We start from the raw sequence: 119,039 nt of genomic DNA, 5'->3' as shown, positions 1-119,039 counted from the left end.
AAGAACTATATGGGAAAAAGATGATTGCGCTTTGTAAATACCTCAGCGCAGACCTTACCCTTCTGAGCTGGGAGGTTAGCTAAAATAATCACTGAAAGGAAAAGTGAAAGTGGGCCTTGTTTTCCCCAGGGCGGGGGGTGGGGGGCAGAACAGTGATGGCGGAACTTGAGGGAATCTGCACCGACCGGCACTTGTCGGCAACTTTATCTGCACCTAGGTTTGTACCTAGGTACAACACTAGGGTTTGTGTTTTTGTTAAATGAAAAATTGAACAGTTAAACAACTAAGCAATTTTATTCTTATCACGTACAACATCCAAATTGGACTACATAATAAAATAATTCTATAAAATAACGTATCTATCGGAGGATTATCACCTCCTGATCTTTCTCCACAAGCTTTCAGTGCCCATGACAAGTTCCTTGTCAAAACGCAGCAGCTGCCTCACTCGGCCTGTAGCTCGGGAGACTCATCGGGAAGAAGCTTCAGTCACCTCATTGCTCTTTCCAGCAATTTTCATTCTCCTAGAGGCGATAATCTTCAGGTCTGAAAGACAAAAATCAACATTTCTTTCTTTATGAATCATCCTATCATTTTCTCCTGCCTGATGATGGAAGATTATTTTTCAATTTAAAATGAAAGTAACTGTTCATTGAGAAATTATCTACAAGCATTAGATTTCTGGTGAAAAACACTAAAGCCAAATCATTGTGAAGTGACAATTCCCAAGCTCTTTCGAGAGTATAAATATAGACTGCCTTGTGCCTGTGCGTGAATGTTGTAACTTAAAAACTTCAATTAAATTTCTGTTCTATTTTTAAATATACTTTCTTAAAGACTTTTTCACAGAAAGGACTGCTATGATCTTTAAAAATCCATATAAGCATATGGATTTGCCTAATCAAGGCCATTTTTGAATGAGTAATTTCCCTATTTATATTATTTTATCATGCTAAATTTATTTTTCATTATGATACAAATACAAAATAAATGTATAAACACCAGGCCTTTGATATTTTAATTACATACATATAACTGGTCTTTTCCTCATTCATGCATTTATAGGATTAATCATACTTGAAAGTTACTTCCAGTAGTAAATTAAAACAAAAAACACTTTTTTTTTAGGGAAATGTTAAATCTTAACGGTGGAGAAAATGAAGAGCAGGAAATTACAAAATGCAAAAAATTGTTCAAGTGTCCTTTTATCTTTTCCATAGGTGTATTTGTAGGTGTTGAGCTCCCATGCGATTTTCAGAAGGGAGTTTGTAATCAGTAAATTAAATAGATGTTTTTGAAACAGCTGTAAAAATATTCGATAGTTTGAGTTCCTTTAAAAAGTAGATGAACTCTGTTTGCCCCGAAATAACTTATCTAGTCCCTTTCTACACTCACAGCATGTTTTCTTCAACAGAATACTCACAAGATACCAGATAGCTCAGCTATGAAGACCAACAGTCTAGTGGCTGAGTAAATAAACTACATTACAATTTAAAGTTATTATTTAACTCCGAGGAATATAGGCTCTGATCTGGGAAACCAGCCAAATATGCTTCACCATATCAGCCGTTCTATAACAACTAGAGGAGAAACTGCAGAATTCTGTCACTGTTTTTGAAATCTCTTTCCAAATGTAAAAACTGCATCCAAAGTCTGGGAAATGACAGTGTGGTCCGAGAGCTGAATGTGGCTCCAAAGTGCATCCTTTTAATCTTTGGCTAGTGACTCAATTTAGTGGAAGCAGTTCCCAGTCAAGACACACCAGCACATTTCAAGAAACCACTTCTTCTGTTGAGCTGGTTCATGTAATTACGACTAAAGGGTGGTGATGATGTCATCAGAAAGGAATCTTCTAAGCTAAGGTCCTAACAAGAAGTCTCTGCAACTCCACTCGATAAAACTAAATGTGCTTAGTGTAGTTGTTTCCACACCAAAGGTTAATTTATTAAGTAACAATGAGATGACAAAAGGACCTTTTGGTGGGATTTACAAATAAAACTGGAAATGTGTGTGAAGGGTGTAATCCGTGATACAAGGTATGTAGTAGGTAGTGACCTGAAAGCTCTAGGGGGCTAATAAGGCCCCAGTCTGTTTCAAGAAGATTTTCTGGCGGGAATAGAGGAGGATAAAGAAGAGGGCTGTGTTGGGGCTGTAGCACTGATGAGTGAGAAGAAAGGACAGGTTCAGGATTTAAGAGGCAGAAAAGTACCATGTTGGTGGGGAGAAGGTGGGAAGGGACAGGGAAAAGGGAAGGGGCCAGGGAGATGGAGGAAGAAGGAGCTACTAGAAAATGAGGATTCAGGAATGATCCCTGATTTTCAGCTTGAAGACCTCCATGAATGGCGATGCCGCTGATCTCTTCAGGATAGGGAATACAGGCAGAGGAACAGACTGGAAGGGGGGAAGGATCTTGGTTTTGAAAATGGTAAGATTTGGACATGACAGGCAGCTAGCAATTAGGATGTGGAGTTTAGGAGAAAGGGGGCAAAGGGGGAGACCTGTCAAGAGTCCCTACCACAGATTCCTTCTTTTCCATCCCACTTCTGCATATCAAGTGGCCCTGCCTAAAAAATCTTCAGTAGTCCTCCACTGCTTTGTCACAATTCAAACAGCCCAGAAACCAATATATAACCCTCCATGACATGGCCTCAGCTAACACTTCTGAGTTATTCCTTCTACATCCCATTCCTTTACATTCTGATCCCATTACACTACCCGCTACTGCCCAGATAAAAACTTTCATACCTCTTGACTTGGGTACTTGAGCTTTTTTCTGCCTGATAGACTTGACTAATCCTTCAAAATCCACCTCAAAAATCACATCATCTGGGTAGCCCTCCAAGACCTTCCTTTCTAACTTAGGGCTCCTCTTTGTGACATTGCCAGAGAATCTCATGCATACTTCTATTACAGTGTTTCTCAAATTATACTTGACTTTATTTATGTAAATAAATGTTACTTATATAAGATGTGCTGAATGCTTATTAGATGCCATGAAGTACACCAACTACTTCACATGCATTATCTCATTTTATTCTCATAACTACATTGTGAGAAAGACTTTTATCAATCCCATTGTATAGTTGACAATACTGAGGCTCAGAGAAGCTGGGTGACTAGCCTGAGGATACACAGCTAGGAAGTGGATGGTAGGGACCTAGTGCAGACCTCCTGACTGCAAGTGCCTGCATGCACCATTTTATTCTATCACTTCTAGTAGGCTGTTGGTTCCTTTAAAGGCAGGGTCCCCGTATAACTGAGATTATGCCTCCAGCAATTAGCACAGTGCCCAGCATATAGTGGATATCTGTAAGATATCTGTCATTACAGTACAGTGACTGCCTTGAAAATGCCACTTTGTTTTACAAACTCTTCCTTTTTTTATGGAAGGTAGTCAGGATCTTTTATGGATTGTTAATTTGCTTCCAGGAGGGGAAAACAATATCATGGCCAAGGGACTAGGTACTTTAGATGTTGGCATAGCCAGAAACATCAACTTATACTGGAGGCAATTAATGGTATTATATGGCGTTCAGTAGGTACCCTTGTGGGGAAAAGTGAGGCTTTTACATTAAATACGGTTTTATTTCTCCACACGCACGTGCACACACAAAAGCAGGCACACATCCAATGCATTTATACTGCTTACCTTCTTCCACTAAAAGGAATCCAAGGTAAGAAAGGGGAGGGGAGGTCTATTTACCTGAGTGCTTCTCCAACTTCAGTGGGTATACACATCGCTTGGGCTCTTGTGAAAATGCAGATTCAGATTCAGTTAATCTGTAGAGGGGCTCATGATTCTACATTTCCAACAAGCTCCGATATGCTGCAGTGCTGGTCTATGGACCACAGGATGACTTAGCAAGGGTTCACCTTAGACCTCCCACAGAGCTACTCATAAGAACGAGGGGATGACTATTTGAAGATGCTGAAGAAGCAAATGAAGTAAATTTCTAAAACTATGCTGCGCCTAAGAGAAGGTAACATACTTCCTCCTTAGCCAGAGGTGATTCCATTTGCTATACAGTATCCTTCACAGCTCTACCCACGAGAGGACTTTATTGACAGGCAGTTTTAAGCTTTTCTGATACAATAATAATTTTAAATTATGATAACATGTACTGATGAGGCTGGATACCAGAATTCCTTTGGTATCTATCATCAAAGAAAGCTTAAATTGTAGTCCATGTAGTTATTAGATTAAATAATTTTTAAAAGCAAGACACCTGGCATCTAATATATTGCTTTTCATAGTATGGATGCTTAAATGTTGTTTGAAACTTTAGTGAACTTAAATGAAATGACTTAATCCTTTGCTAGAAGGATGATGAGCAAATTTATATTCTATATCTATTTGCCTTAGTTCTTTGTTGCTGTTTCAGTGCAAATAAAAAATCATGAAGTTTTAAAATAAAAGATAATCTTATATAAGGTTAATGTTTTTGTAAATAACAGTATTCTAAAATAATCTCAGGAAATCTTTAAAGAGACATTTCAAATGCTGTTACAGAAAATTAATCTCTATTAATTTTCATAGAAATGTTTTCCTTGACAGAAATAAGTTATATTTTAACAAAATTACCATAATCTTTTCTTTATATATGTAATACAAAGTATCCAAAACTAAATATATCAGAGTTACACTAAAGCACAGACTGTTAAGGAAAATTTCTATTTTAGCTATAACTATTAAGCCAGCTTTAAGAAAGAAGCAAAGCCCAAAATATGAATTTACCATACTTGATGAATTAAAAGTCAATTCCTCTTTCAGGGAGATAAGATTCCACTCATTTATTCATTGAACAAAGATTACTGAATGTCAGGTCTACCTGTGGGCACTGGGAACACAGCAGCAAGCAAGACAAAGTTCTGTCTGTAGACCGTGCATTTTCTCATAGAGGGAGATGCACACACACTCACACACAGACACACATATGTACACTTTGACCTCTGAGGTGAAAGCTAAAAATGTTAAGCTTTCATAGATATATTTAGGGTAATTTGGGAGATTAATGAATTTCAAAGAATTAGCCAACATTAAGACTTTCCTTAATTCATTTTCTAAATTGTGCTAAAATTACACAGCTACTAAATGTTCTAGAGCAGTAATTCATTTTGCACTTAATGCTTGTCACTAGCAGAAAACTGCCTTCAAACACTATGGTTTTTAAAAAAAACACTTTTTTGAATGAGGAAACAGAACTTAAAAAAGGGCTGTCTGAAGAAGTATTCTATGGTACTTGTTTCTCAGAAACTTGAAAGTTAAAATCATACCACTTCTCACAAAATTCTCAATTTTCTATAGCAAATCCTTTACCACTGACATCCCTATGCAAAATGTTGCCAGTCACTCACTAAATGAAACAGGCAAAATACCGCCACTCATTAAAATTTAGGACAAAGATTGACAGAGGCCAACACATTTTAAATTATCTTGAAAATGGGGACATTTCTATAAAAAAATTTATCTTTTGACTTCAGGAAAAATCTTTAGGGAGATTTTAGTTTTCATTGTAAAATGATGGGACAAATCCATTTGGTTTGTGAATAAAATGAAATATAAAGCTATAAAACACACAGATAATGTGATGGTTCAGTTAGACACTTAATATTATTTATCCCATTAAGATAATTTATTTTGCAGAAGAAAAAAGCATTTGAATTTCGTTGTGAATCCACGAAATTGGGTATAACTTAAGTGTAATAAATCTCAAAAATATTTTATTCTCCCTTAGGTCTTATGTCTTTTCACTCATAAATAATATTTGTCAGTATAATGTTTATTCCAACGAAATATTTAAACGAGAAAAAAAAACAAACGAGAATAAAATTTGGACAGTGGAGTAATCTTAAGAACAATAAAAGGTCAGTTTGATTGAGTTTTAAGTCATTTCCATTGTACTGATGAAACTATTTAGAATAAAGTCACAGGAAATCTGGTAACATTGCATATTCCTTGAACTAAAATTCTTTGAACTAAAGATGTCAGCCGTACAGGAAATCGTGAGGCAGAATAATGGTGCCTCTATACTCCTTTCTCCAGGCACTGTACCATGTACCAAATCCTGATTAGAAAAAGTTCAATAGTGCTTTAAAAAACAAACAAACAAATAACTAAATTAATAGGATTGTTAAAAAATTTTTTTAAATCAACTTACTGCTTTTTTCAGTTAAAATAAATCATGAAACACTATGTCAAAAACTAATGATGTAATGTATGGTGATTAACATAACATAATAAAATAAAAAAATGAAATAAATAAGAGAGACAGATGAATTCTGAAGAAAAAAATGGAAATCTCTTTTGAAATGAGGATTAAATGGGATGATATATAAGCTCTTAATATATATGAAGCTGTCAGTAAGAATAATATACTTAAAAATTCAAAAAAAAATAGGAATTGCTGTTACATTCACTTTTAAGTCGTAAGCGCTATTGGCTTGGAATGATTTGGTTTGGTTGCTCAAGTAGAGATTGTTTTTAATTTTAACAACCAGTCCTAATCTGTTCATAGCCAAAAGAACAGTAAAGTTTAGAATGTCTAATTTGAGCAAAATTCAGCACTGGAAATACTGAGGTCTACAGTTTTTGCCAATGCTGAGCTGGTTGAAATAATGGGAAAATTGGAATATAATCCTGCTCCTGAAGTCCAGCTAATAACTTCTGTCTGTGAAGAGCAGCAAATTAAGTTAAATCTTGTAGGAAAATGCCATATGACCAGACTAGCATAAAATTATGGAAAATCTTGAAGATGTCCAGATCCCAATTCCTTGTGGGTTTTGAAAAGGTAAAAATCCTTCTTTACAGTCTTTAAATAAATTAAGCCTCTGATGTGAAGCACTTTTATAAAAGAGGCATAGGTAAAAATATTGTTTTCTGCGTATTAATTTAAATACAACTGAAAATCTGTAGATTTTTAGAACTGGTAAGTTTCCTATTGGAGGGCAGGTATAAGTTTAAATCATTGCTCTCTCCTAGAGCTACAGACTAGACTACACAGGATGCTCACCAAGGCCCTTTTCCAGGGCTAATGTCCCCACACCTGTGTTCCTTTTACAGTGCTGGAGGCATCACCCAGGAAACATAAACCAAATCCTGCTTTCAGCAAAGACAAGTCAGGGCCAATCACGACTGCCCTCGTATCTCTCCACTTCCATCCCTGCCACTCTCTTCTTTGCAGGCACACTTCCAATAGCACACTCTGTAGAGGGCATTAACCGCTGGACACATGGGTTTTCATTATAAACAACTCTTTTCAAGATTTATTGATGCTGACCTTTCCACACTTAATTTCTATACAAAGGTGAGGGTTTTGCTTAAAATAAAGCATTACGGACTTAATGAGTGAGGAATACAAAAATATATTTCTTTTTTCGTACTGTTACATCACTCACTCTGTGGACTATGCGAAGCAACTCCAGTTGAAATTTTCCACATACCTTGTTTTTCCTAAGAAAAGCTCTCCTACAGAATTTTGTAAAAATGAAAATAAAGTTTAAAATGATCCAAGTTTTATTTTTACCCTACATAATGAAAAGTTTCCATTACAGTGATAGCACTATAATTTCTATGATTATTGTGGTTTTGTAATGTGTTGGCAAAACTACAATGATTATGGAAATAATTACTGACAGAATTAAAATAAGTTGACCATTTGAAAGCCACAATGCAGGCAAATGAATTGTGAAGAAAAAACAGTGCTGTTGCTTTTTCTTTGACAAACAAATTCTCTGTGCATACCCTCCAATCATCACTTGCACATGGCAACCACACATTTATTTTGTACCATCAAGAAACAAATTATAATTTCATAACATATTCTAACACTATGTATGCATGAGCTATAAAAAATACTAATACACCAAGTATATCCACTAATTTAAGAAGTGAGGTTTATAGGCAATACTTCTCATACAAGAAAATGACTTTTAGTTATTAAAGTTCAGTTGTCTCATAAATATCAGTTTCTTTCCTTCTTGTCTAACATTGTTTTAAAAATGACTATACAACTAGCATAAGAAGATCTGCATAAACTGAAATTAGGCCTGAGAGAACATAACTTTTGTAAGTGATTTAAAATAATTTAAAGGAAATCCCAAAAATGGAGCTTTTAATTAAGATTAAAACAATTTTGTCAATCATCTACTGGGTTCAAACCTTAGTTCTGACTATCATTACTGTTTGACAGTTGCTCAAAAGCCTTCGTTTGTACTAGAAAAGCTAATAAACATACATTGACCAAAAGCTAATAACAGTTCCAATTAAAAAATGTACCTTTCTATATTATCAACATATTTTAAATTTTATTACTAGGGAAACAAAAACCAAAGCAAGCTATTTTTATGCCTATTGATTTAGGTGCAATCCAGGTACATCTGTTTCAGTCAAGTCTCTGCAGATTCACCATCAGATCTATCTTGACTAAATTCCAATTGCTACATTCCCAAGAAGATTATATTGTTGGCTTAGCTATTTTGGGTGGAATGAGAGCATATTTTAAGCAGCCTCTTTCTCCAAAAGGAGAAAAAAATTTTTTTCTCATGAAAGCAAATCTACCAATAATGAGAAATCCCATTTTCAATGGGTTGCCCTGCATAGTGTGTTACATATTTTCATTTTTACTCTAATGTCTATAATATTTAATAACAGAACTTTATGAAATGGCAAACAACTAAAATGGCAACATTCATTAAAGTGGTCAGTGGCCACATGGGGCTAATGAAACTTAATTAAAATGACAAAAAATACAAGTTCCATTCCTCAGTCACACTAGCCACAGTGTAAGTACTCAAGACCCACATGTGGCCAAGAACCACTGTATTAGATGGCTCAGATACAGAACTTTTTCATCATGTGGAAAGTTCTATTAGACAGTCCTGGCCATTTAAATTGTAATGTGTAAGTATGTACCCACATTACTATCTGGGGAACACAAGTTAACCAAGTTGTATGGCTACCTGTAAGGAAAGAACATACTTTAATAAAGCCCAAAGGCAAGGCTAGGGCCTTAATGCATATTCCTGTCAGAGGGAAATTCGAAATGAAAAGAAAGGGCAGGGAAATACATCTCCATAGTCTAAAAAATGCATCAAGTTACTGTAAGTTTCTCTAAAAGTCTCCTTAAAAATAATTCTAGAAAAGCCCTTCCCAGTTCCATTAATATAATAAAGGCACTCAGTCATCTTCTAATTTGTTTTAAATGAGCCAGGAATCATTTAGTATAATGAGCAGTTATGATCAGTACTCTTTATTCATGATATACAACTCCAAATGCATAACCCAAATAAGCACATATTTGATTAAATAGCACCTTTGGTATTTCTAGTTAAAAAAAAAAAAGTACCATATACCCCTTTTGGTTCGGAATATAAATTCATTTATGATGGTGTTTCTATAAAAAAATCAGATATGACATTCTTAGACTTCCAGAACTTCATACAGCATGGTAACCTACCAAAATCCAAAGACTACTTAAAATACTTTTTTATGATATAACTTTTTAAAGCAAAATATTTGAGAACTACATATGACTTAAGTACACTCACATAAGATGCTACAAGAGACACTCAGGCAGAGTGGTTAGGATGATGACCTTAGGCTTGAATCCCTAATCCACCATTTAACAATCGTGTGATCTTAGTCAAATTACTTTTCTTTCTGTGCCTACATTTCCTTTTCTATGAAAAAATGAGGATAAAAAATATAAGACATAGACACACACAAACACAAAGAAACAGTGGAAGCTAACACACCAAAATGTTAACTATGGTGAGATTATTTGCTTCCTTAAGTTTGTATCTTATTCATAGTTTCTACAATGAACATTTAACATTTTTTTAAAAAGATTTATTTATTTTAGTGAGAGAGAGCAAGAGCAAGGGGAGAGGCAAAGGGAGAGAGAAAATCTCAAGCAGAGTCCTGCTCAGTACAGAGCCCATTGTGGGGCTCAATCTGATGACCCTGAGATCATGACCTAAGCGGAAATCAAGAGTCGGACACTTAATCGACTGAGCCACCCAAGCGCCCCAAACATTTAACACGTTTTATTTTTTTTATTTTTTTTTAAAGATGTTATTTATTTGAGAGAGAGAGAAAGCACAAGCGGGGAAAGGGACAAAGGGAGAGGGAGAAGCAGACTCCCCTCTGAGCTGGACCCAGGACCCTGAGATCATGACCTGAGCCAATGGCAGACACTGAACTGACTGAGCCACCCAGGAGCCCTCATTTAATACTTTTTAATTCCGGGGCGCCTGGGTGGCTCAGTTGTTAAGTGTCTGCCTTCGGCTCAGGTCATGGTCCCAGGGTCCTGGGATCGAGCCCTGCATCAGGCTCCCTGCTCAGCGGGAGGCCTGCTTCTCCCTCTCCCACTCCCCCTGCTTGTGTTCCCTCTCTTGCTGTCTCTCTCTCTGTCAAATAAATAAATAAAATCTTTAAAAAAAAAAAAAAACTTTTTAATTCCCCCAAAGTGAAAGTTTTTAATCAAATGCTTGAGTTTAAAGACTATATTATGTGAATTCTTAGTAAATTAAAGATTCCAGGGTAGTAAATTTAAGCTAGTAAATGTTTTTCATAAATTAGAGATTAATTTCAGTTTGTGGCAAATTGTACATCTCTTTAAAAGAATTTAAAAAAATGTTTATGTCTTCCTAGAAAAATGTTCTGTATATGTGGGTTCAGTTGTAAAGATAAATATAAGTTCTATGTAGTTTAAGGAGGAAAAGGCACATTGAATATGTCTGGAATAAATGACCATGTAAGTCTATAAGAACAAGTTAAATTAAAATTATTTTTCCAAAAGTATAAAATTTATCCAAGTACAGAAGTCTCATCTGTCAGATGCCAAAGGGGGAAGAACTGTAAAGATCATAGCATGTAAAACAAACTGTAAAACCTTTTATTTTCAGAAACCACTGATTTATCTAAATAAATCACTACATAATCTGGATAAAAAAATGAATTTTATTTTTTATTTTTATTTTTTATTTTATTATTTTTTAAGATTTTATTTATTTATTTGACAGAGAGAGAGAGAGATAGTGAGAGCAGGAACACAAGCAGTGGGAGTGGGAGAGGGAGAAGCAGGCTTCCCGCCGAGCAGGGAGCTCGATGCAGGGCTCGATCCCAGGACCCTGGGATCATGACCTGAGCCAAAAGCAGATGCTTAACGAATGAGTCACCCAGGTGCCCCCCAAAAATGAATTTTAATAAGAAGAATTAAAATAGACTCTTGGGTTTTGAAAAGAAGGCAAACTATTAAATAAGCATCTAAAAAGGTCAAAAGGAGACAATCACCCCACACTAAACTTAGTTGTTAGAATCAAATCACGTCACATAATGTATGGTTTCTGGTTATCGTCAAGCAATGAAAACCAGAACCTAAGGAGTGATGGAAAATGTACTTCTTTATTTTAGGGAAAAATATTTATCATGAGGATGTATCCTGATAACTAGCTGGTATTAATATCAGACACCATAAAATCAGTTCTTTCAGTTCTTCATGTAGAGTTTTGTTAATCACTCATTTACTATCAACTGAAAACTGATGATTCAGATGATACAGTGAACAGAAACAAAAGTAATAAAATGTTTTTAAAGCTAGTCAATTTCAATGATTCTAGCATGAAGAACTAGTATTAAATTGGAGGATTTTATATCTTCTAGAGATTCTTTCCTAACGTCATTTATAAAAGCTGATACAAGGATATTTGCTTCTTCATTTATTCATTCAATAAATATTTGCTGAATGCCTACTTAATGTGCCAGATGCTATGCTCAGGTAAATAAGACAACATGGAGTTCCCTCACGGAATCTAGTTAGAGAAAGACATTAAACAAAAAAAATCACACACATACTTAATTACATTAGAATAAATGCAGTAAACGAAAAGGGAAGTGTACAATGAGACTCTATGAAGGGGGCCTAACCCAGTTCACGGATTATAGGAAGGACTTCTGGAGGAAGTTACATTTAAATGCTTCACCATCTATATATCCCAGACATCTATCCAAATGTCTAGCACACAGGATAAACTCAATAAAAGTTTGTGCAGCTGAATTAAATAATGGTTTGTTTGCTTGTTTTTTAAAGATTTTATTTATTTATTTGACAGAGACCCAGCGAGAGAGGGAACACAAGCAGGGGGGAGTGGGAGAGGGAGAAGCAGGCTTCCCGCGGAGGAGGGAGCCCGATGTGGGGCTCCCTGAGCCGAAGGCAGACACACTTAACGACTGAGCCACCCAGGAGCCCCTAAATAATGTTTTTAATGGAATTTCTCCAACATGTGTCTCAGTGCCTATGACAGTGTCTTGTACAGATGAGACAGCTAAAATGTATTTTGTTTTTCTTTTAAGATTTTTATTTATTTATTTGACAGAGAGAGACACAGCGAGAGAGGGAACACAAGCAGGGGGAGTGGGAGAGGGAGAAGCAGGCTTCCCGCGGAGCAGGGAGCCCGATGCGGGGCTTGATCCTAGGACCCTGGGATCATTACCTGAGCCGAAGGCAGACGCTTAATGACTGAGCCACCCAGGTGCCCCAGCTAAAATATATTTGTTGAAAAAAATAAATTAATGAGGAAGTTTGCTTCTGTGGAAAGAACATAGGCTTTGGAATCAGACAGTTGGGTTCAAATGCAGGCTAACAAACCAGATGACCCTTGCCTTACTCTTCAAAATAGGAATAATAGATCTATCTCAGAGGCTTGTGGAGAGAATTAAATACAATACATGTAAACTCCCTAGCGCAGTGTTGGGCAATTGGAAAGTGTCCAACAAATAGTCACTATAATAAATGGTCACTAATAATTATATTATTTTCTTCATCTGCAGATTTAGTAAAGGAGAACCTTGATAAAAGTCAGCAAAATCAAAAAGATTCAAAGAGAATACCCTACAGACTTCTCTGTGTGGAGTCTGAAGATTATATACATGCAATAATGAGAGAGTCAAGGATTAGATTGTTGGACATACTGACAATGCTGGGAAGGCTTATATTTTCACAAACCTATCTGGCCAAAGAGCCAATAAAGAGATAAGAATTTTCAGAGCACAGAGGGTAGCGTCTGTGGGAAGACGAGCTGTCTAGTGTATAAGCAATAAGGATGTGTGGTTCTCTTTTAGATCTACTATATAAATTCTTAAATGTTCCCAAGTCCCCATTAGATGAAGTACTGTTGTATGCACTAAGGATCAGTGATGAGCAAGATGCAGCCCTTGCTCTTGATGAGCTGACTGTGGTAAGGACAGAGTTACATGGCAGGTGCTATGGCAGAAGATGGCTGGGCACTTAGTCTCGTCTTGACGTTTACACAAGGCTTCTTAAAGGTGGTTGTATCAGAACTAAGGTCTAAAGAATGACTTAAGAGTTATTTCAGAGCATGGGGGAGGGACATGTTGTTCTAGGCAAAGTGAAGCAAAACAAAGACCTGGAAGAATTAAATTGTGCAAAAAGGGTGACAATCTTAAACAGGCTGCTATCGTTAGACCAGTGAAGTGGGAAGAAGTTAAGCTTCAGAGACAGAGAGGAACCAGGTCACGAAGACCCTGGAAGGCCAGATATGGAAACCTGCAAACAATTAGATGGAAGATAGTATGTCAATACCAAGCAGCTTTCCGGACCTCAGACAGAGGAAATTGTGTAGAGGATAGCAAAAAGTGTTTGTTATTTTGTTTTTCTATTTGGATCAGGACTATTAATTATCCAGAATTGATGACTTTTCATTAGATGATATTCTCAAGCTTAGTGAAGCAATCTGGAAAATGGTAATGACTATTTATTTATCATTCCAAGAGACAACAATCAGTCTAAGTAATTTCATCCCAAACAAAATATCTGACAATTATAGGCACCTATGAACACCCCTGCATGTACATAGCAAGGTTCTAAGACTTAGAGACTTTTTGGTTCTAATACCAACATCTAGAATTTATTTGCAGGTCGAAGATGGAAAGAGTATCCAGGGGAGTAAAAAAAAAAGTTCACTCTTCCCACCCTCAAGGATCTTTGGTCATTTGGTTAAGGAAACAGGGGATACTAAACTGAGCTTAAGAAAAAACAGGGGGAAAAAAAAAAGACAGTAAAGAGAAAAGACTTACGGAGACCACACTCTTGGGAAAGCCTCTATTTCTTCCTGCGTGTACTCATCTAGACGTCTGGGTACTTTTCGTGGTTGAGGAAGCTCTTCCACCAAATTCTTACGAATATCTTCTGGTATGTCCTAGGTTAAATAAAATTTAGGCTTAATTTTCTTAAAATACATCCCTTAGTAATAAATTAGTAATACTTAGTAAATATTAAAAAATTACAAACAAAAGAATATTTATAGAATGAGGAACACAATACAATCTCTATAAATCCATGAAAATCCCTGAAAAGTATATTAATGATAAAAGTAATCTCATTATAATACTGTACCTTATATTTTAATCTTGACAAACCTATTTCTCATGATAAGTTAGATATCTTCAATTCTGAGGACCATCGAGTCACTAAGTTCTATCAATTTTTTCTAAACTGTTTAATTTATTCCCAGCCTTTCAACTGCAGAAAGGCACTGCCTTGGCTGATTCTCATGATTTTTCATCTGATTGAGTGGATGTACGGGGTCTGTGGCTTGCAGAGACACAACCTTTCAATTCATACTCCATGTTGTTGCCAGAAAAAACTTGGGAAAATGAAAACCTGCTGGATCTTTGAGTCATTTAGCCAACAAACATTAACTGAACTCCTTCTATGGACCAGAAATTGTGCTAGGTGCTCAGAATATAAAAGGGAATAAAAAGATGATGGCCTCTACAGGCTTATAATTTTAAAAATGTCACTTCTCAAACCAGTGTCCTCACTCCTAGGCCATCTCTGCGACTTCACCTCTTCACACACACCCGACCATGGTGTCTGAGTTATCAACCTCCCTGCCTTTCATGCATTGTTCCACACTGAAATCCTGGTGCCTTTATTAATGGCATTCCCTCTGCCCATAATGACTCTCCCCTGGTTAATATTCAAATATTCAAATATTCAGAAAAATGAAAGGAAAAGTAAAATGCAAAAAAGTCTGAATTTGGGTAATGAAAAGTAAACTAAAGAGTAAAGCATAGGGATGCCTGGGTGGCTCAGTCAGTTAAACGTCTGCCTTCGGCTCAGGTCATGGTCCCAGGGTCCTGGGATAGAGTCCAGCATCGGGCTCCTTGCTCAGTGGGGAGCCTGCTTCTCCCCCTGCCTGCAGCTTCCCCTGCTTGTGCTCTCTCTCTCTGACAAATAAATAAATAAAATCTTAAAAAAATAGAGTAAGGCATATATTTGAGAGATATTTTAAAAGAAGAACAGAAATTGAACAAAGTAAAGGAAATGATAAAATGAAGAGCCTGAGTAACCAAAAGAATTTACATTTATTTTGTGCTCATGATACAGACATAGGGAAAGGGAATTGTCTTGTGAGTCTGGATGGTAAGTTATTTTTGGAGACTCTACTGAAGTAATGGTTGGATGTCAATATGAAAGCATCCTATGAGTATTTCCACAGGGATAGTAGATATATTTCCCGCTTTTCATAACAGTATATTCCTAAACATTAAAAAAAGTTATATAGTAAATTACAATTCTCCGTGCAAAGAGCATATCATAATTGGGAATCAAGTATCTGGGCAAGAACATGGGCCCAAAACAGTCAACGTCTTAAGAATCAAAATATAATTTTAAAATAGCTTTAATGAATCAGAGCTCTATGGCATTATAAATTTGTTCTAAAATCTAATATGGCAAAATTTTAATAATATTTTAAAAAACTTAGGTTGGCTTTTTAAAATTATGGCTTGTATAGGGTGAGTCACTACCAATACATACAAAATACAATAAATACTATTGATAATGTTTTTCTTCACTGAGAAGCATTTTAAAAATATTTGACATCCCTTCCCCGATACATTCAAATCTGTAAGTTTAATCACACAAAACTGGAACAAGGAGAGGATGCCTGGACATATAAATATTAAGTTGCTCTAATTTTTTACTTCCTGAAAAAGTCTACTTGCCAGTTTGATATTTTTAAAAGTTTATGAATATTTCACACTCCTTTGGGAAGCTATTAAGAAAAAAAATCCCGCTATAATTCACAAAGACAATTTTAAAAGTTGCCAAGTGCTTACACAGCAGAGGGTGTGGAACATACTGGGTTAGTAAATGTTTGCCGAATTGAAGAGAATTCTGACTGAAACGAGCTTACAAATTTTCCCCACTCTTAGAGCAATTTACTGAAAGAATGGATTAAAACACTGCAAAATGAGGAATGAAAGTTGTTGATTAGGCATTACACATGAAACCAGGAAGAGGGGAAGCGCCTCCTTTAATCTGCACACTGAGAAGGTAACCCAAACATGCTAACTGAATGTGTTCATGGAGATTTAAGAGATTTAATTATTCCCGCTGCATGGAGGGAATGATCAACCTAAATGGGGGGAATAAGGAGAAGAATGAGTGGAATAAACAGGGGGCAAGGTGATCAGTTATTACTTTTTTCAATTTCTAAAGAAATTTCAAATCTACAGAAAAATTGTGAGAATACAGGAACACTCCTCTAACCTTCACCTAAATTCACCAACTGTCAAAATAGGACATGTGTGCTTTCCTTCTTTTCACCTATATACAAACACATGCAAACTTTCATTTTGGCTGAACCATTTGAGAGTAATTTGTAAATATTTCATCCCTAAGTATTTCAGCGTGTATCTCCTAAATATAAGGATTGTCTCCTATGTCACCACATTACAAATTCAAGCTTAGGAAAATTAACATTGATGAAATACTTTCTATCTGATATATAAGTATATATTCCAATTTCCAAACTGATACAATATTGTCTTATGTATCTTTTTTTCAGTCTAAGATCCAGTCAAGGATCACATGCTACATTTAGTTATTATGCTGTTACTATGTTGTTTCACATACATAATAAGTTCTTCAGTCTAGTCTCTTTTAACACAAAGCCTGTCCCTGCTTTTTGTTGTTCATAAAATTAACACTTTTGAAGAGTCCAGGCCAATTATGTGGTAGAATGCCCTTTTATTTGGATTTGTTGGATTGTTTCCTCATTAAAGTCAGGTTAAACATTTTTGACAGAACGCTATACATAGTTTGAGTCTTCAGTGCTTTATTCATAGCAGGAGGCACATGATGTCAGTCTGTCCCATACCAATGATATGTTTGATCTCTTGGTTATGTTGGTGTCCACCAGGTATCTTTAACATAAAGTATCTTTTCTCCTTTCAAATAGTAAGTACTCTGTGACATGTTTTGAAATTGCGTATCTTTTTCTACAATAATCTTTCACCCAGTGACTACAGAATATGCTGATAATGGTGGCTTTTCTAATTCAGTATTATTTCTACATTTTTTAGATGATATTCTTCTCTAAGGAAAAGCTTTTCCTTCTCCAGAAAAGAAAGGGAAATTATAACAAGTTAAAAGTAATTTTTTAATGGGCTCACAGATTTTTGTCTTCTACTCAATGTAATCCATTATTATTACCATTCATTTTGAGGCTCACAAAGTCCCATATTTGGTCAGTGGGCACCAATTCAAAATGCCTCCCATGTTCTCTTGGTATTTCTCCACCCATTTCTGAACACTGCCTTATTTTCTGTTACTTATTATTTTACCAGCATAAACAATGCAGAAATAATAATTATGTACATGTGTATACTCCATAGTAACTTTGTTCTTTCTCTGCTCCAGACCTAGAATCAACCATTTCTCCAATGAGAACCAGGTTCCTTTTAATAAGGAATAGCATTTAGAAAATGAGATCTGGGGGGCACCTGGGTGGCTCAGCTGGTTAAGCGACTGCCTTCAGCTCAGGTCATGATCCTGGAGTCCCAGGATCGAGTCCCGCATCAGGCTCCCTGCTCAGCAGGGAGTCTGCTTCTCCCTCTGATCCTCTCATGTTCTCTGTCTCTCATTCTTTCTCTCTCAAATAAATAAATAAAATCTTTAAAAAAAAAAGAAAATGAGATCTGGGCACTAGTTGTACTTACTTCTACTAGTGCTGTCATATAATTTTTATTTATTTTTTTTAAAGATTTTATTTATTTATTTTTAGAGAGAAAGGGAGAGAGAGAGAGAGCATGTGCGAGCAGGGGGGAGGGCAGAAGGAGAGGGAGAGAATCCCAAGTAGACTCCAAGCTGAGCACGCAGCCAAAGGTGGGGCTCGATCTGAGATCATGACCTGAGCTGAAATCAAGAGTTGGATGCTCAACTGACTAAGCCACCCAGGTGCCCCTTGAATAAAAATCTTAACATGATAAGAAAGTTAAAGTAAAAAAAAAAATAATAATCTAAAAGGCATTCTCCAAAAACTTTATTCTCTTCCCTACTCCTTCCATCTCTTTGTGCCCATGCTTCAGTAAGTAGCCAACTTCATCTTCTCGAGTTTCTTTATGCAAAAAGCAGATATGGTATGTATGTGTGTAAACATGTATATGTACCTATGCACAAAGAAGGCAGTATGCTATCTGTATTTTTTAACCTTGCCTTTTTTCACTTACCAATATGTCTTGGAAAACATCAATTCACAAGAATATTTGGCATTCTTTTTTTATAGTTACATAATACTCAACTGAATGGATGTAATATTGTTTATCCAATCACCTATGAATAAACTCTTATTTCTATTATTTTACTATTATAAATAAGGTGGAAACAATAATCTTGTGTATCTTCAGAGTAAACAGATTGCTGAACCAAGCACGAATCTCCTTATGTATGTATTGTATTATATGTAATGTTACCTAATTCTCAGATTCCTTATGGGTTGCACCATTTTGTACACCTACCAGCAATCTATGAGTGTCTACTTCCCTATGGCCTGGACAACAAAATGTGCTATGAAGCTTTTGAATATTTGACAATCCATTTTTGGGGAAATGGGCCCATTAATTTTATAGTCTGAAACTATTTAAGTAATTTGCTGTTCAACTGAACTACCATGAAAACTTAAAACATCCAAACCTGACTGCCTTATAACTAAGATTATATATCTATCTACATATACACATTTTGTGTGTGTGTGTGTGTGTGTCTTTTAGAAAGTACGGATTCTAAAAAAATGGAACAGTACAATCAGAAATACAACATTTAATATTGTGATTTGATGAAGGTCATTTATTCTTAGATGATGACATAGCTCCCATACTTGTTACCTCAGAGGTAAAGTGAATACTGGAAAATTCTACTCATTCATGCAAAGCAAAGGTAATACATTAACCATTTTGATAAAAGCATGAGTAATTTACTCATGCATTAAGCTAAGTAAATAGAGCACACAGTGGCTTAAATAGTTGATATAACTTCATATTCTAGAATTAGTTTCTACATTATTCCTCCAGTAATAACTATAAGGACAACAATCACAATCATGGTAATGATGGCACTTACTATGTCAAGCCTATTCTAGGTGCTCTACAAATGTTACCTCATTTGACCCTTACCACAATCTTGTGAAGTAGGTACTCTTATTTCCATTTTACAGATGAGAAAACAGAGATAATAAGTAACCACCCACGGCCATAAAGTCAGTAAATGGTGGAGCATGAATTCTAATCCAGATGGTCTGATTCCAGAGCCTGGACTCAACTATTTTATTATAGAACCTCTACTGTTTCATTACATTATACTAAAGAGAAAAGCTAAGGACTTAAAATAGTTTAATAGTAATAAATAAAACTATTTTTTTCAAATACTTTTTTAGCTGAATAAATTTTGAGTTAGGAACAAGTATTCTAAAATTAAATCAAGGAAAATAATTAGCAACCAAAACTAAGTTATTAATCCATGATTCATACAAGGTTTGCTACTAGTCACATAAAATGCATATGAAATTCATGCTTTTTATATAAAGCTGATGAAATTAGCAATGAATACCCTCAATTTATCAGGGGCTCTGGCCATGTTCCTCATTGCAGCATCATTACCAACGACCACTGACTTACCTCATCTGGGAAAAGATGCAATCTCTGCATCAGAGTTCTTCTGTGAAGGTTTTTTGGCAGCATGCCATAAATAGCTAGTTTCACAATCTGAAAAACAGATATATGTAGGACTCAACAAGAAAAATCTGATTTGGGATATAAGAAGGCAACCACATTTAGAGATAGTGGTGAAAACAAGTGGGCTAAGACTCAACAAAAATGAAAGGAAAGAAATTAGGACCTAAGTAGATATGCGTGACAGCAACAGCAAAGGAATTGTCATTATTTTGTGCATTACTATTTTCTTTAGGCTCTATTTGCTTTAATTTAGTTTTAAAGGAAAGGACAATAGGGAAAGATTAAAAATAATCTACATATGTACTGATGTTAGCTAGAATAAGGAGAAATTCTCTAAGCTTGTACAAGAAACTACGGCTCAAATAATCTGTCACATACTGAATATAGCAGAACCCAGGGAGGCCTTAAATCCTGTGTCCTCCAGGTAGATCAGGAGGTCTCAAATTCATAAAGTAAGCATGACCATACAGTTTTGAGAATGACTCGTAGGTCACAAATCTACAACAATGTTAACATTGTTAACTGCGTCACATTTGTTGTCTTGTTTATCATGCTGAGTCTCATTTCACACATGAGAAAACAGATTTAATGAGGTTAAAGAACTCTCCCAATTTCATATATCTAACTTGGTGGTGCTGTAATGCAAACCAGGCAGTGGTCTTCCTCCCAGAATAGACATATAGTACATGCAATCACACCTATAATGTGTTTCTCTCTGTCACCTCTCAAGAAGACAAAAAGTCCCTTCTCTCTACCATACCCATTCCCAAGATGGCAAACTAACCTTGCCGTGATTTACTTTTTCTTTTTTAAGATTATCCTCTTTGTTGGTCTGAATGTGATTTGATATCCTTTATCAAGAGAAGGTCACACAGTGTCATCCTGTGTTCCATAATCTCCTGGGGGCCTGCTGGCATCTAGTATATACAAATACACTGCGAGGTCTTCATAAAGCTGCTGATAAGGACATTTGGAGGGCTGCATCAATTTTTACCATCTGTACACATAATCCAAGAATATGACTTGACATATATTAAAGTTAGTAGGAAGGGAAGAATGAAGGGGGGAAATCGGAGGGGGAGACGAACCATGAGAGACTATGGACTCTGAGAAACAAACTGAGGGTTCTAGAGGGGAGGAGGGTGGCGGGCTGCATTAGCCCGGTGATGGGTATTAAAGAGGGCACGTACTGCATGGAGCACTGGGTGTTATACGCAAACAATGAATCATGGAACACTACATCAAAAACTAATGATGAAATGTATGGTGATTAACATAACATAATAAAATAAAATTAAAAAAAAACCCACTAAAACTATACATGTTAGAACAGTGTTGCACTATAAGAGGATTTCCTGTATCTTTAATTTTCTCATCAAAAAAACCAAACAAACAAAAAAAACCCTTACTACATACCCAAGCTAATGGCATCCCATATATATTTTCCAGTTTTAGTGCTATTAATACTCTATGTTCTAGAGATTTTAATAGAGATTTCTATTGTTAAAATTAAAAGCAATTAAAAATTCAGTTAACTCAGCCACACAAGCCACATTTCAAGTGGCCAATTGCCACATATGGCTAGTGGCTACCATGTTTGACAGGGCAGACATAGAACATCATGACAGAAATTTCTATTGGACAGCATTGATGTAGATACTTGTCCTTAAAAATTTTAATTTTTCGAAGTCTTAAGCAGAAATTGACAGTGTTAAGACTACTGAGCATCTTTTCTGGATAAGCTAGTCATTATAACCTCTGAATATCCCAAAATAGCAATTTTATTGTTATGGTAGGGTTATATGGCATTTAGGGTTCATGCTCTTAAAAAAATATAGTTGTAGTCACTTGAATTAACAAGTTGGTTTTTTAAAACTTGCCCTATTAAAACATGCAAACATAAGAGTCAAATTAGAGAAAGCTAGAAAGTGTAGAAAGGTTTTAAGCCGACAGGGGAGAGAAAAAGGCAGACATACAAACAATATACGCCCCAAATAATAGAACACAATGTGTGCATGCAATCAAGTAATTATAGCTGCATAGGCTTAAGCCTAAGTTCTAAGGAATTCAGAAAGTGAGAGAATAAAGCGAGGTTAATAAATATTAAAGAGCTTCCACATCTGAAAACCAGGGCATGTGCCCATTTGTTTCACACAAAATAACTTTATTAACTATGGGGGTGGGGGCGGAGATAAGAAAGGAACCATGTTAGAAAAAAATGTAAGGACAAAGAGGTGGGACATCTGGTTGGCTAAGTCAGAAGCACATGTAACTCTTGAACTTGGGGTCGTGAGTTCAGGCCCCACATTGGGTGTAGAGATTATTTAAATAAATAAAAACTTAAAAAACAATGTAAGGACAAAGAAACTATTAATAAAACTAAAATATATGATAGAGGGATAAGGAAAGGCTGAATTAACACATTTATATGAGTTTACAAATAATCTGTGTAATTATAAAAATATTTTGAAATATTTAATAACCTACTAATAACTATTTAAATGTATTAATTAATGTATTTTACAAACAATATTCCAGGACTGTACTAATTATCAGAAACAAATTCTCTTACAAGCCCATACACCAAATACTGATAAGCAAATTACGTCTGCAGGCAGAAGACCTACTGTTCCAGACAAACACGTTATTTGATTTGAAGTAAAATAACTGAACTCTTCCTTAACAAGCTATTCTTTTTCAAAATACAAAGTCAAAATTAAGACTTAAAAAAAAAATTAACATTATTTAAATGACATAATAATTCAAATGGATTTAACTTTGAACTATTTTCTAGGCCTTCATTAAACATTTTCTAATGTGTTTTAATATTTGTTTATAAAACATAACTTGAAACAGCTTCTACAAATGTTATCTATTGCCAAATCCTTCTAAGTTATAAAGTTGGGACTACACTGCCTCCCAGTGTATAGTGAGCACGCCTGCCTGAATAACACAGAAATTTAAATCTTAAAAATATCTGTCAAATATTAAAACTACAATTTGTTGTAGCACTTATAGTACATATTATCAGCAGTCCTTATAACTTTTTAATACCATTACATGCAATCCATATAAATAGTCAAAACAGGATATTTTATTTGACCTGTAATAGTCTAAAAACATGTTTTGAAACAGAACGTTAAATATTTCTTAAGCAATCTCTGAGCACATTTTTGTAAAACACCTATAAATGATAAGAAGTAAAAATAAATGGTAAAGCACGGAACTTCCAAATGTTATGTCAGAACTTACTATAATAAAATATGTCCCTCTCCCTCACCTCTAAGGAAGTTTTAGGCAGTATTACACCAAACAAATGATTGTATCCTGACAATAGGTATCTATTTTTATTCACCACTGTAGGGAAATTAAAAAAAGAACGTCTCCACAGCATAACACTTTGTTCATTTATGAATGTATTTAGGTATAAAGCTAAAATAGTTCATAATGGGGAAAATGTTATTATCTATTCTATGAGTCTAGTTCAAAGACTGAGTTATAAAGAATTAAGGAAGGAAAAATAAAATTGTGAAATGGCAACAGGAGATTTTGTTTTTAGCAATATTGACCGCTAATATTTAGATTAGAAATTTCTAGTATATAACTCAAATGATAAAGAAATAAATATTAATGAAATTAATAATACTGTTTTAAAAAATCTTTTCTAAAGCATGGAAGCAACTAGAGGCCAGAAGTAGGAGAAAGTAGTACAAAAAAGAGTCCTAAGGCTGGCATTTGCCCAGAGGGTATCAGCTTAGTGCAGGGCTTGGATTTCAAAGGACTACCTCTTTTTTGGTCAGGAAGTAGGATCAAAGACTTCCTCATAAACCTAGATTTTCAACAGAAGTCAATATCCAGGGTATAGAGTGGGGAAATTAAAAAATAAAAATCTTTCCTGATAGGAAACTAGAACCATGAGCCTGACTGCAGAAGGCCTCGAGGTCCCAAATTCACCCTTTTTAAAATGGGGATCAAAACCCAGAAATCTATAAAATATAGCTTAAAGAGGTCTTAGGTTGGTATAGCCCCATGCACCTATCAGAAGCTAAGCCAATCTTTTTTTTTTTTTAAGATTTATTTATTTTAGAGAAAGAGAGAGAGAGTGCGTGCAAGAGAAGGGGGGAAGGGCAGAGGGAGAGGGAGAGAGAATCTCAAGCAGACTCCCACTGAAGGCAAAGCCCGACGTGGGGCTCAATCTCACAACCCTGAGATCATGACATGAACGGAAACCAAGAGTCAGGCACTTAACTTTAAGCCACCAGGTGCCCCTGCTAAGCAAATTTTTATGAAGAAATCCACTTTGAAGATATAGGTCTCAAAGAATTCTCAGTGATGAAGTTTCAAGGTACATGAGCTTATCAAGTATCCTGAGCAGAAACAATATATTACAGATCCACAAAGACCAAAAATATTAGAATCAGATATAAACACTAAGAATTATGTTTACTAGGCTTAAAAAAATAAGAAGGAACCAAAGTATGACAAAGAAACAGAAAAACTATCAAAACTGACCAGCAAACTTGAAAAAAAAGACAAACAGTAAATCTTCAAAAAAAATATATAATAATTCAAATCAGAAACTCAATAAAAGGATTGATCAGATGAGACATAGGTAAAAAGATAATTAGAGAACTAGAACACAGACATAAAGAAATTATTGACAATGCAGCACAGACAGGGAGACATAAAATATTAAAGAGAGCTAATGAATCATGTACAATGAAATGAGACAATCTACTGTAAATATAATCAGATTTCCAAAGGGAAAGAACAGATAAAGAATAAAAGGACCAATATTTAAAAGATGTAAGAGCTGACAAATTTTCAGAACTGAAGATACCAGTCCTCAAGCAAAATAAATAACAAGACTTGAATAGAAACAGGAAAACCAACGCCAAAGGAAAGATCTCAAAAGCATCCAAAAAGAAGAAAAAATACATACAAAGAAATATTAAACTGACATGTGATTTATCAATAGCAGTAACAGAAACTAAAATCTGTTTGAACAATAGCTTCAAACAGGTGAGAGAGAAAAATAGTTATCCTAGAATTGCATATACTGAATAAGCAAAACTAACTTTCAAGAAAGAAGGCAAAAATAAAGAGTTTCAGACAAAAATGAGTTTACTATTAAGAGAATGTTATGATAGGAATGTCAAAAGAAGTATTTCGAGAAGGAAATTAATCCCAAAGGAAGGCTGTTATCTGAAAGGATTTATAAGCAAAGAGAATCATAAAAAATCAGTAACTAGGTAAAACAATAACAAGAATGTTGAATTGGAAGGGTTTTGAAAACTGTTGAATAGAGAAAGAATCGTAACTGTGAGGGAGAGAAGGTGTTAAAAATCTTCTAAGGACCTTGATTTGATCTGGAGGAAAATAAAGATATTGATTAATCTTAGACTTCTAATAAATAAACTCAATCCAAAAGAAGGCAAGAAAGAAAGAGGGGAAAAATTAAAATAAAATCTAGTTTAAGTGTAAAGTAAAATGACATTTCAGGCAAACACTATCAAAAGAAGACTGATGCAGCTTATTAATATAAAAAAATACACCTGGAGTTAAAAAGGGCCAAGTACATACGCTGATTAATTCTTAGGAATAGTATAATTCCAAACTTAAATTCATCTAACATTAAATCTTCAAAACATACAAAGCAAAAACTGCTAGAACTACAGGGAAAAAACAAATCCACAATTGAGAATGTAACATAACTCTTGCAGGTAATCAATAAATGAAATGAACAAAAAAAGGTAAGACTTTTGATTGGAACAACATACTTTGCATATTTGATATAATGGATATATAAACATACATAGATACAAACAATGCTCTCTCTCCCAAGATGTTTTTGTGAACATATCATATTCTAGGTAATCAGGCTGGTATCAAGTAATTAAAAAGAAAAGCAACAGAACTGTTTGGCTACGTGAAAAACATAGTAAATAGTATTTAGAAAATATATAGATTTGAATAATAATGGGTTAATACTTATCAAAACTTGTGAGACAGTTAAAGCGCAGAATTTATAGCCTTGCATGCTAGCTACATTAGAAGAGAAGCAAGACTGGAAAAACAGTTTCTGAACCAGTCTTTCCACAGATGACAAATAATAAAAAATACAATAAACTTACCGCTACTGGATCCTTCTGGTGAAGTTGAGCAGCTGTTACTTGTTTAAATCCACCTGGATAGCTGTGTAAAGAAGCAAAGACATTAAAACTGGGAGTAGGCTATGATATAGTATCTTGAAATGAATGTTTTATAATATGAAAACTATTTTTATTATGAAATTATTGTTTTAGGAAACTATGCTGTTCATTAGTGTCTTAAAAAAAATTAAGTAGTAACCTATGCTATTTGAAATGCTGTTCTTTTTAAGTGGTCAACTATCATTGTTTCATAAAAGTTCCACATCTTGGAAAATTCATGGCATAATTATCTTTCAAGGGAATTTAAAGTTTTCATTCATTCATTCATTATGGGGTAGTTTATCATGCTTGAATTAAGAAAGAAAAAGCAATGAGCCAATATGCTTCACATTTCCTGCCAAGTCAGAATGTCTGTATAGCCTAGGGGTCAAGTTTGGGGAAAATAGTGGTAGACCACTTTGGTTCTAAAGTCAAGTTCATACTCTGAAGAGGGGATGGTCCTGTTTCCTACTAACAATTGGTAAAAGACCACTAAGAGTTATACGCTGGTCTTAAGTAATAAAATATTTCACTGAATTCATATAAAAAATATATAAAATGGATAGAGGTTAAAAACTATATATATATACATACACACACACACACACACACACACACACACACACACACACGTATATGGGATACATATATATTTGGGATCGTACTGGTGGCAGCTTAGTAACTTGGATGCCCCATATCCCAGTCTAGAATCTAGGCTTGCCAGTGGCTACCAGTATAGTATTAGTTAACTCATTTTACCTTTTTATATGAGTTTATTCACATAAGAAAATGATACTATCTGCTCTATCTACCTCTCAAGATTTTTACAAGAGTCAAATGAGAAAATGTTTGTGAAACTGCTTAAGAAATTTAAAACAAAAACAATATACAGATGTGAGGTTTCATTATGATGAATGGATAAATATAGCCCAAATGATTTCTGAGGAAGGGGAAAAGAAAACATAAACTCAGTGCACTCTGCAAAAGAAGTTTACCTAAAATGTGATTCCTTTCATAAGTTTCATAAGTTTCTTTCGACAAGACTTGAAAACATTTGAAAGAACCACATTTCAGGAATAAAATTGAAGAAGCAGATTTAGAAGTTTGCTGAGAAAGATGGATAATTTTCAAAGTGATACTCTTGCATTTGTTTCAAGGAATTTCAGTTTCAGAAAAAGAAATACCTGTCTAGACTTCAATTCCTGTATTCATTCTCTCCATGGAAAAAAGTACTTTACACCTTCTACGCTAAAGATCACTTCTCTGTTTTCAACACTGGGATGCCAAATTCTAAAGCACAATACCATTTACGTTTTATTTCAGGAGAATCTGGAGAGAGAGCATAAAATTCTGAGTAGACGAATGACTTGCATAGTGTAATAAATACTCAGTTCATTTTTACTGGTGAGAAAGTAATTACACTTCTTCCTCCAGGGATAGCCTGAATGGAAGAGAAGAAACTTTGTTTTAAATGTTCGTCAAATTTTTTTCAATTCAAATTAATTCAGTAAATACTGAATGCCTATTGTGCTGAGTGCTGGGGATATACAATAAATATAACGGTATCCTGTCCACAGGAAAAATGACTAAGTGAATTCTACTGAGGCATCTAACAGTAGGCTGTATTTCCAACTCATATCAATACATTTTAGATGACTGAACAGTTAGAGTCAAAGTTCAAGGTGCACAGATACACATCTCGCCTGACCTCTAAAACCATGAGAAGCGAATGTTTATGAAATATTTAGATGAGAAAAGATTTTCTGAGACTGGAAAACACAGAAGAAATTACAAGGGAAAAGAGAGATTTAATTATATAAAAGTTAAATAACCATACAACAAAGGATATAAAGAAAATTTGTAAAAAGTAAACTAATAGTGGATTAATATTCTTAATAGATAAAATACGCAGAGAAGGTGCTAAGGAAGGCATTGATACCTTATTATAAGGCACATGTAAACAATCAGATGCCCATCGAAGTAGCAGAATCTTATTATTAAATCATTTTTATGGCAGTATTGTGTCAGCAGTTTTACAACAGGCATTCTTATGCACTCCTAGTGCAATATTACAGTAATATTTAGAAATACTCTTAAAAGACCTATTATCATCCCTTTGATCTTGAAATTCGTTACATTTCTAGTTTTATTTTAGATTACCCTATATATTGAAAAAGCCTAATGGATAAAGATGTTTTTGGGGCTCTTTATGAAATTAAAAATTTTAATTTTAAAAAATAGAACAATCATTATATCTGCAAATCATATTGTGTACTACTACACAGTGACTAACAATAATATTTATAAAAAAGCTTTCTGGGAATTTTATATAAAGTGAAAAAGGATGTAAACTTGTGTATGTATTAAAATGTTTAGTCCACAAGATGAAAAATGATTTTTAGTTCCTTCTTTACATTTTTCTGCATTTTCTAAAATTATCATGTATTAACATTTTTACAACTAGAGAGTTAAATTTTGAATACATAATGTAACAGTGTTATGAGCATAATAAGAGTGGTACCTCCAGTGAGGTGAAGGAACAAAGGGAAGAGTCAAGAGAAACAGAAACAAAAAGTGACTAACCCTATGGGGGATGACGAAATAGGGAAGGCCTTCCAGAAGAGGTGATATCTGAGTCAGGTTTTAATGGATAAATGTGAAAATTCTTGAGAAACACTCCTGTGAAGGAGAATAACACATGCAAAGGCAGAGAGGCAAGAAATAGCAATACGTTGGCTAAAATGAAGGATTCTGAAGCAGAAGGGATAGCTGGGTACCAACAATTTACAACAGTTTAGATTTTCATCCATAGATAGGAGAGCTTTACTGAAGAGGACACCACCAGCAGAGGGTACATTACACTAGCTGTTCGCTACTGGCAGTGCTATTATTTTCCTTCATCTGCAGTATCACTACAGATATTATTGCTACAGTAATTACTGTAGCATTTTGTGTCAATACTTCCCCTTTATGCTTTTATCACATTATGTTATCCTGACTTTTCATATTTCCTTCCCCCATTATCTCTAAATTTTATAGAACTTGGTTTATCTGTAGAGATTTCCTAATAGTAGAAATTACTAAAGCCGTATGTGAACTTATTTGGGCATTTATATGGGCAAAGGATGGCTAATGGAAGCAAAAAAGTTATTCCCAGCATTTGAGACCTACTTAGGGGGGGTATTAAAGTCTGCTTGTCTAAGACAAAGGTGTACTTGGAAATAAAATAGTAATTTTAATCAAGAATGAAAGGTCAACTTTTTTTTTACAGATCGATTTATTTATTTATTTTAGAGAGACAGAGAGCATGAGTGGGGAGAGGGGTAAAAGGAGAGAGAGAATCTCAAGCAGACTCCCCACTGAGCATGCAGCCCTATGCGGGGCTTGATCCCAGGACCCTGAGATCACAACCTGAGCTGAAATCAAGAGTCAGCCGCTTAACTGACTGAGCCACCCAGGAACCCATGAAAGGTCAACATTTTTAACCACATCTTTTACATGATAGTACAGAAGGTATGCTTAATTAAATTTATATATGACCTGAAGCAGAAGGGTTAACTAACACACTACATTACACAATCAAGATCTCACAAGATTTTAAAAGGCTGGAGATAAAATTTAACTAAGGTATTGCAGCTGGGTTAAAATGCAACTAAAACATACAAGAAGGAAGATACATGGTTGAACAGCAGCATGTCTAAGAAAGACTTGGGAGTTTTAGCTGATCATGAACTAGTGTACTACCCAGTGATATGGCCTTGAAGAAAAGTTCTGTTGCGATAGACGACTGCAACTGAAAGATGGAGGACTCCCATTATACCAGGAAACCATCAGAACATAGCCAGTTGAGTATACTTCATTACGAAAGACACTGACAAGAAATGACTGTATCTAGAGAGTGACCAAGAAATAAAGGCGATAGTCAAAGGGAAGCCATATGAAGAACTCTGAAGGACTATACATGTTTAGCCAAAGACAAATCAATGGGCTCTTATTGATCCCTTTCTCAAAATTATGTGAAGGATGTCCTGTGGAAGAGATATAATTATTTTACACTGTCCAAAGAGGAGAACTAAGACCAGTATGAAAGCTGGAGAAAAACAGATTATGATTCAATAGCATAAAGAGCTTTCTAAAATTTAAACCATTTCAAAGGTGGAATGAATGGGCTGCCTTACAAGCCACGAGATGGCTATTATTCAAACATTGGCAGAGAGACCTGGATCTTGAAAAGTATGTTGTGGGGATTTTAGGTATCTTCCAAATTTGGGATTTTGTTCACCATTCCTTCAACATCTCATGTATTATGGTTCAGGAAATAGGAGTAACATGAATGACAGGAAACAGAGAAAAAATTGAGAAGATTGACTAAAAAATGAGAATAATCTAAACCAGAGAAGTTATGTGAAAAGCTCCTAGGAAAAACAAATACTGTCAGTAATAACTAGTATTTGGTATAGTTCTGTGGGTTTTTTGATTAAATTATATATGTAGCATATGCAAAATTAGTATTTTCTTAAATGCCAATTTTTGAAAATAGCTTTTTAAGTGAGATCTACAGTATTCTTTTAAGGGATGGGTTTGTTTACTTATTTATTTAAAAAAAATTTTTTTTTTTAAATAATCTCTACACCCAACTTGGAGCTCACACTCATAACCCTGAGATGAAGAGGCATCTCTTCCAACTGAGCCAGCCAGGCACCCCTAGTAAGACCAATAGTATTTTTAAAGTAATATATTTCAACTACCTATCTTCCTTGACAATGCGTTATCTTTTTTTTTTTTTTGAGTATAGTTGACACATGATGTTACATTAGTTTCAGGTGTACAACTTAGTGATTCAACAACTCTGTATGTTATGCTATGATCACAAGTGTAGCTACCCTCTGCTACCATACAATGCTATTACAATACCACTGACTATATTCCCATTCTGTACCTTTTATCCCCGTAACTTATTCATTCCATAACTGGAAGCCTGTATCTCCCATTCCCCTTCACCCATTTTGCCCATCCCCTCCACTCTCATCCCCTCTAGCAATCATCAATTTGTTCTTTGTATTTATAGCTCTGATTCTGCTTTTTGTTTATTCATTTATTTTTTATTTATTATTATTTTTTTAAAGATTGTTTATTTATTTGAGAGAGAAAGAGAGCAGGAGCAGGGGAGCAGAGGGAGAGGGAGAAGCAGGCCCCCCGCTGAGCAGGGAGCCTGACACGGGGCTCCATCCCAGGACCCCGGGATCATGACCTGAGCTGAAGGCAGATGCTTAATGGACTGAGCCACCCAGGTGCCCCTATTTATTTGTTTTTTAGATTCCACATATAAGTGAAATCATATGTCATTTATCTTTCCGAGTCTTCACTTAACATTATATACTCATATTGTTGCAAATGGCAAGACTGCATCCTTTTTTGTGGCTGAGTAATATTCCAGTGCATGTGCACATGTGTACATCATTATCCATTCATCTATCAGTGCACACTTGGATTGCTTTTCTATTTTGCCTATTATAAATAATGCTGCAATAAACATAGGGGTATATATGTATCACAAATTAGTGTTTTCATTTTCTTTGGCTCAATACCTAGTAGTGGAACTAGTGGATCATGTGGTAGTTCTATTTTTAATTTTTTGAGGAACCTCCATACTGTCTTCCACAGTGGCTGCACCAGTTTACATTCCCACCAACAGTGCATGAAGGTTCCTTTTTCTCCACATCCTCACCAACATTTGTTATGTATTGTCTTCTTGATTCTGGCCATGCTGACACATGTAAGGTAGTATCTCATTGTGGTTTTGACTGGCATTTCCTGATGGTTAGTGATGTGAGCATTTTTTCATATGTCTGTTGGACAATGGCTTTATCTTACCCAGTATGTGAGGAGTATACTTTTTGTTCCCATTTATTTCCAGAAAATGCAATGTGCCTTGTGTTCATAATGACAACATGATCCCCACAGTCACCTAGATTTAAAAAGAACAAAGAAAGAAAGATTTTATATGAAAGCCATGACCTTAAGAAAAAGTGATCTTGGTTATTTATAAAGCTTTTCAAAGCCTAAACAACACATTAAAATATATAAAGCAAGTCACAGTGTAACACCAAAATCCTTGAACAGGATTTTGCTGTTCTGTTCTTCTTTTATATAACATCTAAGTATAGAAAGAATTGGCCAGACATGTGGAAAATCTCAACACTGGAAGGTAACAGAGAATATAATAAAGATGCCAATCACAACAATACATCTTTGAAAGGCAAACTATTGTTATTCCTATTGTCTTTTCCCATTAATAATCACACTTTGCTAAAATGTTTATATTAACATACCTTTAAATATCTAATACAAACTGTCTTAAAAATAGAAGACAAATTAAAAACAATATGCATATAGAAATAAAAAGGTATGTTTTACCAATAGGCAAATTGAAAACAAATGTTAAAACATCACAACTGATTATTCTTCTCAAATTCAGAGAACAATAGAGTACTATGATCTTACGCTTAACTACTAACCCAAGGCTTTTTCCACCCACATTTTAACTAGCTACATTTAAACTGCCACTCTCAACTATGACAACATGCATATTTGATATGACAGATGACCTGAAAATTAAAATATATGTATTAGATTAATTTTCCAGTGAAAGTACCTCTAAATTTGGCTGTTCATCTAAAACAAAACAAAACAAAACAAAACAAAACAAAAAACCCTAAAAAGTCAACATGCAGTTTTCGAAGAAGTCACTATACATCACAAAATCAAGTAATCAGAAACATTTTTTAAATGCCTATTATAGTAAAAAGGAAACTTAAAAAGATTCTAAAAGCTTATTTTAAAAAAAAACCTGAAAAAATAAGTATAAATAAATACCATATATGAAAACTAACGATTACATTATAAGATTCTACGCAGAGCTTTGAATTTGAATGACAGCATTTTCAGAGAGAAGTACATTCATAGTCTATGTGGAACAAGGGTAAAGGAAAGAGGATAAAGCAGGTAGGTTTTCTTTACCACAGTGAAAAGGAATCTAGAAATGTAAAGGAAAGACCCAGGAAGTTTGCTGTGAGTGGGTTGAAAAGATAGTTTCTATTTGGTGAATTGTCTAAAGTTCCTATAAGTGACCCATAGTGGGCTACTACGGAATGCAACTGGGCAAATGAAAAGAAAAACAAAGAGGGTGAGAAGAGATCTACGTCGTTTCAGAGAATGCTTCAGTTACCTTAGTTTTCAAGCAGACATTTACAGTTGAAGAAGCTAAGACCTGCTAAGATTAAGTGATCTGCCAAAGCTCACATGCCATGTTATTTAACACCATGTTCTGGCTCTTTCCGTGACACTTACGTGGAGGAAAAATGGAATTGTTAACTTTACACAAAAGCTGAATTTATTTTTAAAATGTTACTTAAGCTGTAAGTATGCAAAAAGCACTTTGAGCTACTCCAAACAAAGCTACTCTCTTTTGTAGAGATCAAAAAGGATCTTTCAAAGGATATTAGAAAGAATACCACGGAGTAGATGAAAATCATGTTCTTTCATCTCTAAGGTATGAATATCTAATCTGGGAAAAGTTATTCTCTCTCCATAACTTATGCCAGATCTCTATTAAATATATTCTTAGAAGCACTTCTCTGACTCTAAATAGAACTAACCAGCAATTAAATATTTGGTTTTTTGACTGCATTACGTATTAAAACAAAAGCCAGTATCATTAAAGGCTGAGATCCTGAATATAGTACAATCATTTCTGTCTAAATTTCTTGTTAAATAGACAGATTTCATTTTAAGGTTTTAACTAAAAAATTATGCTTTATAATATGCACCAAATGCATATAAATTGGAACTCTATTGCCTGATGAAGAGATGTTCCAAGAGAAATTAATTCCCTTCAGATTAAAAAAAAATTAGAGTTCAGTAAGTAATTTTTAGAATAGGAATTCTGAGTTTATTTGTAAAAAATTCTCACCTTAGATGTGTAACCTTATTTGGCCCCTTTTTATAATATTCAGTGCTAAACTAAATAAATGTAATAAATGTAATAAATAAATAAATAAATATTAGGTGCCAAATAAATTCAGACAAAATCAATCAAAGTGGAAACTCAAAAGCTTCCCGTCAGGGAACTGAAGGTCTCATGATGAGTTACACTATCAGGGGTGCTTCTCAGTGCTACGGCTTCAGTGTTTTGGCTCGTTTTCTCCCCTAAGCCAGAACTCCCAATTTTTCCTCAAAATTGCCTGGGAGAAAGAGAAGTAACATTCATTCTGTATCCTCCACATGCAAGGGCCTGAGCTAGGCATCTTAAAATCACTTTCTACATTGTAAGTCTCACAGTCATCTCACTACTACACTTGCTATTCCCCGAAGCATTATTCCATTATTTCTATTCAAAACACACACACACATAGAGGAATGTATACACAGATCCTCCAATCTTTTCTTCGTTCCATCCACTAGAAATACTCTCCTGATTTATTTCCACTTGCTAAATTTTATCCAACAAATTTAAGTTCCACATAAATACCAAGTTCCAAAATAAATACCAGTCCTTCCATAAAGCCTTTCCTAATACCAAAGCCAACCTCCTTTGATTCCACAAAGATGCCTGAATTTCTCTTATGATACTGATTTAACTCTATCTTGTCCTATTGTTTGTACAATTTTATTCCCTCCACCTACATTATAAGCTTCCTTCTGAAGGCTCTTAATGTAGACTCATATAATGGGAGTTACCAGTCACAGTGTTAAAAAAAAATTCCTGGTGTTCACTTTAATGTAAATAGGGCTTGTTCTATCACATCTGGCTCCCATTCAATTCCTTTCTTAGATTTCATGGGAGATACTCCTAGTTCTTACCTTAGAAATCAGACCATTCAAAATTGTCTGAGCTACTCAGATTCCATACAAGGGTAGATTCAGATGTAGATATATATAAGTTTGGCAGGATTCTCTTCCAAAATCTGCTTTATACTCCTTTTCCATTGATTGATTGATTAACCAACTTACTACTTACTAATGCTAGGTACTGTTCTTGATGTTGGGAATATAGCAAAGAATACAACTGAAATCCCTGTTCATAATAAATCTTACATTCTAGTGGAATGAGCTAGACATTAAACAAACAAGTAAGTAAATATACAATATGCCAGGAGCTGATAAATATAGGGGGATAAAGAGTAATACAGAAGTATTATTAATTGGTACAGGGTTTTGTGTTTTAATTTCCCTGGGACAAAGGCCCAAAAGTGCAACTGGTATATGGTAAACTCATGTTTAGTTTTATAAGAAACTGCCATATTCTTTTCCAGACTGGCTGTACGATTTTACATTCCTACCAGCAATGTGTAAGTAATCCAATTTCTTTGCATCATCACTAGCATTTTTATTGCCACTATTTTTTATTTTAGCTATTCTGATAGATGTGCAGTGATATCTCATTGTGGTTTTAATCTGTTCCCTAACGGCTAATAATGTTGAATTTTTTTATGTGTTTATTTGCCAGCTGGTCATGTATTTTGCTCATTTCCTAATTACATGTTTATTTCTTGCAGGCTGTGTGATTTTCAAATATTTCCCTTCAGTCTGTAGCTTGTCTTTTCATCCCCTTCACAGCGTCAAATCCTTCTTTAAAAGTTCTTTGGTTTATTAAAAAAAAAAAGAAGAAGATAGCAGGAAGGGAAGAATGAAGGGGGGGGAAATCGGAGGGGGAGACGAACCATGAGAGACTAAGGACTGAGAAACAAACTGAGGGTTCTAGAGGGGAGGGGTGTGGGGGGAGGGGTTAGCCTGGTGATGGGTATTAAAGAGGGCACGTACTGCATGGAGCCCTGGGTGTTACACGCAAACAATGAATCATGGAACACTACATCAAAAACTAATGATGTAATGTATGGTGATTAACATAACATAATAATAAAAAAAAAATTTTAAAAAATAAACCCAGGTTTAGGGGCACCTGGATGGCTCAGTCGGTTAAGCGTCTGCCTTCGGCTCAGGTCATGATCCCAGGGTCCTGGGATCGAGCCCTGTTATCAGGCTCCCTGCTCAGTGGGGAGCCTACTTCTCCCTCTCCCACTGCCTCTCCCCTTACTTGTGCGCATGCTCTCTCTCTCTCAAATAAATAAATAAAATCTTAAAAAAAAATAAAAAAAATAAAAGTTTTTTGGTTTAGCTTGGTGGTTTTAAAACTGTATTTGATAGAGATGTCAGGTTCTGAGAAGGTGACTCACAGGAGCAAGGGTCCAGCATCTTCTCCCTCCTTCAGCCAGCGCAGCACTGCTTTGTTTTTTTTACAGATTTATTTATTTGAGAGAAAGAGCACATGGAGGGCGGGGGCAGAGGGAGAGAGCCTCAAGCAGACTCTGCGCTAGCGTGGAGCCTGACATGGGGCTCTATTTCATGACCCTGAGATCATGACCTGAGTAGAAACCAAGAGTCAGACGCTTAACCAACTGCACCACCCAGGCGCCCCTGTGCAGCACTGTTTTTATATATTGGGTCTCCATACAAGATTTGGTTTGAGAAATGTTTGAAAAATAGCTATTTCAATTTAGTGATACATAACAAAATTGGCTTTGGCCATTACGTTTGTTTCTAACCTTGAAAGATAAATGTCCAAATGCCTAGCTCAATGTTATTTTTGGCATCCCTGAACTTGTGCATAGCCAATATGACAGATGACCATGTAGGTTACCACAAAATCTACTGAGTGTAAAGACACTGTGATAGGAATAAGGAGGGCTGTTCAAATTTATTGATAATATCTAAATATCTTCCAAAGGAGTTAAGTATTCTGGATGTAACCTGAAGCAAAATTCTCCTTCACTGTTTTGTACGATGATATCCTAGGAGCAGAAGAATAAATGTGTAATTAAGACTGCAAAATTAAAATGATGCAGTAATTGACATTTGAAATAAATTGACACTGAACTCGATCGTAAGAAAGAAAAATACGTTAGCTGGCTAACTTTAAAAACAGCATCCTAAACTTTATTTTCTAACAAGTCCTTACAAGATGTAAATAATACAAGGCAGAATGCTAGAGATTGGACTAGATCTAATCTAATCTTTGTTAAACTGGTGTGCTAGCATTCATAATGTTAAGAACTGTTTGCAACTTTTGTTTCATTTCATGTAGATCAGGAGTATTTTAGGATAATCTAATAATAACTTTAGAAAATGCTAAAGAAAAGTTTCTCTCTGCTTCTTTTCTTTTTTAATTTTTTATTTATTTTTAGAAGATTTTATGTATTTATTTGAGAGAGAGAGAGAAAAAGCGCAAGCAGGGAGAGGGGCAAAGGGAGGGGCAGAAGGAGAAGCAGGCCCCCTGCTGAGCAGGGAGCCCGACGCGGGGCTCCATCCCAGGACCCCAGGATCATGACCTGAGTGGAAGGCAGAAGCTTAACAGACTGAGCCACCCAGGTGCCCCTCTCTGCTTCTTATAAATGCTCATACAGTCCTCCTCAATTTTTCAATCTGTAAGCTGCAAAAAGAGTGGAATCCTCATGAAGAGTAAGTCATAATCCAAAAATTACCATGTGTCCTTTCTTTTCATTTATCAGTGACAAAGAAACAAGCTCAAAAAGCTCTCAGGTCCCAAATTCAGAAGGGCAGCTCTAATTAGAAAGAGGAGAGAATGCTTTTCCTAGTTCCACATCATTTCCAGCTTGACCCAGACCACATTTTCCATAAAAAATAATCTCGTAAGTGGAAATTTGGTTTTCTACAACACTTGACAAAGTCCACTGGACCTATAAAGTAGTTCAAATATCGTATATATCATGTTTAGATACATTATTGGTTAAATTTTATTATTTATTTATTTATTTTTTGTTGGCTAACTTTTATAATCACTCCAGGATATACGACCATCATTTATAGTATTATTTTTCTGGGAAACTGCATGTCAATTTTCAAAAAAACATGTTTACAGTGATTGTGAGCACATAATACATGCTTAATAAATGCTTACTAAACCAATGAATGTTAGAAGTAAACTTACAACATGAGATGTTTGTAAGTAGAAAATTGCTTGCAATTTAAGTCTTGATTTTAGTGACATCTTGTGGAAATAAAAAGTTTTGCTGATATGTTACATATTAAATTATATAGTAAAACAAAAATAACTCCGTCTTTAAAATGTAAATTTTTAATTTCATAGAAAAGCTATTCTCCTTTACTAGAAAAGGATGACCGGAGAGGCAGCCACAAAAGCTCGTCTGGTGTTCTAGGAGAATATTCTCATTAGGTACCTAAGGAATACTTTTGCAATAATGACCTGCTTATAGAACGCAGAACTTTAATTCAGTGAACAGATAAGTGCTATACTTTAAGGAAATCAGATTACTACTAATTTTACTTTTCCCCAAATTTTGTACTGTTTGTATTTCTACAAAAACAATCTAAGAGATCTTATATACCACCTTGTTAATAACATTGCTAAGGTAAAAAAAAAAAACAAAACAAATCAGCAGGAAAACACAGCTTAAGTGGCTAAGAATCACCACACTGAGGTGGAATGGGTAATTTACCTCTGAGGAAACAAGTTCCTGGGTTCTGGTCCCAGTTCTATTATAATATAGCAGCTGAGTGACAGTGAGAAAGTCACTTTATTCTTCTGATTTTAGTTTTCTCACATATAAATGAGGCAGTTAAACAAAATATCTGAAGTCCTAAGGAATTAATTTCTATGATTTGGTAATTCTAGGACTATAGCATTCTCCTTGTCTGCCAAAAAAGAGATTTTTAAAGTAAAGAGATTTCTAATTAGTCAAGCATAAGTCTGCTCATCACCATTTTACTTTGGAAGCACAGGTGCTCCTCATTATTCATGGATTCCACATTGCAAATTTGCCTATTCTCTTAAAATTTATTTATAATCTCATTACCTGCGGTGCTTTCTTAGTCATTTGCAGACATGTGCACATCAGTGGAAAATTTGAGTGGCTTGATGTACTCGTTTCCAACTGAGGTCAAATAACGTAATGCACTGACTGTTCTCTTATTATAAACAAGTGTCCCTTTGTGGTCCATTTAGTGCTAGCTTTTTGGCATTTTTGTTCTTTTTAAAGTGACTTTACTTTTTAAATATCCCTCAAGTCTGATGCTCAAGTGCTGTGTAGTGTTCCTAAGTGCAAGAAGGCTCCAGTGTGTCTTACAAAGAAAATGTGTGTTAGATAAGCGTTGTTCAGTCATGAGTTACTCTGCGGTTGGCCATGAGTTCAACAATGTGTGTATTAAATAAGGTGTCTTTAAACAAAAACACATAAAACAAACAAGACTATATATTGATTGGCTGACAAAAAATGCTGTGACCAGAGGCTCATAGGAACCTAACTGTGTCTCTCCCAGAAGCAACGATTCGGTGTTCACTCTCATTCAGCATTCGTGGTGACTTTAAAGAACGGAACTACAGCGAATAATGAGACTGTGCTTGTAAAACATTTTCTTAAAAGTGTCATTCCACAAAATGTTTCTGACAAGCATTTCTGAAGGACCAGACATTATACTAAGGTGCCTGAAGAACAAAGATCAACATGACAGAATCCTTACATTCAAATTCTGTACTTAAAGATTTCACAGGTTGTGGGCTTACTTTGAAATTTTCATTAAGTGAAGAAAAAGATTAGAGCAGCAAGTATGAGAAATGGGGAAACTCGCAAGTTCTTGCTCTTACCCAAATCAAACCATCTACAGGTCTCTTTCTCCTAGCTCCAAAGATCCAAAATCTAACTTAGTTGAAATGCCAGAGCCCTGATTAAAAGTAATTTCTTCATTCTCAAAACTGGTATTCATGAATGCATATATCCACCAAAAAACATTTTATGCAGTCCAGCTATGTGTCAAACACCATTCTAGGCACTGGGCATATATAGCTCTGAAAAATTCAGGCAAAGTTCTTGTCCTCTTAGGACTTCATCTAGTAAAGGTAGGTGGATAATGCACATTTATATAATATGTGTGATCAGTGAATGCTATTTTTTTTTTTTAAAGGCAAGGTAAAGTATAGTAAGTGAAAGGGGGAGCTGACAGAGGAATTGGGGAAGGCCTCTCTCAGAATATAAATGAGCAGAAATCTGAAAGATATGAAGGAATAAGGCATAAATTTGGAAAATCCCATGCAGGCAGAGGGAACAAAATGTGAAAAGGCCCTAAGACAAAAATGTGTTGGCAGGTATATTAATGAAACAGTAATAAGCCTTAGTGGATTATTCAAGGGAGGTAGGAAATAAACTCAGGGAGATAATAGGGACCACACCATGTAGGTCCTTGTAGGGCACTGACATAATTTGGCTTTTACTCTGATTCTCATTTGGAAAAGACAACTGTAACTGATCTGTGGAGAAAAGACCCTATTGGGGCAAGAGCAGAAGCAGGCAGATCAGTGAGGAGGCTTTTGGAATAACCCAGAGTAGAGAGTACAGTGGTTTAAAATTACAGTAGAAGAGAGAGTTAATGAGACGTGGCTAGATTTCAGATATATATATTTTTTCAGATATATATATTTCTTCAGGTATATTTTTTCTTTTTTTTTTTTAAAGATTTTATTTATTTATTTGAGAGAGAGAGAATGAGAGAGAGCACATGAGAGGGGGGAGGGTCAGAGGGAGAAGCAGACTCCCTGCCGAGCAGGGAGCCCGATGTGGGACTCGATCCAGGGACTCCAGGATCATGACCTGAGCCGAAGGCAGCCGCTCAACCAACTGAGCCACCCAGGCGCCCTCTTCAGGTATATTTTTTCATATATATATTTTTTTTTTTACAGGGAGTTGAAAAAGGGAAGTCACAAATAAAGCAAAGACATCTGACTAGAGTAAGAAAAAGAATAGAGAAGCTGTTAATTGAGATTGGGAAACTAGAAGTAACAGGTTGGTTTGGGTGGGGTAAATCAGGAAGTACGACACCTCCAAGTTAAACACACATTAACATGCTGGAGATGTCTACTAGACACCTAAGAAGATTTGCTGAGTAGAAATGTGGTTATGTGAGTCTGGAATACAGGGAAAAGGTAAAAAAATGAAGATATAAATCTGGCAGCTATAAGCATAATAGAAGATAGAGATATGAAACTGAATGTGATTGCTTAAGGAATGTGAAGGGGTCCAAGGAGCAGGTTCCAGGGCACTCCTAATTTTTAATGAGAGAAGACTGGGAAATTGGAAAGTTGAAAAGAACAAAAGGAACTGGGAAGGAGGAGTTAGCAAGAGAATGCATCCAAGAACAAATGGAGAATGTGTTTAAGAAGAAAGTTCTTTACATGAAAACTAGCCTGGACTCCCCAAAAGGGTAGCTGCAAGAAGAAAATAAGGATTATTCTATATTAAAAGGACTAAAGAAACATAACAACTGAAGGCAATACAAAAACCTTGGTTGGATTCTGGTCTTAAAAAAAAGTAACAGCTATAAAGGACATTCTTGGAACTACTAAAGAAATTTGAAAATGCACTGGATATTAAATCATACAATTAAATTATGTTTGTTTTGTTATGTGTGATAAGGGCATTTTGGTTACACAGGGGAGTATTCTTATTCTTAGGAGACACATGCTGAAGTATTCAGGGGGATTTATTATGACATCTGCAACTTATTTTCCAATGATTGAGTAAAAAATTATATGTTAAATTATATGTTAAAATGTTAGTAACTGTGTAATCTAGGTGGAGGGTATAATTCACTGTACTATTCTTTGAGCTTTTCTGAAAATGTGAAAACTTTCACAGTAAAAGTTATAAAAATGTAAAGGACAAATAACTCAGTGGAAATATGGGCAAAAGACATGTATAGACATTTCACAGAAGAAGAAATGATAAAAGGCCAATAAAGAGAAAAAGATACATAGCACCATTTGCAATCAGGACAATGCAAAACCATGAGGAGAGTGTATTTCACATCTACCAGAGTAGTCAGACTTAAAGAGAATGAAAACATCAAGTGTTACTGAAGATGAGGGATAATACAAACTCTGGTAGGACATCAGCGTCAAGACTAACTAGTTTCCCAAACCCAGTAACTCCTGTGCTGTAAACAGACCTCGGAGAAACTCATCCACATATGCACTGGAAAAAAGGTAATGGTAAAAGAAAAAAAAAAATTGGAAATAACCCAAATGTTGAGTGTATGGGTATTTATTTCATCATCATTATAACTGTTAATTTTCTTTAAAATATTACCTATATTTAAATATTATCTATATCTACACACTGTATATGTAAACTTCATGTTTCAAAAAGCTAAAACTACGATCAATTGCCAAAAATGGTGTTGACAGGTCAAACAAGATGAAGAGTAAGAGCTAACACCTAGATCTTGCTGGGTGGTCCCTGAAGTCCCAGGTTAAGTGAAGTCAATCAAAACTACGTGTAACAAGCAGAAGTCTTTTAGTATCAAAACAACTTTTTTCTTTTGTATTAGAAAAGGGTTACAGAAAATCAAATCTATCAATTAAAAACAGAAAGAGTAAACTTTCCATGTCCAGCTAGTTCTATCCATCTTCCTGGGGGAAAAGGTTTTTGGAAGAGAGGGCAAACTTATTTCTTCATTTTCAAAAATTCTCTATTCAAATGCACATCGCCATCTGAAGAAACATGTGTAAGAGTGAACATATAATTTATAGTCCCAATCAGGATATCTGAGAATGAAAGGAGGGCTACAGATAATTTTGCTGTTGTAATGGCATAAAATGGGGTTGTCTCAGGCAAACTGGTCTGTATGGTTTTCCTATGAATAAGCCAAATTCATTGTAGTGCCCCAGTAGGTTTTTTGCTGAATGGAACAAGGGATCCCAGGAAAAAAAGAGGTCCTTAGAAGTAGTTCAGTCAGACTTCTTCAAGATTCTATTCTGGTATGAAAATTATGGTTACTAGTGACAGATCTAAAATGATACTCACTCAGTTGATGGTATATAGGTTTATGCAATCCTTGAAGTTTAACTGATGCCAAAGCAGCCAGTTTGCCAGGGGGCTGCATTTTCCCATCTAAGAGATACCAAACCCGAGCAAAAGTGGCCCATTGCTAGGGGGAAAAAAAATTTAAAAAGAGAGAAAACAAAGAAAATTCTAATTAAAATGGAAATAATCAAGTTTATTATTATATACCATCATGAGTATTCTACAGTTAATATTAATAATAAATCAATCACAAAGAGCCTTCATTTTGTATTCATTTCTATTTCTGGAAAAGGAGGGTCTTTTTTCATTATACAAAGATTAACACAGTAATTTTTCCTGCCTGCTTTTCTATCTGCAATATGGATGACGCTTTATTTAAAACATTTCAAAGATATATTTTCCTTTATATTATGACTTTTTTTGTATCACATAAAATAGAATCTGGAATGGTAATGAGAAACTCTTATGAAAGTAGAAACTGTTTATAAAGGTCTTCAAAAATATTTTGAGACTAATAGATATTAAATTGAAAGATAAGTGACCAACTGGGAACTGAAGACCATTCAGAAGTTCAATTCCATGGGAGAATACAGTAACAGAATATAGCTGGACAAGTATAGATGGATGATGTTGAATAAACTTAAATTTTAAGTAGCTGCTTTAGACATCTTTAGGCTGCCTCAGGCATAAACCATTGTCTTTGCAGTATCCATCAGTAACTTCAAACTCTAAGAAAATTCCAGCCCAGAAAGATCTCAACCAGATGTTTTCTCTATGCATATACATAAGTTGCTGAACAATGCTGGAAAAAATACAACCAGGCTAACTGGTTTTATTTTAAAATTACAAACTTCAAATCGGCTTATAAACTGCTCACCATTTCTGTTTTTCTCTCTCACTTTTCTAGTTTCTACTTTGTTCTCCTCACATATCTTTTGTCAGATTTATCTCTTAAGTATTTCATATATATATTTTAAAATTTTTTTATTGTTATGTTAATCCATATTACATCATTAGTTTTTGATGTAGTGTTCCATGATTCATTGTTTGTGTATAACACCCAGTGCTCCATGCAGAACGTGCCCTCTTTAATACCCATCACCAGGCTAACCCATCCTCCCACCCCCCTCCCCTCTAGAACCCTCAGTTTGTTTTTCAGAGTTCATAGTCTCTCATGGTTCGTCTCCCCTTCTGATTTCCCCCCCTTCATTCTTCCCCTCTTGCTATCTTCTTTTTTTTTTTAACATATATTGTATTATTTGTTTCAGAGGTACAGGTCTGTGATTCAACAGTCTTGCACAATTCACAGCGCTCACCATAGCACATACCTTCCCCAATGTCTATCACCCAGCCACCCCATCCCTCCCACCCCCCCTCCACTCCAGCAACCCTCAGTTTGTTTCCTGAGATTAAGAATTCCTCATATCAGTGAGGTCATATGATACATGTCGTTCTCTGATTGACTTATTTTGCTCAGCGTAACACCCTCCAGTTCCATCCATGTCGTGTATTTCATATATTTTGACGTCACTGTAAATGGTATTGTATTTTTAATTTAAATTTGATTGATTGTTGCTAGTATATGGAAATGCACTTCATTTTTTGCATGCTGCTCTTATACCTGCAACCCTGCTAAACTTATTTATCAGATCTAGTAGCTTTTCTTAGATTCCATCTGATTTTTTACATAGAAAATCATGTTCTTTGCAAATAAAGACAGCTTTTAGCCCATACCCTTTCCCTACTACTCTCAGTTTAGGACTAACTAAGAAAAATTCAAACAGTGGGAACTGTATAGGACAATCTTTTGTCTTCAATAAATTGCAAAGGAAAAAAAATAGGAAAAAGAACAGATTTATTAAGAGAGAATTAAAAAACAGGAAATTATTACATTCTGGATCCTAAAACCAAAGGAACAGTAAAAATATTATGTATTTCTTTTTTTAAAATATTTATTTATTTGAAAGAGAGAGATTGAGAGCAAGAGGAGGGGGGAGAGGGAGAGGAAGAAGCAGGCTCCCCGCTGAGCAGGGAGCCCAATGCAGGGCTTGAACCCAGGCCCCAGGATCAAGACCTGAGCTGAAGGCAGAAGCTTAACTGGCTGAGCCACCCAGTTTTTATGTATTTCTATATTTTATGTATTTTTATGTTTCCTATATTTTTATTTTATGTATTTCTGTAACAAATTTTATGTATTTCTATAACATATATGAGAAAATTGAACATATACTACTCATTTGAGATTAAGGAATTATAATTAATTTTTCTTTTGTCTTTGATAAATGGTATTGGGATTATAGTTTTTAAAAGAATCCTTATCTTGTAGAGAACATATTGAATTATTTACTTATGAAATAATAGGAGTCTGAGATTCACCTCAAATTCATAAGGAAAGGTAAGAAGTGAATGGAGGTACAGAGGAAATAATATTGGCTATGAGGTTTTTGAAACTGGGTGATACCTACTTTTATATGTGATTGAAATTCTCCATAATAAAGTTAAAGAACAACAACAACAAACCCTCCTGACCTCACTTAGCCACTGCTTCATTTCTTTCCTCTCCTTTGTGGCAACATTTTTCCAAAGAGGTTGTCTTTACTCCTCATTCTCTCTTCAACCTACTCCAACCTGTCTTTTGCCCTCCCACACTCATCGCCCTCACTCTACCGCCTGCCAAAGTTACCAGGACCTTCATGTCACTAAATCCACTGTTCAATTCTAAGCTTCAGTATAGGTGATCACTTCCTCCTTCTGGGTATTCTTTCCTCACTTGATTTCCAGGACACCACCCTCTGCTGGTTTTTTTTGCTACTTTGCTTCTTCTCTTCCCTCTTGCCTCTGAAATGTTGAAATGTCCCAGAATTCAGTTCTTGGTCCTTCTCTCTTCTCAATACACACTTCCTCAAAGACTACAACCAGACTCATGTGTTGAAATGCCATTTTCATGCTTAGGACTCTCAAATGTAGAAATTTACATCTCTAGCCTGGACCTTTTCCCCCCCAACTCTACACTTGTATTTAATTGTCCACTTGGCACCTGCCCCACAGTGCTTTTTAAACCATATGTAGCAAAGACTAGTTTTTCCCCATTCCATTGCAGATCAATTATTCTGACTAAAAATAACCCCAAACTTTGTTTAAAAAAATTAAAATACTGCTATATCATCAAATTGCTATAAAAGTTTTAAAATGTTTAAGCTTATTTCCTGTATATGCCTCATCCAGGAGAGGTAACAAACAGTTCAAGAAAGCAATCACACTTGGAGCAGAACTTGGCTAAGAAGCATCTCAGACCAACATACCCAAAACTGAACTGCTCTTCCACCTGAAACCTGCTTCAATTTCAGTCTTCCGTATCTCAGCTGACCGCACGGAAACAAAAAACCTTGGAGTAACCCTTGTTTCTTCTTTTGTTAGCTCACATTCAATTCTCCAGGAAATCCTTCTGGCCCCACCTTCAAATAGAACCTCACCACTTTTCAACACTCATCGCCCTCACTCTACCGCCTGCCAAAGTTACCGGGACCTAGTTTGATTTGTGCCACCATCATGTCCAGCCTGGATTACTGCAGTTGGTCTCCAAACGGATTCTTTGTTTCTATCTTCCATCAATCCCCATCTCTGAACAGTCTAAACTCAGCGGCCAGAGTGCTCCTTTTAACACCTAATGACATCATGGCTCCTGGCTCCAAATCTTTCAATGGATCCTCATTTTACTCAGTAACGAACAAATTCTCACAATGATCTACAATGCCCTATCTGATCCTCCTTATTACCTCTGACCTTCTCTCCGAATACCCTTTCCGGGGCGGGGGACATGAAAAGGGCTGGCTGAAAAGAGAAGAGTGCCAAGAGAACAGCGAGCAGTAGCCAGAATCACGACCCTCGTATATGCTTTCCCGAGGCATCCTGGCTTTCCTGTCGGCTTTCCTGCCGACTCAGCATCACTAAATCCACCCGAGCCACTGACTTCCTTCTGCCGGTGTAATGAATTCCATCAAGCTACAAGAGTTCGAGCTCACCTGGGGTGCCTTAGAGAAACTCGACATGTCTCCCCCACCAGCAGGACCGTCCTTTTCCCAGGATCCAAGGCCAGACCTCAGCATCACTAGCCCGGCGGGAAACGTTACAAACCCAAGCATGACAGTTCCTAGGCCAGCCAGGCCTCGTCAGCTTCTCTGCTCTTCCTGGGTCTCCTCCAATCTTCCCATGGTAGCAGTTTCATCATGAAAGGAGGAAATAATGCAGCTATTGAGAGAATAACTCCCCAAAAGAACCCACCGGCCGGAAAAGCTGCAGCAAACAGACGAGGGCGCACAATTTCCAGCCGACCAAAAGTGGAAGGGAACCGGAAGTATATCAGTAGCGCGCGACTGTTTGGATGTGGAAACCGGGACTTGAAACAGTAGTTCAGCTCTAAGGAGATGGATCGGTACCTACTCCTCGTGATCTGGGGAGAAGGAAAAGTCCAGTACGCAGCGGGTGGGGAGGTGGAGCATGGGCCTGGGGAGTTTTCCGTGGAGGGTACCGAGAAGCTGCCGGGTAAGCGCGGGGCTGAGAAAGAGCGGGAACGGCTTGCGGGGAGGGAAGAAATTTAAGTTTGAGATCCAGTTCTGCCGGGGAAGGACCTATCTCGAGTTCTCCCGGGGATTTGTTTCTCTCTGGGATCGGCCCAATAAGGGCTGACAAATGTCGTTATCTTAATGGAAAAATAGGGACAAATTTGTGGATGCAAAATCCCAGCGCTCAGAAGTTCTTGGCACAGTAAAAATTTAACTGAACAATTCTCAGTGCTTTAGGAATGGAATGTCTGCTTGTTGGAAATATATGCATTCAGTAGTGTTTCCGCCTCCTGTGTGTTCCAAATGCAGGTACAGAAAGGAACAAGATGGAAAAGGGGCTTACTCTCCTAAAGTTTACATCCTAATGGGAGGAGACATCCTACACATAAACTAAGCTAAAAAAAAAAAAAAAAAGGTCAATTTAAAACAATTGTAACCGTTTGAAATTGCACTCCTTTTTGGCGTTTCTGTCTAATCCGTGTTCCATTTTATTTGTTTTGATTGGGCAAGCATTTTGAGGAGAAAATATATGTGGTTGTATACAGAGTATTGTGGTAGAGTTTCCCTTCTCCGCTTAAAGTTACTCTTTGCGGGGATTTTTGGATTTGTGTTAACTGGCTAGCATATACAAACTGGGCGCCTTTCTTCTCTGTTTGCATTTGATTTATTATATTGAAACTAGAAAATGTGTAGTTCTTTTATGTACCATATAATGTTCTTGAGAGTCTCTGATGGTGAAATTGGAATAGGCCTAGATTACATGACTCTTGAGCCCATTGAGTTAGTCTTTTCTTTTTCAGACTTAAGAGCAGCAAATGTTTATCATCTCCTGAAAAGAAGCATTAGTGCTTCAGTGAATCCAGAAGATAGTACTTTTCCCGGTAAGTATAGCACAAACCCCTTATTTCTCTGACACTGCATTTGTATTGGTAGTAAATTTAATTAATTTGGTCACTTAAAGTTACAAGAGATATTTGTTGACTGTGCATAAGCCACTGGGATAGGGAATTAAGGAAATACAAACCTGAAAAAGATGATATCCCTCTCATCTTGCTGCTTCAATGTAATCAAATTGTATGGAAATTACTTTAGGTTCTCAGCTTGACTTTGTTCCCTTTATGGGATTTTTTTGCCCATCTTTAGTTCCATATAAAATAGGGTAATGTGGCATTATTAGAAGGATTTGCAATTTTGTCCTGAGTACAAATACATTAATGCTCTTACACCCATTTCTTACCATTTTTTTCCACCCTTACCTCTTAACAGATTCTCTTTAAAGCACTTCATAATTGTTAAACACAGTGATCCTTTCTCCATTCTTATCTGTTTTAACTTTTTCTAAGTATTTGGCTTTTTTGACCGCACCTTTGCTTTTGTAAAAATCTTTTTTCCTGTGGTTTCTATTAGCATTATACAGATCCATCTATTTATTTATTTATTTATTTATTTATTTATTTATTTATTTATTTTAAGATTTTATTTATTTATTTGACAGAGTGAGACACAGCGAGAGAGGGGACACAAGCAGGGGGAGTGGGAGAGGGAGAAGCAGCCTTCCCGCTGAGCAGGGAGCCCGGCGTGGGGCTCGATCCCAGGACCCTGGGATCATGACCTGAGCCGAAGGCAGACGCTTAACGACTGAGCCACCCAGGCGCCCCCATCTATTTATTTTTTGATAGTTATCTTCTCTTTTACTTCCTCTTCTTGGCCTCTGAGAGTGTCTTTCAAAGGCTCAGAGAAAAGAGATAACCAAAACAGGCCAAGGCCTAAAAGCTGAAGGAAGCTTCTGGAGATGCTAGGGATAGGGTGCTCATTTTGATAACGTAATTCTCATGACTGTACTGTCTGTTCCTTTCTCTCTTCTTTCATTAGAGAACCTCTTGTCTGTCAGGTTTAAACTGTCACCCTGGGGAAGTTATTTCTAATGTTTTGTGCTGCCGTAGTCTGTTTGCCCAGTTGCAGTAGTACTCATTAAATTTTCAAGCTGGTATAATTTAAGTCAGTACTGCTATTACTGCAAGAAAGATTTTCTTTCACTTGTGCCTTGAAAGTATACATTAAAGAGCTATTGGGAGCATTCTAGGAATTCTCGTGATAAATTTCACTTCCTGTTTGGGTGGATAGACATTTCTTATCCAGGCAGTCCTTGTTTGCCCAGTAATCTGGGACTATGTAAGTGATTGCACACTGAAACCACGCTAAGCACTCCTAATAGGGAAAAAAATCACAATTGTTCCATGACATTTTTTGTCAAAACATTAAAGTCTCTCACTGTTGGTTATACATGTAGAAGAAATGGGGGAAAAAAAACCCAGTAAAACTAATAGTTATTTCAAAGGCTGTAATTTGAAGCATTAGAAGCATTGAGAATTAAAGTGTTTCTTCTTCTTATTCTTCTTTTTTTTTTTTTGTAAAAACTTTATCAGAAGTAGGTTGAACAGTTTTTGTCACTTTCTTGTCATCATACAACTTAGGATATAGAGTGAGCATCTCCTCTATGTTTCAGTGAATTGCTGTACTCCCAAGTTTGTATTAGCTTCCAGTGTTTTATCCTTTGCACTTTTAATGTCCTGAAATATCTCTGAGTTCCTTTAGTGCAAAGGTATTTGCCAACGTCATTTTTCTCTGAGACGTCTTCATCCTTTTCATCACAATGTTTTTTATCACAGCAGCTATTTCTAGAATCCAATTACATTAGATTTGAATATCACTTTGTGTTTTTTGCTGCGCTTTCATCTTTTTTTTTCCTTTTGCCCATTTCCTCTTACCATTATCCAATTCTCTATAGTATGTGGATTTAGCACTGGGAGACAAGAAGGAAACACAATTACATATTTGTCCTCTATTCATATGAACTGAATAACAGATGTGCAGTGACCAATCAACAAACTTGGAAAGTAGCAATGCGATTGGTCACTGATCATGATACACATCTTTGATTTATGTAGTGATTTGCGATCCGAGAAGCTAGCAGTGACATTTTACTTTATGCAATTACGGTTCATTAATAAACCTTGGTAACTGGAGTTTGAACCAATTTTGGGGGGACCAGGAGTTATTGAAACCATGGTAACTGAAATCTGCATATCAGAACCATGCAAAGAAAGAACTGCTCATATTGAATTTCTTACCCTGGGAGCATTATTGCTTTCAGTAATATGGCAAGTTTGAGAAACTGGAAGTGCATTATGATTATAATTGAGCTAAGGCTGGAAAGGTAGGCATAGCTATATGGAGGACTTTGTAAATCATGTCGGGGTGTTTGGACTTTATCATAATAATAATTAGCCATTAAAGGCTTTAATGAAGGAAGAGACGTGCCATCTGTGTTAGTGAAGTATTCTGGCTACAGTAGAGTAGACAAATTTGAGAAAAGTGTAGTTATGAAGGGGCTGCTGCAGAAGACCAGCTGAGAAATAAGAGAGGCAGTCAGGGTAGAGGAAAATGGATAGATCTAAAGGAAATTATAGAGGTAGAATCCACCTGACCGAGTGTTGCATTGGTGTGACTTAGGAGAAGGGAAGAGGAGAAAGCAATCAAGAGTGACATTAGGTTTCTGGCTTGGCTATAGTGTAGATGGTGGCATTTAGTGAGGTAAGAGAATTAGGTTTTGAGGGACTAGGACAAGTCCAAATTAGAACATGTAAATACTCTAAACAGTTGCCTGTAAGATGTCAAAGTGAAAATGTTTTGTAAAAGTTGGATACCTGTGTCCAGAACTCAAAAGGCTGGAGATAAAAAAGATTATAGAATCATCAATATATAGATGTCAGTTCAAGCTGTGAGAAAGGATGGGATTTATGGACAGTGAAAAGAGCAGAAAATTTTGAACTGAATCCCAGTATTTAAAGGAACTGAGCACTGGTTTTTAAAGGCATGAGGAGCACCTGGAAAGATAGCTTCCACAGAAGCCAAGTGTTTTAAGGGAGAAAGATGACAACTGTGTCATCTTTGATTCCTTTCTTACTCTTATGTTGAGAGGTCAAGTAACAACAGCTGTAAGAGCTGCCACGTTTAGTAACATGCTAGTTATTATTGCCTTTAGGGGGTATAGTTACAGTGGCATATTGGAGACAAAAAAAAAAAAACAGATTGAAATGGATTTAGAGGGGAGTAGAAAATGTGATGAGGAAATAGGGACAGTCAAGTGTAGACAATACTTACAGTTTATCCTTGAAGAAGAGTAAAGAAATAGTACTGTCTAGCAAAGGGAGGTGATTTAAAGGAGATTTTTTTTTTTTCCCTCTAACTTGAGGAATATCTGTGCAAACTTAAATGCTAATGGGACGGAACTGACAGAGGAGGAGAGCTTGAAGGTGCAAGAAAGATCGTCTAATCAGGGGTTTGGGGTCCCAGTGGAAGTCTGAGGGATAACATTGAATTGAAAGGGCAGTACTCCTCATGTACTCACAGAAAGTAATGAGGAAAGACTAATGGGAATGCGAGTAGTGTCCTATGTTTCCTGACAGCATGTTTGGGAGTAATTACCTAATAATGATTTCTATTTTCTTAAGGAAGTAGGAGGTAAAGTCTTTTGCTGAGGCTGTTGGCAGAAAGCGGTAATTAGCACTTAGCATGTTACCTAGCTCCCAGGAGTTAAGCTTCATTTCTCATCTCTCCTGTGAATCCAGTTTCTTTACATAGTTCTACATTCTTCGTGGCTCTAGATTGACATGCACCCTGGAGATGACCCTTAAGTTCACATCCTCATGTCACATTCTGGTCTCCAAGAAGAGAATCTTCCCTACGTTTAGGCTGTAGTTGTATCTCCTCTCTCTCTAGCCAGGATGAACCAGACCTTCATGGTCTTTGAAGAGGGGATCGTTTTTCCTAAAATGACTTACACACTTTTGTGTGACTCAATAGTAATTAGTGGGTGTATTTTTTTGGTAGACTTTAGTGTTTAAAATGGTGAATAAAATAGTATGGATTTCGATTTTGACAAAATAAAAGTGTTCATTGCGAGTGAATAATTTTGCTCTTTAGGCAGATTGTTCTTTTGAATTTTTATAGATTTTAAAAAGATCCACGTTATATGTAAATGCGTAGATACACACACACATATCTTAAAGAACTATATAATATGTATCAAAAATTATATAATTCTTTAAGTATATATGCTATAACATCTGCTTATTTGTGGTATGCGTTTCTTCTAATAATCATGGTTTTGTTTTCAAGCATGTTCGGTAGGCGGTATACCTGGTTCCAGGAAGTGGTTCTTTGCAGTGCAGGCAATATGTGGATTTTATCAGGTAACAGAAATGAAAAAATAGCCATTAGTAAATGTCTTTGTTAATATAAATAATTTCAGGAACGCATCATTTAATGCAGTCTTTTCATGTATTAGTTTTGCAGTTCTGACTGGGAAGAGATACATTTTGGTATGGAAAAAGATGAAATTGAAGATGTTCTTCAAACAAATATCGAAGAATGTTTGAATGCTGAGTGTTTTGAGGAAGAAGATAGTAATAGCAGAGAATCATTATTCTTGGCTGAGTATGCTTATAATAGCTTACTTTCTATAATATCTTTCTTTTTTTTTTTTTTTTTAAATCTTTTTTTTTTTTTTTTTTTTAAAGATTTTGTTTATTTATTTGACAGAGAGAGATACACAGCGAGAGAGAGAACACAAGCAGGGGGAGTGGGAGAGGGAGAAGCAGGCTTCCCGCAGAGCAGGGAGCCCGATGCGGGGCTCGATCCCAGGACTCCGGGATCATGACCTGAGCCGAAGGCAGACGCTTAACGACTGAGCCACCCAGGCGCCACCTAATATCTTTCTATAGTATCTTTAAAATACTTAACATTAGATAGTATTTTAGCCACAAGAGTGAAGGTTAAATGTTTTAGCTATCAAAAGGGAATTTTAGTTAATTGAAATTGTCAATTCTTTATCTTGGAAGATAGGCAATTTGGGCCTTTTATTTGAGTAAAACTATTTAAAATGGAAAATGGGCATCTGCAAATGTTTAGTTTCTCAAGCTGAGAAAATTGCAGGAATCATAAAAAGTGATACTCTAATTAATATGTCACTCTCCCTTTTTTTTTAAGATTTTATTTATTCATTTGAAAGAGAGCAAGCACAAGCAGGGGGAGCAGCAGACAGAGGGAGAGAGAGAAGCAGGCTCACCCAGCAGGAGCCCTACGCGGGGCTCAATCCCAAGACCCTGGGATCATGACCTGAGTTGAAGGCAGACACTTAACGACTGATCCACCCAGGCGCCCCAATATGTCACTTTCTTAAAGATGAATTCTGCCTGATTATGAATTTTAAGAGCTTGACTAGAAACTTTATTTAAGATTAATAACTGGCATTCAAACTCAAACTCTAAAAGTATGATTTTCATTTTGCTATTTGAGGTTGAAATATTTGATTTCGTCAATTTATGTATATCTTGAACATTTAGACACCTTTAAAATGCATAGGGTTTCTGAGGATTATATAGACCACTGGGTTCACTTTCAGGTTTTTTGAACTGTGGTATAATATACAAGTTGGTACAAGTTGGTCCAGGTGATGTAAGTTGTGATTATTTTTTTCTTCATAAAATAGCCCGTCTTTGACTCATAATTAATACCTTTCATTTTAGTCTTCCACAGTATTTCATTACAAAATCCCCCTTTTGTTTATTGCAGGAGTCACATATTACAATATTTCTATAAATTACTGGAGACTTTAAAAATTCTGTTTTCCTCTTTTCAAATTATATTTGTATGATTAATGAAAGGAGATCTTGTAGAACTGAGCAAAGGTTATTGAACCAGGAGTCATTAGAGGTAGTTTCTAGTTACATGATCGTGGGCCAGTCACTCCATTTTTCTAGTCCTTTATTTTCTCGTCCATAAAGGGTTGAGATCCTTTCAGGTGATTTCTAAGGTGCCTGCCGGCCTTAGAGTTCTTATCATCCCATGTTTCCCACCATTACTAAAAGAGTGTAAATGTAATTATTTCTAGTAAGTGACCTAATAATTATTTCCACAAGAGGGAGCTTGAAAACTATTTTTTAACATAACATGCCTTAGGTTTTCTAGACAATGGCAGGTTTGTAATAAAGGATTTAAGTAACTTTATGTTATATAATAAACTTTTGAGAAAAAAAATCATCATTTGGATAAAATGAAAAGATTTTGAAGAATTGGAGGACATCATCATATTTTCCATCCAGGGCTGTAGTATGCCATTCAGAGAAAAGCAGTAGCCTTCTTTATTAAACCCTTAGCAATACTTACTTTTAGGGTTCAGAAAAATGTTTGGTCTACTAGTTATGATTTATGTTTAATATACTAGATATAATTTAGAGTTTTTCCCCCCTCTTTTGTTAGTATTGTTTGTTTTTGATGGTGTGGCTAAAAAGTTGGACTCAGTGTTTGAATCTTAGCTTCTACACCTACTAATTATGTGGCTGAGGCAAATTATTTAAAGTAAGAATAATAATAGTAGTGCCTCATGGATTGTCATGAAGATCAAATAAGATAATGCATTTAACATACTTAATAGTGTCTGGCACATAGGTCCATTTAATTAATATTACCTATCATTATTATATGAAATGTGTGGGTGTGTTTTTCTAACTTACCCTTTTATTTTAGCCTATATGAAGAATCTGCAGAAAATTTGCATCAGCTGTCCGATAAACTTCCTGCTCCTGGTAATATTTTATGACTTTTCAATAATGTTTTTTAAAGATTTTATTTATTTATTTGACAGAGAGAGACACAGCGAGAGAGGGAACACAAGCAGGGGGAGTGGGAGAGGGAGAAGCAGGCTTCCCACTGAGCAGAGAGCCCGATGTGGGGCTCAATCCCAGGACCCTGAGATCATGACCTGAGCCAAAGGCAGACGCTTAACTACTGAGCCACCTAGGTGCCCCATGTTTTCAATAATTTATATCTTATCTTATACCTTCTATGAATGAGTGATGAATTCAGTCTTTATGCTAGTGTCCTCACTTCTAATTTCGAAATTCAAAATGAAAAAAAATTTTTTTAGAGGGAGGGGAAGGACAGAGGGAGAGGGAGAGAGAGAATCTTAAGCAGGCTCCACGCCCAGTACGGAGCCCAATGTGGGGCTTCATCTCAGGACCCTGAGATCATGACCTGAGCTGAACTCAAGAATCAGATGCTCAACCAACTGAGCCATCCAGGCACTCTGAAAAATAATTTTTTAATTGAAGTTGACACAAAACACACTTTAATAAAGTATATTACTGAGACATTACAGTTCTCTTAATTGTTTTTATTTAGTTAGACAGAAATTAGAACTTAGAAAATTAAATACCCATCTCCGTTTCCTCATGTAGTTATTACTGAGGAATGTTTCCACTACATACCATTGTTTTCCACAGTATGTTCTATAGAACACTAGTCCTATGAATACCTCTGGGAGAAAGAAGTTCTTTAACCTAGATCATTTGGATAACATTCTTATAAGGTGTGAGGCCACTATATACATTATCAAACAGAAAGTTATACAGTAGGGGCACCTGGGTGGCTCAGATGGTTAAGCGTCTGCCTTCGGCTTAGGTCATGATCCCAGGGTCCTGGGATCAAGCCCTGCAACTGGCTCCTGGCTCATTAGGGAGCCTGCTTCTCCCTCTCCCTCTGCCTCTCCCCTGCTCATGCTCTCTCTCTCTGTATCTCTGTCTCAAATGAATAAATAAAATCTTTAAAAAATAAAAAAAAAGAAAGTTATACAGTAAAAGAACCCGTTATTCAGCATTTTATTTTTAAGGATTTTATTTATTTATTTGAAAGAGAGGGTACAAGTGGTGGAGAGAGAGAAGCAGGCTCCCCACTGAGCAGGGAGCCAATGCGTGGCTTGATCCCAGGACCCTGGGATCATGACCCGAGCCGAAGGCAGCACTTAACTGACTGAGCCACCCCGGTACCCCTACTCAGCATTTTTTTACAAAGCCCCCCCCCTTTTTTTTTACTATAGTGGAAAGCATATTTTATAAAATATTGCATCATACTATTCTTAAAACTGTATTCTGTCTTAAATTTATCTTTCTTTGTGTCAATCAAGTAGCTGGCATCTAAAGTGAGGTACAATTTGGCATCTATAAATAATTTTGAAGAGCGTTCTTGAATATTGTCATCATTGAAAGTCATTTATTAAGCAGATATTTGTTGCATGTATTGTATGTCATGTACTAGGAGCTGAGTATATAATGATGAGTAAAGCATATGTGATTACCATGAAGGACTTGATAGCTCATCATCTAATCCTTATATTCAAGATCCTATTTTAGTATAAAGATCCCACATGGAAAATAACTGAATACATAGATAAATAAACATCAGTTTTTTAAATGAAATGTGTCAAATTCAAAATATGCATTGAAACATATAGTTGCTGTTTAGGCAAATTAGAATGCTTTCATTATCAAATTTCTATTTGGTTTCTGTTTCATTTATATTATCTTGGTCCTTTGGTAAATTTATAATTTTATAAAATGTGAAGTTTCATGGAGTTATACTTTTTTTCTTAGGAACTAATGATGTTGTCAGTATAATTGAGTTTTCTGAGGGTTTTATTGTCCTATACAAAGAAATAATTTATTTGAACATTACAATTTTATATTAATTCATTCCCTTTTGTATAAATTAAGTACAGAAAAATATACTGAAATTGCCCAGTTTTTTTTCCTCTGTTCAGTACAACAATAGCATTGATGATCTCAAGAGCAATATATATAATTAAGCACTGGTGCATAATTGGCAAGTAATTATGATAGACTCCATTGTTTCCTGGCATATGCTAGCTATTTCAAGATAACAAGGCTTTAAATCAATGATGAACATTTAGAAATTTTGAACTCCTAAAGATGTGTATTGTTTTGAAGAATTTCAGAACTTAAAGTTAAAATCCTTCTTTGTATTCTAAATAAATATAAAATTCAATTTTTTAGGGTACTATTTTGAGACATTTCTGATTTTCAGAAAAATTACGAAAATGCCTTATTCTCTTTCTAGGTAGAGCAATGATAGATATAATACTGTTGCCCTCGGACAAAGATCCTCCTAAATTGAAAGACTGTCTACCTACTGTGGGAGCACTAAAACATTTGAAGGAATGGTATTCAGCAAAGATTACTATAGCGGGAAATCATTGTGAAATGTAAGCTGTTCTGTTTTTATTGGCTCTCAGTGTTATCTGTCTTTACAATTAGCATGGTATCCTGTTTTTAATAGACTTATGATTTGAAGTTTTTTTTTTTAATGTGACAAGATAGTTTTATGTCATACTGTTATTAGAGGTTTATCTATTGAGAAGAATCTAGATTTTTCTTGTTTCATACTTTATATTCCTGAGGTATTTAAGTTTTTAGTAAATATCATCAATGCTGTTTTATAACCATTATTGAGCATTAATTATCTAAACACACTGTGTGCTTTTAAATAAGTGTGTATTGTTCATTGAGCACCACAATGAATACCATGGATACATGGATACACAGGATTTGTTATGTCGTATTTGTTTTTTTGTTTTACGTGCAATGTAGAAACAAGTATATACGGTTGTGTTTTATGATATTTTAGTAAGGACCAATTGTATCCTTAAAGAAGTATTCAACTGGATTTATTAACTTCATGATTTTCTTCATTTAACAAATGTTTATTGAGCACTGACTTTATGCCAAGCACAGCAATAGATGCTGATGAGTTAAGAAAGCAAGATTTGATCTTGTTCATTGAGATACAGGGAGAAACAGGAGTGCTAATAGTCATGATCATCTGTGATAAGTGCTACTATGGAATTCCATACAAAGCTGTATGAGAAAAATTTAGGAGAGCAGTTCTCCCTTTGAAGATAAAGGACTGATAGTAAGTCTGTGTGTGTGTGTACCTATGTGTATATCTGACACTTTTAAGCTAATAAGTAGTAATAGGAAAATCTGTACCTTCCTCTGTAGTGTTAAGGGTAATTCCTCTTAACAGGGATATTGAGATTAAATGCACATGTAATAGTGACTCCCTCAGAGACTGACTTAAGGGATGCTCTATAATATTAGTAGATAAAAGCAGCAATAGAAACTGCATTTTTGCCTGTTAGGATTATAGTTAACTATAACCGTTAAATCTAAGGAAGATATAAAACCCTGTATTTAACCATCATAATCTTTTATTTATAGGAATTGTCAGAAAATTGCAGAATACCTCTCTGCTAATGTTGTATCTTTAGAGGATCTCAAAAATGCTATTGACTCAAAGGAATTATGGAGGGGAAAGATTCAGATATGGGAAAGAAAGGTAAGTGGATTTCTCAGTTATCACAGTTTGTAAAGCAGGCCTTTCAGCTTTATTTACAGCACAGATAATTTAAATGAATTTGAATGAAAATGTACCTTATAAAGATGTTCTAGAATAGCACTAAGAATTTTCTGCGATAATAGAAATGTTCCGCCTGTGCTAATACAGTGGCCACTGGCCTTATATTGCTACTGAGCACTTTATGTGTGATTACTTATGTGATGATTTCAACCAAAAAATAGAATTTTAAACTTTATTTTAATTATATAATCACCGTGGTTATCTTTTGGACACTGCAGCTCTAGAATCTAACAGTCTTTTAAAAATATAGAATTTGACATTAGTTGAGTTCATGTTGTTTATCCAAGACGCCTTATTTCATTACATGTGTAAACTACTGGAAAGCTGCTTAGAACATCTTAACTATAATACCATTTTATTTTTTTTTTTAAGACTTATTTATTTATTTTTAGGGAGAGAGAGAGTGGGAGCAGGGGGCGGGACAGAGGGAGAAGGAGAGAAATCTCAAGCAGACTCCTCACTGAGGGCAGAGCCCAATACTGGGCTCACTCTTACAACCCTGAGATCATGACCTGAGCCAAAATCAAGAGTCAGACGCTTAACTGTCTGAGCCACCCAGGTGCCCTATAATACTACTTTAAATGATCACTACTCTCTACTAATCAGCTCTGATTTTGAACAATTTTTTTTAACCTCACAAGATCCTAGATTTTTCAACTACAAGATGAAAATATTGGATTAGTTCAACTTCTCTGATCTTAAATTTCTATGAGACTCCAATTCTATTTTGGCATCTTTTATGATGAATGAATATGTTGAGTGGCTTTTATAAGTTGTGTGCATGTTAAAGTAAGTATCTAGTATTTTATATATTTTTGAATATAGGTAAAACTAAAACAATAAAGTTTCTTGGAACGCCTGGCTGGCTCAGTTGGTTAAGCATCTGCCTTCAGTTCAGGTCATGATCCTGGGGTCCTGGGATCGAGTCCTACATCGGGCTCCTTGCTCAGTGGGGAGCCTGCCTCTCCCTCTGCCTGCCGCTCCCCCTGCTTGTGCTCTCCCTCTCTCTATATCTCTGACAAATAAATACATAAAATCTTAAAGAAAAATACCAAAAAACAATAAAGTTTCTTAATGTTTGTTCGGGGTGGCATGGGAACATGAGTTGGGTCTTATATTTCTATAAAGATTTATTGCACTAATTACTAGATTTTTTTTCCTTTTCAATTCACCCTTAACTATGGCTTAATAAAACTTCTAGTAAGGGGGCGCCTGGGTGGCTCAGTTGGTTGAGCAACTGCCTTTGGCTCAGGTCATGATCCTAGAGTCCCTGGATTGAGTCCCCATCGGGCTCCCTGCTTGGTGGGGAGTCTGTTTCTCCCTCTGACCCTACCCCCTCTCTCTCATTTTCTCTCTCTCTCAAATAAATAAATAAAATCTTAAAAAAAAAAAACAAAACTTCTAATAAGACAATAGGAATTAATGTGATTGGGTCCTTCTTGCTGATTTACATGTTGCCTCATCCTCACTTTGGGAAAGTTCAATCTGCAGGTAAACCTTCTCTGCAAGTGGTTTTAATGTAAACAAACCACAGAGCCAGCTTGAAGCCTGTAGGATAGAATTAGCTAGGAGAATTGTTTTTGTACACATTTTTTGAAACTGCATGTTTGCATACACACAAATAATGGCAGAGTTCTTTTCATGTGATTCTTTTATGAATAGGAAATTAAATGTTCATATCTCCACAAGATGAATTTAAAACTTGAAATCACTTGTTTTGGTGGAGAATAGCTTTTAGCATAGAGGCATTATAGTGATTAAAGACATAGATTTTGGAGTTAAATTGTCCACATTGAAATCCCTACTCTATTTCTTGCTAGTTTTGTGTGACACACTGGGTAATAGTTAGCCTTTTGGTGCCACAGTTACCTTCACCTGTAAGATAGGGGTCATAATAGCTCCTATCTCATAGATTTTTATGAAGGTGAAATTACGTAAAGCACAAAGTAACCACTCATTAAATGTTAGTATCATTGTTACCATTACTATTAAGACCCCTACTATTACTGCTTCTACAGGAATTGATCTTTTCATCAACAGTTTATTTTGAAAGCAAACTATGTGTGAGGCTCTGTCCTAAGAATTTGTTTAAATAAGACAGACAAGCTCTGTTTTTGCAGAACTTGCAGACTGATAGGAAGCCACATATTGAACAAGTATATGTAAAGGAAATTGTTTGGTTCTGGGGTTGCACAGAATGGGCTTAATACATTCTTGTGGGCTGTTATAGGGCCAAAGAGAGCTTTTCATGAAAAGATCCATATGTAAGTTAAAACAGGAAGGATGTATACACAAATGGAAGAACCACATTTTGAGTTGAGGAATCAAAAATATATTTCCATGTGGTTTTCTTCTCAACTTTTACATTGCAATAAGATGTATTGGTCTTTGTAAGTTTATTCATGGTATTTCTAACTGTGTTCTTTTGGTTTCTTTTCAGTTTGGATTTGAAATTAGTTTTCCTGAATTTTGTTTAAAAGGAGTCACACCTAAGAATTTTGGTACATCTTATTTAAATCCTTGTATTCTTGCCAAAAGGGTAATACCATCAAAGGATAAGAACATTTTACCGAAGGTAATCTATGTTTAATTCATTTTGCAATCATCCATTCATGCATATTTTTGTTCTTATATGTTTGAATCTTAAAATTAACTTTTCTAATATATGTGCTTAAATGTGCTCACTGGCATAATTTTTATTATAATTATAATTAAGCGCTTAAATTATACTGTGTTACCAGCATTGAATGTTGGCAAAACTATCATTATTTTGTTTTTAAAATGGAATGATCCTAACTTTAGATCAGTATAGGCCTGAAACTTCCTTTGGTGAGGACTTTGCTATGGGACCTTTCTGAGACTCAGGGAAGGAATATGGAGGGAATATGATACACTGGAAAGAGAACAGGCTTTGGAGGGAAATATGATACACTGGAAAGAGAACAGGCTTTGATGTTAGGTAGACCTGGGTTTGAAACCTGGCTCTGTCACCTATAAGGTGTTGTAACCTGGGTAGATTGATTAACTCATTCGTGAAATGAAGACAGTAACACACTTACCTTACAAAGTTATTACGAAGGTTAAATGAGGAAAGGGATTACACTAACTGACATTTGCTTCATTCACAGTTTAAGAAGTATTAGTTGTGTCCCATATCTCCATAGGTTCATTCTTAAAATGCAAATAATTATGAAATATAGCAATTTAAAAGGGTTTAGTTAGTTGGCTTTTTTTTTTACATTGGAAAAAATAACATAAGAAGAGGTATTTATATAGAAGCCCTTTAGAAATTCACTTTAAAAGACCCAATTCAAGAATGTGCAAAACAACAGTCACTGAAATTACAAGGATGTCAGATGGATGGGTAATATTTTCTGATCAAAGGGTAGTACAAAAAAAGGGCATATTTCTGATGTAAACACATTTCCCAATAGTTGTTAAGTTGTTAATTGCTTACTTTAAGTAACCTACCATGGCCATCATTCACAGGAATATTATATTCTTTTTTTGTTGTTGTTAAAGATTTTCTTTATTTGAGATAGAGTGAGAGAGAGAGAAAGAGAGAGAGCACGAGCAGGGGGAAGAGCGGCGGGCAGAGGGAGAAGCAGGCTCCCCGATAAGCAGGGAGCCCGATGTGGGACTCAATCCCAGGACCCCGGGATCATAACCTGAGCCGAAGGCAGTCGCTTAACCGACTGAGCCACCCAGGCGCCCCAATATATTCTTTTCTAAAGATTATAAGATTGATGACTTCAATGTCTCTTCTTTCATAAGACACCATTCAAGTATGGATAATATATTTAAGTTTTGCTGTTATGGATGGGAGTCTTAGGGTACAATCTCTCTCTCTCTCTCGTGTGTGTATTTATGTGTACATATACACATAATTAAAGATGGTGAAATTACTCAGCTTTCTGCAAAGTTTAAAACTTTGGGTAGTCTCCTCAAAATGTGTTTGCTTTTCTTTACCCTTCTTGTGAAGTATTGTAGCCTCAACTTCTAAAATATCTGTCCTCCTTCACTAGCTCACTGGTAGCTTAGTTTTAGACTCTGCCCAAAGAAATACTGCAATTTTATTTCTCTGAGTGGAGCTCTCTTTGTTAATTAGGACTCTTGGCTTTGCTAGTTCTCTTAACTTCTTCAGCATTTCTTTCAAGGATTTTTTTTTTTTTTTTAAATCTCAGCACACCACTCAATCTAAGTTCATTCTGGAGAATCTTCTCTTTCTATCTCTCAGTCTTGCAAACGCTCTAAGTTTGTTTCTTCAATATCCTAGCTTCTTGGGTCACCTGTCTGTCTTGCTGAAAATAAACAGGAAAAGTTGAGAACTCTTGTCTTCCTTTGCTTGCCTCTTTCCAGACTCATTTTCCCTCTGTTAAAACTCTTCAGTTACTAAGAAATCTCTATGTCTGTCTCTACTCTGAAAGGTAGAATTAAAATGGAAGAAATTCTTGTCTGCTATAGAGGATTTAATGTTTGGCTTGCATAATGTGTAAACACCTGCTTTTAAAGATCGATTTTAAAGTTTTAAACTCTGATCACTAATTTGTTCACTTTTATTTTATTTGTAGAATTTAAAGTATTACATAATCTTATTTATTTCATAGGTTTTCCATTATTATGGCCCTGCTTTAGAATTTGTGCAGATGATAAAATTATCAGATCTACCCTCCTGCTATATGTCGGACATTGAATTTGAGTTGTATCCTTTTATTTACATGTTCATTTTAGATTACATTTTCTGTGTCAGGTAGAATGTTTCCTCCACATTTAGATATTTGACCATGCTGGGGTTTTTTTCTTTAATAATATTCAGTATATTTTTCATTGCCATGGCTTTAAGAGAAGCTCTACAACTTTCAAAAGGAAAAAATCTTCCTTCAAGTACTATATGCTCCTAGAATAGGCAGAAGACTTTCTGGTATTGCTACTCATTGCTAATGGGGTAGGGAGGATGGAGAAATGTTAGGAATATGTGGAGAAAAACCGAGTAATTTATATACTCCTGAAATGTGCAGATGTTTCTGTTGCCATCAGCAGGCTGGATATATAAGCACCAGTCCACTGTATCTTTTTATATACTTAAGTAAATACAAATGCTGTCTCATGTATCTGCAAATATTCGACATATTTTAGGCTGTCTTTTAAGAAAAGGATTTTTAGAAGTACACCTAAGAACAGAACATTTTATATAAAAAGAAATTGTTGCCTGGATTTGGAACTCTAGCATGGTGTTCTTAAATTTTTGTGTAGAAACTATAGTTTTTACAAATCTCTTTTTCTGGTGGTTTATAGGGATGCTCTTCATAGAAGCACTTTTTTCTTGGTATATTTTCAGCATTAGAAAAATACTTTTCCTTAAGGGGAGGAGCAATTGTGAATTCCTGCAGTTAAAATTTTTAATAAATTAATCTAAGCACCTTGTGAATTAGAGGACCAAACTTGTTTTAGGGAGTAGTATTGTTTCACGGTTACCATTCTATCATTTCTTTAACTCCTTAGTGCAGAGGGTTGACAAAAAACAATACCAAACAGAATTCCATGTTGTTGTTGGAGCAGATTTCTTCTTTGCATGGCAAGGTATAGGTTTTTTGTTTTGTTTTTAACTTAACATTTAAGGATGGGTGAGAAAAGGGAATATAGTTTGTTAATCTGTTTTTGCATAATAATTTTGCTTCTTTAATATAACAAAGGATTTTGGACCTAATTGATATTAAGATACTTTGAACTTCCCATAATAACACCAAAGTACTCTGCAGACATGAAATGATATTAAGTTTTTGGAAGAGATTTTCAAAAATAAGCTTCATGACTGGTAATTTTGTTAGTTTTAAAATTTGAAAACACGTTAGATTATCGTTAATCTACTCCTTCAACATCTGATTTCAGTTATATGAGAAGATATTCGTACGCTTGCATTATCTTTTTCATGGTAGGACAGGTGGGTGGAAATGAGAAAAACTTCTAAAGCCTCATGGTATTATCAATAAGTTTTCAGTTTTTCTTTTTTTTTTTTTTTAAGATTTTATTTATTTATTTGTCAGAGAGAGAGAGCACAAGCAGGGGGAGTGGCAGGTAGAGGGAGAAGCAGACTCCCCACTGAGCAAGGAGCCCAATGTGGGGCTCTGTCCGAGGATCCTGGGATCATGACCTGAGCCGAAGGCCGACACTTAACTGACTGAGCCACCCAGGCATCCCTCAGTTTTTCTTTCTTAATTCTGGTGATGTTTATGGGGCGCCTGGGTGGCTCAGTTGGTTAAGCAACTGCCTTCGGCTCAGGTCATGATCCCAGGGTCCTGGAATCGAGTCCCGCATCAGGCTCTCTGCTCTGCGGGGAGCCTGCTTCTCCCTCTCCCACTCCCCCTGCTTGTGTTCCCTCTCTCACTGTGTCTCTCTCTGTCAAATAAATAAATAAAATCTTTAAAAAAAAAAAAAAAATTCTGGTGATGTTTATGAGATTTGTGGCTATTTCAATAGTTTTATATATATATATATATATATATATATATATATATATACACACATATACATATATATGTCATCTATTTAAAGTCAAGTATAGTTTTTATTGGGAAAAACTAAAAGTTTGCTTTTCTTTCTGGTTATTTACTGTGTTTCTATGAAAACAATTTTTAATGCACAGAATATTCATTGGCAATATTTATTTAACATTATTTTACTATTTTAACAACAAATAAACTATTTCAAACAATTCTGTAGGGAGGAAAATGATTATTAAAATTATAGTTTCCCCATGGCACTATAGTCAAATACTGGTTATAATTCCCTTAGAAAATTGATACAGTAATGGAAATAATGATTTTGGCCTTAAGATGCTTGACTACAGATAATTTAAAATTTTGACTTTCATGGTTAAGCGTCTGAATCTTGATTTTGGCTCAGGTCATGATCTCAGGGTGGCATAGTCAAGCCATGTTGGGCTCCACTCTGGGTCATGGAGCCTGCTTAAGATTTTCTTCCCCTCTCCCTCTGCCCCCACCCCCACCCCTTGCATATTCTCTCTCTGTGTGTCTCAAATAAATACATCTTAAAATTTTGACTTTCAGCCTCTTTTTCCATAAAATTAAGTTTTTTAATAGTGTGCTTAAGTGTTTATTTGATGAAGTAGCCTTTGAAGGAACAGCCTGAAGTATAATATTAGCCTGTGTTTTCATCCTCTAAAGAATACCTAATGTGAAATTTAAAACATTTATCTTTTCTTATTTATCCAACGTATATCTTATTATGTGCTAGACACTGTTTTAGGTATTAGGGATCCAGTGATGGATTAGAGAGATGAAAACTATCCTCGTGGAACTTACATTTTGGTGGGAAAAAGAGAAAATAATAAGAAATATGAAGAGGGGAGCCTGGGTGGCTCAGTCAGTTAGGCAGCTGACTCTTGGTTTTAGCTCAGGTCATGATCTCAGGGTCGTGAGATCCAGCCCCATGTGGGGGTCTGCGCTGAGTGTGGAGCCTGCTTAAGATTCTCTCTCCCTCTCCCCCATTCCTCACACTCCCTCTCTCCCCCTCCAACAAAAGGAACTATGAAGAAAACAAGCAGACTGCAATAGAGTAATAAGGTGAACTTACTTTAATCGAATTAATAAGATCATATATCTTTATAAAAATATGCACATAGAAATCTTGCAAAGTTGTATAGTAAAAAGAAAAAGACAGAAAAAGGAAAGAAAAAAAAGCACAAAGAATTAAAAAAAAAAATCTGTTCCTGCTTTAACCCAAGTAACTAAATAGTTCTCTGTTTAACCTTATCTAGTTCACCTAATTTTGGGGAGCCTCTTCATTCTAGGAAATGAGAATATCATTAACCATTTCACCTGTGTTTTCAAATAGGGGAGGGGAGGAGTATGGTAGAATAGAAAGTCTCAAGTAAGAGTGTATATACTTTAGAAAACTTAGATTTAAGTCCTAGTTCTACCACTTACTGGCTTATAGCTTTTTAAATTGTAAACTGTAAGTAATCCCTGTTTTACCTGTTGTGAAAGTTGCAATGAAAACCAATTGGAATATATTTTACAAACTGTGAAGTATGCTATAAAAGATGGTTGGTAACTAATTTTAATGTCCTTGAAGTTTATCTGGCCTGAATGATAGACATGCATATGTGAAATATTTTCCTGAAAGGTATAAAGCTCCAAATATCCTCTAGATATTTTGAAGATAAAATGAAATTTTTAGGAATCGCTTTTATAGGTAATTTTTCAAGTCAAATCAGATACATACCTGTAATTTGTTTAATACAGGTATAAAATAATCCTTAATGCATCTCGTGATTGAAGACAGGCAACACTAATATTAGAAGCAAACTAAATGATATTTATATCGTATTTTCAGTTGTTTTGTTTTAAATTTGGTATATTAGATTGTCATTTTTATTGCTTCTTGGACAACGACTATAAAACATTAGAGTATTCTTGGGGTGCCTGCATGGCTCATTGGTTGAGCGTCCGACTCTTGATTTTGGCTCAGGTCATGATCTCAGGGTCATGAGATCGAGTCCCGCATTGGTTGGGTTCCGTGCTCAGCACAGAGTCTGCTTGGGATTCTCTTTTTCCCTTTTCCTCTGCATCCTACCCCTGCTCGTGTGCTCTTTCCCTCTCTCTCCCTCTCTAAAATAAATAAATAAAATCTTTAAAAAATACTAGAGTATTCTTTATCAGTAAGGGACAAATAAATGATGGAATTTTTTATAGATGTTCCTACTTTAATGCAGCAAAAGGGATGATTTTTGGAAACATAATTTAGCTAACATATCTCTGAATGTGAAGCACTGTATTTTCCTTTTATACTAGGTCATAATTAGTTTTTTACATTTTTGAAAAAAGTAGTTTTGATTTGCATGCTCATTCTTTGAAATAATTCTAATGCTTTATAACTTGGTTTTCATTTATTTATTCAGCAGTTTTCTGTGAGGGGCTGGGGCAGAGACTGCCTGCTGTGTGCCCGGGGCTTGTTTCAGATGCTGGAGAGAATAAAATGGACAAGGTCCCTCCTTAGGAAGCTTTCATAGTACTTAAATTTTAGTGATTTATATGATCTTAAGTCAACTTCTGACTTTAAAAAAACAAATTTGATCAGCCCCAGAATAAAAATAAAAACCTTTTATAGTGAAGCTTATTTTATTAGATTAGTAAAAAATAAGAAGATTGTTAAGGAATCATGATATCTACTAATTGTATGACCAGGAAATATTTTTTATTTTGTTTTATTTATTTTTAAAAAAAATTTTTGAGAGAGAGCAGCAGGGGTGGGGGCTGGTAGTAGTAGGAGGGGCGGAGGGAAAGGGAGCGAGAGATTCTTAAGCAGGCTCTACACCCAGCATGGAGTCTGATACAGGGCTCGATCACACAATCCTAAGATCATGACCTGAGCCAAAATCAAGAGTCGGATACTTAACCAAACGAGCCACCCAAGCACCCCAGGAAATATTTTTTTTTAAAGATTTTATTTATTTATTTGACAGAGAGAGACATAGCGAGAAAGGGAACACAAGCAGGGGGAGTGGGAGAGGGAGAAGCAGGCTTCCCGCCGAGCAGGGAGCCCAATGTGGGGCTCGATCCCAGGACCCTGGGATCATGATCTGAGCCGAAGGCAGATGCTTAATGACTGAGCCACCCAGGCGCCCCCCAGGAAATATTTTTTTAAGAAGAGAGTTTGCAAGGTTAGAAACGTGATTCCCTTAGTGCCTGCTTGTTCAGGTGGTGCCTACTGAAAAGAATGAATCAAAGTTTTGAAATGGTATTTGGTTTTTAAATTCTGGAGATAGTATGATAACCTAGAAGCACCATCCTCAAGTCTTAGAGAGTATCTGATGATTAGTGCATGAGTGAGAACGAGTTATCAGAATCCAAGTTTGTTTTGAACACAGTATAAACAGTTGACATAAATGTATTTTGTAGGAAATTATAGTTTATGGGATTTAGAAATGTTTATTTTCATATTTGTAGCAAATGTTTATTCAAGAATAAGTTGTCTCAAACATTTGGCTACTTCTTTGCCTGGGTAGGACGTACTTATAATATCAGGCTTTAAGTTGTGCATTGAACTGCATTTAGCATCTCTAATTTGTTAAGCTTTAACTATAATAATTACATAATTAAGTTATAACTGGGCCCTGATCTAGCATACTAACAGCTTTTGTCTATCCTTTGGGCAAAATACTTTTGTTATGAATTTTGTGCTACATAGTCTTATTTATGCAAGTATGAAGAACTAGGATTTAGTGTTTCAAAGTTAAATATAGATCTTTTTATATTTAATGATTATTTTCTATTGCTAATATTTTTTATTTTTAGTGTCTAATAATTATGTGAAATACATTTGTCTTAGAATTTAAAAAAGGCATGGCTGTAATAACAAAAATAAACATTTAATTTTCCCTTTTTTTTGTTCCTAATACACTTATTTGTATATCTAAAAATGCATAAGATAATAAATATCAGTAAAACTAATACATTATTGACTTAGTATCATATATGTCATGAGACTCATCCATCTACAAGTGACAATTAAGAGTGATTTTTCTGTTCCATTGATCTGTGTGTCTGTTTTTGTGCCAGTACCATACTGTCTTGATGATGACAGCTTTGTAATAGAGCTTGAAGTCCGGAATTGTGATGCCACCAGCTTTGCTTTGCTTTTTCAACATTCCTCTGGCTATTCGGGGTCTTTTCTGGTTCCATACAAATTTTAGGATTATTTGTTCCATTTCTTTGAAAAAAGTTGATGGTATTTGATTAACATAACATAATAAAATAAAATTTTAAAAGAAGTCATTCTTCATTAGAGTTGAGATCTATAAGGTATCTTACTTAAATTTCCCCAGAGTTAAAAAAAAATGTTATTTATTGGTTGTTGTAGCTTATATTTCTAAAATAACAAGCAAAGTGTAGCTTTCGGAGTGCAGTTTGTTTTATTCAGTACCTAATCAAATTGAGATTTTGCCTAAATATCATATGCTGGCTTTGGGAAAACAAATATTTAATAAAAATCTGTATGCCCAGCCCTGGGAAGGCAAAGATGAATAAGCTGAGTTTTCTCACAAATCAGTCAGAGCTGCTGTATGTTTTCTGGCATATGATTCATGGTTTCTTTGCAGTTTATACCTTATTAGGATTAAATCTCTGATTTCTAGGAACAGAGTTTTGAAATTACCTACAGATGTATTATAATTTTGAAACCAGAACAATAATCCATCCAGACAAAAGGTTATAAAATTATGGCTAAGTATGACAAAATCTTTTGATGATGGCGTTCCCAGCCTCTCACTCGTTTGCAGATACACAAAGAAATGATACCACAACCTGAACTTGAAGCAAATATTGTGAATAACAAGGTTTTCAGAGATCTGTAACTTACTGGAAAAGGGAGCCCATGTTTGACTACCTTGGTCTGATTTTTTACTTTTTTTTCTGACAGTTTGGGCATTGTTTTTGTTTTTCCAGTGGACTTGTGAGAGAGCATTACAAAGTACCTATTAGATAGGTGAAATTCGAGTGGAAAATTGTCAGGTGACACTATTTAAGAATTAATCTCAGTGTGCAGTCGCTAAAAATATGTTCTGTTTTATCCAGGTTGGTGCTCTCTTTGTATTGCCATGTGCTATTAGTAACACACTCATTCCACCTCCCAGCCAGCTCAGTTCAAGAAAATGGAGAGAATACATAGCTAAAAAGCCTAAGACAATCAGTGGTGAGTAGTAAATCGTTGTTTTATGAAATGGAGATAACATGCTTGATGAGAAAATAATATTTATTACTACTGATTAAAACGAACCCACATCCTTTTAACATTTTTTATTATCTCTTAGTAACCTACTGTTAGTAATAACAAAGTGTATACTACCTTATTCAAAAAAATATCAGTGATCTAAAGGCCGAAGTTTTGATTAAGTAGATAGCTAATTATATTGAACATGGGTTTCTTAGAGACATTTCAAGAATGAAATTTATGAAAATAAAGGGGTGCCTGGGTGGCTCAGTCAGTTAAGCGTCTGCCTTTGGCTCAGGTCATGATCCTGGGGTCCTGGGATCGAGCTCCAGGTCAGGCTCCCTCTGCCCCTCCCCCTGCTCGTGCACAATCTTTCTCTCTTGCTCAGTCTCTCAGATAAATAAATAAAATCTTTTTTTAAAGAAAAAGAAAAAGTGGTTATTTTATTATATGGTAGGTACATAAGAAAAAAAACTGGTGATTAAGTTTTCTAAAGAAATTAGAAGTTATTTAACAATTATATGTTATGCAGTGTTCTGTGTACTTTAGAAATATTGGCTCCTTTAATTCTTATAATAGCCCTATAAACTTATTTTTATATCCATTTAACAGACTAGGAAATTGGGGCTTGAAGAAGTTACAGAGCTGTTAATTGGCAGAATCTAATAGTTAATAGCTCTGTAACTTCTCCAAGGATTTGAACCCAGGCTCTTTGCTCTTAACTACTGCACTGTATTGCCTCTACTAGTTTATTACATTCAAAATGTCACTGTGAAAATGAAATCTTAATTTCTGTTGTAAAATCAGATCATTTATATCCAAACTTTAGTATTTTATTAGGTAATTACAGCTCAAAAGTTTTAGTTACTTGCCCAAAGTCATATAGCTAAAGAATGTTTCTTCATACTTTGCTTATATGTGTTTTTTTTATTGGACAATAATTTGTTTAAATTAGTTTTGAGCTTGTAGTTAGTTTTCGAGACCCATGATATGATGGGACTAAGAATTGGAATTTGAACATGCCCACCTGGATTGTTCTAGAAGAAATCTCTAGCAATACTCCAGAGCCATATAATCCTGAGGAATATGAATTTAAAATCAGCAACTTACACAGTATTATATAGGTGAGATACTGAAATCCATTTTAGCAAATGTTGAATTTGAAAAGGAGATGATAGCTATATGGAAATTTAAATTTAAGAGTTTGAGATTAGATCTATTATCCCCAGAGAGTGGTCAGGGCTAGAGATTTAGATTTTACCAGCTGTTTGATCTATTTTATAACAAACCAGCCTAAGACTAAGTGGCTTCAAAGAGCAAATGCTTTTATTTGCTCACAGTTTTGCAGTTTGACCTAGGTTCAGCTGGGCAGTTCTCCCATTCTCACCAGTGGTCACGGATGTGGCTGCACTGAGCTTGTGGGTTGTTCAGAAGTTGGGCTCAGCTTGGGATGCAGGGACAGCTATCTTTCTTTCCCCATGTAGTCTCAGAGCCTTTTCTCTTGCCCCATGGTTTCTTCATGTGATCTCTAGCAGGTTAGCTGGAATTTTTACATGGTGGCTTAAGACTCCAAAACGTACAAAAGTCAAAGCTGCCAGGACTTCTAAGGCTTAATCCCAGAACTGGCCCAGCATCACTTCTGCTGTATTGTTTTATTTAAAGCTACTCAGAAGAGTGGCCCAGATTCAAAGGGGAGGTGATTAGACAAGGGTGTGAATACTGAGAAGCCACCAGTGTAGAAAGCCTCCCAGTGACTGTGTATAGGTAATAGTTGAAGCCTTAGGAGTAGTTGGACAAAACCATATAGACAGCATGACTAGAGAAGAGAGCCACGGCTAGGATCTTCAGAAATACCTGAATTTAAGGTAAAGGTGGAAGAAAAGCTAGGAAATGATTTAATAAATAGTGGTTGGAAGACCCTAGAGAGCTATAATCATTAACATCAACATCAAAGTATCATTTATTGCATGACACACTGTGGGAAATAAAGGGGAGTCAAACTGGGTCCTTACACTTGAGGAAGTAGTTGCACGGTCTTTTTCTTTGTGGAATTTGTAGTCAAGTGATGAAAGCACTTTGAAAAATCATTATAAATCCGTTTAGTCGACACTGCGAAGGTGAAGTGGAGGATACTTGCAGAGTGTTTGGCCTGGCATAGTCGCAAGAATTCAGAGCAGCTTCCTGGGGGAACAGATGTTCATGTGGTTAGTTGCACTGTACTAGTACATAAAGAAGTGCAGCTCTGGCCCTTCTCAACTCCTCCCAGGGAGCAGATGTAGCTGTGGGGTTTGGGCACCTGCTAAAACAAAATCAGAAATAGGTGTGCTAGGTGGCAGTAGAGGCAATTTCACTTATTTTACATGAAATCATAGGATAATATTTATCCATTTCTCAATATTACACATGTTTAAGGCTTACTAATATGAATTGCATATTAATATCTCCTAACTAAACTTGAGTATATTCTGGACAGCCCATTATTTATTTTTTCTTTGTAACTTTTTCTAAGGTAATTTACTGATTTAGAATTTATTCTTAAATAGGTTTTTTTTTTTCATGAGTTTTATTGCAACTTTAAGAAAATACCTTAGTATGTGGCTTGATTTGATTTCCTTAAATTATCACCTCTTGAAATTTGGAGATTAATATTGGTAACTTCTGAATAATAAGACATATATCACATGACATTCTTCAAAGGCAGGTTGTTGATTACTGATCAGGCTGTATCATTAAGTGCTGATGAAGCTGACACTTTACAGTATTTTTTTTTAATCTTAGAAGTAGAAACAATCAAATTGGACAGTTGATTATTAAGTTCTCTTCTACCCATAGCCCTTTCTGTAGGGGAAATTATTTATCTCATTGACAGAGCTCCTTTTGTAAAAGAGGAGCCAAGTTTTAGCTAGGATAAAGTTTTCACAGCTCTTACTTAGGAAGCATCGTCTCCCACTCATAGTACCACTACCCGTAGCCTCTCTCACTATTCCAAATAAGATACCAACTGTCCGATCAGCCTCTTAAGTCAACATTCTGTTCCCATGCCTTACTGCATTATGTCCAGCTGTGCTCTGTTGTTGGCCCTGCGTGTCCCATCCTCCAAGCTAAACTTTTATACTGTTTCCTTAAGCTGTTCTCTGATTTTCATCCTTTATGACCTTGTTCATTCATTCATTCATTCAGTCAGTCAGTCATACCTTTCATTCTTTTTTTTTTTTTTTTTTTTTGAGATTGGTAGATATTGTGGATCAGGCATGGTACAATATCTGGAGATTAGTAATGAGCAAGATAGACTTGGCTCCTCCTTTCCTGGAATTTGACCCGTAATAGGAAATAGATATTGAGAAGTCATTATTAAGTCTTAATTATAACATTGTATTCAGTAGCAACCGACTATAAATCCACAAGAGATAGTATCTTGAAAAAAGTTAGATGTGGAAAGGCTATCAACAACAATGTGGGGGGGGGTGTGTGTGTAAGCACTTGTACATATTTATTTATATTATCAAGCATCTACAATATAGTAGGCCCCGTTACACGTGCTGGACTGGCAGTAAATAGAACACAGTCCATGTCCTCGGGAAGCTTACATGACAGTGGAGGGAATGGGTTTAGATTTTACCTCAGAAACCCGTATGGTTAGGTCTCTCAGTTTTGACGGGCCTTTACTCCAGGCATTTTCTCATTCAGGACCTAATTTGCCATCCCGTTTAAAATTGCAAATAGACTCTTCTCCTGACATTTTATCCATTTCCCCAGCTTTATTTTTTCTCTTTAGTACTTATCACTATCTAATATACTAAGTGTGTGTCTTTTTCTCTCACTCGAAGTGACAAGAGACAAGATGGAATTTTTTACTTTTATTCATTTTATTTTCAGTGCCTGGAACAGTACCAGATACTTATTAGGTACTCAAAAATAGTTGTTAAGTAATATGTGAAATATATATTTCCAGGTAGTGATAACTGTTGTCTGGAAAAGTAAAAAGATTTTAAATGGATTCCATCTGTGCAATGTGAATAAAAATTTGTGCCCCAGTTTTTATCAGTTCCTTAAGTTTAACAAATCATCTCTGATGAAATAAAATACATACATAGTTTGAACCATATGGTATTGCTTACTTGTATATCAAAAATTGTTAAGTATCAGCAGTTTCATATGGTTTGACCTAAAATAGAAAACCAATGTCCCATTTGAATTATGCTTAAATTAAGTGTAGTCAAAGAATGATTTTTAACAGTGATTTTCAGTGAAATACCCAGAAAGTATTATGATACTAGGAAAAATGCAAAAGAACTATGTGAACAAATGCAACTGAGCTAAACCCAATTACTCTGAAGAAAGGCTTCTATATTTAACACTTGTACTGAAAAGCCAGTTGTATAATGAAAAGTGCTGGCTTACCATATGTTCACAGAGAAGTTTTACAGAATTGTCAAAAAACTGGATGTTGATCATTGCCTCACTGTACATTACAAATGAATAAGCTAAAGTATAGAGAAATCAACAACCTTCTCTAATATCATAGGGTGCAGTCAGAATTTTCACCCAAGTCTGACTGCATCTACAAACCATCCATGTTAATTTTACAATCTTGAGTCCTATTGTTGTCTCATTTTTTTTAATTGGAATTCTTTTGAAAGGAAATATTTTAAAGGCACTCTTGAAAAAAGTTACTGTTTCGTTGACTGACAAGTCTTCTAATAAAAATATTTTTATTTTTTTATTTTATTTTTTTTTTTTTAAAGATTTTTTTTATTTATTTGAGAGAGAGAGAATGAGAGAGCAAACACATGAGAGGGGGGAGGGTCAGAGGGAGAAGCAGACTCCCTGCCGAGCAGGGAGCCTGATGCGGGACTCGATCCAGGGACTCCAGGATCATGACCTGAGCCGAAGGCAGTCGCTTAACCAACTGAGCCACCCAGGCGCCCTAATAAAAATATTTTTAAAGGGACTAGATTAATAAGAGCTAATGAAATGTTTTGAATTGATGAAGCATGTGCCTTTATTCTTTTTTTTTTAATTTTATTATGTATGTTAATCACCGTACATTACATCATTAGTTTTTGATGTAGTGTTCCATGATTCATTGTTTGCATATAACACCTAGTGCTCCATTCAGTACGTGCCCTCTTTTAATACCCATCACCAGGCTAACCCATCCTCCTACACCCCTCCCCTCTAGAACCCTCAGTTTGTTTCTGAGTCCATAGTCTTTCATGGTTCATCTCCCCCTCCAATTCCCCCCCTTCATTTTTCCCTCCGTACTATCTTCTTTTTTTTTTTAATCATATAATGTATTATTTGTTTCAGAGGTACAGGTCTGTGATTCAACAGTCTTACACAATTCACAGCACTCACCATAGCACATACCCTCCCCAATGTCTATCACCCAGTCACCCCGTGCCTCCCACCCCCCACCACTCCACCAACCCTCAGTTTGTTTCCTGAGATTAAGAATTCCTCATATCAGTAAGATCATATGATACCTGTCTTTCTCTGATTGACTTATTTCGCTCAGCATAATACCCTCCAGTTCCATCCACGTCGTTGCAAATGGCAAGATTTCATTTCTTTTTATGTTTGCTTAATATTCCATTGTATATATATACCACATCTTCCTTATCCATTCATTTGTCGATGGACATCTTGGCTCTTTCCACAGTTTGGCTATTGTGAACATTGCTGCTATAAACATCGGGGTGCACGTACCCCTTCGGATCCCTATATTTGTATCTTTGGGGTAAATACCCAGTAGTGCAGTTGCTGGGTAGTATGGTAGCTCTATTTTCAACTTTCTGAGGAACCTCCATACTGTTTTCCAGAGTGGCTGCACCACCTTGCATTCCCACCAACAGTGTAGGAAGGTTCCCTTTTCTCCACATCCCCTCCAACATCTGTCGTTTCCTGACTTGTTAATTTTAGCCATTCTGACTGGTGTGAGGTGGTATCTCATTGAGGTTTTGATTTGGATTTCCCTGATGCCGAGCGATGTTGAGCACTTTTTCATGTTGTCTGTTGGCCATTTGGATGTCTTCTTTGGAAAAATGTCTCTTCATGTCTTCTGCCCATTTCTTGATTGGATCATTTGTTCTTTGGGTGTTGAGTTTGATAAGTTCTTTATAGATTTTGGATACTAGCCCTTTATCTGATATGTCATTTGCAAATATCTTCTCCCATTCTGTTGGTTGTCTTTTGGTTTTGTTGACTGTTTCTTTTGCTGTGCAAAAGCTTTTTATCTTGATGAAGTCCCAATAGTTCATTTTTGCCCTTGCTTCCCTTGCCTTTGGCGATGTTTCTAGGAAGAAGTTGCTGCGGCTGAGGTCGAAGAGGTTGCTGCCTGTGTTCTCCTTTAGGATTTTGAAGGACTCCTGTCTCACATTTAGGTCTTTCAGCCATTTTGAGTCTATTTTTGTGTGTGGTGTAGGGAAATGGTCCAGTTTCATTCTTCTGCATGTGGCAGTCCCAATTTTCCCAACACCGTTTGTTGAAGAGACTGTTTTTTTTTCCATTGGACATTCTTTCCTGCTTTGTTGAAGATTAGTTGACCACAGAGTTGAGGGTCCATTTCTGGGCTCTCTGTTCTGTTCTATTGATCTATGTGCCTGTTTTTGTGCCAGCACCATACTGTCTTGATGATGACAGCTTTGTAATAGAGCTGGAAGTCCGGAATTGTGATGCCACCAGCTTTGTTTTTCTTTTTCAACATTCCTCTGGCTATTTGGGGTCTTTTCTGGTTCCATACAAATTTTAGGATTATTGGTTCCATTTCTTTGAAAAAAGTTGGTGGTGTTTTGATAGGGATTGCATTAAATGTGTAGATTGCTCTAGGTAGCATTGACATCTTCACAATATTTGTTCTTCCAATCCATGAGCATGGAACGTTTTTCCATTTCTTTGTGTTTTTCTTTCATGAGTATTTTATAGTTTTCTGAGTACAGATTCTTTGCCTCTTTGGTTAGATTTATTCCTAGGTATCTTATGGTTTTGGGTGCAGTTGTAGATGGGATTGACTCCTTAATTTCTCTTTCTTCTGTCTTGTTGTTGGTGTATAGGAATGCCACTGATTTCTGTGCATTGATTTTATATCCTGCCACTTTACTGAATTCCTGTATGAGTTCTAGCAGTTTTGGGGTGGAGTCTTTTGGGTTTTCCACATAAAGTATCATATCACCTGCAAAGAGTGAGAGTTTGACTTCTTTGCCAATTCGGATGCCTTTTATTTCTTTTTGTTGTCTGATTGCTGTGGCTAGGACTTCTAGTACTGTATTCACCACAGTCAATTTTAGGACATTTTCATGTCTCCAGAGAGCAACTCCAAACCCTTTAGCAGTCCCTCCCCATTCCCATTGCGTGCTCCTCCCCCCAGCCCTTAGGCAATCACTAATCTATTTCTTTCTGTATAGATTTGCCTGTTCTAGGTATTTCATATAAATTAATCATACAATAAATAAATGTCATCTTTAATGTCTGGCTTCTTTCACATATAGCATGTTTTTAAGGTTCATCTTTGTTGTACGACATACCGATACTTCATTCTTTTTATTGCTGAATACAACTCGTCATTTGACTCGTCATTGAATGTATCACTTATTATTATTCACACATCAGTTGATGGACACTTTAGCTGTTGACCCTTTCAGGCTATTGTAAATATGTACATGTTTTTTTGTGAGCATATGTTTAAAATTATTTTGGATATAAACCTGGGAGTGGCATTTCTGAGTCATATGTTAATTATATGTTTAACTTTTTTGAAGAATTGCCAAACAGTAGCTGTACCATTTTATATTCCCAACAGCAATCTATAAGAGTTCCATTCTCTCTACATCTTTATCAGTACCTGTTATTGTCTGTATTTTTGTTACATTCATCCAAGGGAGGTGAAGTGGTATCTCTTTGTGGTTTTGATTTACATGATGTTTTGGCTAATGATGAGGATCTTTACATGTGCTTATTGGCCATTTGTATGTATCTTTACATGTGCTTATTGGCCATTTGTATATATCTTTGGAGGAAAGTCTATTCAGATCCTTTACTCAGTTTTTAATTGAGTTGTCTTTTTATTGCCATAGGAGTTATTCATATATTCTAGATACAAATCCCTTATAAGATATACTATTTACAAAAATTTCCCTGTGTTCTGTAGGTTGACTTTTTTTTTATTACTTGGTAATAGTTACTGAATAAATAGTATATGTCAGGCATCGATCTAAGCACTTTCCCTACAGCATCTCATATTTATTCCTCACAGCAGCCTTGTCATATGGATACTTCTTTTTAAAATTAATAATCTTTATTTTTTTAGAGCATTTTAGGTACTCAGCAACATTGAGCAGAAAGTACAGAGAGTTTCCTTATAGCCCATGTCCTCACACACATATAGCCTCCTGTTACCAACATTTCACCCCAATGGTACATTTGTTAAAATTGATAAGCTTGCATTGACATATCATTATTAACCGAAGTCCATAGTGGGTTGACTTTTCATTCTCTTGATGGTGTACTTTTAAGCACAAAAGTTCTTAATTTGGGTGAAATTCAGTTTTCTCTTTTTCTTTTGTTTGTTGTGCTTTGTGTCTCTTATTTAACAAACCATTGCCTAATCCCAAGGTCATGAAGATTTATGCCTTTGTTTTATTGTAAGAGCTTTAAAGTTTAAATGTTAAATTTATGTTTTTGATCCATTTTGGATTAATATGTGAGGTAGAGGGGTAGGGGTGCAACTTCATTCTTTTGCATATTGGATGTTTGGTTGCTCCAAGACCATTTGTTGAAAAAACTGTTCCTTCTCCCATCAAATTGTCTTGGTGCCTTTGTTGAAACTCATGTGACTGTAAATGTGAGGGTTCACTTATGGATTCTCAGTTCTATTAATCTGTATGTCTGTTGTTACACCTGTGCCTCAGTGTCTTGATTACAGTAGCTTTATAGTGAGTTTTCAAACAGGCAAGTATGGATCCTCTAAGCTCCTTCACTCTCACCACACACTCAAATTCTTCTCATTTCCCTCTCATACAGTAATTTTAAATTAATATTAGTTGTTTTAATTATTTTGATTATGTAATCACTCTTCACAGTTGAGCCATGTAATGTATCTTATTTTCCTTTCCTCTACAGTATTTTGTTTTAGCTAGAATCCATGAATATTTTTTTATATCCAGCCACAAAGCCTTCCCCCAGTGGTGAAACTCCTTTCAGTACCTTCAAGTACATTAAGTATTCTATCAATCATGTATATGTAAGAAATCTCTTCCAGATCTTTATGACCTGTCTAATCCAGACTGGTGTCTCTAGCTTTGTTCCATAGCTTTGGATTTAAAAGACTAGTTTTTCATCATCATGGAAATTTCTTCTGCCCTTTCTCTGTTGGTGCCTTTAATCGTCTTGTCTCTTCCCTTAGTCCCTATTTTGGTGGAGCAGATTTGCTAAAATCTTCCTGAAATTTTGACGGTATTACTCCATTGTCTTCCAGCTCTTAGAGCTGTTGTTTAGAATTCTAGTGCTGTTTTCATTCTTGATTTTTTTTTTTTTAATAGTAAACCCATATTTTCTCTGGAATTTTGCAGAATCTTCTACTTGTTCTTAGTCTTCTGAATTTTCATGATGATGCACCTTGGTGGGTCTATTTTTATTCTTGTATTGGGCTCTCAGCATGCCTGGAAGCTTGTCTTTTTATTGGGGAAAGAGTTCTTATAATTTATTTTTTGGTAATTTCCTTCCTTCTGTTGTTTTATGTTCTCACTTCTATTACTCCTGTGTAGATGTTGTTCCTCCTGATTTGAGTGTCTGTCTCTCTTTATCTTCTCTACTATTTTCCATTTCTTTGTCTTTTTACTTTACTACTTTCTGTAGATTCACTGAACTTTTCTTCTACCAATTTAGGTGAAGTATATGTTTATGCTTTCTTAGTTTTAATTTCCATGAGCTCTTTCTTATTAATGTTCTTATAATCTCCTGTTCTTATTTAATGGATGCAGTACCTTCTCTGAGGATTTTAGTGATCTGATTGGTTTGTTTGTTTGTTTCTTGTGTGTGATTTCTTTTTACTGTGTATTCTTTGTTTCCTTGCAAGTCACTTTTTTCTGTTTATTTTGGCATCTAGTTTTCATACTAGCAACTTTTCTTGAGATCTCATAACATTTGCCTGCCTGCTCACATTTAAGGGATAGTACCAGAAAACTAATGGGAAAATTTAGGTGCATGAGTGTAGCTTGTTGACTGTGATCTTCATTTTAGGGTGATCTCCCTGGGACCTTAGCTGATCCCGATGTTGGGATTCTTCAGTCTTTCCTCTAGGACTGACCACATTTCCAAAAGAAAGCTCAATTCTGTTATCTGGCTTCCAAAATTCTAGAAGTTATATAGGTGAAGTAGGGCAAAGGATCTCAATATTCAATATACAAGTACATGCTTAATCCACTGATAATTAACTCTAACCCTACTCTCTGTCCAGTATCTCTCAGGCCAGAGACACCTTGTTTTACTTTCTGCAGAAAATAAACCACTAGTCTTCTGGACTGGGAGAAGGACAGTCATGTGCCTCAATAGAATAAGGACTGGTCAGGTTGCCAGACTTCACCTCACTCACAGACTTCAACCTATTTTCCTATTTTACCTTCATATTGCTTCCAATGCCATCTGGGACCATCATCCCAGAGTCTTGTCAGGGGTTGTAGTATAAATTATGTTGCTTCTAAGCCTTGTCCAGTTTTTCTCAGCTTCCTTAGCAGTCTGTTACCAATTATTCATTTGCTTTCCTGCTTTCAAAATTAGTTTCTGTTGTCTCTTCTGTTAGATATTAGTCCTTGTAGATTTGTGCTATTTTAAAAATCTCTTTATTATCATTTTGTGGAATTTCAGGAGATAGTGAAAATGAATGCTTATGTCCATTTACCATCTTCAACAAAAAAGGGACTCTACTTCTATTTTTTATCTCAAAGGCTTCACAGTTTTTCTTTGACCTTCAATATAACCCTCACTTGATTTGTTTTTAAAAATACAAGAAGCTGTCTTAAGTGACCTTCATGTAACTGGCATGCCAGATTAATGAATGCTCTCCATTCCCTCTGTAAAATACATTATGGATGCCCACTGCAGGGACTGAAAAGCTACCTTGGAGTGTATCTGTACACTTCTGCTGCACCAGTGGAATTTTTTGTGTGCTCACAGGGGTCAGTTAATTCCATTTTAAAGAAACAGAAGCTGGAAATAGTAGTTGGTACATTATAGGTGTGGTCATATAAGAAAGATATTGTGGAAGTCTAGTGGGCCATATCAAAAGGTAATGAACAAGGACACATCGTTTTAAAGTAAAATGTGTAGGCTTTATGTCATTTTTGTTATGATCCTCTGCTTTCAGTTTTCTGAGTTAAATGAACAAGTGCTACCCAAAAGAGGTTGCATAAGAGCTTGTTTTCAAATAACATAGAAAATCATTATATCCTATGGGTCAAATGACTGATTCTGCCATGTTGCATGCTGAATTTTCACATACTTAACAAAATAATTGTTTTTGTTTAGTTCCAGATGTTGAAGTGAAAGGAGAGTGTTCTAGCTATTATCTACTGTTACAAGGTAATGGCAATAGAAAATGTAAAGCCACATTGATTCACTCAGCCAACCAGATCAATGGCTCATTTGCACTCAGTTTAATTCATGGAAAGATGAAAGCAAGGACAGAAGAAGCCAAACTGAGTAAGTGTTAATTTTAGGTGGGAAACGTTTTTATATTTGTTTGTATATGCAGTTAACTTCTGTGGTTTTTAATGATTTTATTTTCCCCAAACTCCATTTCACTTTCATTTTACCTTTTATTTCGAACATATTATAGCATATATGAACAATTTAAAGTACACATAATTAATCCCTTTTTCATTATACTTAGTAAAATTTAGTAGGTCAGCCTTTGATTCCAAATAGGAAATTTTTAGTATTTTCCACTTTATTTATTTATTTTTAAAGATGTTATTTTTTTATTTCATAGAGAGAGCTCACGTGTGGAAGCATGAGGGGGTGGGGCAGAGGGGGAAGCAGACTCTCCACTGAGCAGGGAGCCCAATAAGCAGCTGGATCCCAGGACTCTGGGATCGTGACCTGAGCTGAAGGCAGATACTTAACTGACTGAGCCACCCAGGCATCCTGTTTGTATTTTCCACTTTAAAACACACTTTAAAACAGATAATATTTTTCTATAATTTATCTCTCATTTTTACTTACTTCCTCTCAAGCATCTTGTTCCATTTTGTTGCCCATCTTTTTTTTTCCGCCAAGTTCCAAGTTTTGGTTATCCATCAGTATATGACAAACCACTCCAAATTTAACTTAAAAATGACTTTTCATAGTCCTATGGGTTGACCGGGCTCAGCTGGATGGTTCTATTTTGAAGTCCCACTTACGTTTGCAGCCACATAAAGCTGGGGCTCCATTCACTTGAAGACTTAATGGAGCTTGTTGTGTAAGATGACTTCTTCACCCACCTGTTTGGCTCCTGGGTTAGGATGGCTGGAACAGATGAGAGCTGACGTTCTCTTCACAGGCTCTTTTCTCATAGCCAACTTGGGCTTCCTTACAACACTATAGTCTCGGGGTAGTCTGATTTCTTACCTGGTTGCTATCTTCTCTTAGAGCATTGTTCTAAGAAGCCTCCAGGTTTTTTGACCTAGCCTGAACTCATTCACTGTCACTTTTACCGTAGTACCTTTTTGATTTCATAGAGCTAACCTGGATTCATTGTGGAAGGACTACACAATGGGTGACTAGTAAGTGTGGTTGATTGGGAGCATCTTTAGAGACTAGCTGCCATACTGCCTCTGTACTTTGTGTAGGACTTTCAGTAGCTGAGGCCATAAAAGAAAATGTGATGGGGGAAATTCTACTCTGTTACCTAAATTCCCTCAATTTAAGAGGCAGGTCAGGGTTTAAAATGCAAAATAATTTAGTATGCCTAATTTCTGCATCTTAATTATTATTTTGAAATAAGCAAGAGCAGGAGAGATGAGTAACTGGCTTTTATTTTTTAAAATTATATAATAACACATTTTCTGGGAACTGAACATTATTGTCATAGAACATCCTTAATACTTACTTTTCTCTATTTCTCAGGCTTTCCTTTTGACTTCTTGTCACTTCCACATTTTTCTGGCGAGCAACTTATACAGAGAGAGAAACAGTTAGCTAATGTTCAAGCTTTGGCTTTGAGAGAATGTCTGAGTAAGTAATGATTTGTACATTTCATTTTACTCTAAGAATGTTGACTTGTTCAGCAATGCATTGTTACTGTCATACTTTTTCTTACTTTGTCTTTTAGGTATAATGCTCATTTGTAGAACTATTCTTGATAGAGGTGATGCAGAGTAGAAAAGGTCTGCAGCCTTTTTCCACCAGATTCAGAATCTTCCTATTTATTCATACATCACTGATAACATTTGTAAAAGTATATTTTTTAAAGACTTATTTGAGAGAGAGAGAAAGAGGGGCGGAGCAGCAGAAGGAGAGGGAGAGAGAGTCTCAAGCAGACTCCTCACTGAGTACAGAGCCCAATGCCGAGCTCGATCTCACGACCCTGAGCCGAAATCAAGAGTCAGATTCTCAACTGACCGTGCCACCCAGGCACCCCTATAAAAATATTTCTTTAGGAAAATTTTGTATTCCATTCTTTTTAACTGTGTACTGAAAAAGGTAGCTATGGTTTTTTAATTCTGATTAATATGAATTTTTTATAAAATTCCTCATTTTATATTTTTGGTTGTATCAGGAGGATAAAAACTACAAATAGAGGGAAATACAACTACAGAGAAATTAATATGCTAACTTGAGCATTGATTCTTAGACTTTAACCATGACTATTAATAATAACACATTTCACATATGTGCAGAGTAAAGTTAGCATTATGGATTTTTCCTTATTCAGGAAATTAACACTTTTTCCAAGGGTCATAGTTTAAGATTTTACCTCTATTACTGAATGTTTAGTTGGTATCAGTCTTAACATTTTATAATAAATAATCATTCATTAGTATCTAATATAAACTTATTTTAAGGTAACTGATATGGAATTTTTAAGAAATTGATTCAAATTGTGAGGCCTCTTTAGTAGCATATGAAAAAAGTGATATTAGGGCGCCTGGGTGGCTCAGTTGGTTAAGAAAAAAGTGATATTAGAATTAATTAGATACATTATAAAATAAAAACTATCATCCTTTTCTTTAAAAGCATTTTAAAAATATCTTCAATTCAGTAGCCTATTTTATTCAACAGAAAATAATTTTAGAATACTTGGTCTCAATTATTCTTTAGAATTACCTACTTTTTCAGTTGTACAAATCAGGGTGATTGTGTAGTCTTGAACTTCTCCAACCATTGATTTTTTTTTTTTAATTGAATCAATGATATTAGCTCAAGGAAAATATAGTTAGAAAGGCAAATCAGTTTCAATAAAAAGTAGTACATGTTAAAACCAAGAAAAAGAATAAATACTGGAATAGTATTTTTGTGGCTGGAAAATCTTTATTTCACATATCAACCTGCAGTATTATTTACCTCTTGACTTTGTTCTGTCCCTGCTAAACGCGTCGTAGGCCCTGCTCCCTTGCCTTAAGCCTTTTGCAGCTCTTTGTAACTTAGTTCCCTCAACATCTCCTCTCTCCTTCATCTTCACCTCTCTTCCTCATCCTTCCAACCCGAAAATCTGCCAGAGTGGAAGAATAGGTTGCTCTCTGAAGCTGATGCTTTTCTGCTTTGGGTAGGAAGAGTTAGCCCTCCTGTTTAGGTGGGAAGGGAAATACTGACAGCTTTAACTAGACTGCTGCCTGCAGGTGTGATCAGAAGCTCTGCTGCGGGAAGCGGAAACGGAAGTGCTCAATAAATGCCGAAAATGTCGGAGCACCGGCCGCTGAGCGGTACCGCAGCTCTAAGGATGCCGCAGCTCTCGGCAAGGTGCAAGGACAAGGAGGGGGCTTGAAGTTGGGGGAAACCTTACAGCTAGTAGCTGCTGGAGGTACCAGCTCCTGGCATATCCATGAAATGACCAGTTTGCAGTCCAAAGCATTACATCGTGATAAAATTAGTGATCCAGTTCATCAGTTTATGATGGAAATACTAGCTGAACCAACCTCTTCTCTACCCAGAGAGTCAATACTGGATTAAAAATTTGGGGTAAAGTTGCATCTGTTCAGAATTCCTGTATCTCCAAAGACAAAATGACAGCAAAACGAAGTTTCTGATGTAAGAATGTCTGAGTGTATTTCAGTGACTTTCAAAGAAGTGAAATATAAATATAAAAGTAGTGAAAGTGATATAGTTAATTAATTTACACATGGTAAAAACTAATGTACTAGGAACAGCTTTCTTTGGGAAAAAATCAACAATTCGGAATCAATACAAAGATTATAGCCTTTGCTGTAAAATAAGAAGTTGTTCAGGAAGATTTTTCTTTTTTTCAAAATTATCAACAAGACATGGAGTAGACTTACTATCTCCCCACTATTTCTCTGCCCCAGTACTGAATCAGAAAGAGCAACTGGAAAAGTTTGCATGAAAATGTACATACATTATCGAGACACTTTGTTGTTTAAAATAACACAAAAATCAAATAAAGTTTCTGTTATGGTTTAATTTTTTAGAATAATTACTTCCAGTAGTTTTATTTTTTAAAAATTATATTTAATAATATTATATTAGAATGATATTTATAATTTTATAAGTTTTTTTACTTGATTTCTTGGTAGTTTGTAACTTTTTGAATTTGGAAATATTAAATATCTTGTTTCACTGATTTTTAAAGAAAAAGTTTAAGAATGCTAGACAATTTTTAGATAAAAGACTATTCAGTATGATGCAAAACAAATACCAAAACAACAACAGGCTTGTCATTTTGCTCCAGTATTGCTGTCACTCCTCTGAGTTTCCCACATCTGTTTTAAATTTATAGAACCTAGTACAAACCTGATTGACACTCAGTCTCTGGTACTTTTGAATATTCTACTCTATCTTTTTATTTAATAGATCCCAAGTTATGGCTAGCTTTTTAGGAATAGTATTCTTTTGCTGATTCATTTTTAGACTTTAGTCAAATATTTTTCTCCCAAATATTTTCTCACTTGTGTGCAAATTCATTTGTGTAGAGAATATTTTTTGCCTAGGTAAATTATTCTGCTCATAACCTTGTTAAACTTCATCTGTTTCCTCTTTCTTTTTCGGTCATTAAGGCCAGGAGGAAGTCTTACACTACTCTCCAAATAGCCCAATTTCATAATATAATTGACTACTTTAATAAGCATGGTCCGGTTCATGATTTAAGTTTATTTTTAACATTAATAAAAATGTAGAGCTGAATTCTGAAGCACATTACCTATTGTGCATCTTTCAGATGAAAACAAACCATTGATAACTTTTTGTTTAGATGGCTCCCAGCAGATTGGCAATAAAGCTTTTTATTTTCTCACTAAGAAGATATAATAATAGCAGCATATTTTACAGTCTTACTTTACCATTACCAATGTTCTTGAGTGCAGGAACCATGTGTTACTTACCTTGGATCACAACTGGAATGACCCTACCAATATCCACATTGCTATGGTGGGATTTTGCAGAGGCGTCGTTGTAAAGCTGATGTTCTAAAGTAGAGCCTCTAGGCTGGCTATTTCCTTCTCAGCCTACTCTCTTGCATTATTTATGTTTCAACCTCATATGGTAATGGGTTCTAATCCTCTGTGTCTGAGGGCACAGCACAGTGCTTTGTAGACAGTACCTAATAAATGTTGGAGTGAATTCTCTGTGCATTTACAATTTACTATTTTATTATAGAAGAAAATGTTATTAGTCCAGAAGTGTTTTAAAAGTGTAATATTTTTATAAAAGTAATACATGGGTCTAGTTTAAGATGCAAATGGTATTGAAAAACTTCATGTGGAAACCAGCAGTACCCTACTGTCTCCTCTCCATCTTTCAGTCTCCGTCTGTAGGCAGTGACCCGCAGCTGTTCCAGCTGGTTTTCTTAACATTTCCTCCACTTTTGTTACTAGTATGTGTATGCTGCTGTTTATTAATTTGCCAGTTTCAGACATTATCTTAGCATCTAACTATGAAAGATAAACATTTAGCTTTCTCATATCATCTTCAGTTTCCCTTTCTACCCTTTACAATGAAGTCATGAATTTTGGTTAAATCAGTGGTTAGTTTTAACATTATTATCACTATATGCATAAGTTTACCGCTGAGTCAAATAATATACGATGATTATCACTCTTTTGTATCATCTTTGTTTTTCTTATGGTTGATGATCATTTTTAATTTGCCCATTCCTCTGTACAGGCAAATTTTTTTTTTTTTTTAAGATTTTATTTATTTATTTGACAGAGAGAGAGTGAGAGCAGGAACACAAGCAGGGGGAGCAGGAGAGGGAGAAGCAGGCTTCCAGTGGAGCAGGGAGCCCGATGAGGGAGGGACTCGATCCCAGGACCCTGGGATCATGACCTGAGCTGAAGGCAGACACTTAACAACTGAGCCACCCAGGCACCCATGGCAAAATATTTTTATGTTTTTCCAGAGGCTCCAACATTTTTCTACACACTTATCATTAAATTCATTGTATGTTCAAACACAGCAGTTCCTTTTTATTTCTCTTTATTTTTTCAGAGTGTTTAATATTTTGTTCTGATAACGGAACATTTTAGGGACTTCTCTTTCTTCTTTCTCCTCTTTTGGAGTCTCCTTTTTTCTAGACCACTTGTCCTTCTTCTTGGATTACTCCCTTGTTTGGTTGGAGCATATCTTTCAGTAACTACTTTGAGTAAAACTTCATGGAGCGTAAATTTTTTTAAGCTCTTGCGTATTTGAAAATATCTTTACTTGACTGATAGGTCATAAAGAATCCTAGGTTGAAAATCATCTACCTTCAGAATTTTGAAGACATTGCTTTATTATCTTCTGTGTGACTGTGTTCCTATTGAGAAACCCAATTCTATTCTTATTCTTTATAGTGTTTTATTTTTGGTTTCTTTGTTTTAACGCCTTTCTAGAATGTTTATCTTCAGAAGCTTTGGCCCTGGAAGCTTTACTCTGAATCATGGTGTGTATGTATTCTCTGTCCTCTCCCTCTGTCCTCAATTTATTAAGCTATGTGTTTGATGAGCCATTTCAATAGAAGGTTCACATTCTTAAACCTGAAAATGTTAATAATTTTTCTTTCCTTTTCTGTTTTTTTTTCTTTCTAGAACTTTTATTAGTTATATAAAAAATACCTGGACAGAACACCTACTTTTCTGGACCGAACACCTAATTTTCTTTCCTATTTCCATATTGTTTTCTTTTTGTTCTAGTTTCTGGGCAATATCTTCCATTTTATTTTAAGCCCTTTTATGGAATGTTTAAAATTTGAGCTCTCATGTACTTAATTTTTAAAAGTCTTTTCTTGTTCATCATCTGTTCCTTTATTAAAGAATCCTGTACTTGTTTCATGGGGTGTAGTATCTTCTCTTAGTTCTACGAGAATATTAATTATAGCAAGCTTTCTTTTGTTCCCTGCAGTGTTTTTGTTTCTGCTGGGCTCCTTTTTCCTTTTTGCTTGCTTTAGTCTCTCTTTTTCATCTTAGACTTTTTCTATTTTGAGGGTCCCAATAAATAAACCCCCTTACTCTCCCAAAGTTGGAACCAATTGAAAAATAAAACTAAGAAACACACTGATGGAGATAAATAACAGATAAAAGCTGTATTGAAGGATATGACTTTTTAGATCTATGGCCAGGTGAGTTTTCTGAACACCCAGAATTGAATTTCCCCCCCTTGAATGAAGAACTAGGCAAATGAAGATCAACCCTGTGGGGGCAGGGTTACCGCATTGTAGAGAGCATGCATCCTGAGGACTTGCTAACTCAGAGGAAAGTTGGAGAGAAGGATCTGATCAGAGCATGCCTTGTTTCTTCTCCAGACTAGCTCAGTGAGTGACAGGAGGGAGATAGGAGCTAGAAGTGTTACTGGATCAAAGTCCTTCCTTATATGTGTAAACATAAGACTATGGAAATGCAGAGTCCCCTCTTTCCTCAACACCTTTTCTTTTTTTTTTAATTTTAATTCTTTATTTAAATTCAGTGTAGTTAACATATACTGTATTATCAATTTCAGGGGTAGAATTTAATGATTCATCTTTTGCATATGACACCCAGTGCTCATTACATCAAGTGCCGTCCTTAATGCCCATCACCCAGTTACCCCTTCCCCCACCCGCCTCCCCTCCAGCAACCCTCAGTTTGTTTCCTAGAGTTCAGCATCTCTTATGGTTTGCCTCCCTCTCTATTTTCGTCTTACTTTATTTTTCCTTCCCTTGCCCTATGTTCATCTGTTTTGTTTCTTAAATTCCACATATGAGTGAAATTATATGATATTTGTCTTTCTCTGACTTATTTCACTTTGCATTATACCCTCTAGTTCCATCCATATCATTGCAAATGGCAAGATTTCATTCTTTTTGATGGCCGAGTAATATTCCTATATATATTTATTTATATATAAATACCATATAAATGCCATATAAATACACACACACATGCATACCACATCTTCTTTATGCATTCATCTGTCGATGGACATCTGGGCTCTGTCCATAGTTTGGCTGTTGTGAACATTGCTGCTATAAACATCGAATCACTGTGTTCCTTTTTTTTTTTTTTTTTTAAGATTTTATTTATTTGTTTGTCACAAAGAGAGAGAAAAAGAGAGCACAAGCAGGGGGAGTTGCAGGCAGAGGGAGAAGCAGGCTCCCCGCTGAGCAGGGAGCCTGATGAGGGACTCAATCCCAGGAACCTGGGATTGCGACCTGAGCTGAAGGCAGACACTTGACCGACTGAGCCACCCAAGTGTCCCAAATCACTATGTTCCTTAAATGTCTGGTGATTCTTTTCTGTCTGTACTGTTTTAAATGGGAAGCTTTACATACCTTGCTCTAATATACTATCTGGCAAGCTGCAGTGTAGAGTGGTAGAGTGACAAGTCATCCTGGTTGTGAGCTCCTATCCCTACCTGCACTTCAATATCAGGATGAAGCTCTTTCCTCCAGGAGCATTCAGTTTTTCAAAAGGGGGACTCCTTAATCTTTCTAGTGGAGCATTTATAGCTGCTAGCTTTCCTGCTACGGGGCTTGGAATCAGACCTCTCAGTATGTACACTTCTATTTAGTCCCCCAGTTTTAACCCCAGTTTCAGTGCTACCTTTCAGTGTGCCTGATGGTGCTTGGGCTGGGACTCCTTTTCAGCTTCTACCAAAAAAAAAAAAAAAATGAGAACAGAGTCTCCTGGCTGTGAGGGCTGGAGGGTGGGGTAAAGACCTTTAGTTCTAACTGCTCCTTCCCTAAACACCCATGCACGCAGTCCTCTTTTAGCCTGCCTCGCCATCATCTTCCTAATACCTCATAGGAGTGCCTCTCTAGGTACCCAATTGACCCTCCCTCTGCACCAACTCAGCTACCACTCCACCATCATCTTATCTTCCAAAATGTCCAAAACTCTCATTATTTATTGTTTCTGCTTTTGTTGTCCTTTTTTAAATTCCTTTGCTGTGAGTTTAGGTTCTGGGAAGGAGAAGAAACAGATGGAAGTGGCCAAGCTACCACATTTAACTCAAAGTCTTACAGGTTTTATTTTCACGTAAACACCAACGTTCTTAGTGCTCTGCGGTATATTCTGAAAACTTGCAAACTTGCCTTTACCATTCATCACCTCATGGTGTGAACAGATTACTTTATTTTTGTTTATCTTACATAACTGGAAATTCTATCATTACCTACAAATTGGGTTAAAATGAAAACCTACATAGGAATGTTGATTTGCTGGAGAAATTCAACTGTTTTACTTTTGAAAATATTTATCATGAAAGAGTAGTAGATGCACTTCTTGAGAGTCTTTAAAATAATAGTTATATGGTTAATCATACTGTTTTGTTGTCTTACAGAAAGGAGAAAGTTGGCAAAGCAGCCTGAAGTAGTTTCTGTTGATGAACTCAAAAGTCTATTAATACTCACAAGGGAACGCTTTTTAGATCGTTTTGATGCCTTTATTCCTAAAACAATTCCAATAAAGACAGACAAAATTAAAACCTCCAATATGTTAAATGGTAAGTTTTTTGTAGAATACTGGTTCTTTTTGTATGTATTTCTCATCATTTAAACATTAAAAAATTTCTGTCACTTCTTTCATTAAGCATGTTTAATATAATTGTTTTTGAGCAGAGGGAGAAGCACTTTAAGGTGATTCCTCTTATTAATTTTACTAAGCTCCTAGAATGGGCAGATTTCTATTAAGCCATATTTTCGGAAGATGAGAATAGTAGAACCTACACAGTAAGTTGACTATAGTTAAAACTACCTACAATAAGATGCTCTGCATTTGCCATTCATTGTAGTAGGAACGGTCACCAAACTTCACTGAAGGAGCAGGAAATCATTTCTATATTAACTTGCAACTCTTTGTCTTTTCCTGGTTCCTATTCTTGTGATGTATTTGGATACAGTGAAGCTTTACAAGATCTAGCAGGAAAGCATTTGATGATTGCCTGGCATTTTAAACGTACAGGGTAATTTTTTGTTTTTATTCCTTGAGAATCATTTTTATTCCATTGGTTAATAAGAAAATGACCAAAGAGTCAAGTTAACAGTAATATTTGTGGGGTACCTTTCTCTGTTTGACACCATAAAGGTATACATAGAAGTAAAAATTTGGATCCTTGACTTTCAACAGGTTATGATCTATTTCAAAAACAAAATATAAATACAGCACACAGTGCCGTTTCAAGAGCCCAGGCTCGGGAGCTCGCTTGCCAGGGCTCAAGTCTGAGTTTTGTCACTTGTTCTCTGAGTGTTGTTGGGCAGTTATCCCACCTATCCCTGCCTCTGCCTCCTCATGTTTAAAATGGGCTTAATAATATTACCCACTCACTAGGGTTATTGTGAGGATTAAATGAGTTGATGCATATAAGAACACAGTAAATGCCAAAGAACTATTAGCTGTTTGTATTATCATGATTGTCATCATGACGTATCAGTACGAATGTTCAGTAACAGTGCAGAGTAATCTGACAGGTGTTGGAGACAGTGCAAGGTTACTTGTAAATGGGGGCATGTGTTCAGTAAATGAAAGACACAGTTTCTTGGTTGCAGCCTGGGCTCTGGAGCTGGACTAACAAGGTTGGATGCGGCTCTGCAGCTTACATGCTGTATGACTTTGGGCAAGTTTTCTAACCTCTCTGAGCCTCAGGTTTTTTTTCATCTTTAAATGAGAGATGACATATGTTGTTATGAGGATTAAAGGTATTATTTATAAATTGCTTAGAAAGTTGCCTGATGTGAAGTGCTATATATTTGTTTTTAAATAAATGAATGTGAATTTAGAGGCGAGGAATATAACTAGGGTAGGATAGTCACAGAACACTTTGTTAGGAGCGAAGGGACTTGGATGTAGGCCTTGAGTGATGCATAGGATCTGGGTAGAGTGGAGAAGATAGGATTTTCCAGGGAGTAGGAGCTGCATACCGAGTCATAGAAGTAAGAAAGGGCAGACTGAGTTCCAGAGAAAAGTTGGCTTACTCAGAGAATTTGTGCAGGAGTTAACAGTTACAAGGTAGGAAGGGCTGTGATCATTGCACAGGTTTTTCTGTAAGTGTGGAAATGTGTCTTATAGTTACTCATACAAAGTCAAGTCCTAGGACACTATTAACACCCTGAGCTTACAGGGGTGCTCATCTTAAAATGTAAATCAGATTATATCACTCCTTTGTTCAAACCTTTGTCATTGCTTTCCATTGTACATAGAATGTGTCATCCTTAATATGGCTTACAAAAACCCTACAAGATGTCTGCCCTCACACTGATTCTGGCTTCCTCCAGTGTCGCATTTCTGTCTCCTTGGTGCCACAGTCTTTCCATTCCTTGAGCACGTCACCTTCCTTTCCACCTCAGGAACCTGACACACGTGGTGTCCTCTTTCCGGAATACTTTTCTCCCAGTCTTTACCTGATTAATTGACAGTCATTCTTCAGATCTTGACTTAAGTGTTACTTCCTCAAAAAGGCTTTCCCAGACCTTCCTCATTTTAAATTGTTTCCAGTGGTACTCATCTTCTGTATCTTTCTTTAAGTTATTTTTCCTATGTTAAATTATATACTATAGATGTAATTATTTATTAACTATTTGTCTTCACTGTGAACCATATGTTCTCTGAGAGTAGGGAGTGTGCCTACTTGCTTTCTCCAGTGCCCTAGAGCCTAGTACCGTACCTGGCATATAGGAGTTCATTCCTCCCAAAATAATACTGAACAAATGAAAGAAACCCTGAAGATTTTTTAGAGCCTGAACTGAAATTTGACAGGTTATACGTTTGAACATGACCACTAAGAATGGAGTTGTGATTTTTAACATCCTTTGTAGCTTTTGTTTGAGTAAATACATCTAGATGCAAATTATACAGCAAAGGAACCAATAAGGTCAATCACGTTTCATATTCCGATCCCATTCTTTAATAACCATGCTCATTAGGAATTATTGGCAATCATCAAGATTATTGTTTTCCCCTTTTTTGTGTGTATAAAAACTATAGCACTCTAGCATGTGTAACATGAAAATCAGCATGGAGAAAATGTCTTGATTTTCTATACTCATTGCCACAAAGTTGCTAAAAACCTTCACAATGCCAAATGTAATATCTGAACTCAAAATGCAGCAACTGTCTCCTTTACCTCAGGCCACTGGAGCACATAAACAACACTGCATAAATGAGTTTTCTAGGTAATTTTATAAGATCACAGTTTTATTATTTCAAATATTTTAATAAGAATCTTCTAGGGGCGCCTGGGTGGCTCAGTCTTTAAGCGTCTGACTTCGGCTCAGGTCATGATCCTGGGGTCCTGGGATCGAGCCCTGCATCGGGCTCCCTGCTCAGCGGGGAGCCTGCTTCTCCCCATCCCACTCCCCCTGCTTGTGTTCCCTCTCTCGCTGTGTCTCTCTCTGTCAAATAAATAAAATCTTAAAAAAAAAAGAATCTTCTGGTATGTGTTTATAATTCTTGCTTTATTAAACAGAATATGCCAATTATAATATAACCTTTTCTTTGTGATTGTAAGGCTTTGTGTATGTAAGGCTATGATGGCCTCTGTTACTATGCACATATTATCACCTGCTGTATTACTTCCTTTGTGTTTGCCTTGATTTGTGTAGGGCAGGTTTTGAGTCCCTATTTCCCTACTGCATCACTTTCATTTCTCTGTTTCTCCTGTAAAGTAAAACACTTAAAAAAAAACAAAAACAAAAACAAAAAAAAGCAGTGTTCTTGGTTTCTCAGAGGCCCTTTTTGTGCTTTTTGGTTGTCAGCATGTCCTAGTGTCCTCAATGCCACATAAATAAAATATTGTGTCTTACTTTCCTGTAAGAATTGTATTAAATTATTACCCAAAAGTACATATGAATGTTTGTCCATCCATTCCTTACTATTTAGCCTATGTCATTTATATTTATGTAAATTGTATAGTCAACGTTAATAATTAATTATATTGTAATATTTAGAACAATTAATGTTTACTTTTATTTAACATGACTTGTGTTCTTTTGAGTTCTCAGCATGTAACTGTTCAGATCTGCTAATGATATTTGCTTTATGATTTTAGTGGAAAGCCATGTCAACATTAAAAAGTAGATTATTTCATTATAAAGTTTATTGCTATATAAAATAGTATTTCACTACCCTTATTATGAAATGGGAAGTGGTATATTTGGATGGTGTTTGGTGGGGGCAATCCAATGTAGTCATTAAAGATATTTTAAAATGTTCAAGGTTAAGTAGTTTAATGAATAAAGGGAAAATAACAAGCAGTTGGCTTCGGTTTTATGTTTAAGTGTTTTCTTTTTTGTATAAAAATTCCTTTACCAAATCACCATTTTGTAAGACTTCAAAGTATAAAATGGTATTTTTGTCAGAATTAATAGTCAGACAACTAATGTCCAGTAATTTTCAGTTAATTTATTAGAATAGTGTGTAATAGCTCAAAACAATATTAAAAACCAGATATTTTGGGAATCCAAAAAGTTGTACAGTTAGTAATTTTGACAGTGTTAAAATAGTTTGGATGTACTAATAATTTATAATGTAAATGGAAGCTGTCCCTTTATGTTTTTGATATGAATTGTAGTGTTATTAGTAATCTCAGTTCATTGCAGCATACTAGCTAGAAGGATAAACACACTCTGGTATAAAATATTTTATTAGTAGTGAAATAACATTTAATGTTAGTGATTTACTTAAAGATGTATACGTTAAGGTATCTTACATTAATGGATAAGTGAAAATTCTTTCTAAGGTAACCTTTATCTGAGAACATCCTATGTTATTTATTGTGTTATTATACTTTTGAGAATGAAGTAATCTCTTTCAAAAATATGAACTTTTCTGGATAATGCTGCTAATTCCTGTTTCTGGTATGAAAATCACATAGTATATCCAATATATTCTCCAGAGAATTGCCTCCTTTTCATTTAATACTAATTTCACACACACACACACACACACACACACACACACACACACACACACACACACAAATAAGCAAGTTATGCTTTTATTCCACAGGAGTCCTCATAGTGCTAATTCATTTTCTGAATTCTAGCTCATAACTTGTATTATGAGGAGACAGTAATATAAACAAAGCTTAACAGTGATTTTTTTTTTCATTTCCAAAAAACTTTTCAATGGCATTTTGCACAGTTTCGGCCATCAGAGATATCCTTAATAAATGCCTGAGGTAAGTAGTGCACAGTTAATCCAACACGGCTTTATATATACATATATGCATGTGCACATGGATGGATGGATCTATCCACATGTATATGTTTTCATATAGCAAAATTCAATATGTTAATAATTTTCAGTACTTACGTAGGTTTCTTTCACTTTAGACACCAGTTCAGTAGAACCTACTTCTTCAGATCTAATGGAAACGAACCCTTTGGAATGGCCAGAAAGGCATGTTCTTCAAAATTTGGAAAGTTTTGAAAAAGCTAAACAAAAAATGAGGTAATATTTAAATAGCTCAGTATTTTTAAATGGGCATTTTTTTCTTAATTCTTACATTGTGTTTATGAAATATAAGTATTTTCTAGCTTTAATAGGAAATAATATTTCCTTTATTGAAGGAATACATGCATACTGTAAGTAGATAGGTAGATAGAGCATTACAGAGTAGGATGTTGAGAAAACACTGCTCTTCCTCACCTGCTACTTACACTTTTGTGTGTACATAATCATTGTTAACATTTTAGTGGATCCTTTTCCAGACTCTCTCTCCTGCTCTATGTTCTGGGTGTTAGAAGGTGGAGGAGAGACAGTAAAGTATCCTCCAAACTGAGAAGGCACTTGGAAATATAAAAACGAAGCAAACCATTCCATACCTTCCACACGGAGTTTTATTCAAAGTAACTTACTGACGGGGTTTCAAGCGGATGACAATCCAGCACTGTGCAGCTATTCTCCACAAAGTCCGGACCTTAATCTACAGATTTTATAAGAGTGAGGGGATGGGCAGAGGTCATTGTAGTGAGGTCAAAGGGTTTAACAGATCTGGGGGAGCCATCTCTGTGCCAGAGAGGAGAAAGGGGAAGAAACTAGGCTGTCTCTCCTAGTTAACCTTAACAACTTTAGGGAAGATCAGAACAAGCCTTTCCACATCCTGGTCAGGGCACACATCAACCTCCAAGGGGCCTGGAACACGTAGTCCTAAGAGAGGTTATTGCATGAACGAGACGGAGGGCCAAAGATGGAGTCAGTGTTGTCAGCACTCCTACATCTGGGATATTTTCTTGACCTATGCTTTCATCTTTTAAGTTTTTTGATAGTCATACTTTAAATTCCTAATAATTTTTTTTTGTTCTCAACTCTATTTTTTCATTAGCGATCTCTTCTTTTGTTAATAATGAGAATTCAGAAGATACTAAAGGATGTTAATTGGAATCTTCTTTTAACTTGTTTTCTCTGTTCCTTAGATGATCTCATTATCCTTGTATCTGTTCTGTTTGTTCCTCTGGTGTTTTTTTCTTATGTGTAGCTTTCCTTCCACGTCTGATGGTCCTTGATTGTTACTAGGTCGGAATTTAGTACGAAGCTGCTTTATATAGGTAGTTGGTGTTTATTTTCTCTCTGTATGTGTAGTCATGTTTCTCGCCTGTTCTCATTTGAATATCGTGGGTAGGGAGAGTGGAGTGTACCTAGTAAACTTTAGGGCACCTATGGGGGTATCAGAAGGTAGGCAGCCTTGGTCCTTCACCCAAGACTGAAATAACAGGGCTTTATTCTGGGGGCATCAGCACAGAGACTGGGACAGGTACCTAGTTCTGGATCTTCAGAGAGCAGGTTCTCTGTTTTTCACTTGGAGATAAAATTGCAGGGATAAGGGGAGGTGTGGGAGGGTGATACTTGAACAACTGTTCTAGTAGGGTTCTTAAAATACATTGCCTGATTTCTGCCCATTGTCACTCAGCCCATGTGTAGAGTCTCACTGTGGCATTGTGGGATGGGAAGAAGACAGATTCCACATTTTTTTGTAAGTTTCTCTCTCTAGCTCTCATTTATATGCTTGCTCTAGTTTATCCCTTTTGTTTGTTCCATCATTTTTTCATCTTTCATTTCTCAACCTGCTTAGGAATTTAGTGTCTGGTACTTCATCATTGTGATTTCCATTTGTTTGAGTGGAGAGGTTTATCTGTATGATGTTTAATGCACCATCATCTTGAACTAGATTGTTTGTCATTCATGTTCTCAATCAAATATCACCTTTCTCTTAAGCCTTTTATAAATGTTACAGCTCAGTGTTCTCTTTCTTCATTAAGCACCCAAGGACTATATATCATTACTTCTTTCATGAAGCTTATTTTATTGCACCTTTTTTTTTTTTACCTCATTCTACATTGGTATATCTATCTCCTTTTACTGTCCTTACCTCCTTTCTCCTACTCAAATCATACCTATATTACTAAATTACATGCAGTGATTATGAGTCTATACATTATCATCAGTGAACTCTTTTTAGTATCTTCCAGTGATATTTACAGAGTCAGTGCTCAAATACTTGAGAGTACGTCACAGTATGGGGAGATGTCATTGAATTCTTGGTTGGGAACAAAAGTTACTTTGCATATTTTCAGAATTTGTATTGTGTTAAAATAGGCTTAACTGGAGAATTAAGGATGCTTTACATAGTGAAATTCAGAAGTCATAAGAATTTGGTTTTGGAAATAATACATTATATGTTTAAAAAAAGAGGAAGATAGTAGGAAGGGAAAAATGAAGGGGGGATGTAGGAGGGGGAGATGAACCATGAGAGACTATGGACTCTGAGAAACAAACTGAGGGTTCTGGAGGGGAAGGGGGTGGGGGGATGGGTTAGCCCGGTGATGGGTATTAAGGAGGGCATGTACTGAATGGAGCACTGGGTGTTATATGCAAACAATGAATCATGGAACACTACATCAAAAACTAATGATGTAATGTATGGTGATTAACATAACATAATAAAATAAAATAAAAGAATTTGGCTTTGGACAAACTCACCTGTTGTGTGACTTTGTTGCCTCATCCGTAAGATGGAGATAACAATCCCAGTTCTACTTCAAAGTTGTCAATGCTTAATGAGATGATGTATGAAAAAATACTTTGTAACCTTGCAAACACTGGACAAAATAAAGTGCTATTATTTTATTTATTGATTGATTGATTTTAAAACCAAGATATATCTTGGTGGTGTAATTTATCACAAACTGGGCTTTGAAATTGCTTTGATATCTTTGTGTCCAGGGTCCTATATAAATGCAAATTATACATGTCCCCAGTCCGCCTAGCCTATAAAATGATTAGGAGTAATATTCATTAAGAAACCTTTGTGAATCACAATTAGAGAATAGCTATATAGAAATTAAATTAAACTCATAATGTAGTTCCTACCCTCTTGGAGTATGAAGTTCAGAGAAAACATTTGAGTGTTTTCTTGTTTGACTATTTTTATTAGATTTATATTTTCAATTTAAAAATAAAGGGGACAGGAGGGGAAAGGGACACACTCCTGGTACATTTTTGATCTTTATAGAAATAGAAGTCTAAAACTATAATGTCAACATTTTAATCATATAATCACCAATAAGTATGCTTGATTGGAGTGATTAAATAATCAGGAAATAGTATTAATAGAAAGTCATGAAATTAATTTTCTGCGCAGGTATTAAAAGAGTTTATTTAAGCTTTGGTGACAGAGCAATAGCATGGTCTGACTCAGTGCTTGATAAAACCATTACCATTCTCTGAAAGTAAAGTATTTTCCTTTTTCCAGTTTTTAAGCTTCCTGTGAGCTTTTTGGGTTTACAGAGGGAGAGTGTAGATAGAAATAGTACCTAATTCAGAGTCAGTCTGGTTCTGTCATTTTAAATGGCTGTGTCACCCTGGGCTTGTAATACAAACTAATGTGTGGTAGTATCTTTATCTGAAATTAGTAATAATTCTTTTCTAGGTTGGGTATGCTGACTTTCACTTTAGAAAGTACTTATTTTCAGGTGTTCATTTTGAGATAAGACTTGTTCTGTCTTTGTCAAGGAAATTTGTGAGGATTAAGAACATATTGTATCTAAAGTAGTTTGAGAAGTATGAACTCCTGTATATATTTCAGGTATAATAATGATCCAGTGCTTATTCATAATGTTATAATCATGGCTAGGAGAGACCTTGGGAGAGATTTTTGATTACTGTCTCATTTCATGGTTGTGCTTCAAGTAATCTTTGAAGTTCATAGAAAATCTTTCAAGTTCATATAGTCTCTACCATCAAAATTTATGAGATTATGGGGTTTCAGAACGTACAAAAACACTTAGATTTAAATTTTATAAAATTGATAACTTCACACTACTAAATAATCATGCCATCATTTATTTTTTTAAAAGATTTATTTTAGAGAGAGAGCAGGGGTGAGAGGCAGAGGGAGAGAGAGAATCTCAAGCAGACTCCCCACTCAGTGTGGAGCCCTACGCGGGGCTTTGATCCCATGACCCTGAAATCATGACCTTGGCCTAAATCAAGATTTGGATGCTCAACCAACTGAGCCACCCAGGTGCTCCTCATGCCATTTATAAAGAATATAATTATGTTTATTTTAGTTAAATAGTAGCATTATTGACATGGTTAACTACAAATTTCACTGTGACCTACAGATTTTTAAAAATATACTTTTATACTAAATGATTCACAAAGATTTTACTTTATTTTCTTTCCTAAATATATAGTTCTGTAGTTTTCTTTGTCTGTTGTTCTGGTTTCTGCTCATATCACCTTTTCCTGACTATAGTGAATTCTAACCCGCTTTTAATAATCTACATAACATTATTTTCTCAGAACTGGTTCATTACCTCGTTCATCTGAACAGTTGCTGGGTCACAAAGAGGGTCCACGGGACTCGATCACATTATTGGATGCTAAAGAATTACTAAAATTCTTTACCTCAGATGGGTTACCAATTGGAGATCTTCAGCCTTTACAGATCCAAAAGGGGTAAGTTATAAACTTACAATTGCCAATTAATTTTTTAAAAATCATTTTAAAACACATTGCATCTCATTTCCTTAGTTAATCGATGCCCTATGCTGCTTGGGCAAAATTCACATGTTTGATCCCAATGTTTATCAGTTGGACTTAATCCTCACATTTTACCTTAGCCGAATGTCCTATTATTTTGTGTTATTGAATATAAGGAAAACAAGGATAATAAAAGCAAGAGCAACCTCAGTTTATTCCCTACAGAGGTCAGTAGCTTCTACTTTGTATACAAAGGACAGTGCTATTTAAGGAAAAATTATAATTTGGCTTGCAAATTTTTAAAATTATTTTTCTACATTATTCTCTAGTTCTGATTTTGCCATGACCTGTCGTGACATTGTCATGTCAGGCCTAATATTAGCAAAAAGCACAGCCTTTCAACGGAAGAGAACGGAAAAGTTTAATAAAAATGCTTTTGAAACTATAATATTACTGAGTACTCAGTGTCTATATGAATAGTTTACTGCTAATTTGACTTCCAAGACAACTTCCACTAAGTTACTAGTTAATAAATACCAGATGTTGCTGAAGTTGACTTAATTACAGGTAAAACTGTGATGTCAGTTACTTGTGAGATTTGAATCATTTGATCACTATCCCATCTTAATTGTTAATCCATTATTTTGAAGACCTCCCAGAGAACCTTAAAAATTATAGATCATTTTAATCACTTCTACAAAACTTGTTTTGGCAAATATTCATTTTAAAGGTATACTTTGGAAGGGATTTATTTGAAGGTAGTTGTATATCAAAAATAATCCTGGACATATTGCCTTCATGTGAATGTTCACTAGAGAGAGAGAGAGAAGGAGCAACTTTGAAAGCTTGAGGATCTTAATTATGGGTTTTAATGACTTAATGATCTTAATGACATAAAAGTTGTGTAATTTTTCTTTCCTCATAGCTTTGAGAGATTGGTAATCTTTTTTATGGGAATCAAGACAGTGAAGAAGTATATACACATTTTTCATCTATTTAGCTATCAGATTATTGTCCTTCCAGATCATTAGGTGTGAACTGACAAAGTTGAACAGATTTGCCAAAACTGAGTTATATAGGTTGTACTCTTTTTGAACAGAGTGTCTTTCTAGATGCAATGTTAGGAGATACACTTGTAGGGGAGATACTATTTTTTCTGTAATTTATAGGTATTTTATTTAGGGAAATTTGATACAGTTCCTTCGTGTTAGTAAAGAATGACATCATTACCCAATAATCTTTTATCAACATTGAAGTTGAAGAATGAGCTTTCCTAACAATGAATCAAGAACCTTTGGGCTCTTATTAAAATGTCTACCTATGTAAGGAGCTATTGAAATGTTCAAGAAAGTGCAGGTATGACTCCTGTGTGTATACCAAAGAAATATTAAACATTGACAAAATACATATTAATTAAAACGTTTCCTTTGGAAAGAATAGGTTGTGAGTAAATCTAAAGAAAAATACATAAAGTTGCTGAGAGTGTTGAAATAAGAAATGCAAGACACCCAGGTAAGGGAAAGAAGTGAAATGCTAGGTGCCTAAATCATTTTATATTAGGAAATTATGCATTTTAATAGTGAGTCATCAAAATACTGGGGTCATTGCAATTAATTAGTGTTATTTTTTTGTGAAACACTTCAAATGGATGCATTAGAATATAAATTCTGTTTTCTAAGGTTCATACTTAGCGTATGCCTTACATTTTAATGTAATAATTTCAAATGCTTATTATAGTACCCTCAATAATTTTCAGTGGCAAGTGGGCAGTTTTCATTATTAAAGCCATAGGGCAAAAAATGTGAGAGCACACTTATTCATGGAACTATACTATCTGCTTGCCTTTCTATATACCGTTTCCAAGTCTTCTGAATTGAGGCCCCTGGTATTTCATTCTATTAACTATGTAAAAGCACCATTGCATTTTTCTCCCATTCCCATCTGACCTGTTCTGAACTTCAGGAACATGATCCAGTGCATTAGAACAGTGCCTCTCAACTCAGGAAGAGAAAGGTGAGGGTTGCGGGGAGTAGACACCTCTTAGAATAAGCAGGAGAGCTTAACCTAATTACAGTGACCTTTTTCTTCCTGAGATTTTGATATACCCCTGCAGGTCTGGGTAAGGAAGGGGTTGAGCATGAATATTTTACGTAAGCTCACCATATGATTAGTTCTCACATACCTGCTGATTGGAAATCTACTTCAAAAGCATAATGGAAGTCAGCAGTCTCCATATCCTTTGATATTTAACAGGTTGCTAACTCTTAGAGTAGGTGTCAAGATGCCTACATTCCCAGGCAAAGAAAAATCTGGATCCTTCATGTGTTATAGTAGGAAGTAAATACTTTTGTTACCAAAAGATTTGAATTGACTTTAATTATTTCCCTGCAAAAAAGAACTTAACTAAATGCATAAACATTAGTTCACTACACCAAGAAAAAGAATCCTTCGGGAATAATGCTGCTTCTTGAATTTCCACTACAAATCATTTTTCATTCTTGATTTATCCATTTCTCAGAATAGTTTTGTGAAATGAATAACATCATAACTTCAGGAACTTGAGGCACAGAAAATGTAAGTGACAGAACCCACTTAGGTTTAACCTTATTTGATTTCTTTCTTATGCTTTCTGATGTTACATAATTTTTATCCCATATAAGATTCACTTACAGAGAAGGAAGTCAGATTTCGTCTTTTAGATGCTTTCTTGAACTTTCTCTTTTTCACTAAATAAACTTTAAATACAAATGAAAAATTTCTTGTTTTAGGGAAAAGACTTTCATTCTGACACCGGAACTTAGTCCTCGGAAACTTCAGGGTTTACCTTTTGAAAAAGCCTCAGTGTGTCATTATCATGGGATTGAGTAAGTTTTTATTTACACTTTACTCTTCTGCGTGTTGCTGGTGAGGCTTTTCTTTTGTGAGTGTGAAGAGTATCTGTAATAAAATGATGAAGATATAAAGCCAAAGAGAAAGTATATCAAAAAATCTCAGAAAACAAAGCAGTGTGTACACAAATAAGAATTTGACTTCTATTGTAAAAAAAAAAAAGTCATTTGATGGTTGATCAGTTTTGAAGCATTTAAATATTCTATTATTACCAGATGTTTTAATCAAAATTATTTTCATCCCTATGTTACAAATGTGTATTTATACTACTGGTTACATTAATATTTCCTGGTCACTAATTACATTGTAATTACTCAGAAACTATTAGATGAAATGTGTTCCCATTTGTAATATGTTAATTATTTGTAAATTTTTCTAGAATTTTAATTGACCAGCTTGAATAAAATTTCAAAGAATTCTCTTGTATAAAGGGATTAGCAGTTTCTGAGGTTATGTGCACATCTACCATTTTCACAAGGATGAGAAATTCAGTGATGGTGATAAAATATTTTATGATAGATTTTCAAGACCTTGGCGATTCATTTTGTAAAATATTTTGCCTGAAACATCCTATTTTGATTGGCTTGTGAACTTAATCTTTATTTCATGTAAACTTTAAAAATACGGATAGTCATTCACTCAGAGGCTAAAGATACAAAGGACAATTATTTCTGCCCTTAAGAAGCATATACTATTATGGGGGAGAAAGAAAACACATAATTTTAGTAGAGTATAAATAGTGTTAAAATACAGATATCTGCCTGGTGGATGGAAGAATTAAATGCCAGGAACTATTTGAGATTGTTTCAAAGAGGAAATCTGAACTAACTTTGAAAGAATGAATAGAGTGTACCTGGCAGAAAAGGCAATGTCTGGGGGAGGAACAAAGTACAGAGTTACAGATTTTAGGAAGATAAACTACATTTCTATTGTTTTATTTTTCATTTTTTATTTTTATTTATTTTTATTTTTTAAAGATTTTATTTTATTTTATTTATTTATTTGAGAGAGAGAGGGCTCACATGAGCAGAGGGGAGGGGCAGAGGGAGAAGCAGACTTCTGCCCCTGGGCTCAATCCCAGGACCCTAGAATCATGACCTGAGCTAAAGGCTGACGCTTAACCGACTGAGCCACCCAGGTGCCCCTAGATTTTTATTTTTGAATAAGAGTGATAAACGTATTGTACTATAATAAGACCAAATCATGAAGTCATGAAGGTCACTAGTGACATGGGAGGGAGATTGATCTTTATTTTTGAGGAGTAAAAAACCTTTAATTTTAAACCATGAAATTATATGCTTGGGTTTGTGCCATTGAAAGAAATCTCATTGGCTTTTGATAAATTGAGTTGAAGTATTTCAAGCAGATGTTGAAGGACTAAAATGCTATCAAGGCAGTGAAAAATAGGAAAGAGAATACAAACTAATAGCTATCTAAAGAACCTTAGACCAGCTAGATGTTGGAGATGAGAAAGAAGGAGATGACAAGAATTTCTTTAGGGTTTCTAGCTTGGGCACATTGGATAAATGGTGGTACAATTGAGAAAATATGGAAGGTATGGAAGGCCACCCAACAAGTCATTCTAGGAATGTTTAGTTTCCTTGCTATGTTTAAATAAGATTTATTTCATTTAAAGAGTTTGTGTGTAAGTTTGACACTAGAGGCAAAATATTCAGTTATTTTATTTTCAAGCATCAGAATTAAATTCCCCATTAAAGTCAGATGCAAGACTTTAAAAGATACCTGCTATCACTGCTTTTTCTTTTTTACCCATTGTGCTGAATGTTTCTGTTTTAATCATTGTTTTGGCTAGTCAGTTAAAATAAGGAAAACTAGAGAGCTTAAAAGAGTTATAAACTCTTTAAAAGAGTATTGAAAAGGAGACCATAGAAGTATTTTTTTGTTTTTATTTTTTGTTTTGCAGAGAAGAGACCTGAAAGATTATTAGAAGTAGTAAACTTGGAAAAGTGACCAGTGATAAAATATGTATAAAAAGCCTAGTTTACCTCTAAACCAGCCATTTCCAATTTTAAACACTCTGAGAAAAGATCTCATTCAAAATAGCAATAAAACCATAAATATTAGAAGTATTTTTGGAAGAAATGTAGAATGGAAAAAATTGCAAATAACCTATATTAAGGGACATAAAAACGACGTTGATTACTTGGCGGAAACATGCCTTGTTTCCCTGTGACAGATTCCATATTCCAAAGGCATTAGTTCTTTTGGAAGAAATATAAATATTTAATATAATTTTTAACAACTTTGAACCTTTGGGTGAAATAATTCTATAATTTATCTGGTAAAGAAGCCTCCTTCTTTTTACTTAAAGAATGAGATTAATTTTATCATATAACCAGAAAATTTTATTATAAAGCTATTATAATTACAGTGTAGGACTGGAACAAAATAGGAAATCCAAGGAAAAAAGCCAATATACATAGGAATTTGATCTAATAGAGGAAAAATTTCAAATCAGAGGGCAAAAGATGAAATATTCAGTGGACAGTAGTGAGAATATGATTAAATATGCAAATAAAAATAAATTAATTTAAAATGATTCTTAGTTCACACCAAATATCAAAATAAATCGCAGATATATGCAGAATTAAAAGTGAAAAACTGTGAAAGGAAAGGACTAGTATAAAATTTAGGGGAAAATCTGTTCTAAGTGTAGGGAAGACTTTTTTATTCATTCTAACTGAGGAAGAAACCAAAAAAGAAAAGAATGATAGATTTGTCCTAGTTTTAAAACAGCAATGTCAATAATCAACAGAAGCAAAAGAAATCCTTAAACTAAGGATTAAGCTGAGGAAAATATTTTTTAACATAAATTTGAAGGTGTGTTCTTTTATAATTAAAGAATGCTGGGGCCCCTGGGTGGCTCAGTGGGTTAAGCATCTGACTCTTGATTTCAGCTCCGGTCAGGGTCTCAGGCTCATGAGATTGAGCCCAGCGTCAGCTCCACAGTCAGCACCGGAGTCCACTTGAGATTGCCCTCTGCTCCTTCCCCTGCTCACGCGCCCTCCTTGCTTGCTCTCTCTCAAACAAATAAATAAATAAAATAAATCTTAAAAAAAAAAAAGATAGCTTACAAATCAATAAGAAAATAAAATATGAAAAAGCTGGCAAAATCTGGGACCATTTGCTTACCAAAGAGGAAATACAAATGACTGATACACATGACAAGTTGTTTTTATCAACTTTTTAAAATTTGCTTTTTAATTTGCATTCTTAATGTAAATTGAAACAACAGTGAGGATACTTTTCACTTATGAAGTCATGTTAGTGGTGAAGGAACATGAATGAGTAAGCCAGCTCATAGAAGTATAAGTTGCTACAACCTGCCTGGAGGGCTATTCATTAATTTACCAAACCCATGCAAATGTTTATAACATCAGATTGATTAATTTATCTTGATGAAAAAAAGTGGTATACACTGAAAGCTATTATGCAAGGGTATTTTCCATAATGTTATTTAAAACAAGAAACATTGTAAATGTCTAACTGTAGGGGCTTGGTTAAATACATTATAGTACATCCATAAAATTCTGTATACAGTCACCAAAATGGCTAAAATTGAAGACTGATAAATAGTGACAAGTACCTGGAACAGTTAGAACTGAGCACCTTGCTTGTGGGAGTATGAAATGATATCTCTACTCCAGAAAAGAACTAAACATACTCAGATCCTATGGTTCAGCAGTTCCAATACTAGGCATTTTCCTAAGAGAAATGAAAACACAACTCCACAGGAAGATTTGAAGAAGATCATACGGAGCAGTTTTATCCATAATAGCCCTAAACAGCAAACAGCCTAGGTGTATGTCAACAGAGTAGATAAATAAACTCGTATATGTATCCAAAGCAATACTCCTCAGCAATAACAAGGAATTACATACAATAACATTACACTTCTGTCTGTGTGTGGAAAAACAGTTGAAGAAAGAATTGGAGGACTTTAAAATGAGCAATAGCAACTCCCTACCCCTATAAACAAATAAATCTTTCAGTGACTCCGTTTTCTTTACTCTAAATTTATGCTCCTTAACCTGGGGGCATTGAGATCAAACTAAGAAGGTTGTAGGAGGTGAGCACAGTGAATCCAGGAACATGGTTTTTTCAGGAAGATCTATGTTCAACAGAGATAATGGATCTACTTGGAACAAAATTCTAGTAGGATGTCAAAGTAATTATGAAGCTGACAGGAGAGTTCTCTCTTCCTCATGTTGCTATAAGTCTTTGGAATCCTTGAGCTCTTCCTATACCCAGACATAAAGAATATTTGGAAAAAACATATATAGACTGCTCAAGTACAAATCAGTATTTTCTTAAGACAAAATGAAATATCTCCACTGTTGGCTTGTTTGTTTTTTCACGTATTTTACCCTGGAGTGTTAGATACCATTGATTATAAGATGCAGTGTTTTCTTTAACAACAAATTAAACTCTGCTGTCAAATTGTGATGGGTGGCCACACCAGCCTTCTGTTGGTTTCAAATTTGTTTCGTCTATTCCAAGAGATTTGGCAGGTTCTCCTGCCTTCATTGACATTGGTGTGTGCTAGGAAGTATCTTGCCTATTATGTAGTTACCAAACAAAAATAGTTTCATCTTCTTGAAGATATTTTTTCTTTGGATGCATAAAGCATTTGGTTATTGTTTTGCAAGAAAATATGGAAGTATAGTCATTCATCCAACTATGGATATTTACTTGACTAATATCAAATATGTACCCTGCCTCTCTGTTTCTGTTCCTTTATTATTTACAAAGTACTTTTTGCTTCAGTGCCAGATCATAGTTCAATCATTTGAAGACATTTTAAATGGCAAAGTCAACAGGCACAGTACACATAATTCAGTTGAAGGAATGACTTTATGAACAGCTGTGATCAAGAGATATTAAAACTGGAAGGAAAATATCTGCATGTTAGATTCAAAATCTCAGAGTAGAAAAATATATTCATTTGGAATCAGACTGTATCTTTTTTTCTCAAAAAATTTTCTATAGGCTCATCAGGCATTACATTGCCTCTTGCCTAGAACCTTAACATTCATGGTACTTGATTTTATTTTCGATTCTGTCGTTGCCCAGGAGAGAAATAGGACTCATCAGTAATCCTTAGAGTTACTGCTGGTTTTTAATGAACTGTGTTTTATTAAATAACAGACTAGAGCAAGAATGTTACAGAACTGGGAGACCTAGGTTCTAGTTACTGTTTTGTCACCACTTCACATTCTGACTTAGGAGCTCAGTGTTCTCCCCTGTTAAATTAAACTGCTGGATTAAATCGGAGATTTTTCAGTCCTAGCTATGCTTTAGAATCACCTGGACAGCTTTTTAAATAATGTGCATACTATAAGATTTGCTGTGGTAGAAAATAAACCTGCTAATAATAATAATAACAATAACAACAGCAGCATGCATTTATAGACTGCTTTGCTTGCATGTTCTAGGCACCGCTTCTGAGTGCCTACACGTACCCAAGGAACACGTAAGGAATCCTCACAGTAGCTCTTGGAAATGACTGCTATAAATCTCATTTTGCAGAGGAGGCCAGCAGAAGCATAGATAAAGTTAAGTAATTTGGCCAAGTTCAAACAGCTCCTCAGTGGTGGAGCCAGATTTAAGTCCAGGGATTCCAGCTCTTAGAAATCAAATATGAAAGTGTCACAAGGGAAAGACAAAGTCCCTAAATCTTCCACCAGGCACTCAGATATTAGGGTAATGATATGCTCCTTGGGAGTTGAACTAAAAGCTTTTGGACCCAAAGTGCTGATTTTAGGGAGCATCTTAGAATTTTACAAGCCAAGAAGACAGCTAACAGAGAAAGGGTTTAATTTTGATAGTCCTCCCATCACATTTGTGAAGCCGTTTGTGTTTCCCTGATGCAGCTGTGGACGAGGAGAAGGTGAAGAGTTGTACAAGGTCACATATCTCATAGGTGATTTTCCTGAGATGCTTCTTTGTTGTACTTAACAACATGGGATTTCTTTAAGTCCAGAAGCATTCACTGAGCTAACGTCTTTTTTTTTTTAAGATTTTTTTTTCTTATTCATTTGAGACAGATAAAGAGAGAGAGAGCATGAGCAGGGGGAGTTGCAGAGGGAGAGGGAGAAGCAGGCTCTCCGCTGAGCACGGAGCCGGATGTGGGACTCGATCCCAGGACCCTGGGATCATGACCTGAGCCAAAGGCAGAGGCTTAACCATCTGAGCCGCCCAGGCGCCCCCTGAGCTGACATCTTGATTCCTTGAGTCAGATTTAGCTAGAAACCAGATACACAGGGACAGCCGAAGTGTTTGAAGAAAAATCCGTCAATCAGCAGTAATGGGGGAAGGGAGTTTCAAAGAAAAATTCAAAATGTTCTGAGCTGTGTTTGGTGAACCAGTTAGAATATACCTTCATACCCTTTTCATCTTTTTGTTGAAAATAAACTTGCCCTTTCTAACAGAAGTCAGCATTTCACATTGTTACATATCAGCCATACTGAGGAATCAGAGGTTGGTAGGGATTTAAGAGTATTAAAACAGCAACTCTATTATTTTGAAAATAAGCCAGAGGATTAACTTAATCTGTTGCCCAGAAATAGTCAAAGAGGAATCAGATCGTACTTCAAATTTTTTAATCTTTTGCCGTGTCATCTAGCAGGCTAGAAAAAAACTGAACTTGTGAGGGAAGTCGGCCATTCACTCAACCCTCCAACAATTATTAGGAAGTTAAGTAAGAGGTTTTCCAGTAAGTGTTTTGCTGTTTCCTCATTGGCAGGGAAAAGTCTGTTGCTGTCGTGGAGCCTGTGATTTTGATGGTCTTTCTCTTATTTAGATATTGCTTGGATGACCGAAAAGCATTAGAAAGAGATGGGGGATTTTCTGAACTTCAGTCTCGTCTTATCCGTTACGAAACCCAAACCACCTGCACCAGAGAAAGTTTTCCGGTACCCACTGTGTTGAGCCCTCTTCCATCACCTGCCGTCTTGTCAGAGCCTGGAAGTGTCCCTGATGGAGAAGCCTTACAAAGCGAGCTCCGAACTGAAGTATCTCGACTGAAAAGGAGATCAAAAGATCTGAACTGCCTTTATCCGCAAAAAAGGTGATCTGTTACAGTGCATAAAAATAGTCTCTTGACAGAAAGCGTGTTAGTCCCTAATCTTTTTTTTTCAAATTAGTCTTTCCTGTTTTTAAGTAGCTTTCTGCATAGATCATAGATTAATTCCTTTGTGTCAGGAATTTTATTTTTATTGTGAGCAGTTATGATTATGCTTATAAGTTATAAAAAGAAATGACTTAGGAGGCGCCTGGGTGGCTCAGCCATTGAACGTCTGCCTTCAGCTCAGGTCATGATCGCAGGGTCCTGGGATCGAGCCCCGCATCAGGCTCCTTGCTCCGCGGGAAGTCTGCTTCTCCCTCTGCCACTCCCTCTGCTTGTGTTCCCTCTCTCGCTGTGTCTCTGTCAAATAAATAAAATCTTGAAAAAAAATAAAATAAAAAAAGAAATGACTTAGAAAAAACACAATTTCTTGCTTTCTGTGCTAATATACAGTGCATTAGCACGATGGATTGTCAAGTTGTTAAGCCATGGAACACTAGTGGTCTGTCCAATAGATTAAGTAGAGGAACTGCTTTATCGAAGAGGGTGTTTCTTGCTGTAGGTCTTCCTTCCTTCTCGCACTACTTTCTGCCTGCGCTGGCCCCTTAAACACTGTTTCTGTAACCTATAACTTTAAACACTACGTAATATTATATGGAACTTTTCCAGATCCTTTTTTTGCTAGCTAAATAAAATGTCCATATACTGGAACAGAAGTTTTCATAAACACTCTCATTTCCATTGAATTTATATGTCTTTAGGATCTTTGTCAAATTTAGGTCTTTAGCATCTAAAGAATCTTAAATTCTTATTGTTATGTAAATCTTTCAAAAAGTATAAAATATTATTACAGTGCGACTTTTAAATATTTTTTTGAGCAGTTAAAAATATTAGAATACTATTTCCCTGGTATGGAATAACTAAATTATTTTTATGGGGACTTTACAAATTCATGGTACTTTTTAAATGTGATAAAGCTAAAAAGCAAATCCGTTAACATTTCCGATACTGTATTTTGTAACAATATTTCTTATTTGTGACTTGCGACTAATAAAAAGACATGTGTTCCAGAAAAGAAAGTACACTGTGGCCTGTGGGTTAGCAGAATTGAAGGATATGAGACCCTATCTTGTAAAAGGAAATTTAAACATTTTCGAAAGATTGAAACGTGAGCCCATTTTGTAGTTTTATTTGTATTTAGCACGTATTTATTTTGCCCAGGTAATTGCATGGGTACAATAAGTATAGGTTGTGATGTCTTTGTCAAAATTATCTTCATAGAAAAGTATAAGTACTTAACAGATGATTATGAAATTTACAGATTTCACCACCTAGAGTGCCAGAGCTGATTTATGTGAGAAATTATAAATTGATGGGGAGGGCGACAGTGATAACTGCTTGTTGCTTTTCCTAATTAGCTGAAATCTAGTTATTCCTTGCTTTGTATGTTTTAGTCACTCATTTGAAGACCTAAGAGAGCAACTTTATAGTATGATGTCACATTACTTATTTAAAGCAGGAGTAGCAAGAAATTTTGTTTGCTTTTCATGGGTTTATGTTTCAGTGGATCTGGTTGTCACATTTGGGACAGAAAAATGGACCTCGTTGTTGATTCACTTAATCTGTGTTTTTGATGTATTTCTCCACAATAGACTTGTGAAGTCTGAAAGTTCAGATTCTCTTCTTTCTCAAACAAGTGGCAATACTAGTCATCATCATCATGCAGTGACATCCAGAAAACCCCGAGCAGAGCGATCATTATCTGTGACTTGTCCATCAGTTCCAGTTCTAAGCTATGAAACTCCAAAAGTCACTACAAAGGCCAGTTCAGGTCAAAAAAGTGTGCATGGATCAAAAACATCAAGGCAAATTAAGGAATCAAGATCACAGAAACACACACGGGTAAAGATTTATTTCCTGTCTCTTAGTTCTACATGAGAAGAAATTCCTTTATTTGGTTCATTTAAAATGTATGTCTAAAATTTTATGAGTGAAATGAAATGGTATCTATAATGTACTTTAAAACAATCCAATGTAAGAAAGATAATGGGTAAGTGGGCAGAGCTATAAATGAAACAAAATTAGCCACAAATTGATCCTCATTGAAACTGGTTGATCTATCAAGATAAGGATTTGTTATAAAATGTTCTCTCTACTTTTCAGTGTTCGAAATTTTCCGTAATAAAAAATAAATACATCCCCTTGTCTATCCCTAATGTGTGTAGCTTTTACACCCAGATTTTGATTCAGAACTCATGATTTGAATTCCTCTTAAATATATTCCAGTCATGGGGCGCCTGGTGGCTCAGTTATTAAGCGCCTGCCTTCGGCTCAGGTCATGATCCCAGGGTCCTGGGATCGAGCCCCGCGTCGGGCTCCCTGCTCAGCGGGAAGCCTGCTTCTCTCTCTCCCACTCCCCCTGCTTGTGTTCCCTCTCTCACTGTGTCTCTCTCTCTGTCAGATAAATAAATAAAATCTTAAAAAAAAAAAAGATATTCCAGTCATTTCTTCCTAACAAATTATCTGATGACATGTATGACCATGTAAATGTTCCAGATCTCTTTTTTTTACCAGTTGTTTTATCTTAATGAACTTATCTGTCTTTCACATAGTTACATGATTATGCAATTCACAGAACTGAATTCTAAAGATAAAATAATACGTTTGTACCTTTTTCAAGAAATATTAGTCATATGTTATGTTCTATTCAAGATACTGAAAGAGGTAGTTACGGAAACCCTGAAGAAACACAGCATTACTGAGGCCCATGGATGTTTCACGGCATGCAGCCAACGTCTCTTTGAGATCTCCAAGTTCTATCTGAAGGTACGGTGTCTTCTCTACTAACAGCAAAATTGAAGTCATGTTCTGATGATCCTCTTTGACATAAAGTAATATTTAGTGAGTATTTTTTACAGTGATAACTTATAACTTGTTGCCAGATATTTTTTGAAGTGGAGATAGAAAAATTGGAGCCAAAATATTTTATATCTGACTTGTTTGATTTTTGTCTTCATATGTAGAAAACTACATTTTAACTGGTATCCTCAGTATTTCCCTGACTAGTCTTTGACTAAAATTGATAATAAGCTTCAAAACATGTTTATTTTATTTTTTTAAAGCTTTTTTAAATGTATTCACTTGAGAGAGAAACAGAGAGCATAAGCAGGGGGAGAGGCAGAGGAAGAGGGAGATGCAGACTCCCCACTGAGCTGGGAGCCCGACATGGGGCTGCATCCCAGGACCTGGAGATCATGACCTGAGCCGACGGCAGATGTCCAACCATCTGAGCCACCCATGCACCCCTCAAAACATGTTTAGTTAGTAATTTTAGTATACAGTAAAAAGACAACTGGAATGGGTATCAGAATACCCCATTTCTAATTTTGGTTCCATTATCAGCTAGTTATGACACACTGGACAGATGAGCCATTCAGATGATGTGTCTATAAAACTTAGATGGTGTTAGATTATCTCCAGTGAAGAGTTTTTGACTCAATCACAGTTTTGTGTGTGGGCTCCTGGTTAAAACTACAAATTGACCACATGCATTCAATTCACCTTCTTTTTAAAATCTCTCAAGAAAGATGGTATTAAAGTACAAAAACAAAGAAAAGAAGAGAGAAGAAAATGTTTAGTCTCTTGTTGAACAAGACAAAGCCCACAGAAGTGTGGTATCACAGAGTTAAAGAAGTTCGAACCTAAATGCCTGCCCATTGGAGAGCCAGTGAGAATCAAACCACTTCAAGGGACACACTCTCTGAGGTGCTTAGGATTTGAAGATACCGGGTATCAGAGAAAGCAGGGGTGTGGTGTCAGGTGGAAGATAGGGGAATTGAATAAAGATCTACAAAGTGAACTGGGGATCCCTCAACTTCCCCTACAAGTCCTTCTCCCACAGGGGTGACCACGAGGTATACTGCACATACTTCTCTTCCCCCACCTCTGTGACAGTGCAGGAAATAGTCTCTGGAGAAAAAAGAATTAAAGGCCACAAGGGAAAAACCAACTGGCCTCCTAATAACCCTGCCTTGTAAAGCCACCAGACAGAGCTTCCACTAAGATTTATATCTCATTTTTATATATGATTGGACTGCCAAGGATTAGCAGACTTTTGAGACTTTTCCAAAAAAGAGATGCCAAAACATAAAGGAATGAAGGGAACTCTTAAGGGGCAGAAAGCTATAGAAGACTTCATAAAAACTATAATTCTCTCAGAAAAAAGATAATCGCATCCATAAAGCTGGAACAGGATGCTGTTTCCAGAAACTGTAGAGAATATGAAAGCTCCTTGAAATTAAAAATACGATAAAATCAATCCAATAGAGAGGCTGAATAGTTGAGATTAAGAAAGTTACCAGAGGGCGCCTGGGTGGCTCAGTTGGTTAAGCAACTGCCTTCGGCTCAGGTCATGATCCTGGAGTCCCGGGATCGAGTCCCGCATCGGGCTCCCTGCTCAGCAGGGAGTCTGCTTCTCCCTCTCCCGCTCCCCCCTCTTGTGCTCTCTCTCTCTCTCAAATAAATAAATAAAATCTTAAAAAAAAAAAAAAAAAAGAAAGTTACCAGAAATTAGATGACAAAAACATGAAACATAGGATCAGAAAATGGGAGGACTAAATCCAGAAGATCCAATATGCTAATGATAGAAGTTTTAAAAATAGAGAATAAAGGAGAGCAAACTATCAAAAATCTAACAAAGTTTTCCAGAACTGAAGAACACAAGTGCCGTGATTAAAAGGGCACACAGCTTGTCCATCCCAGTGAATGACAGTTCTACAACAAGCTACCTCATTGTGGAATTCCATACCTCCTGGAATAGAGAGAACACTTCTTAAAAGCTTCCCAGAAAGAAAGTTTGCATATAAAGAACTGAGAATCAGAATGGCATTAGACTTCTCCACATTAAGTAATGTTGTATGCTAGAAGACAGTAGAAAAGTATCTTCCAATCTGAGGGAAACGGATTTACCTAGTATGTTATACCTGGTCACAAATTCAATCAGGTGTGGGGATTCGGTAGAGATATTTCAGATAGTGAAGGTCTAAAAAAATCTGTCATTTGTATACCCTTTGGAAGCAACTGCAAGAGGATGAAGTTCAGCAGAACGGGGACTGAGTCAAGAAATAAGAACTAACCCAGGGAGCAGTTAGACTAAATCAGAGCAGGCTGTGGAGAAAGATCGCCAGGGGAAAAAATAAGAATAATAATGAAAATCAGATTTTTTGAAAAACTGAACCGAGAGGTTACCCAGTGTATTTGAGTATTTGAAACAACTTTGGTATTTGTACATTTAATCAATCGATTGCAGCATTTGGCAGGGGGGACTCAGAATTACATACATGGCAAACTAAGCAAATATGATTTAACTACAGGTTAAACGAAATGTGAGAAGATAATTATAATAACATTACTTAGCTCAGGACTGAACTGTATGTACATAGGTATAATAATGCAGACACTCGGGGCGCCTGGGTGGCTCAGTCAGTTAAGCGTCTGCCTTCGGCTCAGGTCATGATCCCGGGGTCCTGGGATCGAGCCCCGCATCGGGCTCCTTGCTCTGCGGGAAGCCTGCTTCTCCTTCTCCCTCTCCCTCTGCTGCTCCCCCTGCTTGTGTTCCCTCTCTCTCTCTGTCAAATAAATAAATAAAATCTTTAAAAAAAAAAAATAATAATGCAGACACTGACTACTGATCAAAACTGGTGCAACAGTTACTGAGAGGAAGAAGGGGGAGGTGGCCGGATTCAGAGACCCGAATCCACTACCTTTGTAACTGGTTGTTACATTGTCTAAATCATTGTCTAAATTTGTCTAAATCATTTGTCTAAAATTGCTAAATCAAAAAGTAGCAGCATAAGCGTATTATTTAGAAACATGAAGATATAAATAAGGGAAACAGCTGAAAAAACTGAAAGTGGTTTTTTCTCCTCTGGGAAGTCTAACTCAGAGGGACAGCAGAGGACTGCTTTTTTTAAATACAATTAGATTTTTTTTTAATTTACTTTGTAATCTAATTTGATATAATCATATTTTTTAAAAGTCAGAGATTTCAGTTTCCTTTCCTATGTCATTCCCTCTTTGTTATGGAGTAAAATAACCAAAAAGAAGAGAGAGAAAAGATATTTTATCTGAAAAATAAATATAAATGCTGTATATTCATTTCTTGTGTACCAAAGCATTCATGGATACTCATAATCAAGAATGGGGCTTAGATTTGGTTAGTGCTGCTGGGAATATGAGGTTAGAATCACAGAAGTTTGGGGCACCTAGGTGGCTCAGTCAGTTAAGCTCTGCCTTTGGCTCAGGTCATGATTCTGGGGTCCTGGGATCTGCTTCTCCCTCTCCCTCTGCCACCCCCCCTGCTTGTGCTCTCTCTCTTTCAAATAAATAAAATCTTAAAAAAAAAAAAAAGGAATGACAGAAATTTATGTATGTGTGTTTTGTTGTTAGAGTATCTTGATATTTGGGGATAAAGCTAAATTATAATACTTTGATTTTTTTTTTTTTTTTTTGGTAGTATTTCCTGTGTCACATTGATACTTGTAGAATGATTTAGGATAATGTCAAGTTTATTTAATAATGACTTGTTCTCTGTAATTTAATGTACAACTTGTGAAACGCTTTATTTTGTTATTTTTAGGATCTTAAAACTTCAAGGGGTCTATTTGAAGAAATGAAGAAAGCAGCAAACAATAATGCTGTACAGGTAAATAACTTTCTCCTAAGAAACTACATTCAATTAACTTGCTATTTTATTTCAGGGTAGCTACGATGCTGTCATTTTTGCTGTGTAAGAACTCTCTTTAAAATACTTAATAATAGACTAACGCAAACAGAGCATTTAGGAGTACTTAATAGACTGCTGTTAACAAAAGGGTTTCTAAAGATGATGTTAAGAAAGAAAAACTTCTTTTAAATAATCCAGAGAGCTGGAAAAATTAATCCATTTTGAATAGTTGTTTTCAAAGTTTGGTTTAATTTCTTTCTAGTGACCCTTTGAAAACAATTGGGAAAAAAGGTGAGAAAACAGAGCAGAATCTTTATTGTGTTCAGTGAGGACAGTTATTGTACTCTGCAGTAGAAATCCAGCTTCAGTTTTATTTTCTTCAGTTAGAAAATAAAATGTGTTTTGAAGATAAAATGTGTTTTAAGATTTTGACATATAACTTTCTATTTTAAATTTTCTACCATACTGTTTTAAAGTTTTAAGTGTATCTTTTTCTATCCCTTGTGTTTTCAGTAGAAATAAACCATAATCATATTTTTTCTCCTTCTAGGTGATTGAATGGGTATTAGAAAAGACAAGCAAGAAATAACACAGAATCTTTCTCTTTGGACAATCATAAATTGGGCAGAGCTATTATTTGCTACTTCCTTAGTTTGAAAATTATAAACAAATTTCAAACTTTATTAAAAGAATAGATATTACATCTCTAAAGAATTTCATAAATATCCAATATTTATATAGTCTTGAGGATGCTCAGTTAATGTGTTCTTTAATTGTATACTTATTTTATAGTTTCACTATATTTTAATTTTTAAGGTTAATAGTTTTATATATGTTTTTGAATTTTTACTCTTTGTTATTTAATAATTTCCAATAAATTGAAAATGTTACTTCTTTTCTTCTTGGTAAATGTCTTTGTTGGCAGACCTGTTTAAATTACTGAATTTCCAGTAAGGTATTGCCAGTGGCTTTTCTCATGTAACCCAACAGCATACTTAATCGGACGATTCCTGG

At 35.7% G+C, this 119,039-nt stretch overlaps 2 protein-coding genes across 2 annotated transcripts; one reads left to right on the top strand and one right to left on the bottom strand.

The window, feature by feature from the left end:
• Window positions 1–275: 275 nt before the first annotated feature.
• Window positions 276–47,403, bottom strand: MRPL13 (mitochondrial ribosomal protein L13). Its single transcript, XM_036068666.2, has 7 exons — window positions 47,144–47,403; window positions 43,122–43,245; window positions 32,104–32,197; window positions 26,173–26,233; window positions 19,982–20,068; window positions 14,096–14,217; window positions 276–546 (listed from the first exon to the last, which is right to left on the bottom strand). The coding sequence occupies exons 1-7, from the start codon at window positions 47,261–47,263 to the stop codon at window positions 525–527; spliced, it is 630 nt and encodes a 209-aa protein (XP_035924559.1). The 5' UTR covers window positions 47,264–47,403; the 3' UTR covers window positions 276–524.
• Window positions 47,404–47,455: 52 nt separating this feature from the next.
• MTBP (MDM2 binding protein) lies at window positions 47,456–118,825 on the top strand. Its single transcript, XM_036068663.2, has 22 exons — window positions 47,456–47,663; window positions 48,484–48,564; window positions 52,865–52,938; window positions 53,034–53,182; window positions 55,274–55,332; window positions 57,659–57,803; window positions 58,819–58,936; window positions 61,458–61,592; window positions 63,625–63,719; window positions 64,525–64,597; window positions 70,612–70,729; window positions 82,268–82,441; window positions 83,849–83,956; window positions 91,688–91,849; window positions 96,675–96,792; window positions 101,146–101,301; window positions 104,094–104,189; window positions 111,038–111,304; window positions 112,954–113,203; window positions 114,014–114,127; window positions 117,939–118,004; window positions 118,576–118,825. The coding sequence occupies exons 1-22, from the start codon at window positions 47,546–47,548 to the stop codon at window positions 118,612–118,614; spliced, it is 2,715 nt and encodes a 904-aa protein (XP_035924556.1). The 5' UTR covers window positions 47,456–47,545; the 3' UTR covers window positions 118,615–118,825.
• Window positions 118,826–119,039: the final 214 nt, after the last annotated feature.

This window comes from Halichoerus grypus, chromosome 5 (genome assembly GCF_964656455.1).
Source record: "Halichoerus grypus chromosome 5, mHalGry1.hap1.1, whole genome shotgun sequence".
Classification (NCBI taxonomy): domain Eukaryota; kingdom Metazoa; phylum Chordata; class Mammalia; order Carnivora; family Phocidae; genus Halichoerus; species Halichoerus grypus.
This window is presented reverse-complemented; position numbering and strand designations above follow the sequence as displayed.

Bases quoted from the DNA above. Each gene is read 5' to 3' on its own strand.
- MRPL13 (XM_036068666.2), bottom strand. From the start codon at position 47,263: ATGCTTGGGTTTGTAACGTTTCCCGCCGGGCTAGTGATGCTGAGGTCT. The intron at 26,234-32,103 runs GTAAGATAAAGC...TTCTTTACACAG, and splicing joins GTATACTCCTCACATACTGG to CTATCCAGGTGGATTTAAAC. The intron at 20,069-26,172 runs GTAAGTTTATTG...TCTGTTTTTCAG, and splicing joins ACCAGAAGGATCCAGTAGCG to ATTGTGAAACTAGCTATTTA.
- MTBP (XM_036068663.2), top strand. From the start codon at position 47,546: ATGGATCGGTACCTACTCCTCGTGATCTGGGGAGAAGGAAAAGTCCAG. The intron at 58,937-61,457 runs GTAAGTGGATTT...GTTTCTTTTCAG, and splicing joins TTCAGATATGGGAAAGAAAG to TTTGGATTTGAAATTAGTTT. The intron at 118,005-118,575 runs GTAAATAACTTT...TTCTCCTTCTAG, and splicing joins CAAACAATAATGCTGTACAG to GTGATTGAATGGGTATTAGA.